This window comes from Panthera pardus, unplaced genomic scaffold, assembly GCF_024362965.1.
Source record: "Panthera pardus isolate Hobbes unplaced genomic scaffold, ASM2436296v1 HiC_scaffold_16, whole genome shotgun sequence".
Lineage (NCBI taxonomy): Eukaryota > Metazoa > Chordata > Mammalia > Carnivora > Felidae > Panthera > Panthera pardus.
The window spans coordinates 71,433,375-71,577,553 of NW_026526721.1; the positions used below are offsets into that span (position 1 = coordinate 71,433,375).

The window sequence follows — 144,179 nt, forward strand, 5'->3', positions numbered from 1 at the left end:
CACCTGGAACATGATCTGGGCTCCTTACCAGGGCCTACTAAGGCCTTATATGACCTGGCTCCTGCGCGTTTTAGGCCACTCCCTTTGCTCACTACATACCAGACCCATTTGCCTTCTCTCGATACCTCAAGTACATCCTGTTCCCCAGCTCTTGCAGTTGTTGTTCTGCTTGGAGGTTCCCCTCCTACTCTTGGCATGGCCACCTTCGCCGCATCCTTCAGGTGCCAGCCTAAATGTTAACTCTCCAACATCTTATTTAAAGCAGAATTCTCTATCTGCTTTTCTATTTTTTTCACAGTATTTGAATCAAACCTTTGTCTTTAAATTTGTGTATTGTCTGTATTCATTGAAAATACGTTCCTTGAGGACAGGGCTGTGCTTGTTGTGCTCATCCCCATACTTCTATTATTTGGCACATAGTGAGGTCAGTTAAGAATAAGTATCCTGTGGCTGGAGGAATGGGAGACACCCCCTCTCAGTCCAATTTACTATTTAGGTCCAACCCTTGGCTGACCCATGTGGCCAGGGAGACCTAGTCTTGGAAGAAGATGGCAAGTCCCATCAGGATAGATTGCTGAAGTGTGGGGATGAGGAATAGTTCCTTAAGAGCAAGAGGCAGGGGCACCTGGGTGGCTCAGTTGGTTAAGCGACTAACTTCAGCTCAGGTCATGATCTTGCAGTTGGTGAGTTCGAGCCCCGCGTCAGGCTCTGTGCTGCCAGCTCAGAGCCTGGAGCCTACTTCAGATTCTGTGCCTCCTTCTCTCTCTGCCCTTCCCCTGCTCATGCTCTATGTCTGTCTGTCAATGATAAATGTTAAAGAAAAAAAAAAAAAGAGCAAGAGGCATTGCACAAACTGGTTTCTGGGGTTACCATGAGCTAGGCAGTGACCTCAATTTCTATGATATAATACAATCATATCTCCTGGCTTTTCTCCCATTAATTTAGTAATTCTGTTTTTCCTTTACTTGTTTAAACTGAGTCCTTAATCACTATTCCTGGTCTGAAAGATTACATGCTTGAATTGCCCAAATATCGAGTTATAGGATCCTACTTTCCTAAAAGGCCAGCTCACCCAAAGATTTCATGACAATTTCACTAACATTTATACAGCACTTACCATAAAGTTTCGACATACTATTAAAAGAGAAGCTAGCAAACATTATCCTTGACAATGCGACTATGAACTAACCTCTGTCAATAAATACTTCAGGATCCTAAACATGAGCATATGAGGGCAAGCTTTTGAATCCTGAATGATATTAATTAAAAGTAATATCTAGAGAGAGTCTTATCTCACAAAAACAGTAACAAAAAACTAATACTGAAAAGTTTTTGATTTTATTTCCAAGATCAAATATTACAACAGGACATTTACATGTATTTATAAAAAAATGCAGCAGTTGAATTTATAGATCAGAGGTTTCCTTGAGTTTGGTCCCTCTCTCAGCACAGTGAGCTGATGTCTTCAAAAGACTGATCGTCCCACTCCCCTCCCGCCCCCACCCCAAATGTCCCACCCCACCCGCCCCGTTCAAGTTGCAGTACCAATATAAAGCAACTGGGTACAACACAGCAATATTCACAATTTGGTACAGCCAAAACCAGAGGATCACCAACTGAAAGACCCCCATTTTGGAAATTATTTACCTATAGACTATGTGTATCTATAGATACATCACACCCAGTTATCTAAGATTTCCCTGGTTTTAGAGCAAGTGGAAGTTCCATGGAGTCTTAGCCAGCAGTCACAGCTCTGCTTTATCTAATGGCATGGTTTTTTCCTCCTCCAAGTTTAGATTTGCTATCGCCTCCATGTGTCTTCAAATTTAAGGCTTTCCCTAGCACCTTAATTATCACTTGCTAGATGTACAGGAGGGTCTCTAGTGTGTCGTGAACAAAACAATTTAGTGGATGATCCAGTTGCCCCCTTGCTCACTGGTCCCGAACCCTTCTTCCCACTTTTGAGAAGAGCTGCAGAAACAAATATCTCCTAGCACCATGGGATTAAAAACCCAGAACACAGAGAACTCTATGTGCCTTTTAAGGAGCACTTGCCAGAAACGCTACAATAGGAGCACTGTCTCTGTCCATTATCTTCTTGGATTCAATAACAAAGTTACACTACAGATTAAATTTAGAGCCTGTCCTGCATTAAAAATGCAAATCTCACTAAGACCACCACTTTGTCCAGAATAAGGATTCCCAGGGAATCTCTAAATACTCTTAGGAACTGCTTGAGAAACACTTTAAAGCAAACACCCCAAGCTGACCTCACTCAAGTCCCCAACCCACCCCCATCCCTATTCCCCAAACAAATTTCATTCCTTGATTAACCTCTCTGAATAAGATGGGAAGTGAGGTTTGGGAAATGATGTGAAAAATGTTTAAAAAACACAATTAGTGAAGACATGCCAGAATTGGGACATCCCAGATGATTCAAAACGCATTATTCAAACTGAACTCATACAAAGCATGCACAGAGCCTACAAACACTCCTGAGAGTATTCATGGAACAATCAATACCTACTCGAAAAAGGACTTTTCTTAAAGGGTTAAAAAAAAAAAAAAAAAAAAAAGAAAGAAAGAAAAGAAAAGAAAGAAGACACCAGATGCTTAGAAGTTGTTAACAGTCAAAAGGAAAACCATTCTAGAAAAGATTTTTAAAGGAGTGAAAAAACTGTATATAAAAGATTCATGCCAAAGCTTGGATGAAAGCCCCTCAAAGTCTAAGTATCATGTTAGCATCAACTGGTACTCATTTCTCTATATCTAAGACTAGAGGATTATATCATAGCTTTACCGTCTGTTTCCCAGCAAGAATTTTAAACAGGCTTTCCAAAATTGAAGGGATAAACGGAAAAAGTAACAAGGCCCAAGGCCCAAGTCCCAAAATGGGTAAGATAAACAGCCCCTACTACAAGCTTGCTACACTCCTTAACTAAAAAGTGGAGGTCACATACTACTTTCATTCTAATTAGCAGGTAAAAGGGGATTTTCTGGTGGCAATGGTAACTTCATGTGAGGTTTAATTTACAGGGCAATAAATCATCAAAAAGTTATTAAGAACATATGATTAGGGTAAAAAACCTATTTATATTTTGAATCACATAATTTATTGATATTTTCCATTATTAAGAACACAGAAGCTCCAAGAAAAGCATACTATAAAACCATTTTGTTGAAAACATTCAGATACCCAGTTGAGCATCAGCATTCCAAAGTCATTAACTTGAAATAGAACCTGGTAACATGTACTCTTCTAAAGCTAGCAAGCTTGACAAAAGGGAAAAAAAAGCAGAATGGCAGGGAACAGTTCCAGATCAAGAATCTATCCCTTATTAGTTAAGATGCTCATACTGAGTCTATGAAAAAAGCAAATAAAAGATTTTAAGAAGGGGAGAATTCAATTCCAGGTCAGAATTTATCCAATGATTTGAAAGGTCTCCCATTTTATTTATTTACATCTAATAAATGAATGATTCGTGGTAGCCCAGTTAGATTAATAACTTTTTTTGATGCAGATAAAATTTTTCACGTTCAGTCCAGCGTAGTTTGACTATTCTTCCTATTTGAAGACTCAAGTGACCCTGTAAAAGAGAAAATCTCAGGGCATTTTGGTCTGTATATAGGAAATACCAGACAACAAAAACTTGCTATTTGTTGCCACAGAATTAAGTATAAGAAGGCAACTTCTCGTATTAAGACATTAATGTGGGATTGTTTAGGCAAAACACTACCATTGGTATTTGTATCTCTAATCCAAGTAAATCTGGTCATCTCTTGAAAATACTTTTCAGAAATGCTAAATTGTTTTACTGAAGTAGTTCATATTGGATTGCCCACCTCTGCTTTTAGATCATATGGCAAATAAAGGCTTGAACCAAAAATTACCATGTTTATGAGAATGACTGAGATTCTAAGCAGTACAGAACATTCTGTAGCACAAAGAAGGGAGGAAGGGTATCATGGAGCTAGCCGTTCTATATACAGAATAAGAGAATTCTTAGGTGCAGAGAGAAAATGAGCTATAAAACCATTTGCTTCAAATTCTTCCCTTATATATTAATTTATGAAAAATTAAAAATGTTATACATTCAAACTTAGAAATGGAACTTCTTAAACATAGCTAATTTCATTAAAAGTCATGACTAATTTTCAGAAAATGGATATCCAAAAAATAGAGAATAGAGAATGGAAAAGTAAAAGAGAAGGTAGGATAAAAAGACTTTCTAATTCACGGCCTCATAGTCACATCCAATAATTTAGTCACAAGTTCACTTCATGGGAAAACGATCAAAGTCATCATAATCTCTATAAAAAAATATTCTTGATTCTAAACTGTCTCTCTAGCAGAACTGACACACGGTTGAGTCAAAGACCAAAATAACCAGCACCGAAATACCAAATTTCTACATAACAAGAGAAATCAAGATAGTGCCTTGGTATTCTCTGTTGGTTATTTTCTGTACTAAACATTCTTGCCACTAATCTAAACTGTGCACAATGCAATACTAAGTGTCAAGGCAAGACAATGATTGATATGCTATGCAAGGCAAATCAATGAAGTTGAATATTCATAGGACACAGCTGTCTTCAAGTAGCCTTTTCATCAAGGCTTGTATTACTGGGAAACTGCCATGTTCATCAGTAGGGTTGGTTCTTCCTATCTCATTTAATTTTACACAAGCCATCACTTATTCAGCAACCTGCATCCCATGATTTACTATTGAGTAGTTAAGTGAAAGAGGGCCAGACTGACAGAGAGAGAGAGAGAGAGACAGAGAGAGAGAGAGAGAGAGAGAGAGAGAAAATATGAACAACATAACAGAGATGCACTCTTGTGGGATAAGAAATATTTTTAAAAGTTGGTCTAATTAGATCTTGAAAAAGTTGTTTCTGCTAAAACCAAGTGTAAATTTTACAACTTAGTCAAATCAATTTCCTAACAATTGCTCATCCAGTAAAGTGCTTTAAGCACACAGGTAAAATAAAATTTAATTCTGGTGTCAGTGAAATATTTGGTTCTCATTAATTACATTTTAGTCCTACTTAACACTGATTCAAAACACAGCATGAAGTTTTTAAAATTGATGAATTGTGTTTAAAAGATCATTACTAGGTCTAGAACTACGATAGTCTCCTTTTTGGAGATTTTGGTCACACAGTGAGGTTAGATGAAGTTACTGGGAAATCTGGACACAGAAAAAAAGCGAAAGAACTGATTAACAAGTAAACTTTTAATTAGCCTAGGGATAATATGTAATAAAGAGGAGAAACTAGAAGCATAAAGGTTTAGAGTGGAAAGGACTTCAGAGGTAATCTCATTCGGTGGTCTGCAATCTGTGGGTTCCTAGAGTTTTTGCAAAGGGTCTGCAATTTCATATGCACATTTTCTCCAGCTATGGTCTTAATGTTATTAATATGTAACCCCACAATTCCCCACCCCTGCCAAACTTGAATAAGTCCTTTAACGTGAAAAAACAGAACTACTGATCCAGTCCAATTCTCTATTAGTATAGCAGAGCTGTTGTTACCCGAGTGCACTCATGCCTACATACAGTGCCCCTCTATATATTTCATTCGTACTTGGGTAGAGAAATTAAATCTTTCCTTCACTTTCCAGCTGCTAGTGGCTCCCTCTGGTATTTTCCTAAGTGTCCAAGTGAGATCCTTGCTAGCTAAAATCTTTAGTCCTAGGATCAATAATCCTTTCCTACTTGGGTGCTGGATATACACTACCGATAAACGTTGTGCCCTAAGTCTAGCAGTTACAAAAGGTGGAGCTAAAGAATACAGGTGAGTCAAAAACTCTGAGCTACAGAGTTTGCCACTTTTCAGTTTTAGTTTTCTGTGGCCTTTCCTAATGAAAGCCTACACAAGTCTTTCCCTTTTCTCAAGTTTTATTGTAATTATAGTTCAGCCCCAGAAAGGTAAACATTTACATGTTCTTCAATTATCTCATGTGTAGTGTGTCTTTCCAACTGGATAAAACAGGAAGAAACCAGGTATTAGACTTCAAGACATTTCCAACTTTGATTAAGGACTCAATAAATATTTGTTGACTTCTAGAGTCAAGGAAGTAGAATTTTATAGAAGATTTAAAAATATACACATAGTTCAATTTAGGTATGGATGGGACAAAGAAAACTGTATCTTTTCCAAAAAATGGTTTAAAAAAGATAAAATTATTTTTTAGCCTTTCCATCTATTCTTGGCAAATAATGCCACATATTTTCCTTTCACATTTTTATCAGTGCACCGTTTTAAAAAAGGAATAATCAGTCCCTCAAAACAGTGGTGTAAATAAGAATTTACAGGCATAGTGCAAATCCCACAAGCTTTAAAAGGAAACAAACCAAATGATAATTTACAGAGCCAAACACAGGAAGAGAACCTTTTGGGTAAATTGATTTCCCTGTTGTGGGCGACTACAGCAAGGGAGTAAAAAAAGCATGGATTCTGGATGCCTATTTTGATTTTGTCAATTACTAGCTGTGACATCCTGAGCGGGTTCTATGAACTTCACTTTCTTCCTGCCTACAAAATGGGGAAAGTGTGTATTTTGTAGAGTTCATAAGAAGATTAAAGGAGAAAATGCACATAAAGTACCTAGCACATGCTAGTTACTCAGAATTAGTTCCGCATTCTTCCCTCTGTTCTTTCTTTGGCTGTTCTTTCTCTTCTCTGGTTCCTTTCTAAATCAAATTCAAAAGATGTTTCCTGTCACTTTTTTCCCCCACTAATTTTCATTCCATCTCCCCATCTTTGTTTCTTGTCCTTCTCAAAGTCTATCTTGTCCTTTTCCTCCCCATCTTTTCTTTTGAGCTGTTTCCAATACCTGTAAGGAATGACTATTTTTAACTAATCTTACTAGCCTCATTTAATCTATTCAGTAAAATCTTTCCTCCAAAGAGCAAAGGAATTTGCAGAGCAAAGAAGAAGACAAACTGGAGGAAGCATACTCCTTTAATGAATTGAGTTCATGAGCGAAGCAGTACTCCTTTTTATACTTACTCTTCCCATGTATAATCCATAATCCCTCCCCCATGGGCTTCTATATCAAGCCCAGGATAATTACACTTCTGCCTCAAAATAAAATAAAATCCTCTACATCTTGTACTCTAAAAACACCAACTGTATCTAAGTTGGATCAGTATCTCATGCCCTAAGTCTTTGATATGCTTACTTAAATCACTTTATATTTACTCGGTCATCTCACAGTTATCCAAGTTGAAAAAGTCACTTTGGTTTCTCATAAATGGATATGCCACGGCTGACCTCATCAAAAAGAACTACATCCTATCATTAATGAGCATGTCTCGGATTCTTGAGATACGTTTTATAGAGAAGTTAGTAGGTAAAAGAATGAAACAGAGTCCCACAGGGAAAATTCTTGACTTCACATTTTTGACAGATTTGGACTTTAGCTGTGACTTTGCTGAGAGTGGAGATGGGTGCCAACACAGCACCAAAGCTGGGCATACCCTCAGTTCTTACCCTGTGCCTCCCTGAATTTTTAATTTCTGACTTTGTCTACTACCAACAATTTTTAAACCTTCTACTGCACCTTTGCTAGTATATAGCTCTATTCCTCAGATAGCAAGTATATTATCCAAGTTCAGAGATACAATTGAGGAATTAACATGAAAACCATGTTTCCTCAATAAATGAGAAGCTGCTAGTTAGCCTCGAGAGCCTATGAGAAAAACACCAAAATGGTATTACTCAGTCACCAATCTAAAGAGAGAACTTTGACTCAAGGTATAAATGAAATTGTAATTATATAAATATATTTATAAATATTTATACAATTATATACTTATACATAAGCACTTACACAGACTTAGGAAAAAATGTAAGAACATTAATTCAAAAGGACTCACTGAAGAATAAACAGAATTTTCCATGATTTCCTTGAGGAGATACATACTCATTCTTTAGGAAGGGTCCCTCAAAATCCAACCATTAGAAACCATATTCTCTAATTGTGTACTAGCAACACAATAAGCATCTTTTTTTTAATCCCCACGTTGCCGAAAGAGTGATCTTAAAATAGATGGAAACCTAAAGGTCTCTGAGCAATAGCAATTTATGTTCCTCAAGTAGAAGAATCAATCAATCCAAATCCCCAACTGACAAAATAGGTCCATTCTATAGAACAAGTTAAAGTTCTGATTTTGCCACCAGAATCACTACTACCCCTTCAGAGGACTCTATTTAAAGCTCAAAGTAAGAATTGAGCATATGGTGAAGGTGATAAGTCAGACAGTATTACATAGATTCAAGATGGCCTCTTCTAAATAATACTGAAAAAAGCTTTCACCAGCTAAGTCTGAATGTGGCTTTTGTCGGCAGAAGAACCCCACATCTGAAGATTACCGGTAACCTTCTCCACCTCCCTTACTAAATGTTGTCTTATAAACTGAATTTAAAGGTCTTTGCCTTAGAGAGGCTTTCAGTTTTGATACCTTTTGCAAGAAAACGGTAGAGGAATTAAGCTCATTCAGTCACCAGAACCTTTTAGGAATTGTTCCAACCAGGGGTAAAAAAATGAATCATTCTTTCTAACCGTAGGAACATGGTTAGCAACTCTCAGCTGCATCTTTTTCTCCCCCCCCCACCCCCCCGGGACATACATAAGTATGCCTTAAAGCACATAGGACAATCAATTACCATAGTGGTTACAACCACAAGCCACTGTACTGCATGATTAATTGAACAGTTGCTCTCCTACAGATCACTTGTGGACCCAAACAATGGAAGGGCCAAAGGAACTAATATGCTGTACTGGCAGAAACAGCAAGCACCTTCCTATCCCAGTCACCAAAATCGCCTCACTAAACGTCCGTTCCAGGACTAGCAGGATCAATACAATTTATAAAGTAATAATGAAGAAAGCTGTTTCAGGCTAGGATATTGAAAGCCACTCCATGCTACTCACCCTATATTTAACACTCAATCTGCCAATAACACATATCATGGAAAATAATTTTAGGTGGGAACATGGGAATCCTTTGAAAAAAATTTTTAAATATAATGAACAATAATTATAAGGGATGCTTTTTCCATGTAAACAAAAGCCTGAATATTTTGTTACGTGATATTTCTTACATGAACAACAAAGCGTTACAGAATTTCTTTTCTCTACAAAAAATGGGCCTTACAAAAAAAAGGAGGTTGTTCTTATTCTGAATCTAGCCATTCTTTTACCAAAGGAGCCTGAGGAGTAACATTATCACTTGATCCCAAAAAAGTGCTGTGCAAGAGACCACTTATTGGAACATGCATTTCCTGCAGCCAGTACTAGGAGGTCTAATTCTTTCACTTCCATTTGGTCACCAGATTAGGTAAGAAAGAAAGAATAGTAGGAAAAAGAAGAAAACAGAAGAGGAGTGAAAAAGGGGGTTGGGGGAAGAGACTGAATATAGGAGAGAGCAAGAAATAAAACAGAAGGCAGGTGACTTGCTTGCCCGACTTTGGCTCTATGGTCCTATGAGCCAAAATGCATACTTAGTGACATGGTATCTCACAGGAAAAGGGATAAAAGGGGTAAGCTGAGAGAGGTCAGGCCATGATGTTAATTTCTTTCCTGTACAAAGACAGTCTCTTGAGGACAAAGGCCTGCCTCTTGTAATGTAATGTCATAGTCCAGATGAGAGAGTTTCCTTCGAGGGAAGTTGGTGAGAAGTTCAAAACGTTCATTTGGATATCCTTTAGACTGGACATGCTTCACCAAAGCCTATGAAAAACAAGAGAAAAGACAAAAGCTGTTAGATGGAAATAAAAAGAAAGAATATATTAAGGTATTAAATAGCCTATGTTCATTTTTATCATGTCAGATGAGATATCTGAAGTTTAAGTTATTCTTTCACATAGCCAAAGCTTACCCTTGTGGAAGGGCCAATATAACTCTTTTGATGGGGAGATAATAAACCTGTATCCAATAATTTAGGACCATTAAGTGATACTGAAATATACAGGATTATGTTTGTTTCTCCAATAAACCCAATTTCTATTTGTAAAATTATTGTCCTCTTTTTAAACATTTTATCAATTTCTTTTCTTTTCATCAGAGAAGATATGTCCTTCAGTCTACCTACAGACAATCTTGCCTCCAGTGCACTGAATCCCTTCTTGCCTTCTTAGAAACTGTGCCACTACAGAATATTCCTTTGCAAGTATCTTCAACATCTCCCTCTCTACAGATGCTTCCCATCAGACTTACACATGTTCAGTCTTTCCTTCAATCATTTTTTTTCCTCTGGTTATTGCCCATTCTCCCACTAGCTTCAAGACCAAACCTCTCAAAACAGTGATCTATACTTGCTCTGTTCATTGTCTCGTCTCCCATTCCCTTCCAAATGCTAGACTAGGGAGATAGCTCTGGGTATCAGCACCAGTGGCCACAGCCTACTTGTACTCATAGTCTTGAAGAATCAGATTAACTATCTCCTGCCACAGCAAGCAGCTAGGTATGGACACTTGATCTAAGGGGGATTCACTCATACACTAGGCTAAGCCAGTCAGACCCATTCTCTTTTCCAGGGGTTAGAAAACACAGAGGAAAGGCCCATTAGCTGTGGACTTCAGAGGAAAAGGCCCTCAAGCATCACTAAGATGAACCATGTACAAGCTGAGAGGTAAATAAAAACCACCAGTATAGAGAGAAGAATGGTGTGAAGCAGAAAATCACAAGAGGGAAACAAAACAAGCCCCATGAGAGAGACATAGGAAAACAATCTTGGTTCTTAACCCCTTTGCAGTTTCAGCTACTAGGAAACCCAAGAGCCCCACTATAATGTTCAAAATAACCACCCCACTCCCCTTTGCTAGGTAATAACTTCAGCTGGGTTTCTATCCCATGCAGCCACGAACAGAAAATCCTTGACTGGACAGACCCTATGTAACTTGCCTAAGATAATTCAAGAAGGTAATAAAATACTTAGAATTAAGATTCACCACAGTAAGTTTTCAGTTAGGGGCCAGACTAAATACCATCTATTTCAAAGACTCATAAAGCCAATTATGCCAATTAATTAGTTTCTCTGCTTCAAGTAAACACTTCCAATTAGATATACTTACCAGCAGTTTAGCTTGCTCTGGAAGAGTGATCTGTTCCCTTTTTCCATCTGGATACCGCAACATCAACTGTGCTTTTGGTCCTAAAGAAAGAGTTTAAAAAAAAAAAAAAAAAAAAAAAAAAAAAAAAAAAAGATACAACAGCTTAAGACAGAAGACTAATGTAAACAAATATATAAACCCCTCCAGTAACATTCAAGTTTTAAGTAAAGCAGGTCTAGAATGTAACTCACCATTTACATCTATGCCCTCCACTATTCCATCTGATTTTTCAGGTGACATCTCTAGTATTTCTGAATCCACGGCTGGCAATCCTTGGTGGTTTGTGGCTGTTCCAGGCTCAGTTCTGGCTGGGGGCTCAGTCAGTGGCCTTCTATTCTCCTCTTTTCTATGCCCCAAATCTTTATGGGGAGATTTTCTGGACTTGGCAAGATTCTCTATCTCCTCTTCTTCATCAGAGCCACAAACGGATATGAACTCCTCACTGCCAGAAAAAAGTTCAGATTCAGATTCTTCATCTGAGCGGCTATCCTGTTTTGTCTGTGTTGAATCAAAGTGTGTCTCTTGCAAGGAGGCTCTGATGGCAGCTTCTAGCTGGCTGTCTTCACTTGCATCTATAAGGCTCTCCTGCAAGTTGCAGTCATAAAACATGGGTGGAAAGAAAAAGAAAACAGTTAAACCCAAAAATAGATAAAGTCAAACAGGACATGAGAAATATAACAGCTTGCCAATATTATTTTCTGCTGAATGTTTCTCTTTACTAAATTTTAAGCTATTTAAGTGCAACAACTTTGTCTTACACAGCCAAGATGGAATGTATATTTTAAAAACAAAAATAAAACTGTGCTACGACCTGCCACAACGGTGCTGCAAGCACAAGTTTTCTTTACATCAAAATTAATAAAATCAAGAAAACGGTTTATTCCTGGCCCAGAAAAATACAAGAATTAAGGTTTTAAATATAAAGCCAAACACTAGTTTTTAAAATACTCAATACAGAAAAGGATGTCTACCTTGCTCCGTATTATATTCTTCAACTAGCACTGCTCTGACACAGAGAGGATAACAACAACTCGGTAATCATCATTTTGCAAAAAATCTAACAGATCTGTAACATTCAAACCAAAATAAAACAGCATATAATAAATAGGGAAAAACAACAATTATATTTTCCCAAGCTTAATTACAATGAAGGTTTTCATTGTGATCATGAGAAAAGCAAATTCCAACAGTTTTCCACTAGGTAAAGTTCTGTCACAAGTATCGCTAAACTGATTAAGTTACAAAATATGGGTTTTTTTGAATGGAACTTATTTAGATCCTAACTCAAATCATTAAAAAAAATTTTAGGGGCGCCTGGGTGGCTTGGTCAGTTAAGCGTCCGACTTCGGCTCAGGTCATGATCTCACGGTCCGTGAGTTCGAGCCCCGCGTCGGGCTCTGTGCTGACCGCTCAGAGCCTGGAGCCTGTTTCAGATTCTGTGTCTTCCTCTCTCTCTGCCCCTCCCCTGTTCATGCTCTGTCTCTCTCTGTCTCAAAAATAAATTTAAAAAAACGTTAAAAAAAAAATTTTATAAGTTAACAAAATTTTGTAAATTTTGTAAGCTGAACAGTAGACATGTCCTGATATTAAAGAATTGCTGTTAATTAAGGACGTGTTACTGGCATTGTGATTGTGTTTCAAAAAAATAAAGAGCCTTTATTTTTTTTGTTTTTTTTTTCTTTTTTTATTTCTTTTTTTTAAGAGTCTTTATCTTTTAAAGATACATGCCAAAGCATTAATGAATAAAAAGTGAATTCTTAAGATTTATTTCAAAATAATGTGAACAGGATGGAATATAAATGAAACAAGACTGGCCACATGCAATAATTACTGAAATTAGTTAATGGATACATACAGGCTCAATAAACTCCTACTTATGAATATGCTTAAAATTTTCCACAATAAAAAGGCAAAAAATATATGGGTCAATAACAAAAAACTAAAGGAACCTCATTTTGGCTTTTGTATCATATAACAAAAAAAATTAAATCATATAGCAAAAAAAAATTAAGGAAAAAATGTTGAATAAACTTAAGGCTAAGCTACCACCAAAAAAAGGGTAAGTACGTGACCTGCAATGGCTTTTAAGTGGATTGCAGGTTCATAATAATGACGGTGCACAGCATGCAGTTTGATTTTAAAGACTGTCTAACATGGCAGACACTACAGACTTCCTATCCAATATCCATTCTCCTTTCTTTCTTTACTTACAGAATCCTAATCATGTCTATAAAAGAAAGCACACCCAGCTAAAAAATTCCATTTATCAATTTCCCTTTCATCTAGAAAAAAATTGTGATATGGAGCTAGAGAAGCACTTACAGAGAAATTACAGAACTCAACACACATAATAGAAAAGTCTGAAATTAATGACTAAGTTTCCATCTTAAATAAAAAAAGTACCCACACAGAAAAAGAAAATGAAATTAAATCCAAACGGCAGAGAAGGAAAGAGAAAGAACAAAAATCAACAACCTAGAAAACAAAAGAAAAATTATTAAAACCAAAAGCTGGTTGTTTAAAATCAGTAAAACTGATAAGCCTCTAATCAGATTGTCAGGAAAAAGAAACCACAAATTACCAGTAACAGGGGATTAATAACAATCACTATAGATGCTACAGGCATTAAAGAGAATAACAAGGAAATATAATGGACAGCTTTATGTCAATACATTCAACACCTCAGATAAAACGGACAAAGCCTTGGAAAGACAAAACCTACTAAAAAGCTCATTAAAGAAGTAGTAGATACTTGAGTAGTCCTATATCTATTAATAAGTTGAATCTGTAGTTTAAAACTTCCCACAAAGACTCCAGACCCAGGTGGCTTTATTGGTGAATGTCATCAAACAATAAGGAAGAAATAAAATCAATTTTACACAAATTCTTCCTGAAAACAGAAGCAGGAAAAAACACTTCCCAATTCATCAAAAGGCCAGCATTAACCTAATACCAAAACCAAAAGAAGGCATTACAAGGAAGACAAAACAAATGACAAAGAAACTATAAACCAATATTCCTTGTGAACATATAGACCCAAGAATTCTTGACAGAATTTTAGCAAATCAACTGTATCCATAAGGAACATATAGCTAACATCAAAGTTAATGGTAAAAGAGTGAATACTTTCACCCCTACACCAGAAGCAAGTTAAGGATGTCTAATCTCACTACTTCTATTTATCTTTGTATTGGAGGTCCTAGTTAAGAAAAAGAAAAGGCATAGAGATTGGAAAGGAGGAAGTAAAATAAGTCTTTATTTGTTGACGACATGACCATCTATATATATATAAAAAATTCTAGGGACGCCTGGGTGGCTCAGTCAGTTGAGTGTCCGACTTCGGCTCAGGTCACGATCTCGCAGTTCACGTCGGGGTCTGTGCTGACAGCTCAGAGCCTGGAGCCTGCTTCAGATTCTGTGTCCTCCTCTCTCTCCGCCCCACCCCTGCTTGTGCTCTGTCTCTGTCTTTCAAAAACGAATAAACATTAAAAAAAAAATTCTAAGGGATCTACAAAAAAGCTACTAGAACTAGTAAGTAAATTTAGGAAGGCTGCAGCCCACAAGGTCAATATACAAAAACTGTAAAATATTGTTCAGAGAAATTTAAGACTTAAATAAATGGAGAGATACATGTTCATGGATCTGAATACTCAATATTGTCAAGATGTCAATTCTCTCCAATATGATCCATAAAGCAATGCAAATCCAATCAAAATCCCAGCAGCTTCCCTTGCTAAAAGGCAACCAATAGAATGGGAGAAGATATTGCAAATGACATACTGGATAAAGGGTATTCAAAGTCTATAAAGAACTTAACAAACTCAACACCCAAAAAACCAAATAATCTAGTGAAGAAATGGGCAGAGGACATGAAATAGACACTCTTCCAAAGACGATTTCTGGATGGCTAACAGACACATGAAAGATGCTCAATATCACTCATCATCAGGGAAATATAAATCAAAATCACAATGAGATACAACCTTGTACCTGTCAGAGTGGCTAAAATTAACAACTCAGGGAACAACAGAAATTGGTGAGGATGCGGAGAAAGGGGAACACTTTTACACTGTTGGTGGGAATGCAAACTGGTGCAGCCCACTCTGGAATAGTATGGAGGTTCCTCAAAAAATTTAAAAAAAGAAAGTGACAAACTGATTCTAAAACTTATGTGGGAACACGAAGGATCTGAAATAACGAAACAACTATAAAGAAGAATAAAGTTGGAGAACTTACACCACGCAATTTCGAGATTTACAAAGCTACTATCACTAAGACAGAGAAAAGTGCTGTAGAGAAAGACATAACATAATCACTGGAAGGAAGAGTCCATAAACCCACACATATATATGATCATTTTTTGACAAAGGTGCAAAGGGCAATTCAATGGAGAAAGGATAATATTTTCAACAAATGGTGCTGGAACAAGTGTACAGCCATATGCAGACAGACAAAAAGCCCCAACTCAACCCTATCCCGACACCATATACAAAAATTCATTCAAAATGGATCACTGACTTAAGAGCTAAAAATAAAAAAAACATGGGATAAAATCTTGGGTTAGGCTAAGATTTCTCAGATAAGAGACAAAAAGCACAAAGTCTAAACGCTGATAAACTGGATTTCATGAAAAATTTAAAATTTGCTCTTCAAGGGGCGCCTGGGTGGCTCAGTCGGTTAAGCATCTGACTTCGGCTCAGGTTATGATGTCGCGGTTCATGGATTTGAGACCCACATTGGGCTCTGTGCTGACAGCTCAGAGCCTGGAGTCTGCTTCAGGTTCTGGGTCTCCCTCTCTCTCTGCCCCTCCCCCACTCATGCTCTGTCTCTCTCCCTCAAAAATAAATAAAAACATTAAAAAATTTTTTTAAAAAGCTGTAACTTTTTTTATACCTGGCTGGCTCAGTTGGTAGAGCATGTGACTCTTGATCTCAGGGCTGAGAGTTTGAGTCCCACATTTGGTATAGAGATTAAAAATAAAATTTTTTTTTTTTTTAAATAGCTATAACTTTTCAAAAATAAAATAAAGGCTAACTTATTACAAACATAAAAGCAAATAGATATGCCCACATGACATGCAATGGCTTTGACTGCAGATAATGACACTCTGTACCATGTATGTTGATTTTAAAGAATGGCACTATATCAGACACTACTAGTTTCCTATCTCATATCCAGTCTTCTTTGCTTTCTTAACAGGACCTTAATTGTATTTGTGCAAGAAAATATGTCCAGCTAAAATAAGCAGAACTCTTATCTGTATCTGTTTACTTTTGTACAGAGGCACTACCCCCATCTTCCTTGTCCACGCTTGGATATAATGCCTGGGAGCAGAGCATCTATATTGTGATTGTGTGAACAAGCCAACAGTAAGGATGGGGGGATGGGAGGGAGGAAGAGGAGAAATCTGGTTTCTTGACATCCACAGAAGTCACATTCTAGACTGCCTGCCTCGACTTCTTGTTGAACAAAGTAGATGTCTTCTTTGTTTAAGTTGAACAAAGTAGATGTCTTCTTTGTTTAAGTCATTATCTGTTGGTGTTTCTCTTGCACACAGTTGATCAATATTTGTAACATTCATAGAATTGTATCAGAAGTGGGGTCTGAGGTACTGGTCACCCAAATCATCCCTATGTATTTGTCCAATGTTATGGTCCCATTCTTTCCCACTAAACGTCTTACTTTTCATAAGAGACCTGGTGAAGTTGTTAATTTATGTTGTTGTAATTCAGCAACTCACAAGCTCAAGCTCTGGTTTTTGAAAATATCAGCCTTAGGTATGACTGCAAAAGATAAGAAACTCTCTTAGGGCAATTATAAAGACTCTTTGGGGTTTTTTTGCCTTAAAAAAGAATTCTACCTTAGCCAAACTTCTCAGAATAATGAAAAAAACAAACAAAAAAAGTTGAATCAATGTTTTAGTTTTGTACTACTGTAACTACCTCAATAAAAATTCTCTACGGGGAAAAAAAGAATTCTATACCACTCCTTGGCAAGCATGCATACCATTCTGTGCCTGTGTACTTTATTCTAGGTGATAAACTTAAGGAACAGTTTCATAACTGCATTATATGGACTGCTAAAGTCATATCCTCTAAAACTAATTTTATTCTCACTGCCATCAAACCCAAATAGCTCCTACCACCAAATGAGAGTCCCATTATCTCTGAAGGTCTCTTACTCACCACCAATCTTGACTTTAATTATCAAACAGGTCTGCCCCATAATAGCATATTATAGAAATTAAGTACAGAAATAATCTCTGGGTGGGCCAGGGAGCCAGACCCCAAAGCTATATAACCAGTACTAATGTCCAGCTACACTATGAAAGCTGTCTAGGAAAAATACCATTTCTACTGCTGCTTAGACTTGGATACCAAATGCCTGACATGCTACCCCTGAAGAAGTGGATTCCTCTGTCACCAGGCTTGCCGTTATCAGTTCTCCTACCTACCGGTACACATTCACACTGTTTATTTCTAAATCCAGGTCTCCGGTCACATGCCCTTACCCTAACTGCAAAGGAGACTAGGAATATGAATCTTATAATCTCACTGAGAAGATAGAACACCTATGTGGGAAATTATCAAAATATAAGGAGGGTATCTAAGATGTGCAGCCACAAACTTTAAACTTTTACATTATTACCTTTACTCAAACATTTTTCACAAGATATTTATATGCAATTACACTTAACTGCCCATCACCACTTCTCAGTCATACTTACTGAACGGGCACATTTTTTGGGGGGACTGCTAGAAAGTCCATCCAGTTGCCCATGTTCACCCAGAAATCCTGTCACTTGGTCCAAGAAAGAAGATACATCTAACTGGTGCCACTCTACTAGCTTCTGACCTAAAAATTAAAAACCAGGGTATATAATAAAATCAATACTCTTTCCAAATATTCTCTCATTAAATATTTCTTTTGGTATATGCATAATTAAATTACTGGGAACACACTCCACCCCTCACCAGCCTAAGTTACATAGTATGTTCATAAACTAGAGGATACATTAATTATAATCAATCTAAGAGATTCCTGGCCATCATGACAGGGCAGCTACTTTACCTGCTGATATCATTAACTGCTATTTAGGAAGAGGTTCAGACAAAGCAGTATCTGTATGAAACTCAAATTAATAATAAAACTAACTCTACCCTCTGCTTCTCTGATGGGATTACAACAGCCACTGAACAATCTTAATATTTTAATGATAGAAAACCAAAGGAGATTCCTTATAAAATAACAAGAAAGAAAAAGTTATTCTTTCAAAGGACAAAACTATACAAAAATATAAAAATACTACCATCTCCCAAAGTTACCAGAAACAGACTCCTAAATATATACTTCATAGATATTTAAATATTTCTCAAGGGCATGAACAAAAACCCTTCATCTAAAGTATTACAAATAATTTTCGGGATGCATGGGCGGCTCAGTCGGTTAAGCATAGACTCCTGATTTCGGCTCAGGCCATGATCTCACAGTCCAGGGATAGAGCCCTGTGTAGGGCTCTGCACTACAGTGCAGAGCCCACTTGGGATTCTCTCTCTCTCTGCCCCTCCCCTGCTCATGCTCTCTCTCTCTCTCTCTCAAAATAAATAAATAAACATAAAAAAACCAAATAATTCTGAAACTGGATCCAAGTCAAATATTAAAGGTCAATTATTTAGATAAGTGAAAGAGAAATAAGTTAAAGGCTGTAAGCTGACATAAATCTTACCTGTCCGTGGATCCAAGATAGAAACATAGGGGAAATCCCCTAGCTTATAAAACTGTATGTATCTCTGACCTTCTTCACTGTCGTGATAAACCTGTTAAGTCATTGATATTAAAAAAAAGTGTCAACTATATCTTTGTTAAATATACCAACAGCAATTAATTATCCAAATACGCCTTTGTTAGATATATGGTTGGTATATGTTGGTATATGTTAGATTTTCACTCCTGTCTTGGATAATTAAAGTCATCTGATGTGAACTCCCTCAACTTCCTGCCTTCAATGCCTCTGGAAACTTGTATAAACATATCACTCTGTTCTTTCTCTCTTCCCAGTTCAGAAGAGGTATTGCCCTTCCTGTTGTTATCTGTCCATCCATGTCATTCCTGACTTTCAACCATATACATCTTAATAAATCACAATGTACTATATATTACATGGTTCAAGTGCCTGGCATAATGCTAGGCAAAGAGATAATCAACAAGTGCTGAATAAAAGGTTACCATTCAGAAAAATCATGTTGAATTTAGGGCCTATAACACATGAGAACAGGCAAATCAATAGCATATCTTGCATTGGGAAAAGAATTAAGTTCATTCAGAAGTTTTTATTTTCAATTTATTTTTCATAAAATAAAAAACCAGAGCAAGATCATCTAACCTTAGCTTGGATCATTTATATAAAAAGAAACTAGAACCAGTAAGACCCTAAGTGATAAATGTAAGGACACACAGATGGGAGTATCAAACTCAAGCTAAAATCTAGGCCTTGGTCAAATGTTTTTCCATTACTTCAAGAACTTCTATATCAGTACTGTCAATTATAGTAGCCACTAGAACATGTGGTATTGAAGCACTTGAAATGTGGCTAGTCAGATACCGGTTAAATATAAAATACACACCAGATCTTAAAGACTTAACACCAAAAAACAAACAAACAACACCACTTCATATTTTAATATTAGTTTTATATGAGAGAATGTGACTTTATAAAAATATATTAAAATTAATTCCACTTATTTCTTTTGACCTTTTTAAATGTGGCTACTGGAAAAATTACTTATGTAGCTCACATTATATTTCTGTTGAATAGTATAGTTGTACATTCTATTGAAATATATCAACTCTTCTGAGATATAAATACTACATGGCTTACATGGGTTGGTTCTTTTTCCTCCTTCCCTTAGGAGTTCTTCATTGCTGACCTTATTTTCACTTGTCCTTACTACTTCAGCCATTATGGGTAGTTTTACTTTTTCATATATCACAATTTAACTGTTAATTTTTTTCCCATTTTATAACCTACTGCCTCCTCCCCAACATCTCATACTACAATAGTAAAATACTACAAAAATTTTGATTAATTCTCCTCACCTGCCAGAAAATGAAATGTTCCCGGATAATATTCTTCACAGCTTCATTGCTCCACACGTCACGGTTGAGGCACTGGCATGCAAAGTCTTGTACATTTTGAATGTTTATCATTAGCCACTTATTTTGCATCTGGCCGCACTCTTTGGCCTGTAGAGTAAAGTTATATAACATTTGTCAGAAACGCTTTCCATTTGGTAACTGATATGTTTCAGAATTCAGAAGCTGTCCTCATATAAATACAAAATTTTTTCTCAAATATGACATCTAGAGTTTTCAGTATCTATACATTAATTTGAGTATATGTATGTAATTATAAGGTTCATTTTCAAGCATTTTTCAAATTTAAATGAACTGCTTTTCATTTATACACTGTTATTATTCTAATGGCTAGATTTTTTTGTACATTAAACATCTTTACCTAAAAAAGATTCCACAAACTAGGTCAAAAAATCATGTAATTCTATCATACCATCTCTTCCAATCCCTATCCACAAATATCTCTCCTTTTAAACAAATGTAAGCAGTATGTGTCTATTGCTATTTTATAGAACTACCCTAGACATTTCAGTAAAAGCTGTTGAGGGTTTCTTCTCTTGGGGTTACTATTCCTAAGAATGGGTTTCAAAAATGAGATCACAGGATCACAGACTATTTCAGAATGATCTCCAAGACTCCCCAATGTATAATACAAATATCAATCTTGAGTATGTACTTTTTGCCTCACAGTTCCTCATTATCACAAAGACCTAAGAAATGTTGATGAACAGGAAAAGAATGGCACAAAAGCAAATGAGCAAATGCTACCTCAAACCTCTGCACAGGAAGTGAAATGAAAGCCATAGTTTTGAATAATTTTGTCCTGGAACAATATTCTTTTCCTAATCAATTTGACATGGGAAAATCTTAAGAATCAATTAACTCAGATTAATAACAATTGAAAAACATAACATTTTGAAAGTATCATAAAATGCAAAACTAAGAATATCTTCTGTTTTAAGGTTTATGCAATCTTGAAAATACTATTATCCTATTGTTTTGTATGAATCCCCCAGAGAAAATCATTTTCTAATATTCACTACTGATTCCACAAGTGAAAACCCAAGTTCTAAAAAGAATTATCCATGTATTTGAGTCAGGAAGCTGTATTCAAAGGCTTAAAGTATATAAATATAATAACTCCTTGCTCCTAGGACATAGTAGTGCCCCACTTACTTCCTTACCTATAGCATGCATACAGATTTCATAAATGAGTAGTAAGTAATTATACTGTTTTAATGGAAGAAAAACTATTTGAGAATAAAGAAAAAATTAACACACAAGGTAAATTTACATCTGCCTCGACTACAGCACTTGACAAGGAAAAAAATGTGTAACGTCAAAAATAATAAAAGTCCAGGGGAGCCTGGGTGGCTCAGTCGGTTAAGCATCTGATCTCAGGTCAGGTCATCACAGCATGGTTCATGGGTTTGAGCCCACGTCAGGCTCTCTGCTGTCAGTGCAGAGCCCGCTTTGGATCCTCTGCCTCCCTCTCTCTCTCTCTGTCCCTCCCCAGCTCGTGCGCTCTGTCTCAAAAATAAATTTTAAAAAGCTCAGAGTTTAAAAATGATGCATTCATTTGATTTCTATTTTTCAAAAATTCATTCATTCACATTCATGCTTTCATTAGTTCAGATTCATTCATTCACCAAGTATTTGAGTATCTACTATGTTTCAGGTACAGTTATGGATGGTGGGTATAGTAGTTACCAAAACACAAAAACCCCTGCCTTCTTGAAGCTTACATGGGGCAAAACCTTGTATCAGCCAAAACATCTGAAGATCTATTAAGAAACTACTGCTAGAAGGAAGGAACCACAGAAGATACAAATTTCATGCAAAGCAACATCTGGACTAACTATAAGAGAGTCTTAACACAATCTCACTTAGTATACAAATTATATGAGTCAAGGGCTAGAGGTGTAAGTGGACCATGGGACAATGATGATCTTCCCTCTTGGAATCTATTAGGCTGTTCTGAGTCAATATTTAAAAGCCATTACAGGGAGACAAAAGGGTAAATATGGCTACACCAAATAGGTATGTGATGGGATTTATCATGACAAGGCAGAAACCGTAAAGACTAACCTCTCTCTCAGTCCCAGACAGATCAGGAAAGTATGAAAAACAAAGATATAGAGGAAATTATATATATATATATATATATATATATATATATATATATATATAAATAAAACACTAAGAAGGAATATACACAGTACTTTTTTATGGAAATGTTAATTATTTTTATTCACATTTATAGCAAGTACTTTTGAAATTACTCTTAGTAATTAGGACTAGGTGCACGTGTAACTGAATGGCAACTTTAACAAATATGCATTAAGGAATATCAGGGAAATTGTTCTGACTCTTTCTGTACGATGTACTCCAGATTATGCCATTCAATCATTTAACACAGATTTAATGAGGGCCAACCATGTACCAGAAACTCTCCCAGGCACTGTGGAACAGTAAATAAAACAAAGTCCCTGTGTTCATGGAACTTATGGGCTAGTGGAGAAATAAGAAAACCTAAGAAATGTTCTGTTGCCCAGGTCAGATCATTCATCCTAAGTGCTATGCTCACTCAGTTCCAGCTACACGGGTTTTCTTGGCTGTATCAGAAATAGGCCTAGATATTTCCAATATCAGTACCTTTACACTTAACTATTTTGTCTGCTCTTCCCTTGGACATTCCTATGATTCATAGTCCTTCACTCTATTCAGATTTCTATCAAATCTCATCCTTTCATAATCTTCCCTGATCTTACTATCTAAAATAGTTCTATCACAATTATAGACATATGTGAAATTTATGAAATCAATCTTGCTTTTAATTTCCATTAAGCACACTTGTACCTTTAAAAAAAAAAAAAGTTTACTTATTTATTTGGGGGGAGAGAGAGAGAGAGAGAGAGAGAGAGAGAGAGAGAGAGAGAGAGAGAATCCCAAGCAGGCTCCGCATGCATGGTCAGAGCAGAGCCCAATGCAGGGCTTGATCCTGTGAATTGTCAGATCAGGGCCTGAGCCAAAATCAGGAGTTAAGACACTTAATCAATTGAGCCACCCAGGCACTGACAGTGCAGAGCCTGCTCGGGATTCTCTCTCCCTGCCCCTCTCTTGTGTGCACGCATGCACACGTACTCCCTCAAAAATAAACATAAAAAAAAAAAATAGCCCTCTCTCCTTCCCTTATTCTATTTTTCTTTCTCCCAGCAACTATTATAACCTGAAATTTTTCTTCCTCTCTCCCTCCCCTTCTGCCTCTCTCTCTCTATATATATACATACCAAACATACATATAAAATATATATATATATATATACTAAATATATGTTATATATTATGTTTTTTATTTGTTTATAGTCTGTTTCTCCCCCTAGATTATAAACTCTTTGATGGCAAGAACTCTGTAGAGCTTGTTTATCACTATCTCCCTATGGCAGAAACTGCGTATAGGTACCAAATACCCATTTTCCCCTTCTCCCTCTTAGTAACAGAGCCTCCAATTTTTGCTAAGCATCTGGATTTCCTAGTGTCTCTTACAGCTATGTGTGGCTATGTTGTTGAGTTCTGTTTAATGGGATGTGAACAGAAGTGAAATGTACAACTTTTAGGTTGTGCCTTTCAAGGGAAAAAGTGTGCCCCGTCCCCCCCTTCATGCTGGCTGGAAAGCAAACAAGGTGGTGAGCTATCTTGAATCATATGAACAGAAGCAAGCAAGACCTAGGAAACAACAGTGAAATGCAGAAAAAAACTCCACTCCTAATAACTTTATATAGCAGAACCACTAACAATCTGGACTTCTATCTTGTTTTAAGCTGTTTTTTTTCTTCCTGGTCTCTCTCATATGCCGTCAAATCTTTATCCCAACAAATATAATCCCCATTACCTAGAACAAGACCTTGTAATAGAAGGCTTTGATAAATAGTTACTGAGTGAACAAGTGAATTAATCCGTTTCTCATTTGGTTAGCATGAACCAGAACACTTGAACATACTCTACCTCTAGTTACACTAAGAAAGTCCAGTTTCTAAACCTGTAAAACTGTAGCTCAAATCTACATCTAAAATGGTTCCCAAACCTATGGCTTTTGCCTGAGCAGCCAGTGTCCCTCTAATTTTTAACATTCACCTCCTTAATCTTCAGTGACTTAATTTTGTATATTACCTCCCTAATTTTTATAAAACTAATGGATTTACCACTAGCCATAATTAAATGCCTACCTTTTGTGGGAGTGTTTATATCATTTAAAGACTTGTAAACAATAAAGCTTAATATTATCAATAAATAAAAGATAAGATTGCTGCGAATAATATAGGTCATGAAATACAAAGAAAAACAGGTCATATAATAACTTAAAAGTGAATCAAACTTCAGAGGACAAGATCAAACAAGATTCACATTTTCCCTCAACGAACAAGCATCAAAGTAACTGCTATTATGAGCCCAAAGTGATCAAACGAAATCAAACTCAGAGTTATTTCATTCAGCCCTGAGCAACTCAGAAGCTACTAAAAATGGGAAACATGGCAAAACAAACTCAAGTCCTTTTTGCCTTTTATATTGCTGCTATTCTCTCAATGGCTGAATTATCACCAGAACAGTAGAGAGGATACACAGCTACCATATTAAGATCACAAGGCAAAGAAAGAAAACATCTTTGAGCTGACTAATGAACACCAAAAACTCCCTCAATCAACTCTAGTCTTCTTTACACGACAAAAAGAAATGCTTGTTTGGTCAAATCACCATCATTTGGATTTTCTGTTACTTGCAGCCAAACACTCTGAGATTTTACAATTCAGAAAATTAAAACTGAAGAATGGGCTTACAGTTAAATTTTTAATCCTGAGTATTTCATTTAGGCCACTATACGAATATGTCAAAGTACAAAATCTTTTTAAAAAATCAAGCATAACTCACTTCCAAATATGTAGCTACAAACTTCATTTTTGTGATTATTGTTTGACCCACTTTATCCTAACAGATAAGACTTACCTAAAATTTAAGTGATTTACATCTATGGAAATGCTATTCTGATTCAAAAGAGCATTAACATGCTAGTCAACACACAAAAGCAGCTGTTTGAACACTTCAAGAGAAGGATATTTAAAATCCTAACTAAACTCATTTGTTTAACAAATACTATGTTTCTATAAAATACCATAAACTGGGTCTCAATGATTACCAAAATAAAAAGAAACATGTTACCCCTGCCCTCATTAAGCTTATAATTTACCAGACAATCAAATAAACCTGCTCTGGAAAGTTTTTCTTTGGCGTTAGCCAAATTAAAACCAAGAACTGAGGGAGAATATATTCTGCAACTACATAGATACTCTTTTAAAATATAATAAGATTCCCATAGAAATATGGGCAAAAGATACCTAAAATTCACAAATGGCCAATAAACACAGGCACACTAGTCTCAGTACTAATCAAAGATATACACAAACTAAAACACATTAAGATTTTTTTCAAAAGCTACCAAAATGGCAAAGATTCTAAAGTGATACCACACAAGGGTAATAAAAGGATTTTTATCAAATCATCTCATTTACTGCTGGCATAAATATAAATCATGTAAACTTTTAGGTATCTCACACTTGTGTCATACTTATTAAGATGCCGATTCTCTATATGCTGGAAACTTTTTTGTTCTTAGAAAGAAAAAAATGGCATTGAAAATGCAAAAGGATTCATACCTAAGGCTTAAAATTTCCAACAACTTACTGTTTCAAAGCTGCCTTTATGCATCAAATCAATGGGTGGCCGGAAAAGATCTGCAAGGGTAGTCAGTTTCTTATCTATTGCTCCTCCATTTCTTAATTCCTGTTCTTGCCGAACTGCAGCACAGGAGGATAAGGAAATTTCAGTTAGCCAGAAAATAAAAGCCGTGCATCTAGAAATATAAAAAACATGCATCAACTGCAAGAATTACTGAACAACATGCCTGACCCCAAATGCAAGTGCAAATATCTAATGCTGATTCTAAAAACAAACAAACCCCAAAACAAAGCAAGGTGGGGAGGGAGTCTTAAGACTTAGCTGGTGCTCTCAATCCAAATGTAAGGAAGGATAAAAGCTGAAAATTATAGTAGAGTCACACAATGAAAATATTTCCTTTTCATATTCCAAACCAAGTTTAGCAGAGGAGAAAACTCCATCTCCATTTATCCAGTTCAATGATCCTAATGTATCTGCCGTTTCTAGCTACATTCCCAATCTTCAAAGATTCTGACAGTAAGAGAACACCACCACCTGTTGTCACCTTCTGCTGGAAGTGCACGGGCTTCCCTGATGACCAGAGTTAGTCTGGGTTCCCCTTCAACTCTCTCCAAAGTTACAAGCCCTATCTGTGCTTCAGTGAGCTCATTATAAATCAACTACAAAATCAAGCATGGTCTAATAGTTTTTCACATATTCTCTAAACAACTTTCCTTTTAAGATTCCATTGCTAAATCAGTACTAAATCCTCTAAAAGAATAAGGCCAAGAATCTCATTCTGACTTAACTCCACAGAAAGATATAAACCTATTCCAAAAAATTATAGCCAAAATGTTAATAGTGGCTGCTTTGGGTGGTGTGGCTTTTTCCTGTTCTGTTTTTCAATACACTACAATAATCCATTTTCATTATGGTCATTCCTTTAAACTGACAGCTATCGGGATTTTTTTTTTTTTTTGGCCAATTATTCAATTATTGTTTTAAGTTGAAATATAGTTGACACATAATATTCTTTTACTTTAAGGTGTGTAACACTGATTCAACAATTATATACATTACAAAATGCTTATCACTGTAAGTGTAGTTACCTTTGTCACCATACAAATTATTACAGTATTAACTGACTATATTCTCAATGTTGTAGTTTTCATCACCGTGACTTTTCTGAGAGACAGCGAACAAGTGAGAGAGCACACCCACATGCATGAATGCAAGCAGTGGGTTGGGGAGGAAGGGAGAAGAGGGAGATGGAGAATCTTAAGTAGGCTCCACGCCCAGCACAGCCTGACATGAAGCTTGATCTCACGACCCTGGGATCATGGCCTGAGCCGAAATCAAGAGTCAGACACTTAATGGACTAAGCCACCCAGGCGCCCCTGTATCTCTTAATCCTCTTCATTTATTTCACCTATCCTCCCATTCCCCTTTGGCAACTACCAATTTATTCTCTGCATGCAGGAGTCTCTTTTTGCTTGTTTGTTCATGTTTTTTTTTTTAGATTCCACACGTAAGTGAAATCATATGGTAGTTGTCTTTCTTTGACTTATTTCACTTAGCATAATATCCTCAAGGTCCATACATGTTGCTATGAATGGCAAGGTTTTTTTTTTTTTTTTTTTAACGTTCATTTATTTTTGAAGGAGAGAGACAGAGCATGAGTGGGGGAGGGGCAGAGAGAGAGGGAGACACAGAATCTGAAGCAGGCTCCAGGCTCTGAGCTGTCAGCACAGAGCCCACCACAGGGCTGGAACTCACAAACCGTGAGATCATGACCTGAGTTGAAGCTGGATGCCCAACTGAGCCACCCAGGTGCCCCAGTTTCATTCTTTTTTGTGCCTGAGTAATATTCCATTGGTAATACCGTATCTTCTCTACCCATTCATCTATTGATGGGCACTTACGTTGCTTCCATATCTTGGCTACTGAAAATAACGTTGCAATAAACGCAGGGGTGCATATTTCTTGTTTTCTTAGAATAAATACCAAGAACTAGAATTACTGAGTCAAATGGTATTGCTATTTTTAATTTTTTGAGAACCTCCATATTTTTTTCCATATGCTGCACCAATCTACAATCTCATCAACAGTGCACAAGGGTTCCCTATTCTCCACATCTTTGCCAACACTTCTTATTTCTTGCCTATTTGGTACTATCCATTATGACTGATGTGAGGTGAGATATCAAGACCTTGGGGGAAACCACCTTTTTCTTTTATTATAGTCAACATTTAAGTGCTCGTTCAAAAGCTGATTAACTTTGTAAATTACCAGATTTCTTACATTTCTCCATCACTCTTATTATTCTATCATCAGTTAGGTTAGCATTTGTAACAGTTCAGCTCAAGGGGAAGTTAGTAACAATCACAGACTGAATTCACAATTTCCTTTTAAAATAAGGTATTTCAGGGGCGCCTGGGTGGCTGAGTCAGTTGGGCGTCCAACTCCTGATTTTGTCTCAGGTCATGTTCTCACAGTTTGTGAGTTTAAGCCCCATGCTGCTAGCTGGCAGCACAGAGCCTGCTTGGAATTCTATCTCTTGCTTTCTCTGCCCCTCCCCTACTTGCTATCTCTCTCTCAAAATAAATAAAAAATAAACATAATAAATATATAATAAATAAAACTGAAATGAAATAATAAAATAAAATAAGGTGATTCCTGGGATATCTGGGTGGCTTAGTCAGTTGAGCATCCAACTCTTGATTTCAGCTCAGGTCATGATCTCACAGTCATGAAATTGAGCCCCAAGTCAGGCTCTGTGCTCAATGCAAAACACGCTTGGGATGCTCTCGTTCTCTGCCCCTCCCATGCTCTCTCTCTAGAGATTATTCTATTATCTCTATTATATCTCTCTCTCTATTATATTATATCTCTATATATTATCTATAGATAATATCTATATTATATATATATAATATAGATATAGATACTATAGATATAGATATATCTCTAGGTCTATAGATATCTATATTATCTCTCTCTCTCTATATCTCTCTATTATCTCTATTATATCTCTATATATTATCTCTATTATATCTCTCTATTATCTCTATTATAATATTATTACTATTTTAGAAAATAGTAATAATAAAAAAATAAATAAAAATAAATAAAATAAAATAGTAATAATAATAATAAGATAAAATAAAAATATTTTTTAAAAATTTAAGGTGATTCGTGGGGTGCCTGGGTGGCTCAGTCAGTTAAGTGTCCAGCTCTTGATTTTAGGTCATGATCCAGGATCGTGAGATCAAGGCCCATGTTAGGCTCTGTGTTAAGCATGGAGGCTGCTTAAGATATTCTCTCTCCCCCCCTCTCTCTCCCTTCCTCCCTCCCTTCTCTCTCTCTCTCTCTCTGCACCCCCCCGCCCCCTCCCCAATTCACACACACTCTCTCTAAAATAATTTAAAAAATAAATAATAAAATAAGGTGACTCCTTTGATTAATCATCTTTTTCCTTAAAAAAAAAAAAAAAAAACACCTATATAAAACAAACCAGGATCTTGACTTGTAGCAGAGTGTATAGGTGCTTTTCCAACTTGTGGTTTTCTATGTGGGAGAGTGAGGGGAGAGGACAGAAGAGAGAAGAAGGAGGAAGAGAGAGATAATAAACTGGCCCAAGATACCTACTAGTTTCAGTTTGAAAATCTCGGAAACCATCAAATATTGAACGTGCAGGCCGTCGTCTTTTAGGAGCTTTAGGGGAAAAAAATAGAGGTGATACAGAAATTTAAACCTTTATTTTGAAACAACTCTAAAAACTTCCTTATCTGTACATCTTGCTTTAAAACACTCATAGATTTATAAAGGTGTCCTCTTCAAAAAATAAAATATCTTAAAACCTTTAAGTCATTCATACACAAAAACTCAACCATCTTCAGCCCAACCATTTTGTTTTACAAATAAGAAAATTAAGGCCCAGTTAAGAGACTTAACCAAACTTATGTAAAAGACAGGAAGAAAGAAGATTTTGAGGAGGACTCCCCCTGGTGATGAAGCTATATACGTGCTGCAAATATCTAATTTAGGTTAGCCTAAGGAATCGGACTACCCTTTAGTTGACATTTAAGTACCTAACTTCTAATCCCTAATATTATATATTCTTAGTGAGTGGATTCACAGAATTATAAACACCAAAAACATTTTTAATTTTGGAAAAAAATTTTTTTTTCCAGTTACACAGTGGTTTAATGAGAGGAAAGTGAACAGAACCAAGGTCTTCTGATACTCAGTCTAGTGTCTATTACCCAATCCTTAAGTATTTTATAGATGAAGTTTAGAAAGCAATAATAAAAATGTTATCTTCCTATATGCATATGTTCAAATAATTTGCCAGATCATGTATGTGCATTACAATAAACCAGATCATTTATATATAGTAAACAAGGACACTTAACAATTCTTAAAATATGGGTAACAATTATTAAATTGACTTATGGCATGCTTGGCCAGCATGTAAACAGAACAATGCTTTGCGTTAATAAATGATAAATTGAGCAGTGAGGTTAGATACAAAGTATAAAAGTCCTCCACCCATGTCAAAGCATCTTTCCCAAAAGTCTGTGTATGTCATTATATAATTCTTTCTAAGAGCAATGGAATAAAAAAGCAAAATGCAGAACCATATATTTTAAAAACTCGTTTTTGTTTAAAGTATTATTTGTCTGTATATAATTTATGTACTTTTGTGTATTTATGTTAAAAAATCACAATATTATTTCTAGGAAAAGAGATGTGATTAAGAAAAGGAGAAAGAAACTTCCATGTTTTAGTTCTGTATTGGATTTTATTTATATTGAATTTGTTTTAACCAAAAATTTTAAAATTTAAATACTGCAGTATTTTCTCCTCCCTTCAAGCAGCAAGGAATGTTATTCAATCTTGGAACTATTTTTAATCAAGAGTTCCTATTTCAAATGTATGTTTCTGGCAAGAATAATATGGCCTGTCAAATAATGCCTTCTTAAAACTCATTATCAGATACTTTTTAACCATAACAATTAAGAAAGTAAGGGTATCAAAGGATAAGGCATAGAATGGCTGCCTAAAAAGAGCATATTCTGATTGGGGAGGTAGCATATAAAAGATAGTTTTCTTCTACTTTTAAAACTGCCAAAGGCAGGCCACTCAATATTCTACACTATTTCACACACACATACCCACTCTCTTCCCATTTTAGCCCGTTTCTGTTAGGCACCTGATGTCTCCTACTTCCTCTTTTGCTAGCCTTGAACCCAACCCCTTTGATTTCTTGCGCTCGTTATCTGCTCCTATTTGTTTCCTCCTCATTTATGCTAAGTCTAACCTAGAATCTGTCCCCAGAAAAAAAAATAAAAGGGGCGCCTGGGTGGCTCAGTCAGTTAAGTGTCAAATTCTTGGTTTCGGCTCAGGTCATGATCTCAATGTTACGAGATTGAGCCCTGCATTGGGCTCTGCACTGAACGTGGTGTCTAGTTACGATTCTCTCTCTCCTCCCCCTCCTGCCCTCTCCTCTGGTCACCCTCTCTCTCTCTAAAAAACAAAAACAAAACCCAAAAACCGAAGAACCTCTCCTCAGTCCACACACAACACACCTCTAGTACTAGGATCATTATTATAGACATACCTCAGAGATAATGTAAGTTTGGTTTCAGACCACCACAATAAAGCAAATATCACATTAAAACGAGTCAAATGAATTTTTGAGTTTCCCAGTGCATACAAAATTTATGTTTACACTAAAGTGGACCATAGAATAATACAGAATTGAACTACAAGGCTCTTATATGCGGATATTTTTCAACAAATACAGAAAAATTTTTCTTATGATTTTTTTAATAACATTTTTTCTCCAGCTTACTTTTTTGTTAAGAAAACAGTATATGATATATATAACATACCAAATATGTGTTAATCAACTGTTTATGTTATTGGTAAGGCTTCTGGTCAACCGCAGGCTATTAGTGAAGTTTTGGGGAGAGTCAACAGTTATATGCATATTTTCAACTGCTTGGGAGTCTGCTCCCTTAACCCTTGAGCTGTTCAAGGAACAACTGTATACTGTAGTCCATTACGTGTGCAATAGCACTGTCTTTAAAAATGTACACATTAATTTAAAACATTTTTCTTGTTGGGGCACCTGGGTGACTCAGTCAGTTAGGTGTTCAACTCTTGATTTCAGCTCAGGTCACAGTCCCAGGGCCATGGGATCTAGCCCTACATTGGGCTCTGTGCTAGGCATGGAGCCTGCTTAGGATTCTCTTTCCCTCTGCCCCTCTACCCCAATGGCACCCTCTCTAAAATAAAATTTTAAAAAATGTATTGCTAAAAACTGTTAACCATTGTTGGAGCTTTCAGCAAGCTGTAATTTTTTTTTGCTGGTGAAGGGTCTTGAATCTATGTTGATGGCTGTGAGTGATTACAGTGGTTGCTGAAGTTGGGGTGGCTGTGACAACTTCTTAAGATAATAAAGTCTGCTGCATAAATTGACTCTTATTTTCACAAATGATTTCTCTGCAGCATCCAATTTTGACAACATTTGAGATGAACTTCTTTCAAAATTGGGACTCAATCAAGGGGCGCCTGACTCCAGTCAGTGGAGTGTGCAACTCTTGATCCTGATTGAGGTTGTGCGTTTGAACCCCATATTGGGTGCAGAGATTCTTTAAATAAATAAATAAATTTTTAAGAACTGGAGTCAATCCTCTCAAACCCTGCTACTGCTTTATCAACTAAGTTTATGTAATATCCTAAATCCTTTGTTATCATCTCAACAATCTTCACAGCATCTTCACCAGGAGTAGCTTCCATCTCAAGAAACCATTTCCTTTGCTCATCCCTAAGAAGCAACTCCTCATCCATTCAAGTTTTATCAAGAGATTGCAGCAATTCATTTACATCTTCAGGCTCTACTTCTAATTCTAGTTCTCTTGCTATTTCTACCGCATCCGCAGTCACTTCCTCCACTCAAGTCTTGAAGTCCCAAAGTCATCTATGAGGGGTTGGAATTAACTGCTTCCAAATTCTTGTTAATGTTATTGTGACCACTTTCTATGAATCATGAATGTTCTTAATGGCATCTAGAAAGGTAAATCCTTCCTACGAGGTTTTCAATTTACATTGCCCAGATCTATCAGAAGAATGACTGTCTATGGCCTTATGGGATTCATTTTTTTAATAGTAAGACTTGAAAGTAAAAATCACTCCTTAATCCATGGGCTGCAGAATGGATGTGTGTTAGCAAGCAAGAAGACAACATTAATCTTATTGGACATTACCATCAGAGCTCTTAGATGACCAGGTGTGTTGTCACTGAGCAGTCATATTTTGAAAAGAATCTTTTTTTCTGAGGTCTCAACAGTGCGGTTAAATATTTGGTAAACCACGTTGCAAACAGATGTGCTGTCATCTAGGCTTTGTTGTTCCATTTACAGAGCTCAGGCAGAGCAGATTTAGCATAATGCTTAAGGGCCTTAGGATTTTCAGAATGGTAAAGGAGCATTGGTTGCAACAAATCACCAGCTACAATAGCCCCAAACAACAGAGCCAGACTCTCCTTTGAAGATCTGAAGCACTGACTTCTCCTCTCTAGCTATGGAAGCCCTAGATAGCATCTTCTTCCAACAGAAGGCTGTTTTGTCAACACTGAAAACCTGTTGCTTAGTGTAGCCACCTTCACTAATTATCCAAACTAGATCTTCTGGATAACTTGCTATAGCTTCAACATCAGCACTTGCTGTTTCCCTTTGCATTTTTATGTTATGGGGATGGCTTTTTCCCTTAAACGTCATGAACCAACCTCCGCTAGCTTCATATTTTTCTTCTGTAGCTTCTTCACCTCTCGGCCTTCATAGAACTGTAGAGTTAGGGCTTGCTCTGGATTACACTTTGGCTTAAGGGAATGTTGTAGCTCGTTTGATCTTTGATCCTGACACTAAAACTTTCTCCATATCAGCAATAAGTTATTTCCCTTTTGTATAATTTGTGTGTTCAATGGAGTAGCACTTCTCATTTCTTTCAAAATTTTTTCCATTGCAGGGTGCCTGGGTGGCTCACTTGGTTAAGGTTCTGACTTGATTTCAGCTCAGGTCATGATCTGTTTGTAAGTTTGAGCCCTGCATCTGGCTCTGAATCGACAGCGTGGAGCCTCTTGGGATTCTCTCTCTCCCTCTCTCTCTGCCCCCTGCCCCACCACCCCCCACACACGCTCTCTCTCAAAAGAAATAAACAAACTTAAAAATTTTTTTTTTTCCTTTCCATTCGCAACTAGGCTAACTGGAATAGGAGGCCTAGCTTTCGGCCTGTCTCAGCTTTCAATATGCCTTCCTCACACAGCTTAATCATTTCTGACTTCTGATTTAAAGTAAGAGATATATGACTTTTCCTTTCACTTGAACACTTAAAGGACATTGTAGGGTTATTAATTGGCCTAATTCCAATATTGCTGTGTTTCAGGGAATAGAAAGGCCCAAGAAGAGGGAGAGACAAGGGAATGGCTGGTTGGTGAATCACTGTATCAACCAAGTCCACCAACTCATAAGGGTATGGTTTGTGGTGCCCCAAAACAATTACAATAGTACAAAGATCACCATGACAAATATAACAATGAAAATGTTTGAAATATTGCAAGAATTACCAATATATAACACAGAGACACGAAGTGAGCAAATGCTATTGGTAAAATGGCACTGATAGACTTGTTCAACACAGGGTTACCACAAACCATTCATTTATTTAAAAAAAAAAAAAAAAAAAAAAGACAGTATCTGCAAAGCACAATAAAAAAGGCATGCCCATACTCCCACTTGCCTCTTCCATATGTGGTTTCCTGACTCTTCCAAACCATCTGCTATACAGCAAACATCAGTCCTTTGTATTCTCACTCTACTGCCCACATACCAGGAGTGCTGGTCACTGAGGTCAAAGAGGCTAAGCTATAAAAAGCTAATAAAAGATTCAAGAGGAGCTTCATAGAATAGGGGAGTGGGACAGGTAGAGAATAAATATTTAGTAAGAAGAGTGGCACTGCACACATTTCACAAATCCTTATTAACAACTGACTTAAGAGAAGATATCTGGATTTTCAGATCCACTTCTGCATTCTATCTGTTGTTATTCTCAAAGTTCAAATAAATGAAAAAAATTAAAATTCAACCTAACACAGATACATAGTTGTAAGGGGAGGAGTATTTTAATAGTGTTTTACGATCATTGTGAATATTCTCCTTTGATACTCAACTAGTGGTAGCTTCTTAAAGGTTAGTTGCAGCATGGAATCTAAAATCTTATCAATGAACTTTTCATTATCTGTTGCAATAAAATCCACTGGTCTATGTGGTAAGCAGTCTCTAGGATGGCCTCCAATTATCCCAATCTTTGATATTCATAACCTGTGTGTGAATATCTTGAATATGGGCAGGATGAAATAGAATGTGGCAGAGGTGATGTGATGGGAGGTCACTTCTAAGATTAGATTACAAAAAGATGGTGGCTTCTATAATGGGCTGCCTTTTATTGCTCTCTCATTTGCTCTGTGGTAAGGAACTGATGTCTCCAGCCAACCAACAGCCACATGAGTAAGCTTAGGAGATCCTCCTCTATTCAAGCTCTGAGATGATTATAGCTCTGGCTGACACCTTGATTACACCCTGTGAGAAAGTCTAACCAAAGACACCCAGCTAAGTCACTTTTGGATTCCTGGACCATAGAAACTGTGAGATAACAAATGTTTGTTGTTTCAGGAAGCTAAATTTTGGAGCAATTTGTTATACATCAATAGATAACTTTTATGCAATCCATCTTACTGTCTGAATAGATCTTTTACCCATGCACAATTTTGTAATATGGTATACTGGTCATTTGAATATATTCGTCACAGCTCTTTCTGCCCATGGGTCCTGTCCCTGTGCTTTATTAAAACCATCCTTTTTGCACCAAAAAAAGAAAAAGAAAAAGAAAACATTTGTTTACTGAGTTATGCAAACATTCCAAACACCAAGCATTTCATTATACAATAATAATTTAAAAATCACCATCTGTTAAGGCCACCACTACTCTTATCAGAAAGCTTTTAAGTATTGGGAAGCTATCAAGCTCATAATTATGGATATCAACTTGCTAAAATCCTAATTTCTGCCTGAAAGCTCTTTTTTTTTTTTTTAAATAACTGGTAACAAATAATGTCAGTTGTTTGTCTTAAAGCAGTAATAGGCTTTTATTCACATTCAAGAAAATGTCTGCCAAATGCTGAAGTCTAAATCACCATAGTTTGTCAGGAATTTTTCAAGTAAAAATAATGTTCCATGACAGAAGCAGCTAGTTTAGCTCACAACTCAAACAACTATACAAGTGCTTTTCCTTAAAGTAATCACAGTACTTTTCAGTATGCAGAAGTGCTTTATGCATACCCTATTTCATAAAACAGAGTGGTTTAAAAAATGTATACTCAGGGATCAAGATTTAATGAAATTAATTTATACTGCTTCATCAAGCAGTACTGCTTTATTTATTATTAAATAAAATAGGAGTTCTTTTTAATTTTTATTGTGAGTATATAGCAGTGAAGACTTTACAGTTTGGTGCCACTGTCCTGTTTCAATTAAGATGCAGCAGTTTGATTCATCATTGCTTTTGAACCATCAGTCCAAATGTCAATAATGTAAAAAAGGCAAATAACTTATGAAAATAATTTTGACCTCACACACACCCAGACCACACTTGAAATCAATACTGTCATAAGAAGAAAACAGTACTCCAAAGACCTTTATCAAGTTAATAAGGTCTAATATGAAAGTTAGGACTAACTTCCTAACTATATAGTCATTCTCATCCCCTGTTTGCTGTGTATCAAACCTGAGGGAAAAGAAGGAAATGGTTCCAAATGGAACTCTTTGGCCTCTCTGCAATGGTAAAACAGCACAGAAATTTATTTCCTGTAGTCTACCCCACTCAGAAATCCTGCCTTATTCCTTGCAATAAAGAAACGATAAAGCTTCCAAGGGCATCACCCCCTCAATTCCAAAATCCATTCATAACATTTATATGAAAAAAATCATGAACAATATTTTATTACTTCTGGTATATTAACAGCACAATGACTGGCTGAATCAAAGTCCAGAAAGCCCATATTATACTTCAATATTCAGTTCTTACAGTTTTCTTCCTCCCATCTTTATTTCTGAATCTAGACAGTACATTGTTATTTCTTACTACAGTAAACTCCAAAGCTGCCAAGTCAAAGATTGCTTTAAAAAAAACTCCAACTAAGGTGTTTTTTCAAATCAAAACATATGGTTTATATCATTTTGTTCATCCTTTTCTTATTTATTTCTTCTCCTTTATTCTAGTTTACCTACAAAACTTTATATAGGTCTATTTCTCTGCATCACTGTTCTCAATATGTACAATATACATTTCTATGACTTTGCCTGCCCAGATTATAACTTTGTTTTCTATTTTTTAATATACCTATTAATACCTAAAATATTTGGCATGCAAAAGTAAGTGTTTATTAATCTAAAACTATAAATTTTCTTTAATTCTAATTAAATGTACCATTTTCTATAGTCTCTATATGCACCCAGATTGATATCACAATTTTTTGCATGGATAAGGTATTACTTTCTCCTTTCAAAACAGGAAAAGCGCTTCTGGAAATTAAGAAAGAGTAAAGATGGATATGGCAGTCAAGTAAGTGCCCCCCAAAACAAAAAATACTCGGAGTCTTTAAATGATAGATTTGTTCCATTACAAGGTAGTAGTTCTTTTTGCTAATTTTCCTCTTTTTGGCCTTCCACAACAAATATCAACTTTTTAATCTGGTTCTCTCCTTGGAGACAACTATGCAATTTTGCTGGAGGGAGTACAGAATTATAAGATAAGAATTGACTCTACACTTGAAGTAATAATCTCTGAGTAAGCCTTCATATCTTTTGATAGCTTTATTAAAACTCTAAAGATAACAACAGAGTCCAACAAACTAAGGAAAAAAAGGTGAACTTACCACCAAACAAAGGTTCTGGTTCCACCAATATTTCCTGTTTTTGAGGAATTGGGGCACGAACTTCTTCTCTATCAAAAGAAGTAGGAAAATATCAAAAGGAAAACTGTTTTCTGCTACATGTTCTCTCTATAACTACTGTGAATGCATTCAAATTAACAAGTAACATGAACATCAAACTTAGCGACTTTTAGGAACCATGGTGTTAAATGACTGCTAGATGGTTTCCATACAGAGGTCAACTAGAATAAAGTACCTGGCATAGATGGCTCAAATGATTTCTAAAAAAAGAGAACAAGGGTGTCCGGGTGGCCCAGTCAGTTAAGTGTCTTGACTCTTGATTTTGGCTCAGGTCACGATCTCACGATTTGTGAGTTCGAGCCCCGCATCGGGCTCTGTGCTGGCAGCGCAGGGCCTACTCGGGATTCTCTCTCTCCTTCTCTCTCTGCCCCCTCTCTCGGTCATGCGCCCTCTCTCTCTCCCTCCCCCCCCTCAAAAATAAATAATAAACTTAAAAAATAAATGTAAAAATAAAAAAGAAAACAAACAGAAAAAAAATTTTTTTCCCCTTTCCTCCCAAGGTCTTTACCCTAGATTCTTTTCAGAAAAAAAAAAAAAAGGGAGTTTACCAAAAACAAAACAGAAAATCAGACAAAAAAATTAATGGAGGGGCACCTGGGTGGCTGAGGTGATTAAGCATACAACTCTTGATTTTAGCTCAGGTAATGATCTCATGGTTCATAACACCAAGCCCACACTGGGCTCTGCACTGACAGTACAGAGCCTGCTTGGGATTCTTTCTCCCCTCCTCTCTCTGCCCTTCCCCTGCCCAATTGAACACACATGCTCTCAAAATAAATAAACATTTTTTTTAAACTAATGGAAAAATATAGGCGTAATAAAAGCAGTATTACATTACTACTGCATCAAACAATACATCACACAGATATATTAAAATAAGCTATATAAACAAGCAGTGAATTTTATGCTAGCTATAAAGATGGTTAACATAGGTATTACCTTGGATTATTTATTAAGTAGACTCTAATACATAGAGCACAGAAAAATTATTAATCTTTTAAAGGCCTATAAACTCTTCAACGTTTATCTCCAAAGAGTTTACTAATAACCTATCTCTTCCAGTAAAAACTACTCATTTAGAAACACTGTAAAAATGGTGTATACTCCTTTAAATATATTTAACTATTTTATAGTTCAAACTCAAGTTTTTTTAATTTTTTTTTAATGTTTATTTATTCTTGACAGAGAGAGAGAGAGAGAGAATGAGAGAGAGAGACAGAGAGAGAGACAGAGAGCCAGCATGAATGGGTGAAGGGCAGAGAGAGAGGGAGACACAGAATCTGAAACAGGCTCCAGGCTCTGAGCTGTCAGCACAGAGCCCAACACGGGGCTCGAACTCACAGTGAGATCGTGACCTGAGCCGAAGTCGGATGCTCAACTGACTGAGCCACCCAGGCGCCCCTAAACTCAAATATTAATCTCTACTTATTATTTTCACAGCAAGGAAAAGTGAATTCCCAATTTATTATTGTCCTATTTACGATGTTAATTTAAGTTAGGCCTATGTTTTTCATTCAGGTGTTTCTAATAGAAGTAACTGAGCTTAAGGCCCTGCTTTTGATATCAAAGAACTGGAACTCTAAAACATACTTTATGAAATAAACTATGAATACTCATTTGTCAACAAAAACATCCAACAACAACAAAAAGAACAACTGGCTGGACAAATACAATAAGCCAAATGATGGATAAAGGGCAATTCAAAATTATGTTATGTGTATCAGTCACTGCTCACACAAAAAATTTAAATCATCTGAAGTAATAGACAATGCATCTATAAGAGGAAGAGGAAGCTCTATTAACCCTCTTTCATCAAAGAGAATTAATCTATTATCTTAAGAAAATTAAGAATTTAGAAGACCTCTTTTACCTAAATAAATCTTTCCATGATTGCTATCATTTTACAGCATAAATAAAATTATCTCAATCTAAGAGAGAAAACAATTACTCAGAAAACAAACCTTAAATCTGATGAAATCCATCAATTAGGGGATGGATTAAGTAGTAGTCCCTATACAAGAAAACTTGGTTACTACATGTTTGAGGGTATCTGTTCCAAGATTGCTAGCTACCTAACAAAATGAAAGAATGGAACAGAAAAAGGTAAACTGTAAAGAGTGAAAATTATAGTTTAGGAATTAGAAGCCATTATCAAGTGTTAATCAATTAGCAATACAAATAATCTAAGTCAAATTATAATGTAATTCAGTAGGAAAAGACATTCATCTATCAAAACTAGTTTTATTTTTATTTTTAATTAATAAATTAATTTTTTTTAGGTAGGCTCCATGCCCACTGTGGGGCTTGAACTCATGGCCTTGAGATCAAGAGCTGCATGCTCTATTGACTGAGCCAGCCAAGCGCCCCATATCAAAACTATTTTTAAACACATTTAAGAAAACATGTTTTGTATAATGAGAAGTTATATTCCCCCAAATGAGCTGTGAATACCTGTTACTCAAGTTTCTGTAAACTAATCATGTTTTCATATTGATTTCCATGAAAAATCTGAGCTATGTTGGGGGAGAATGGGATATCAACATCTGAAATACATGGCCAACACTGCTAGGAAAAAACTTTATTAAGTATTAATAATGATCCCTAAAGTTCACTCTTCATGTGGAAACAATTATTAGTCTAGAATCTGGAGCTAGAGGCAACTCTGTCTTGAATGTTATTTAGATTTTTAAATCTATCTCTAATTTAAAAATAATATCCATCCATGTCTTTAGTCTATTCCCTTGGGAATTCCCTCTAGGAATCCCTAGAGGATTCCTCTTGTCTAGTATCTCATGTTGTAAACACCAAGAGTTATAAAGAAATCTAAGTATTAAAGTCTTATTTAAGGATCTGCATAATTTTGTTTCAAAAATCAATGGTTTTCCTCGAGTAGCATTCATCCCTAGTATCTTCCAAAGACTTGGAATTTTGCCTATAAGGTATTCATTTCAAATGCTCATTGGTATCAAATGTAAAGGGCAAAAAATATCCAAATCTGTTCACCATTAATTCTCAGTCTCTACAGACTACAGTTCCATATGTTAAAGATGCTTCTAATTTGGGGCGCCTGGGTGGCTCAGTCGGTTAAGTGTCCGACTTCGACACAGGTCACGATTTCGCGGTCCGTGAGTTCGAGCCCCGAGTCGCGCTCTGGGCTGATGGCTCAGAGCCTGCTTCCGATTCTGTGTCTCCCTCTCTCTCTGCCCCTCCCCCGTTCATGCTCTGTCTCTGTCTCAAAAATAAATAAACGTTAAAAAAAAAAAAAAGGTGCTTCTAATGATTAACTACATGTAACTATCTTTAAGGTATAAAGGATTGTAATTATTTTTCAAAAAATTTTCATGGCAATGCAAAACTCTCCTGGAACAATGTAAGTAAATCTAGAATTGGGAAATCTGAGCTGTAGTGGGCTTTAGTTCCATCCATATCTGCGAAGTAATTACTGTGTAGCTTAGGAAATTGGCTATGCCTCTGCTTTCTCATCTGTAAAATGTGGATAATAATGTTATCCTATAGGGTTCTTTTGAAGATTACGGGGGTGGGGTGCCTGGGTGGCTCAGCTGGTTGAGCGTCCAACTTCGGCTCAGGTCATCATCCCGCGGTCTGTGGGTTTGGGCCCTGCATCGGGCTCTGTACTGAGAGCTCAGATCCTGGAGCCTGCTTCAGATTCTGTGTCTGCCTCTCTCTCTCTGCCCCTCCCCCACTCACGCTCTGTCTCTCTCTGTCTCTCAAAGATGAATAAATGTTAAAAAAATAATAATAAAATAAATAATGACATCCTATAGGGTTATTTTGAAGATTAAATAATAGACATGACTGTGCTCTAGAGAATTTAAGGTATATAAGTATAAAAATTTCCACATGACACTTTTTCAGATGCTTTCAACTTTTAATTTTTTCAAAACCACAGAATTAACCTAACTGATAAAAATGCAACTGCGCAATTTAGGCAAGGGGTAGCTCCTAACAATAAATAATAAATTCATACTCTGTGTGAGGTCTGACTGTGGAGACACTTGCTGAACTGGTACTGGGCTCTTCAGCAATTCCTCCACCATCCAAAAACATAGTAACTGCCATCTCCAGATTATTGTTGCAGGCTTCGAGCATATGTTTCCCTACACTTTCACTTGCACCTGAAATAGCAAAAAGAGAGGGAAAAAGTTAAAAAAAGAAAGACACCTTCTTATTATATTCAGTTCATGTTAGAATACAGAATTCCCAAGCAAACTAACAGTACTTTTTCCCTTTTAGAATGAATGACTTAAAAAAAAAAAACAAATAAACAAACAAAAAAACCCACCTTATTTACTTTTACAATGGTGGCTGATTAGTAAATATACAAAGCTAGAAAAGAAACTAACAGCATTAAAATAGTGGTCTTCCTTTACAATAAAACCACACTAAATAAAGCATGTCTTTAAATGGACCAACTACATATTTATTAATAAACTGAAAAAAAAAAGAAAGAAAAATGAAAGACTGCATTCTAGAAAATGAGAAATATTTTGTTAGAATGGATTTCAGTCAGTTAGCATTTCTGTTTCCATTAAAAAGAAAGCCTTTTTTTAGTAACAACGGAGAGAAGTGAGATGGGACATTTTTGTCAATAATATAACCAAGTCAAAATCTGGTAAGCAATGTCAATCTTCATCATTTAAAACTGGCCCTATCACACATTTATTTATTGGTAAAAGTAAAGCCAGCATAGTCTCTTAGATGCGATATAAACTGGTAAAGCCCTTTACAAAAATGTTTACACAATTTTACATGTATCAAAAAGTACTCCTTCCTTTTTGACCCAGTAATTTGGGCTTTCTAGTAAAAAAAAATACCTATTCTTTTATTTATTCCACATCAAATACTACATGTATAAACACGTCCATATACATGTCTAGTATTGTTTCAGTACTGAAAACTTGGAAACATAAATATACAATAGTACTAGAGTCTAAATTGTAGAATTTATTTGCTGGAACATTTCGTGACCATTAAAAAGCATCTCAGGGGGTAACTAGGTTTCTCAGTTGGTTAAGCGTCTGACTCTTGATTTTGGCTCAGGTTCCTTATCTCACAGTTCATGAGATCAAGCCCTGCATTGTGCCGTGGGCTGACGGCATGTTGCCTGCTTAGGATTCTCCCTCTCTGTCTCTCTCTGCACCTCCCCTGTTCTCTCTCTCTCTCTAATTAAATAAACATTAAAAAAAAAAAAAGGCATCTCACGTTTTCCATCTGGGATGACTTTCCTTCTACCAGAATCATGTCCCTTATAATTTCCTTCTGGGGGGTGTGTATGTGTGTGTTGGGTCTGAAAACATCTTTATTTTGCTGTCATTCCTAAAAGACGGTTCTATTTGGATATTGTATTTTCAGGCTGATAGCTATTTTCTCTCAGTAAAGATAGCATTCCAATGTCCTCCGGCTTCTGTTGTTGCTGCTGGGAAATCAGTTGCTAGACCAGAGAAAATCATTTTTATGGCAATCTGTTGTTCCTCTCTAGTTGCTTTTAAGATTTTTTTCTGTCTTTGGTCTTCTGCAGTTTCATTCTGGTCTGTCATGGCTGATTTTGTTTTTCTCCTTGGGATTCACTGCACTTCTACCATGTTAAGGAATGTTATCTTTGATCAATTCTGAAAAATTCTCAGCTATTTCTATTTAACAATTACCATACTCCTTCATTCACACTTATTTCTTTCTGAAACTCCAATAAGATATATGTTAGAACTCTTCACTCTATGGTGTGCGAGTCTGTTTTTTTTTTTTTTTAATTTCAGTTACTTTTTTATAATTAGAGTTCTGTTTTTGTTTTTTTCCTAATATGCCTTACCATGTTTCAGAGACCCTTCATATTCACATTTCAATCTTTTTATTTCTTCAAACATATTGACCAAACTTATTGGAATTACTAAGAAAAAACAAACTTTCTGCAGTCTATAGAGGTCATCATCTCATTTCGGCTGGTTCTTGTCTGTTTCTGGTGGTTCTTGTCTTGTGCGATGGTTTTTGTGCATTCTGTGGTTTTTTTCCCTGTGATCTCTTGTGCCTTGGATTTTTAAAGTAGTAGTTGAAGATAAATTCCTCCTAAGAGGATGTGATTTGATAGTGAGTTTTTTTGTTTTGTTTTGTTTTTTTATTGTCAAGTTAGCTAACATACAGTGTAGTCTTGGCTTCAGAAGTAGAGTCCCATGATTCATCACTTACATACACACCCAATGCTCATCCCAACAAGTGCGCTCCTCAATGCCCATCACCCATTTTCCCCACCCCCATCAACCCTCAGTTTGTTCTCTATATTTAAGAGCCTCTTAAGGTTTGCTTCCCTCTCTGTATCTTATTTTTCCTTCCCTTCCTCTATAGTCATCTGTCATCTGTTATCCACATGTGAGTGAAATCATGTAACTTTCTCCGACTGACTTATTTCACTTAGTGTAATACTCTCCAGTTTCATCCACGTTGCTACAAATGGCAAGATTTCATTCTTTTTCATTGCTGAGTAATATTCCATGGTGTGTGTGTGTGTGTGTGTGTGTGTGTGTGTGTGTGTGTGTGTATCACATCTTCTTTATCCATACATCAGTTGATGGACATTTGGGCTCTTTCCATACTTTGGCTATTGTTGATAGTGCTGCTATAAACATTGGGGTGCACTGCCTCTTTAACTACATTCTTTTTATTTTTTGTTAATGTTTATTATTTTTGAGAGCAAGACAGCATGAGCGGGGAGGGGCAGAGAAAGAGGGAGACACAGAAACAGAAGCAGGCTTCAGGTTCTGAGCTGTCAGCACAGAGCCCGACATGGGGCTTGAACCCACGAATGGTGAGATCATGACCTGAGCTGAAATCAGATGTTTGACTGAGCCACCCGGGTGCCCCTAAATATATTCTTAAGTTGGGTAAGACCACATGGAAAATGTGACCCTATAAAAGACCCTTATTATAAATTCTCAGTGACAATATCTCCTGCCACTCTCCAACTGCCAAGGTTGAAACAAAGTCTCAGCTTCATTAAGGGGAAGGGTCTCCTTTCAGACTCCTTTCCTTAGGAAGGTCACAGGCTTTGTTTCCCATTTCTTGTGGCCTATGAGGCTATCAAAAGAGAAGTTTAAAGCCATTCAATTTGGGCAGTTTCCACTAGGGTGAAGGCTTGCTTTAAATCTAGCTAACATCTGCATTCCCAATTTCATTTCATTTGTAGCCTCAGAGTATTCCTTATTTTCTCACCAACCCAATGACGTATTTTGAAAAAAAATTTTAAATACTCATTTCATTTAGGATTTTTCTCAGCAAGAGGGTTATTCATGTTATCTCTCTAGTTTACCCCTACTGCCCGGCAATGGAAGTACTGACTCTACTTCTTAATATCTTTCATTTGTTTTCTCTTCTCCACTCTTCTTTCTAAGGCTTTAAATCAAGCCTATAACATTTCTTACCTGGATTACTACAATAGACTCCTAATTGATCATCATCTTATCTTCCACCTTGCTGCTGAGGTTATGCTCCAAAATACAAGTCTGATTCTTATTCTTCCTCTCCCTCTCCCTCATCCCCCACCTCCCCTCTTTCTCTCACACACACACCTATTTAAAACTCTTTAATGGCTCTCTGACACCACAGTATACAGTATAAATCCCAAAGCCCTCATGATCTGGAAAGTCCATTCTGATCAAACCTCAGCTCATCTCTCTGGTTTTGCCTCTCCTCTTCCCTATCCTACACAATTCAGTACAGTCATACTGAATTACATGCTTGGAATGTCCTTATCCTCCTCATCTCACCTTCATCTAGTTCATCCATGTTCAAGAATTACCCTAAATGTTACTTTGCCAATTTGTGTGCTACGCATTCTTTACACTACCTCCCCACTCCCATCTCTATGACACTCTTCTATTATGTATGTACATGAATATACTAAGCCTCAGAGTATTCCTATACTGGTTTACTTTCTGGCTCCTCAGAAGAGTAGAAGCTTCTTCCACACAGGGACTGGCTTCTCTCTTGGTATCCCCAGCACCTAGCATTGTGTTTGCTTCCATAAGATCAATGTCTAATATTAAACTGACTTTGAACTATCTCACAGTACTTCAGCTCACCAGTTAATACACCAGAGATAGAAAGGTCAGGCTTCAGCCAAAACAATGCTTCCATATCCTCTGAATTTTATACTGTGTGCATATGTTTATGCTTTAATTTTCATTTATAAAGCAATATGGTTACACTGTGCAAATCACAAAGAGCAAACGGGTACTTAAGATATGTGTTAAGATTAAATTTCCAGTGAGAGAATTACATACAAATTTTAAAAGTGCTCAACCTCAAACAATGTAAGGTGAAAATCACATGTTCCAAAAATCTGTCAGATGATACAGCAGATATAACTTTGTCAGATAGCTGACAAAGACATATACCTAGGATGCCAGTGAAAAATTATTTCATGAAGGGTTCATGGGTGGCTCAATAGGTAGAGCATGTGACTCTTGAACTCAGGGTCATGAGTTCAAGCCCCAGGATGGGGGTTGAGTTTACTTTAAAAAAAAAAAGTAATAGTAAGACATGAAAAAAAAAATTTCATGAAATACAAGTGAAAAAAACATGAATACATAATATTAGGATTTAATGTTAAATCAGTAAAAAAAAAATTACAAAAAACATCTGATCATTTCACTTAGATCTCCAGAAATTTACATATTTATGTCAGCAACAAATCTCTCTTGAAATTAGACAAATAGAGGATAGCCTTTCATTTGGGGTTTGCCATATATCTGGGTATATATATATATGGTCATTTTAGTTACACAGAGGCAGGGACGCTTTTTCCTTTAAAAAGGCTTCATATATTATTCAAACTTAAGAAACTTCCAACCCTTCTCTCTCCTTCAACTGCAAACATCCCATCAGTCAACCAAAAACCCCTACAGGTTCCATATAATTGACACCACTCCTAACCATCCTGTTCACTCTGTGTCTATTGCTATAATCTTAGTTCAAGCCTTCACCTCTTACGTGAACTAGTATATCTCTCTGCTCTTTGTCATGCTCCCTTTGATACACCTTCTACACTGCAAAATAATGTAAATTTGATTGTCTTCCTCTGTATCAACAGTTCTGCACTGCTGACTGGAAGTTTTCATCTCTCTCAAGCTGCCATTAAGATCTGGTCCTCGTTGGGATGCCTGGGTGGCTCAGTTGGTTAAGTGTCCGACTCCTGGTTGGCTCAGGTCATGATCTCATGGTTCATGATTTTCAGCCCTGCATCAGGCTCTGCACTGACAACGTGCAGCCTGCTTGGGATTCTCTGTCTCCCTCTCTCTCTGCCTCTCCTCTGCTCATGCTCTCTCAAAATAAATAAACTGAAAAAAAAAAAAAAAGATTTGGCACTTATTTATTACTGCTTTCAAATGATACCCCTCCACTCTCTCTCTCACCCTATACTATTCCCTCCAGCCACACAGGTGGTATATCCTATCTAGCAGAGCCCTTGGTGGTACTTTTCTTTGCATAATATGGATAGTGATATCATCAAATGAGTCCCTTCATTTTTCTTAGAAACACACCAAATAATGACCTTTCTGATAAGTTTTGGACCCTCCCACCCCTCCTCACCCTGAAGTAGATACAAATAGACACTTTTCCATTCAGTCTCAATCTCTATCCTTGTCTCTGTTAGCTTTCCTACCTTGCAAACTTTAAAAACTCACTGAACTTGCCCAGTTCTCACTTTCTCATACCCGTTACCTCTCCCTAAGTTCCCAATCAAGCTGAACTAGAAATTCTCCAGTTCTAGTATGTACAAATTTACCTTCTCACCAATTAATAAGCACAAACAAATTTCAAAACACAAACAAATGCAACTTTTTGAGGGGAAGGAGGAGTTCAAATATCCCAATAGCCAACCTTACATTAGCTAATCTCAGGGCAAACCCAGCACAAATCTGATGAACAATTTCAAGACTCATGTGCTTCCATATTTCTCATAAAACCCAAGGCTTTGTTTTAGTGCCTTCCTTATATTTTTCCATTATGTCCAGTTATAGTGTGTTGTATTAGTTATACTTCTTAAATGCTAGCCTATAAGTTCAGTATCTATTGTACTCCATTTTAATTTACTTACCTACGCAGGAACTTCTAAAAGTTAAAAGGTTCCTACAAGTAGACTCCTCTGGCTGCTTATTCTAGCAAAGAGATGCATGAACTGTTACATTATCTACTAATCTTTTCCTTTTCAGAGAACGAAATGGCTGAGTTCATATCATTTTTGGCTCTTGTCTTTCTAGGTGCTCACAACAAACTAAAGCACCATAAAAAGCACAAAGAACTTGTTGGTGGGGGAGTGAAACTCCCTCTACCATAACCCAACCAATGCTCGCTGCTTTCACCCCTTCTGAAATGTGTTCATAAGGAAATTCAACTTAAAAATGACCACTGCATACAAATAGTTGCCATCCTCTCCACCACCCTCCAGCTATCACAACTCCAACGCCAATGACATGGGAATCCTTTGGAGAATTTGTGGGCTGTGAAGTAAAATAAAAGATGCTGTTAAAATTGGGAACTTGTAAAGCCAATCCTCAAGTAAGCTAGCCTGTCAACAATATGGTCTGCCTATCCTAAAAGTCTTTTCATAGGTGCCTAAATTTTTCTTTTACTTTATTATGCTGCCTAAAATGCAACCACCTAAGTAAGAGATTACAAACATGCTTTTTAAAATGATAAACACCTACTCAACAATTAAGGATGTATCAATTATTTTACAATGTGAATTAATTCAATCATATTGCTTCTCCCTAAAACTCACTAAGAGATGAAGGTTAAGACACCTTCAGGAAGCTGGGTCAGGAAAAAAGAGATATAAGTAGCTTTAGCATCCCAGGTACCTTTTGGAGGAGAGCTAAGAAAGGTCTACATGAAGTGCCACATAGGGATGGGAATAAGATACTCAGTACCTGGAGACAGAGACACCAAACAGCTGTAATAAAGTTACCAAAATTTTTCCTCTGGCCAGTCCTAGAGAATAACATTTTTTTTTTTAAGTTTATTTGCTTATCTTGAGAGAGAGAGAGAGAGAGAGAGAGAGAGAGAGAAAACACGCACATACACATACCCAAACAGGGGAAGGGCAGAGAGAGAGAGAATCCTAAGCAGGCTCTGTGCTGCCAGCATGGAGCCCGATAAAGGGCTTGATCCCACAAACCATGAGATCGTGACCTGAGCCAAAATAAAGAGTTGGCCACCCAACCAACCGAGCCACCCAGGCACCCTGAGAATAACATTTTTCATATTCCCTTTAGTTCTCAGGCTAGGGAGTATAATATAGATATTAAGAGCCTAGATACTACTCAGATAAACCTGAATTTGACTTCTAGTTCTTTCATTCACTAGTTATAGGACTTTGATCTAGTTACTAATTTCTCTAGCTCTCAGTTTCCTCAGTTATAAAATGAAGATATTATCAACTTCATGAAATACTTGTGTAGATTAAGAAAATTCACAGAAGGGCACCTGGGTGGTTCAGTCGGTTGAGTATGTGATTTTACCTCAGGTCACGATCTCACGGTTCATGAGTTCGAACCCCAGGTGGGCTTGCTGCTGTCAGCCTGTTAGTGCAAAGCCTGGTTCACATCCTCTGTCCCCCTCTCTCTTTGCCCCTCCTCCGCTTCTGCTCTCTTTCTCTCTCAAAAAATAAATAAAAACATTAGAAAAAAAGAAAATTCACATTAAAGAACTTGGCACAGTTCTTTATTGGCAAACAGGCAGGCAGAGTAAGAAATCTCACAGTTTTCTTTCCCTCATTCATCTGATGTATGAACATGTACTACACTCATGTTAAACACTCATTTTTTTTAAAGCAGGAGTAAAATAAGAACTATCACTCTAGAAAAAGTGAATGTTATAAAGAATGAAACAATACCAAAAGAGATCTGCTTTAAAGAAATTTATAACATGGGGCACCTGGATGGCTCAGTTGGTTAAGCGTTTGGCTCAGGTCATGATCTCACGGCCCGTGGGTTCGAGCCTCACATTGGGCTCTATGCTGACAGCTTGGAGCCTGGAGTCTGCAGCCTGTTCGGAGTCTGTGTCTCCCTCTCTCTCTGCCCCTCCCTGCGCCCCCCCCCACCCCACGCTCTCTTAAAAGTGAATAAAAACATTAAAAAAAAAAAAAAGAAATTTATAACTATGCAGCATTCTAGTATGACTGAGAAGCATCAGGAGCTGATATAGAAACAACAGAAAACTTAATAAAAGTATAGGTAAGTATTCCAAAATCTCCTAGGTCCATAGGTTTATTGAACTTTATTAAAAGGGCTTCTAAAGGGAATTCTTTAAAGTCATTCTTAAAGGGAGTGACTTTAAAACACAAAAATAAAGCCCTAATAAAGGAAATATAACTGTGATATTTTAGGGGCAGATGGTATCAACACTTGAGGCCTAGAATTGCCATCCTATTTATAATCCTTACTTAACCATTTGATGTTAGAATCTAAGCTGTAGGCAGCATATCCCAGAGATGGCCCTATCATATCTCTGCTGACAATCTGACAGGACAACCTGCATCACTGGAGCTTGTCAGGATAGTGACCTGTAAGAGTGTTTCCAAAAAAAAAAAAAAAAAAAAGAGGGGCCTCTACCCATGAATATTTATTTTTTAAAGGAAGTACATGCTAAATCCTGGCAAGACTGAAGAAGGTAGTATTAGAGAGGGACCAAAGAAACAAAGTACACCATTCACTTTCTGAAATAAAGCCAAATTATCTGAGTCATCTTGCTCCTATAATCATTCTTGGTGTATCACTTGTATCATTTAGTGTATCATTTTAGAAACAGAAGACAACAGAGAGATAATTAAAGGTTCCAGTGGTTCTTTATGTTGGGAAGTAGTAGAGGTATTTAGTAATGTGAGAGACCATTTTTGGTGTTTCATGACTGGAGGCTGGGGGAGCACTACTGGCATTTAGTGGAGAGAAGCCAGGGATGTTATAGCATATTGAAAAATGCCTCCCCTTCCCCAAAGACTGCTCACACCTTCATTTCAGACTTACCACCTCCAGAACTGTAAGAGAATAAATGTGTGTTAAACCATGCAGTTTGTGGTAATTTGTTATAGCAGCCACTGAAAACGAATACAAATGCCAAATCTTCTGCAACAGATGGAACAATCCTATACAATAAAAAATTGTCCCAGCCAAAATGCCAGTAACACTCCCACTGAATTAAACAGAAGAATACGAAGAAGTGAAGGTTAACTGAGAAGGCAGAGGAAAAGTATGGAGGACTAAATGATACATAGGGGAAAGAAACAGTAGTCAACAAGTTTAATAAAGTTGCAAGTTTTACCCATATATTCAGAGATAATAACTATTTTTGATGGGTCAGCTATAAAAAATGTGAAGCTTATTACATTCAGAATAAAAAATATCTTTTTTAAAGGGAAGGGGAACTAATAACGCAAGTTTGCAGATTTGTTGTTTTTTTTTTTTAAGTTTATAGAGAGAGAGAGAGAGAGAGAGAGAGAGAGAGAGAGAGAGAGAATATGAATCCCAAGCAGGCTCTGTGCTGTCAGCGCAGAGCCCAACACAGGGTTCAACTTCACAAACCATGAGATCATGACCTGAGCCAAAATCAAGAGTCAGACATTTAACTGACTGCACCACCCAGGCACCCCACAAGTTTGCAGATTTATATTATCTGTATAATTGTTTAAATAGGCTTATTTTGAAGTCTCAGTATTATAGATAGCAACAGGATAGCTTAATCTAACCTTGCATCTTAGTGTGTTTGGGTTGCTATAACAAAAATACCATTGACTGGGTGGCTTAAACAACATTTATGTCTCACAGTTCTGGAGGCTGGGAAGTCCAAGATGAAGGCCCCAGAAGATTTGGTGTGGGGTACAGGTCCGCTTCCTGGTTCAAAGACAGCTACCTTGGGGCGCCTGGGTGGCTCAGTCGGTTAAGCGGCCGACTTCGGCTCAGGTCACAATCTCGCGGTCCGTGAGTTCGAGCCCCGCGTCGGGCTCTGTGCTGACAGCTCAGAGCCTGGAGCCTGTTTCGGATTCTGTGTCTCCCTCTCTCTGACCCTCCCCCGTTCATGCTCTGTCTCTCTCTGTCTCAAAAATAAATAAACTTAAAAAAAAAAAAAAAAAAAAAAGACAGCTACCTTGGGGTACCCAGCTGAGTTGGTAGAGCATGCAACTCTTGATCTGAGGGTTGTGAGTTTGAGCCCCATGCTGGGTGTAAAGATAACTTTAAAAAATAAAAGAAATTGGGGGCACTCGAGTGGCTTAGTTGGTTAAGCATCTGACTCCTGATTTCAGCTTGGGTCATGATCTCAGTTTGTGGAATTGAGCCCTGTGTCGGGCTCCGTGCTGATGGCACAGAGCTTGCTTGGGATCTCTCTCTCCCCCTCTCTTTGCCCCTCCCTGACTCACACACTCGCTTGCTCTCTCTCTCTCTCAAAATAAATAAACTCTAAAATACATAAATTTTTAGAAAACATATATAAAAAAACAAAAACAAAAACTGTTGTCTCCTTACTATGTCCTCACAGTAGGGGCAAGAAGGCTTCCTGAGGTCTCTTTTTTTTAAATGTTTATTTATTTTGAGAGAGAGAGACAGATCATAAGCGGGGGAGGGACAGAGAGAGAGGGAGACAGAGACTCTGAAGCAGGCTCCAGACTCTGAGCTGTCAGCACAGAGCCCGATGCAGAGGTTCAAACCCACGAACCGTGAGATCATGACCTGAGCCGAAGTCAGACACTTAACCAACTGAGCCACCCAGGCACCCCTCCTGGGGTATCTTTTTTAAGGATACTAGTCCTCCTCATGAGAGCTCCATCCTCATGACCTAATCACTTTCCAAAGGCCCCCACCTCCTGATACCATCACACTGGGGGTTTAGGATATCAACATATGAAATGTTGGCGGGCAGAGGGAACACAAAAATTCAATTTGTAATCAATGGCAGGAGCCCCACTCTATTGTTTCTCACTACATACACTCTTTTTATTATACCCCTATCTTTTCTTCCTTCTATCTATTTTAAGCTTACTAATGGCACCAAAGTACATTGTTTAACCCATCCTATGGTACACAATTTACCAGTCCCCATTTCTTTGCTGTGGCCTCTTAGTTCACACTCTCTCCATTACTGTTATGATATGGGAAATAGCCCTAACGCAGTCCACATCTCCACTACAGCTGGAAGAGTCAAGAGATTCTTCAAACTATAGTAGTCCCTTATGCCTCTTTTCTACATTACTTTCCAGTGCCAAAAAAATGACAGTCTCTCCACTACTATCAAGGAGCCAAAGTATAGCAGTCACAGAGATAGAGACAGATAAAAAGAAAGAAAAGAAAGAATCCCTCTATAGAGCCCTTCTTATCCCAGAAGGATAGAGAAGAGAAATGACAGAGACACAAAGAGACTCCTTTTTGGTTCTACAGTCCCCCAGAAATAATAACAAAATAAGCTAGACTGTCCACCTAGGAAACGGAAGTGGGTGATAGTTGCAAGAAATACGGTGTCTCATCAGTATCCCATCCTGAAGTTCTTAAGCATTCAGGAATAGAAAGCATTACAAAAACCTTTATACCCAGAAAACTAAATTTACTGAGTATAAGAGGAATGAAATGATTAGGTTCGGGACAGATAAACAAAGATAATTTTTGTTGGATCAACAAAAAGGAAAGTAGAGTGAGGTAGTAGTAGTGATATGGTGAAAAATGCATGGGCCTAGGAGTAAAGACACCAGAATTCTAGTCCTTGTTCTGCCATTATCTAAGACCAGTGCTACTCAAAGTGTGGGCTTCACACCAGCTATCTCTAGTCCATGACAAGATTAAAACAGAAATTCCAGTGCAAGCATTTAGAAATTTTTATGACAATTTGATAGAGTAATTTTATGTCTGTGGAATTAAAAGTTCAGGCTTGAAAAATTTATGGATGGCAAATTATCATATGAAAAAATGCCCAGTATCATTAGTCACTAGGGAAATTCAAATTAAAACCACAATACTATACTATTATACACCTATTAAAATGACTACAAAAAATTAAAACTACCAAATGGGTAACTGAACTCTCATATATTACTGATGGGAATGCAGAATTGTAATCATGACCTTGGAAAACTGGCAATTTCTTAAAGTTATACACCTATCACATAATCCAATAATCCCACTCTAGGTATTTATCCAAGAGAAACAAAAACTTACATTCACACATTGTACACTAATGTTTTTAGCAGCTTTATTTATAATCTCCCAAACTGGAAACAACACAATTACCCATTTACTTAATGAATGGATAAACAAATTGTAGTACATTCATTCAATGGTATACTATTCACCAAAAAAAAGGGGCAGGAACTACGCATACCACAATGATATGAATGAATTTCAAATGCTAAGTGAAAAGAAGCCAGACTCAAAAGGCTACATAATGTGATTCCATTTATATTACACTCTAGAAAAGAAAAACAACAGACAAAAAGATTAGGCTACAGGTGGGGGGAAGGGTTGACTACAAAGGGGCAGGAGAAATTTTCTGAGGATGACAGAATTGTTTTGCATCTTCACTGTGGTTACAGAATTGTACACACTTATCAAAACTTATAACCACACACTAAAAAGGGCAGATTGTACTGCATGCAAATTGTACCTTAATTTTGGAAAGAATTTGGGCTTATATTTTGTATGTGTTTTTATTTTTATTTCATTTTCGAAGCCATTAATTTTTATTGTATTTTATAAAAGTGCTGGTACACAAAGATTGGAAATTTTTAAAAAAAGGTCCTTTCCTCCAAGTAAGTTTGAGGAGCACTGACCTAGACATATAACCCCAAGTCACTTTACTTTCATTTGATAAATTCAGAAATGGGTCAAGATGGTTTTTAATATATCTTCCAGCCCTGACCCCCCCCCCAAAAAAAAACAACAAAAACAAAAACTATGAATGTTAAATGATTTTTGGTTTCCTCAAATGCCTACATAATACGAGTTACTTCCATACTCCTAATGTTGGAAGCACCATCACATTCTCCTGGTTTTCCTCCTATACCTTTGGTTTCTTTGGAGTCTTCTCTGTACTTTTTCCTTTGCAGTGCGTCAGAGTAAGTGTTCCTTCAACTTTGGGTCCTGGAGCCTACTGTTTCCTCACAGTACACTCTCCCCTGCAAGAAGCTATCTACTTTTAATAGCTTCAACCGCCATCACTATGACTCCTCAGATGTCTCTTCTCTTTCCAGACCAATATTCATTTGCTTATTGAACAGCTCTACTTGGAAGTCTATCTAAAACCGAACTAATCATCTTCTCCCCAAACCTTTCCTACTATCCCGTAACATTCACAAATAGCACCTTTATATACCTAGATGTCTGAAACAGAATCCTAAACTTCATTCTGACTCCTGTGACTTTTTCCCATCTTTCTTCCCTTATCTTCCACTTCTCTGCCACAACCTTATTTCAAGACACCAGTATCTTCCTTGGATTAATGCAACAGTCTTCTACTCATCTCTATGCCTACCCCTTCTCCACTATAGGCAAGTAGCTCTTTTTCCAAAAACAAAAACAAAAACAAAAAAACCAAAATCTGGTTATGTCACTCCTCCAATTAAATTTTTCATGGACTCCCCCTACACTTGGAATACAGCCAAGATTTCTTAACATGGGTTACAGGCCTTTCCTAATCTGGCACCTGCCCTCTTATCTCTTCAGCTCAATTTACTGCATCTCCCACTAGCTATGCCCTATTCATTTGGAATTATCAATTCCCTAAACCCACTGTCTCTCCTTTCTTGTCTCTGTATATGTATATATCTGTCCCTCTCTCTTTCTGCCCTTCCTCCTTCAGGCCTTTGTACATGTTCCTCCTGCCAGAAACATCTCTCCTCTAGGTTTAGCTAAAAACTTATTTCTTCTAGGAAGCCTTTCTTTACCTCCATGTTTTGTGCTCCCATAATAGCTCCCTACCATGCTCCAACTGTATTGTAACACCTATTTGTGTCTGTATTCTCATTAACTTTTATGCTTTTTGAGCATAGACACCTTGTCTTGCTCACAGTAGTATCCCCCAGATCTGAACCATGCCTGGCACACAGCAGTCTATCATATTAAGTTTATTAGTAAGATTCCATTCACAACTCAAAATTTATTTTTTTTTATTTTCATCTAATGTTTTATTTATTTTTGAGAGACAGAGAAACAGAGTGTGAGCAGTGGAGGGGCAGGGGGAGAGGGACACAGAATCCAAAGCAAGCTCCAGGCACTGAGCTGTCAGCATGGAGCCTGACACGGGGCTCAAACTCCCGAACTGTGAGACCATGACCTGAGCCAAAGTCTGACGCTCAACCGACTGAGCCACCCAGGTGCCCAAAGACACTACTACTTCTTTTTTTTTTTTTTTTTTTAAATGTTTATTCATTTTTGAGAGAGAGAGAATGTGAGTGGGGAAGCAAAGAGAGAGAGGGAGACGCATAATCCAAAGCAGGCTCCAGGCTCTGAGCTGTCAGCACAGAGCCTTACATGGGACTTGAACTCATGAACCGCAAGATCATAACCTGAGCCAAAGTCAGACACTTAATCAACTGAGCCACCCAGGTGCCCCCACAACTCAAAATTTATTGCCTCTCTAACTTCTGCTCAAACATAATCACCTTCTGAAATAGTTTTTAAAATTCCAAGAGCTGTCCCTTGATATCTAGAACACTTACAACCACCGTTCCTGACAGAGAAACACATTTTAATATTAACCAAAGAGAAATAAATTGTAGAAAAGAGTATGTATAGAAATTAGCCAAAAGCCAAATACTACACACATCAGTTTTCTAATTTCTGTAACTAATATGCATTCATTCAACAATTTTAGAGAGAGATTAAACTAAGGTCTCTTCTATAACTGAGATTCTATAGTTTCATTAAGTGGAGCACAAGGGTGGCTCAGCCGGTTGAGCATCCAACTCTTGATTTCAGCTCAGGTCATGATCTCAGAGTCGTGAGATAGAGCCCCCCTCACCTCCCCCCCATGCCCCCTGTCAGTCTCTGTGCTGAGCATGGAGCCTGCTTAAGATTCTCTCCCTCTCTCTTTCTCTGCTCTTCTCCCCCACTTGTGCGCTCTCTCTCTCTCTCTAAAATAAAAAAGTATATAAATTTAATTAAGTATGTGAATGCCTACTATGCACAAAACTTTACAGAATTCTATCCTAACAACCTTTTGTACTCTCTCAGCCTCCACTTTCTACTCCCTCACAGTTTGTCCTTACCTTCTATTGCCTGTTTATTTCTTCACCAATTCTATAGCATCTACGTATCCTTCATCTAATGAAATTATTCTGATTACATCTGTGCATTTTGTCTATGTGTGCCTGAATGTTAGCCTAAGCTGGTGTTAATGGGATACTGCCATGGTTCAAAACATTTTTTTAATAATTATTTATTTATTTATTTAAATTTTAGTCCTTTTTAAAAAAAGTTTTTATTTATTCATTTAAGTAATTTCTATACCCAACATGGGGCTCGAACTCATGACCCTGAGATCAAGAGTCACACACACTTATGACTAAGCCAGCCAGGCGCCCCAGTTCAAAACATTTTTAAAAGTTGTTCTTTTGGAGGGCATGCGGGGGGGGGGGGGGGGGGGGGGCGGGCCATGTTGGGTATAGAAATTACTTAAATAATTTTTTTATTGTTCTTTCAGATTTACCTTCAGATCTAGCAGCACATTCCTTCCTCATGTTTTGAGGACTAATGTGACTTTTGAAAGCAGTCAGCTGTCATTCAAACCCAACTATGATGAATATCAAGAGAGATCAAACTGAATAATACTGCAAAATGTAGTAGACTATAAAGTAACAGGACTGGTTTTCTATGCAGCTTCAAATGATTCCAACATCATCAATGGTAAAGGTATATAGTTTCTCAATGTTGATTATTTTCAAAGACTATCACTTCCCTTGGCTACTTGGTTATCAGAGTTTGATCACAGAAAAAATGTTTATGATGTAATATTAATTGAAAATCTTACAATTCTAAATTATGTATACTATGATCTACAATATAAAAATAAGAAAAAGTAAAAATAAAAGTATGCAAACAAGATTTGGAAGTTAATATGTAAATAAATAATGCTGCTGTGAGAGATTAGCTTTAACCTCTTTCAAAATCATTTCATGTTGTGATTTTTTGTGTGTGTGTGATTTTGAATTTTTTTAGTGTTTATTTTTGAGAGAGACAGAGCATGAGTGGGGGAGGGGCAGAGAGAGAGAGAGAGAGAGGAAGACACAGAATCTGAAGCAGGTTCCAGACTCCACGCTGTCAGCACAGAGCCCAATGTGGGGCTCGACCTGAGCTGAAGTCGGACACTTAACCAACTAAGCCACCCAGGCACCCTGTGTGTGTGATTTTTTTTAATATATTTTTTTTAAAAAGTCAGAGTCAGGGTGCCTGGCAGGCTCAGTTGGTAAAGCATGTGACCCTTAATCTCAGGGTCACGAGTTCAAGCCCCGAGTTGGGTATGGAGCCTATTTAAAAATAAATACAAATTTTAAAAATAAAACAAAATACTAAAAACAGAACAAACTGAGGGTTGATGGGGGGTGGGAGGGAGGGGAGGGTGGGTGATGGGTATTGAAGAGGGCTTCTTTTGGGATGAGCACTGGGTGTTGTATGGAAACCAATTTGACAATAAATTTCATATATTTAAAAAATAAAATAAAATAAAATAAAATAAAATAAAATAAAATAAAATAAAATAAAATAAAAACCAGTCATTACACCCGACGCTAATATAACGTGTGTCAACTAAACTCAGAGAAAAAAAAATTCAGAGTCATTATTTCATACCCATATATCATATACATTTGTTCTTCTTAGTAAGAAATAAGACTTAAAATTCTTTCAGTTTTCTATTTCTAAATGCCACAGGAAAGGTAAGGCTCACATTTTTGAAAATATATTGCTTTAACCAGAATGTTGAGCATCCAGATAAGTAAAATCTTTCTGAAATCAGAGCATAAGCTCTTAAGGTCAGTTTAATTCATTCAGCAATGAAAAAATATCAAATACCCTTTTGTCATAAATACTACAATTTAAAATATATGTGAACAGAACCCCAAACTATTTTTTTAAAATATATCGAAAAGGCGGCGCCTGGCTGGCTCAGTCAATAGAGCTTGATCTGAGGGTCATGAGTTTGAGCCCCACATTAAGGGCAGAGCCCACTAAAATAAAATAAAATAAAATAAAATAAAATAAAGTAAAATAGAAATGTGAAAAAGACTAAAGGGGTCAATCATGTGTTTCTAACAGTTAATTACTCTCTTGTAAAAAAAAAAAAACCAAAATTATTAATAGAGATTCATAATACATCAAGGACAATCTAAGATATTTTCCCTTCTGCAGACTTCCAGATACTCTGTTTACTAAGGATCTCCAACATAATTCAGGAATAGAAAGGCCTGTGACCAAGAAATAAGCCATGTGGGCTAGCAAACAGAAACAGATTTAAAGCAAATAAGTGAGCCATTTTATCTCACCACACGTTGGGTTTTGTCCCAAAAAGTTCCATTAGAAGTAATAACATGAGGTTCTGAGTTCCTGAAGGGGTGGTTGTTACTATAAAAACAGTCTGAGTTCCCGAAGTGGTGGTAATTAGCATAAAAAACTGAAATTAAATAGGTGGCATCTTAAATCAACTCCATAAAAATCTAAAGATTAATAATAATTACTTCCATATCTAACTCACTACGAAGATTTTTCTATGAAAACATAATGCTGCAACATTAACTTATATACACAATAATTTTCTAATTTTCCCAATAACTGTGATCAGCTTAGACATTGGGAAGTGTATTACATCTTTAACAGTCCAATCACAAAAGTTTTAAAACATTAAGAAAAGATGATCATTCCATTCCTCATCCCAATTTTATTACAAATCTTACTTTACCAATTTTGATGTAACGTTTCATGCCCACCAGCTAGATAATGTATGAAACATCTAGTTGTCACTGCAGAGCAAAAGATAAAACTAGCTTTAAACTGTAAAACGGCAACCTGCATACAATCTGTCTGGTTAGAACCATATAAAATTTTACTTAACCAGATCTTATACGTCAAACTCTAGGTGCATTAACAGTAGAAACATTGTCTGCACCTAACAAATAACCAGATAAAGTATAGATCTGCTCAGGGAGGGAACTAACATTCTAACCTCCTTCCAAAATGACAAACTAGAACGGCAAAATTACACTCAGGCACATGGAGTACTCTTCTCTCAAATCACTCCACAGAGAACTTCATCATTTGCTCCGCCCTCTAATAACTCATGCAAAAAAAGTTCAGCACCATCAGAGGGAAACAAGGCATAGAGAATTCATAGAATGGCTTAGGGCCTTTCCTCCAGGCGGTAAGAGGATCTGCGTGTGCCCTTCGCAGGGGTCCAAAGAAAAAGAATAACTGGGGGCTTGGGGAATACTGACACCCAGAAACTGACTTTCTCTCCAAGAAGTTTCTGCCGCCATCCCTATTTTATCAGCAGGAGGATCCGGCGCCATCGTCCCAGTCTTTATGATTTTATTATGGGGAGGTGGGAAACGCCACCCAGGATTCCTCCAGGCCTTCCCTCTTAAGGTTGGAGGGGGAGGGGGGGCTCCCCCTCATTCTTTTTCTTTAAACCTCTGTCTTGAAGGTACTCCTCAGCACCCCTCTTTACAGCGGCCTATCCCCCAGGATCGGTAAAGGCGCTGTCGAAGCCACCATCCTCGCCGTTAAGGCGGGAGGGCCCGAGCACGCCAGGGCCACGGCGATGGCTCTGAGGGGCCCAGAAAGGGGAAGGGCAGGCCAGGGACTAAGGGAGAATGACCTGACCAAGGAAGAATGGAAAAAGGAGGTGAGAAGATGCACTGCACCCCAGGGCTGCACAGAGAAGAGAAGATGATGAAGAAGGAGGAGGGCGGTGGCCCGGGTGCGGCCCCCCACCTCTCCCGCCCCCAGGTCCCCGGACCGGCGGGGGCGGATGGGATCGGCCCATTCCCCGGGTCTTAGCTGACAAGGGGGGGGTGGTAGGGGGTGGGGGTGTCTCCCTCCACACTGCGAAGAGACCGAGAACAAGGCATGGGGTACGCGGGGGGGCTGTCTCCCGCCTGAACCCGGAGACCCGACGCCGTCGTCGCCTCTTCCTCAGAAGGGAGGACGGGAGCTATGGGTAAAGCCCGAGGGAGAAATGCATGAAGGTAAGGGGAAGCCCAGGGCGGAACGGCGGTCCGCTCCAGACCCCACTCTCCACCTTCCGGTAACCGCGTCTCTTACCGGTGATGGCGGTGAACTGCTGAATTAACCCCTTCAGCGCCGAGGACGCCGCGGAGCCCCCGTGGGCAGCCATCTTACCGCCGCCGCCGCTGCCGCCGAACAACAACACAGACACACACGGACCGCCCTCCCCCACCTCGCCGCGCGGTTTGCGCAGGCTCATTGACCGCCCCCAAACTCCGCCCTCCCGCCCCGCCCCCCCGCGGCGGTCAGCGCAGGCGCACTTCCAGGCCCGTCCGGGAGCGCTCTCTGCTCTCCGGGTTGGCTGCCCGGTTGCTGCCTGCTGGCTGCATCCTTCCTTGCAACCTCTGGTGCCTTCCTCTCCAAGCTCTAAGGCCGGTGTCACAGATGCGATATCTGTTCCTGGTTTCCGAAATAAGCTGAGGGCTCGGCAGGTAGTAGGCTCTTCGCGTTTCAGTTTCACAAGGTTTATTGACAGACCCAACTGCCGTTGACAGTTTTTCCTTCTTTTTTTTGCAGCTCTACAGCCCTCTGCTAGGTTTCCTGCAGCTCCTGTCAAAATACAAATCCTACCTCATCGCATTGAAGCGACTTTCGCACCTGCTTGCCAACCTTTAAACTAATTGTTTGGCTAACCTGGTGCGACGATCCATCCAACAGAAGTAAAATCCCAGAACCCTTCTGTGCCAATAAAGCACTGGACGCAACAGTCTGACATATAGTAGATTTAAATAAATGATTGTCCAGTCCACTTTCCTTCAATACATTCGTCAATCCATGCCTCCCCTCAAGATTTCACTTAGTTTCCTGGCCTATAAAACGAAGAGGTGTCATTTATGTAAAAAGAAAACGTGTATATGTATACACACTATATGTGTATATGTATAGAAAGGGCACTGGAAAGTTGTACACAAAACGTTACTGGTTACCCCTAGAGAAGGGAGCAATGGGGGGGGGGGATGGCAAAAAGAGACTTTGAGGGCTTTTTATCCTTTGTTTTCAAACAAAGATAATATTAGTATATTATATTTTTAAAACAATTATAGGGATGCCCGCAAATCTGATTATCCTTCCCTTTATTTATGAGAATAAAATTAAGGAAACTTATTTTTAGGGTCTACCTCCCACCCACATACTTTGCAGCTACATAGGAAAATGGCCCTATAAAAGATGAGTCGTCTGGAGAATTGACCCACCCTGAGTCTAAATGTGCTATTGGGGTGAATTAAGAAATAACCACGTCTAGGGCGCCTGGGTTGGCTCGGTCGCTAAGTGTCTAACTCTTGATTTTGGCTCAGGTCATGCTCTCACCCTCATGAGAGTGAGCCCCATGTTGGGCTCGGCGCTGAGTATGGGGCCTACTTGGGATTCTCTCTCCACCCCTCTCCCACTCGTTCTCTCTCTCTCACAAATAAACATTTAGAAAAGGTTTTTTTTAAAAAAAGTTTTTTTAAAATGTTTATTTGTGAGAGAGAGACAGAAAACACGGGCGAGGGACAGAAAGAGAGAGGGAGACACAGAATCTGAAGCAGGCTCCAGGCTCTGAGCTGTCGGCACAGAGCCTGATGCAGGGCTCGAACCTACCATTGGTGAGATCATGACCTGAGCTTAAGTAAGATGCTTAACCAACTGAGCCACCCAGGTGCCCCAAGATAAATAAACATTAAAAAAAGAAATAAGTCAAATCAAGATAACTATAGAGTTATAGCTGCAGGAAATATGACTGATATGATTGAAGCTATGACTGCTGTGATATCAGGAAACAGGCTCCTGAAGTGCCTGGGTGGCTCAGTCAGTTAAACATCTGACTCTTGATTTTGTCTCAGGTCATTATCATCCGGTTCATGAGATCAAGCCCTGAATCAGGCTCTGTGTTGACAGTGGAGAGGCTACCAAGATCTGTAGATTTATTTTCAAGGTCTTAGAATTCAGTGATGTGATTTTTAGGTTAATCTTGAGAAAGTGGTAAAGATTATGCTATCCACAATTCTAGAAAATATTTTGTAGAGATTAAAAAAATAAAAGATAATGAGGCAGGAAGTTAATAATACAACTTTGAAAAGCCTTTTTCAGGGCACCTGGGTGGCTCAGTCAGTTAAGTGATTAAGCATCTGAATCTTGATTTTGGCTCAGGTCACCATCTCACAGTCGTTGTGTAATTGAGCCCCAAGTTGGGCTCTGACTGAGCATGAAGTCTGGTTGGGATACTGTCTCTCCCTCTCACACTGACCCTCCTGCACTTGCACTCTCTTTCTCAAAACAAATACACTATATTTAAAAAGCCATTTTGAACTAACATATGAAAGATCTTTAGAATCATAAGAAAATACCTTTAAATACATTCCTCAAATCATGAAAATACGTTTTAAAAAAATGGGCTATCCTCAGAAAATAAACTGCAAAAATATTATATATTGAATAATGAAAAACTAAAATTTTAGATAACAAAGTAAATATCCCAAAGCTAAACATCAGTTACTATTTGAATTATTTCACCAAATTACACTAGGATTTGTTTTTAATTTTAGGTCTAGGTTTAAGACTTCCTGTCCCAAAACAATTTGTAACATGTTACTGTAATTTAATGAAACTGGACAGAGTAAATGAGCTAGAAGGTACAGTCAAAATAATCTGATTCAACACTTGGCTTTTATCATGACCCTCCTGAGATTCAGAGTTTGAGTTGTTCAAGGTTATGAAATGGTAGGGTGGATCCTAGAATCCAAATCTCTTGAATCCTAGACAAATGTACTATACTTTGACTTTAAATGGCAATATTTCTTTTGTTTAAAAAACATAGAATTATAGGGGCATCTGGGTGGCTTAGTCAGTTCAGCATCCAACTTCAGCTCAGGTCATGATCTCACAGTTCATGGGTTCGAGCCCTGCATTGGGCTCTGTGCTGACAGCTCAGAGCCTGGATCCTACTTTGGATTCTGTCTCCCTCTCTCTCTGCCCCCTAACCGCCCCCCCCCCCCCCCCCCCCCCGCTGCGTGCTCTCTCTCTCTCTCTCTCTCACTAAACATTACAAAAAGTATATATTTTTAAACCAGATAATTATATTAGATAGCTTTTAAAAATTCAACTGTTGACACAAGGCATAGCTAAAACATAAGGATAAATGTTGAAGGGAAATGTAAAAAAGACATTCAGAAGTAGTATTAAGGAAATGAAAGCCAGAGTAGATTTTAAAGCAAAATGTATCATTAGAGATAAAGAGGATCACTACATAATGACAAAAAGAACAACCAGAAAGATAAAATAATTCTAAACCTGTATGCACCCAATGACATGATCTCAAGGGCGTACAAATAAAGTTAATGTTTAAAGAAGAAATTTGACAAATATGCAATTATACAACCCCTTTCTCTCAGGTAAAAGTAGTAAAGATACAGAAAATACTTTTTCTAGTCAAGCATATGTGGCACAAAATAAAAATTGACCACAAGAAAGTCTCAACAAATGTCAAAGAGCCATTATAATATAGAACATGCTCTTTAAATACATATCAATTAAAAAATAATAAATAAATGAATATCAGTTAAATTAGAAATTAGTTTTAAAAAGGGCATCTGGGCAGCTCAGTCAGTAGAGCATGTGGCTCCTGATCTCAGGGTTGTGAGTTCGAGCCCCACATTGGGTGTAGAGATTACTTAAATAAATAAACTTAAAAAATTAGTTTTGAAAGAATAACTTAAGCTCATATACTTGGAAAGTTAAAAACAAACTTCTAAATAATTTGTGAACCAAAGACAAAATAAAAATGGTGTATCATCCAGAGTACCAACAGATAACAGATTAAAGGAACAAATTATGAAGGTGTGGGTGGGATATGCTGGAATCAAGGCACAGTGGAGGATCTGCAACTTGCAACAGCAGGATAGTCACAATCTCTGGGTCCAAAGGGATGAGAGAGGACTTCCTGGAATCCCAAAGGACAGAGAATCATATTTGTAAAGTAGGTCACCTTTTATGAAGCAGTGACCTGTCAAGGGTTGTAACCAGCTTGAGGCAATCTCATGGAAGAGACCAAGGGAATAAATACCCTGACCTTGCTCTCCTCCTTTCTCATCTCCTGCCAGGAATCCCGACTGGCAGAACCCAACAAGAAAGCAAGAGGGCACAGCAGCCCACTGATGTCTCTACAGACAGTCTGTGTGCCAGAGAGCAGGGTAGAGAAAGGAGGAAGTGGGTCTGGAGGGGCAAAAGGAAGTCGATAGGCACAAATAGAAAGTGGAAAATATTTAAAATGGAATGATCTTGGAAATATGTATCAAAATTTGTGGGATGCATTTTTCACAGTACCTTAAGGAAAAAAATGTAACCTTAAATGTTTACATTAGAGAAGATTAGAAAATAAGTAACTCAACATCCCTAAACCTAGGGAAATTTGAAGGGGGAAATGTAGGGGAGCTCAGTGGGTTAAGCGTCCGACTTCAGCTCAAGTTACGGTTTGTGAGTTCCAGCTCTGCATTGGGCCCTGTGCTGACAGCTTAGAGCCTGGAGCCTGCCTCGGATTCTGTGTCTCCCTCTCTCTCTGTCCCTCCCCCACTCATGCTCTGTCTCTCAAAAATGAGTAAACATTAAAAAAAATTTTGGAGCCTGGGTGGCTCAGTTGGTTAAGCATCCGAATTTGGCTCAAGTCATGATCTCATGGTTCATGGGTTCGAGCCCTGCATCGGGCTCTGTGCTGACAGCTCAGAGCCTGGAGTCTGCTTCCAATTCTGTCTCCCTCTCACTCTGCCTGTCCCCCACTTGCACTGTCTCTCTCTCTCTCTCTCTCTCTCTCTCGAAAATAAATAAAACATTATAAAAAAACAAATATAAAAAAATAAAATTAAAATTAAAAAATTTAAATAAAAGAATATTATGAGCAATTTTATGCCAATGAATTAGGAATAGATAAATGGCAGTTTCCTGGAAAGATATGATTTACCAAAACTGATTCAACTATGAGTAGACTTATGACAATTAATGAAATTGAATCCACCATACCAATAAACAATCAGGCCCAGATGATTTTACAGGTGATTTCTATCAAAAGAATTAAGAAACAGATAATCCCATATGTAATTATTATGCATATATAATATGCAAATTATTCCAGAAAGAGAAACAAATGGGACAAACAGCTCCTTCTCTGAAGCTAAGATAACCTTAATATCAAAACCAAACAAAACAGCAAATGAAAGCTCAGCCTCACTTAAGGTTACAAAAATAAAAATATTAAAACCAAAATTTAGGAAGCCAGTTATACATGCACATGTACATGCATATATGTATACATTTTTAAAAATATAATTTATTGTCAAATTGGCTAACCTACAGTGTGTAAAGTGTGCTCTTGGCTTTGGGGGTAGATTCCTGTGGTTCATCGCTTACATGCAACACCCAGTGCTCATCCCAACAAGTGCCCTCCTCAATGCTCATCACCCATTTTCCCCTCTCCCCCATCCCCCCTATTTTTTAATTGGATTTATCTCAGGAATGCAAGCATAATTTTACCGTAAAAAGGTCTTTCAATGTAATTCATGATGGTAGAACAAATAAGGGAAACTATTTGACCCATTTGATCAGATACAGAAAAATCAATGATATAAAACAATATCGCTTTGCAAAACAATAGCAAAAAATACATAATAATTTAGGTAGAGAAAGAAGCTTCTTCAACCTAATGAAGTGTATTTACCAAAAGCACAGAGTAAACAGCACTATACTTAATAATAAAATATTTATTTGAAGTATGCACTCTATCACTATTTTTATTCAACCAGTATGCTGGAAATTCTAGCCTTAGCAGTAAGATAAGAAAGAATATGTAAAAGAATTTTAAAAGAAATTAAAGAGTATTATTATAGACTATATGATTGCATAGAAAATCTAAGAGAACCAACAGACAATCTTTAGGACCAACAAAAGAGTTCAGGTATATTTCTGGATATGAAACCAATATACGCATTTTAAAACTATATTCCTAAACATGAGCAGCAAACAGTTTGAAGCTGCAATTTTTAAAAACCCACTCATGGGGTGCCTGGGTGGCTCAGTCAGTTAGGTGTCTGACTTCAGCTTAGGTCATGATCTCATGGTTCGTGAATTTGAGCCCCACATTAGGCTCTCTGCTGTCAGCACAGAGCCCCCTTCGGATCCTGGTCTCCCTCTCTCTCTGCCCCTTCTCTGCTAGCTCTCTCTCTCTCTCTCTCTCTGAAAAATAAATAAACATCAAAAATAAATAAAAATAAAATAAAAAACCCATTCATAATAGCAACAAAAAATGTTTACATGAGGTATATACCTAAGCATAGATTTAACAAAAATGCAAACTTTTATGAAGAAAATGATAAAAGTTTATTGATAGGCATTAAATAAATTCTATATTCATGTCTGAGAAGACTCAGCATTATAAAGTTGTCAATTTTGTATATATTAATCAATAAATTCAATGTAATTCCAATTAAAATCCCACAGAGTTTCTCAAGTATTTTAATAAGGTTATTTTAAAATTCAAGAACAGGGGCACCTGGGTAAACATCCAACTTTGGCTCAGATCATGATCTTGCGGTTCATGAGTTCGAGCCCTGTGTTCAGCTCTGTGCTGACAGCTCAGAGCCTGGAGCCTGCTTCAGATTCTGTGTCTTTCTCTCTCTATCCTTCCCATGCTCCTGCTCTGTCTGTCTCTCTCTCTCTCTCTCTCAAAGATAAACAAAAACATTAAAAAATATTTTTTTATTTCAAGAATAAAGGATTAACAATAGTCAGGACACTTTTGAAGTAGAACAAGAAGGAAGTTTTACTCTACTAGATACCAAGAATTATTATAAATGTATAGTAACTAAGTCTGCGAGGGATTGGTGGAAAAGACAAATAGAGTACAAACAGAGAGTTCAGAGGTAGACACAAACATATATGAACACTACAGAAGTGACTACAAATCAGTGAAGCAAAATATGGACTAAAGGATGGCCATCAGTGGCCACGGGACGAAATAAAATAGGTTCCCAGCTCCATGTAAGATACAAAACTAAACTATAGATTGATTAAATATTTAATTAAGAAGAGCAAAACTTGACAATTTCAGAAGAGAATACAGGGGCCTATCCTAATGATTTTAAGTAGGACTGCTTTGCACCAGTTAAGGAAGGGATGCCACGCACTTTGTACACCAGGGGGCGCCATTCACGTGAAACACAAGGTGATTGGAGGAAAGCCTTCAAGTGGATAAAAGTCCTGATCCAGGAAGGGAAAGATTTCTTAAAGAAGATATAAAAATCGCAAACCATAGAGGGAAAAAGTCATACATTTGACGACATTAAAATTATAAATGTCCGTAACACCAGGGGTAAGACTGGAATTTAGACCCAAACGAAAATGAACTGACAGAAATGCTAAGGAGTGGTGTGCACAGCAATTATAAAAAGAAAATCCAAAGAATGAAAATATTTCAGTTTTTTTTTCAGCGTCTTTCAGGTGAGCCCAGTATTACTGCCATGAACAAGGTATATTATTGTGACCCAGGCATTAAGTCATTTAGGATAGTATGTATTATATCAGGAAACCCTAACTCAGCCTACTAAATAATAAGGAAAGTTAGGGCGGGGTCTATGTCCCAGGACCACAGGGCTTCAGCTCTGCTTCTGTTTTGACTTCCCTTCATCTGTCTGAGCTTTGCCCTATGCTGGTAGCAAGATAGAAACAGCAGTTCCAAGCATCACATTCAGATACAATGACATCCAGGGGAAGAACTACTTGCCTTATGTCTCTTAACAGGTCTTTTTTTTTTTTTTTTTTTTTTTTTGAGAATTGTTTTCTAGAAGTCCCTTGGGAGACTTCCCTTCAAAATTTATCAGTCTGAATTGAGTCAGAATTTTGTTCCGAAAGCCATCCCTGCCAAGGGATGTGAGATAAACATAACTGGTTTAGTAAAGCATATGGTGTTGTGGAGGAAGGTGGATGCCTCCTTAAAGTCTGATGCTTTTACGGAGAGAGAAGGAGGGGAATAGAATCTGCTCCATTCATAAAGCTTCACCCTGAGCACGATGAAATATTCCTCCACTTCCCTTTTTTCTGATTCTACCTTTACCTAGAACCTTTCTTTTTTTTTTTTTTTTTAATTGATTTATTTATTTTGAGAGAGAAAGAGAGAGCAGGGGAAGGGGCAGAGAGAGAGCCAGAAGGAGAGACAATCCCACGCAGGCTTTGCACTGTCAGCACAGAACCTGACGTGGGGCTCAAACCCACAAACTGTGAGATCATGACCTGAGCTGAAACCGACTCGGATGTTCAACTGACTGAGCCACCCAGGCGCCCCTCACAGCTATTTTTAAATCCATGTCTGATAATTCCAGTATGTATTCATTCTGTCTATTGTTTACACTGTTTTTTATACGTAGTGCCTAGGTTTCTGTGGGTGTGCTTAGTTTTTTATTGTTTTTACATGACGTGATTAGTTTTTGCAAAAGTATTTATGGCAATTCTTCGAGGTCTTAGGTGGAGGCACATTTCTCTAGAGGGGATTTACCTTTGTTCCTGCCAACCATTTAGGGGCACTACCATACTGGGACCAATCTAAACTAGATATAATTTTGATGCTTTCTGAACCATACAAGTGATATGAATTTGGACTACAAATTGACATGTGGGAGCTGGTCTGGGGCTACATGTTCTCACAAACAACCCCCACTCTCCATGACCCATCTCCAAAGCAAGTTTCCATACAGCCCCACGGAGACAGGAGGTAGAAGGGTTATTTACTTCTGGTTCTCTCTCTTAGCAGAGGGGTCTTAGTGTTACAGGGAATGTTTCATATTGTACTCTTTTTATGGGTTGAATTGTGTCCACCTTCCTGCTAAATTCCTATGTTGAAGTTCTGACCCTTAGTACCTCAGAAAGTGACTGCATTTGGAGATAGGGCCTTTAAAGGGGTGATTAAATTAATTGAGGCTGTTAGCATGGGTCATAATCCAATCTGACTGCTTTTCTATATGAAGAGGAAACATGGAAACAAAAGGAGAGACCAGGGATGACTATGCACAGAGGAAGGGCCATGTGAAGGCACAGGGAAAAGGCAACCATTTGCAAGCCAAGGAGAGAGGGCTCACAATTAAACCAAACCTGCCAACAGCTTGACCTTTGATTTCCAGGCTCCAGGGACTGTGAGGCAATAAATAAATGGTTTAAGCCACCAAGTCCGGGGTATTTTGTCATGGTAGACCTGGCAAACTAATAGAACTCCCCACTTTGCATGGCCCTGGCCTTTGACTTCTTTATTCTACACCCCAAGTCATTGTGAAAATCATAGTTCAAATGTGCCAGATTTGGTATATGCCCTCAAAGAAAGGAGACTTCAGTGTTCCTTTTCCTTTCTGAGATTCTACACTCTCTTTGACTTTGGCCCAACAATTCCTTATTATCTTTTGTCAGTTCTTCAGTGGTTTTAAGAAGTTGTGTTTTAAAATAGAATCCAGGATTTTTAGTTGTTTTCTCTAACACAGAGTATCCAAATACCTCTCTACTCGGATCAGCTCTGCTGGAGCTACAGCTCCATCATGGTGAGGAGTTAATGTAGTTAATGTAAAGACACCCACAGTCCCAATACTGGAAGACTTCAAGAAGGGAAGAGGAAGGGAGGTGGAGGGGAAAAGGAGGAAGGGATAGAGGGAGGCAGGTGTAGAAAGAAGAAGGGTAGAGTAGGAAAAAGGGAAAAGGAGAGGGAGAGAGAGAGCGCGAGGAGAGAAAGAAAAAAGAAGAGTCAAGAAATAGCACATCAGACATAAGATATAAATAAAAGGGAAAAGTGAAGGACAACCTCAAATCTTCAAGCAGAGGAGAAGAAAATGATGGTTTCCATCAAGAAAGTTAGAAGAAAAATGACTTTTCAGAGAAAATGACCACGAGTACTGTTTAGAGTGATAGTAAGACATCAAAGGATAAAACAGGAATAACATCTTCAGTCAAATGAGAGCTACCATATAGTAAGTATAAATCTTAGTGCACTAACTCATGTAACAAAAAATGTAATTTTATTTTTCCATAACCCCATTTACTTTTTATTACTTCCAGACCAGGGGGTCTTCAGGTATTCCAGAGGTAGAGTAATCTGGTTACTAATCGTCAGTTAATCTCCTAGATCTATACTCCATGCTGTGTGGGTTTTCTTGTTTTTGTTTTTGTTTGCCACCCTGAGGCCTAGGTTTTAAGATTCAGAAGCCAAGGACGGACTCAATTTCCTTTTCCTGCTTTCTACCATGTCACTGGCATTAATTAGGAATGGTTTTGGCTGTCTGTAACAGAAAACTTGAATACCATTGGCTTGAGTAATAGAGTGCTGTTTTCCTTACATAACAAGATATCCAGAAACAGGCAGGCTGGTACTGATTCAGTAGAGACAGGGCTGATAACATTTGGCCTTTTTCTCATACTTGGGAGATAGCTTTTGTAGCTCCAGACATCACACCTATGTGTGGGCAGGAGGAAAAGGAAAGGCAAAGCAAAAACTTGCCCAGGAACCTCCAGCAGATTCTTGTATTTTTCTCATTGGCCATGATTGTGTTATAAGGCATAATCACTAAAAAAAAGACTTCTTATCCAAAAGTCCCTGACCTTCATGATGAGGGGACTTGGGTGTTTATCCCAAATTAAATTCCACAACATAGAAACTCCCTCGTACAAAGCAGCTCAGGGCTGTGTTCGTGATACTACCTGTGGTGATTGTTAAAAATATCTAAAAACTCTTTGACATACCTCCCTTCAGAAAATGGCAACTAATTACTCTCCTCTTTAGTGTGGGCCAGATTAATTAATTAATTAATTTGTTTATTTATGTAGTGTGGGCCAGATTTAATGACTTGTTTCTAATGACGGCAGTGGCACTACAAGATTTCCAAACTAAAGTCATAAAAGATACTGCAGCCTCTACCTGGCTCCCTCTTGGATCACTTGCTTGGGGAAAACTAGCCGCCACATCATGAGAACACTCAAAACAGCTCTGTGGAGAGACTCATGTGGCAAAGAACTGAGGCCTCCTGCCAGCAGCCAGCACCGATGTGCCAGCCTCAGTCAAGTCTTCAGATGATCGCAGCCTCAGATCTTGACTATAACTATAGCATTGAGCCCTAGACAGAACCACCCAGCTAAGTCACTCCAGAATTTCTGACCCACAGAAACTAGGTGGGATGATAAATGCTTTATTGTCATTTTAAGTCACTAAGTTTCAGAGTAATTTGTTATTGGTTGCTAGTGTTTCAGCTATGCCATCTGCCATCTTCCTTCTCACACTACGTAGGCCAACATCAGGGCCTAGGCTATCTACCTAAGAGCAAAAATGGGCCCTAACCAAATTAAGTATCGTGGAGACTCTCGGATTATTTTCTAGCTTCTGAGACAGTGTCTTCCCCAAGGCATGATTTAGCTTCTGCATTCATAGCTGAGTTCTGCTTGTGAATTGTCCATTTTAACAATTCCTAAAATGTTAGTAGTAGAAGTAGAGGGAAAGAGAGAGAGGTGTTTGCACTTCCCTAAACTCTTAACAGCAATCTTTTTTTAAAAATATTTTTTAATGTTTATTTATTCTTGAGAGAGAGAGCGACAGAGCATGAACAGGGGAGGGGCAGAGAGAGAGGGAGACACAGAATCCAACACAGGCTCCAGGCTCTGAGCTGTCAGCACAGAGCCTGATGCGGAGCCCAAACCCACGAATGGTGAGATCATGACCTGAGCTGAAGTCGGACACCCAACTGACTGAGCCACCCAGGTGCCCCTTAGAAGCAATCTTAAGGTTCTAAATAATTCCTCATAAGTCCACTCCTGGGTGCTGGGAGCTAGACAGTGCTGTAGAGACTAGCCTCATCCTCCAAAACTCAGGCCACCATTTTTACAGCAGATTAAGAGGTGTGCCAGTTTTGAAAGGTTTCTTTTGGGGTGGGGTCTTCTCTACTTTGGCAGCTGGGGTAGATGCCATTGAAATTACTCTTACTTTCTTAACAAAAGTTTCCGTATTTTAGAAATTTATCCTGAGACAAGGGTTGCATAGTGACTGTATTAGATTCCTAGAGCTGCTGCAACAAAATACCACAAGCTGGGTAGCTTTAAACACAGAAGTTTATTCTCTCACAGTTCTGGAGAATGAGTAGTCCAAAATTAAAGCGTCAGCAGGATTATACTTTCTTAAAGTTTCCAGGGAAGAATGTATGCCATGTCTTGCTCTTAGCTTCTAGTGTTTACTGCCAGTCGTTGGCATTTCTTGGCTTACAGCTATGTAACTCCAATCTCTACCTCTGTCATTACATGGCATTCCTGATGGGTGTCTCCGTGTATTCACATGGCCATCTTCTTATAAAGACATCAATCATATTAGATTAGGGGCCCATCATAATCCAATCTGACCTCATATTAACTAATTACATCTGCGACGACCCAATTTCCACATATGGTCACATTCTCAGGTACTGGGGGGTTAAAACTTGAACATATCCTTTTGTAAGGGAGATTCAGTTCAATCGATAATAATGACCTTACTCATTTATGATTTAGGAAATTTAATCGTGAGCCCAAACTCTAACATGGGTGCCTTCACCCTCCTTTATCAATCATCTTATGTACATCTAGGGAATCTAATCATCCTGTAGGATTCTTCATGCTTGCTCTTTATTTATTTTATTTTACTTTGTTTTATTTTATTTTATTTTATTTTATTTTATTTTATTTTATTTTATTTCATTTCATTTCATTTCATTTCATTTTATTGATTTATTTTGAGAGAGAGCGAACAGGGGAGGGGCAGAGAGGAGAGAGAGAATCCCAAGAGGACCATGCTGTCAGTGCAGAGCCCAGTGCAGGGCTTGAACCTACAAACCTCATAACTTGAGGTGAAATCAAGAGTCGGACACTTAATCCACCGAAACACCCAGGCGCCACATTTCATGTTCGTTCTTATCACTCTCCACTGGTATTTCTGAATCAGCAAAGATTGCTGAAGGGTCACATTAGCTCTACACAACACATTTCCAACCAGATCACAGACTTTGTCTCAAAATGACTTAGCCTTAATCCTGATCTAGGGTTAGTATTCAGTCTTCAAGCAGATATAGGCTACCCCAGAATTCTGACACCCTGGATGAGCCCCACAAATAGCCAATACTTAGCATGAACAAGAGGTAGTTGTGCTATAGTTTTGCTCTTCTATAGTTCAATTTAATTCCTATTGTGAGCCCCTGTCATTTGGGGCGGCAAAATTTATTTTCACCTAAGTTGTTAAGTTGGTTTCCTCACGCTCTACCTAAATTGTGCCTAAGTCTTGCATTAAGCCCCCTGGGGGATGTATATGGTCCTTGCTTGTCATCTCTCTACACCAGCATCTCTGAGATATTGGCACAGCCTTGCTTAGTGTTCCCTCAGGCACCATGGGGTTCTCCCTTGTTCCCACTTGCAGGATTTCTTTGGGCCCAAAGACCATCTGGGCTACATGTCTGCGTCACTTTTGAAAACACAGGAAATGTTTTACTGCCCCCATCCTACAAAGGGGGCAAAGGAAGCTCTAAGGTTGTCTTTTATGTTTCCATGTTGTTTTGAAACATGTTTCTAAGGGGCGCCTGGGTGGCTCAGTCGGTTAAGCGGCCGACTTCAGCTCAGGTCACGATCTCATGGTCCGTGAGTTCGGGCCCCGCGTCGGGCTCTGGGCTGATGGCTCAGAGCCTGGAGCCTGTTTCCCATTCTGTGTCTCCCTCTCTCCCTGCCCCTCCCCCGTTCATGCTCTGTCTCTGTCTCAAAAATAAATAAAACGTTAAAAAAAAAAAATTAAAAAAAAAAAAAAAGAAACATGTTTCTAAGACATGTAGGGGTCTGGGGTATCTCTCTTCCTAGGGACACATATTATGCCTGCACTTGTAATACTTCTTCTCCCTCTCTACCAGCCCAGAGATTCTTTAATCTGAGAACAGCGAATCCTGTCTTACACATGTAGGGGAAGAAAGAAATTTTTCCCTCTATCCTCTTAGTTCATATACTTGGGCCATGTAAAGTAAACTAAGATGGCTGCCTGGGTGGCTCAGTCAGTTGAGTGTCCAACTCTTGATTTCAGCGCAGGTCATGATCTCATGGTTCCTGAGTTTGAGACCTGTAAGATTCTCTTTCTGTCTCTCTCTCTGCCCCTCCCCCCTGAAAATAAATAAACATTTAGACAAAAATAAAATAAACTGACAAAAGACAGATTAATGAGACAAAAAAAGAGCTTATTTACACGGGTAACACACATACATGCTAGAGAATTCAGTGATGAGTAACAACTCATAGGAGGGGTTAGAATTTAGGGCTTCTATACCATCTTTTTTTTTTTTTAATTTTTAATGTTTATTTGTTATTTTTGAGAGACAGAGACAGAGTGTGAACAGGGGAGGGACAGAGAGAGACACACACAGAATCCAAAGCAGGCTCCAGGCTCTGAGCTGTCAGCCCGGAGCCCGACACAGGGCTCGAACCCACAAACTGTGAGAACATGACCTGAGCCGAAGTCAGACGCTTAACCGACTGAGCCACCCAGATGCCCCTATACCATCTTAATAGGTAAAGAAGACTGGGAAGAGAAGCACTTACAGGAAGATAAATGACTTTTTAGAAACATAAAAAATGTTTGGGTTTTCAGGAGATAAGAAAGTTGTAATAATGCTTGTCTATACACTTACGAGTGGTCTTTCTGTCTTTTTCAGAGCCATAAAATTTCCCTGGAGAAGGAATTTGGGATAAACTTTATTCTTGTTCTCTCTTCTGGGAGTAGATCTTCCCTGAAGAGGTATTTATGGCAGCCTTATTTCCTAGATGTTGTTGCTTTTAGTCACATAAGGGCTTTCTTATGTGAAGACTATTTTTCTGCATCTGTTGAATCTCAAATGTCTTCAGCTTAAAATAATCTTTATACTAAGTGGTATATTTTAGGGTGGCATATTCTGATCTCTCTCACTCAGCATTAGGTATTCTTACAAACCTATTGTTCTTGTGTTGAGTTCTCTGTGGCGGCTAGGTTTTAAGACTCAAAAGCATACAACTAACTTCTTTTTTCCTGTTTTTCTTCCTACGCAAACTTTCCCAGAAGAAATAAATGTCAAATAGCCTCAATGACTAAATGTGACCAAAAAAATGCAAGGACAGAGTAAAATATTCGTTAATATTTTAAAACCCGATCCTGCCATATAAAATCAATGCACAGAAATTGTTTGCATTTCTATACACCAACAACGAAGCAGCAGAAAGAAAAATCAAGAATCGATCCTATTTACAATTGCACCAAAAACAATAAAATACCTAGGAATAAACCTACCAAAGAGGTGAAAAATCTATACACTGTAAACTAGGAAGCTTGTGAAAGAAATTGAAGACATAAAAAAATGGAAAAATATTCCATGCTCCTGGATTGGAAGAACAAATATTGTTAAAATGTCGATACTACCCAAAGCAATCTGCATATTCAGTGAAATCCCCATCAGAATAACACCGGCATTCTTCACAGAGCTAGAACAAACAATTCTAAAATTTGTATGGAACCAGAAAAGACCCCGAATAGTCAAAGCAATCCTGAAAAAGAAAACCAAAGCTGGAGGCATCACAATTCCAGACTTCAAGCTGTATTACAAAGCTGTAATCACCAAGACAAAATGGTATTGGCACAAAAATAGGCACATAGCACATAGATTAATGGAACAGAAAAGAGAATCCAGAAATGGACCCACAAATGTATGGCCAACCAATCTTCGAAAGAGCAGCAAAGAATATTCGATGGAAAAAAGACAGTCTCTTCAGCAAATGGGGTTGGGAAACTGGACAGCAACCTGCAGGAAAATGAACCTGGACCACTTTCTTACACCATACACGAAAATAAATTCACAGTGGATGAAAGACCTAAATGTAAGACAGAAAGCCATGAAATCCTAGAGGAGAAAACAGGCAACAACCTTTTTGACCTCTGCCACAGCAACTTCTTACTTGACATGTTTCTAGAGGCAAGGGAAACAAAAGCAAAAATGAACTACTGGGACCTCATCAAGATAAAAAGCTTCTGCACAGTGAAGGAAACAATCAGCAAAACTAAAAGGCAACTGACAGAATGGGAGAAGATATTTGCAAGTGACATATCAGATAAAGGGTTAGTATCCAAAATCTATAAAGAACTTATCAAACTCAACACCCAAACAACAAATAATCCAGTGAAGAAATGGGCAGGAATAGACACTTCTTTTCCAAAGAAGACATCCAGATGGCCAAAAGACACATGAAAAGATGTTCAACATCACTCATCATCAGGGAAATATAAATCAAAACCACAATAAGATACCACCTCACACCAGTAGGAATGGCTAAAATGAACAACTCAGGCAACGACAGATGTTGGTGAGGATGTGGAGAAAGAGGAACCTGTTTGCACTATTGGCGGGAGTGCAAACTGGTGCAGCCACTCAGGAAAACAATATGGAGGTTCCTCAAAAAATTGAAAATAGAACTACCCTATGACCCAGCAATTACACTACTAGGTATTTATTCAAAGGATACAAAAATGCTGACTCGAAGAGGTACGTGCATCCCAATGTTTATAGCAGCACTATTGACAATAGCCAAAGTATGGAAAGAGCCCAAATGTCCACTGATGGATGAATGGATGAAGAAGATGTGGTGTATATACACAATGGAATATTACTCAGCCATCAAAAAGAATGAAATCTTACCATTTGCAACAATGTGGATGGGACTAGAGTGTATTGTGCTAAGTGAAATAAGTCAGTCAGAGGAACACATATATATTGCTTCACTCATATGGGGAATTTAAGAAACAAAAGAGAGGAACATAGGAGAAGGGAAACAAAAATAAGATAAAAACAGAGAGGGAGACAAATCATAAGAGGCTCTTAAATACAGAGAACACACTGAGGGTTGCTGGTGGGGTGTTGGGTGGGAGATGGGCTAAAGGGGCGATGGGCATTAGGAGGACACTTGTTGGGATGAGCAGTGGGTGTTGTAAGTGACGAATCACTAAATTCTATTCCTGAAACCATTCTTACACTCTACATTAACTAACTTGGCTCAAAAAAAAAAAAACTTATCCTGCCTACGTATGCCATATCATTGCACCTTTTCAGCAATTCTGTGAGGAAGAGTTTGTTGTCTGTTTTTTTACAGTTGTGGAAACACTCAGAGAGATTAGGACTTCACAGCCAGAAGGCAAATTTGAATCCACATCTATCTGATTCTAGAACCCTAACCTTGTCATCTCACCATACACTACGGATAGGCATTCGGAAGTGTAACCTAGAGGCTCCGGGCCTTATCAGACTGTGGGTTCAAACGAGGTCACCTTAGCACTTACTCAAAATTTTGCTGCCAGGTCACCCTTCACACAGGATCTCAGCCTGCTCAAAGTGTGTCCCAGGAAGATTCTTCTCAAAGATGTTCAAGAATATGTTTACTTTGCTAAGTACTGCTGCTATCTTGTCTCTTCTCCTTGGAAAGGAGAACTGAGAAACTTGATGCTCATACTGCCTGCTGTGCCGTGAATAATGAGGTCCTTTTTCTCTGACCCAGCAATCTCAGGGCTTCTGCCAGCATCAGTGAAGCAGTAATGGGCTAACTTCTTAGCTTGTAAGTAGGGTAAAATCAAATCGCAGACCAGACACGTGGCACGGGCCATGTGACCAGGACTATGTGGCAGCAGTCACACAGCAGCTCAGAGCCAAGGCAGAAATGGTTGCTGTAGCAGTGGCTGGAATAAGAGGCAGGTAAAACCCAGGGAATCTGAAGAGATGATGACGTGTCCCCTACTATGGCTCTCTCTCCCCAGATCTTGTAAGCCACCCTCCCTGCTCACTCTCTGCTGAGAACGTGAAAACTGGAGCCATCGGGCAAGAACTCCATTGACCTGTAGCCACTACACCCACACATGTACATGCAACTTCACTCACCCTGTCCTCTCTCATGACAGAAAAGCCGTCTCTCCTCTTGCCCAAGACTTATCCCTTCTTTTGCCTACCTGTGTAGAGGAAAATGTTCCCTCTTGACTGGACCTTCTCTACTGGCACTAAAATGTGTCCAGGTGTGCTTCCCCCGCCCCCCCCATACCTACACCCTAATCACTCCTACCTCCTTTCAAAGCAGACTTCCCTACATCACTGTCTACACGACCATCTCCATTTTTTCCCCTCCTACTGAATCAGAAACTGCTCTGTTCAGATTTCTTCTCACACTCCACACAATCCGCTTTTACTAGGGCCCCTAAGACCTCAAAGTTGCTCATTCTTATAGATGTTTATCAGTCTTTAGGTTCACCGAATTTTTGGTAGAATTTGGCATTTGCTTACTCCTCCTTCTCAGAAGTCTCACTCTTGGCCTCCAAAACACCATCGCTGTGGTTTCCCTGCTGTCTTTCTGGTCCTCCTTCTCCTCTGCAGTGTGTTCTTCTCTGGCAGCCTTTTACTGTCCTCGGGACTGCTCAGGGCTATCCCCGTTTTCCTTTGCAGGACAGGAAGTCTTCCTCAGCTTTAACACCAGAAATAAATGTGACTTACATACCTCAGGTGTTATAGAATACATTAAGTCCTTATATTTATTTTATATAATTTATAATTTAACAAGGCAGCACATTTTGCTTAAGAGAAATGGGCTTTAGAATCTGATCTGGATACAAATTTTGCCTTTTTCCACTTACTGTCAGAATCCCTTTGGGAAGAGTTAACTGCCCGGGTCTCAGGTTCTTCCTGGGGCATACCATCCCCTTATTAGGTGTCTGGAACAGCACACAATCCCTTGCTTTTTTCCTTCTAAATTAGATCCTCACTTATTTCCTTTCTGAGTAGAATAGAATCAGAGAGTCCAGTCTCTGAAGTCAAGTAGTCCTACATTCAAATCCTTACTCTGCCTCATTCTTTCTATCTGATCTTGGGCAAATTACTTAATCTCTTTAAGTTTCAGTTTCCTTCATCTGTACAATAGGCATAATGATAGTATCCACATCATAGAATTGTTGAAATTATTAAATGAAATGTTAAGCACATAGCACCACACCCTAGCCCATAGTTAATTTTCAATAAATGTTAACTCTTAGAAATATTATAATCTCATACACTTAGGCAGTCATATTTCAGTTTTGATTACTTGAAACTCTAGAATCATCCCCAAACAAGATGTAGTTTAGAGGTGATTAATGAAACTGGATACCTTGAAAAAGTTGGCACACCTTTTACCAAGGGTAACACCAGAATAAGTTAGGCTCCTGAGTGTGACCCAGCAGTATCTTAATCCAAAACTCAGACAATTGATGCCTGTAACTGGGACTTTTTTTACATATAATGATAAATTAATCTTTAAAATTAATTAATTAATCAATTTTTTTTTTTTTTGAGAGAGAGAGAGAGAAAGAGAGGCAGAGAAAGAGAGTCTCGAGCCCGACGTGGGGCTTGATTCAATGACCCTGAGCTGAAATCAAGAGTCGGATGCTTAACCATCCAGGCACCGCTGTTTTATTTATTTAAGTAAGCTCTATGCCCATTGCAGGGCTCGAACCCATAACCCCAGGATCAAGAGTCAAATGCTCTACCAACTAAGCCAGCCAGCCACCCCAGTAAGTTAACTTTTTTAGAGTGAGGGTGGAGGAAGTGAATAGCTTCTGAATGTAACATCTTTGTACCCCAAAGCGTGTGCTATTAGCAGTGGTGTCCTTGGCTAATGTCCTTGACTAATGTCCAAGTTATAATAAAGACCGACACATACAAAGATCACATGATGTCTTTCTTCCTTGATGCCGCTCCTGTGCCCCTCCTAGAGCCCCATTACCACAGGAAAACTTTCTAGACGTTTACAAGAACCTGGGGAGGCACAAATGGGAAGCTGTTTTGAAAAGCAGAGAAAATTCTGGAAAAAGTGACTTGAGAGTGAGAATGGATGGTATCATCCCAGGCAATGTCTCTCTTCAACAGCATTTTCAGAAATGCTCTTTTAATTTGTCTTCAAATTCCTTGTCATTGAAATGAATGAAAAATATTTTGGACACAATAGGTAGTCACATAATAGTACCTGTGAATATGTTTCCTTTCCTCTTCACTACTGTTTTAAAATAGCTAAAATGAGGGAAGGTGGAGAGAGAGTAGACAATAGTCTCCAAATTTAAAGTAAGACTGTCATTTACTAAGATCTGTATACAGGAAGGAGAAATAGAGAAGCACACATACAGGTAAGGTTCAACTGTCTTATCACCTTAACACTATAAGCTTTAAACAAATGTGCCTTTATTCAGAACAAATATGTGGAACTACTATAATAACTTGAGGAAGCCATGAAGATTTTTTTCTTCCCTGTTAACTATTTTCCTATGTGGTTCAGGGATCTCTTGAGATACAGGGGAGCATGTAGGCAGGGGTCCCTTGTGATATGGGAACTATCCAAAGGATCATTGTGCGACCCACAGAAACCAACATGCTTGGGTTAACAGATTTCACGGACTAATTAAAACAAATTTTTTTAAATGTTTATTTTTGAGAGCGAGAGAGACAGAGCATGAGCAGGGGAGGGGCAGAGAGAGGGTGACACAGAATCCAAAGCAAGCTCCATGCTGTGAGCTGTTAGCACAGAGCCTGACCCAGGGCTCCAACTCACGAACTGTGAGATCATGACCTGAGCCGAAGTCAGATGTTTAACTGACTGAGCCACCAAGGTGCCCTCATGGACTAATTTTTTTTTTTTTTAATTGAGATATAACTTACATGGGATAAAATGCATACATTTTTAAGTGTCTTGTTCGATGAGTTTTTAAGAGATGGAACATCTCCATGATTTTCAGTAACTGGTATGCTTCCTAGTCTAGCTAACAGTACCACTTAGGGGCCTGGCAAGAGATAGATGGCTCAGTTAAAACAAGATAATTTGAGAAGAGGGATTATTTATAAAGGCGTGGGCATGGTGTGGGGAAAGCACAAGATGGTTCCCTGTAGCAATGCCAGAGAGCTGTTACCACTCCTAGATCAGAAGGGTGGAGAGGAGGAAGCAGTTACCAGACCTACGAAAGGCAGGCTGTGTGGTTGGTACTTCCTTCCAGGAGCTATGACTCAGTTGAGAGGCACTGCCGGCCAGACTGGGGTGATCCTGCAGAGGGGTGAGGGTGAGAAGTGCTCCAATCATACTCTCCCCTCTCTCTGGTTTCCTGCTAAATATAATTCAACTAGAAGTCAGGGGGTAAGCAAGGCTCCTTACTGGTTATCTTCTTGGGGCATTCCTAGGATAAGAGTGAAAAGTGGCATCTGGAGGGGCGATCAGACACTATGTGTTATACTGATAAATGAGTTTAAGGAAGAAGTAGCAAGACCTCTTATGGGAAGGTTTGGAGGGGGGGCAGGGGTGGTGAATGGGGAGGAAAGTCCATTTCAAACTCAGCAGTTTCTCAGGCCCTATGACCTATATCGGTTAACTATTGATGCATAACAATGTAACCATGGTGTCTTGAAACAACAGCACGTATATTACATAGTGGGAACTCTGGGCACCGCTTAGCTACATTTTCTGCTTAAGGTCTTAGAAGGCTGCTGTTGGAAGCGTTGGCCAGGGCTGGGTTCTCATTTGGAGGCTCCACTGGAGGCAGGATCTACTTCCCTGATGGTGTGGTTGTGGACAGCTGTAGCACAGAGAACTTTGATTTTTGCTGACTGTCATTTGGAGGCTATCCTCAGCTCCTAGAGGCCACTCACACTTCCTTGCTACATGAGTTTCCCCAGTAGGGTTCCAAACACTCTTCGCGAGAACAACCAACCAGGAAAGCCAAAAATGTGCGGCGGATCTCGAGAGTGCAATTGGGCAAGAAGGGGGAGGTGCCAAGGGGTCCGAGAGGTGGCACATCTCAGAAAAACATCAGCAAACATTCATCTTGAGAAGGCAAGCTTCCCTGTGTGCAGAAGAACTTCTGTGTGCAGATCTGGGAATAAACAGGGCCAGGCACAGGCATTGCATGGGGAGGCCGGGGAGGCAGGTGGAGAGGCAAGATGCAAAAATGTGAACTAGTGATGGCGAATTTGAGTGGGAATCTTTAGAAAGCAGAGGCAGTCTCCCTCAGTAGCAGCCACTGTGATTGAAAGAAAGGGAGTGGTTAGAGGTGAGAGACCACCAGAAACAGAATGGGATCCTAAGTTGATATGGGAAAAGAAGAAGAATAGGCAGGATACTTGCTCTATCATAAAATTTCAGTTAACTAAAACAGTGTGCTATCAACACATCAACGGATAGCATGGCAATGAAACACAATAGGAAATCCGGACATAGACCCTAAAGCGTTCAGCATATGATAAGTAGGCATCTCAGATTAATGGCAATAATGGGCTTTTTACAAAAATGGTGATGGTCAGGGGGGCGGGGGAGAGGCAGCTGGCTGGCTCAGTTGGAAGAGCATGTGACTCTTGATCTCAGGTTTGTAAGTTCTAGTTCTAAACACTTAAACAGGGGCGCCTGGGTGGCTCAGTCGTTTGAGTGTCCAACTCTTGATTTTGGCTCAGGTCATGATATCAGGGTTTGTGGGTTTGAGCCCCTCATTGGGTTCTGTGCTGACAGTGCAGAGCCTACTTGGGATCCTCTCTCTCCCTCTCTCTCTGTCTCTCCCCTGCTCTCTCTCTCAAAATAAATAAATAATCTTAGTAAATAAATACATAAACTTCAAAAATGGTGATGGGAAACCTGGATAAACAATGGGGGAAAAAAAAGTTGGACCATACTTACTCCCCTACACCAGGTTAAATATCAAATGAGTCAAACATTGAAATGTAAAACATACACGCATATTTAGGAGGGGGGGAGGAACGTTAACACCTTTATACCTGTGGAGAAAATCCTTTTAACAAAAACTTCAAAATTTGTGGGGTTTTTTAATGATTGAAAAATTAATAAAGATAAAAAATTTAAGCATGGCCAAAAAAAAAAAAAAAAGCCAATTTGTCTAGGATAAATTGGTGTCAAAATATAAGATCAACATTAAATAACTAAGACCCCAAATCTGAGTTTATTACTTATGAAAGGGGCAGCTATGCAGGTAGGTGATCAGTGATCAGCATTTCACAAAGCAAACTGCCAATCTCATATGGGGAAGTGTGATAGTATTGACTGTGTTGGAAAGTGTTTACTGGCATTAGACCACCAATGATCAGCTGACTTTCAAAGCATGAGGCTGTCACTGATTGGTTGGTTCTCAGAGGTGTGTTCAATGAACCAAGTTGTCATTGATTGATTAGACAGGCTTATAACCTGTTCTGGTAAGGTTCTTTGTTACCATGGCTATAGAACAATCAATCTTTTTTCTCAGAGTGCGGGGACTTTTTTATTCCCATTGGGAATTTTTTTTGTAACTTATTACAAAGAAAGGGTCGGTCTTCCCAATACATAAAAAGCCCCTAGAAATGGAGAAGTCCAACAACTCAATAGAAAAATAAGAAAGCAAACAAAAATAAATACTGTTCTTAGAACATTAATAAAAAAAAAACAAAAACACCTCAACCTTATTCAAAAAAGTATTTTCTATAGTAATTGCTCTTAAGACCCTGGAGAAAAACACAAACTACATTCCATAAAATTAAGGTGAAATGTCAAAATAACTCTTTGACATTTTAAAGACAATTTAATGCAAAAGCCACCAAACTTAGAATAAATGTTTCAGAAAAATACAAGATAGATACATCAAAGATTTTTTTTTTAAGCCAAAGAAAAGAGGTATAGTTTGGTTCAGGTCTCATTTTTTTGGTTTCTTTCACTATTATGCAACATTAAAATTGCTACTTTTCTCCCTCCCCCCAAAGACTTGGGTAATTAGGCCTCTTATCTATTTTTTGTTTTGTGACCTGCTCTTATCAGCACACCTCCAAAATTCTCTGCTTTAAAAAATAAACCAATTAAATTAATGTCATTTTAGTTTATACAAATAAAGACTTTAAATAAAAGTTTGCTAAGCATTTGCCAGTAGAAGGAATCAAGTAGATTTTTTTTTTGTTTACAAGATGCTTTTTTTTTCTAAATAGTAAATCATTCTTGAAATCCTGAGAGTTTTGAACACTGTTTTCAATTCAATAAATTTAAAATACAGTTGTATAAACTACAGCACTTCTAGTTCTTTGGAAGTGGAAAAATTCTGTCACACGTTAGAACCAAAATTGATCTAGTATTGTCTTAGTGTCTCTTGCTAAAATTATATAATTCCTCTGTCATCTTACTTTTTTTGCAATCTAGGTTTACCCCGGAGAGTTACTTCATCATGATCTACTTCAGTTACTCAAATGCCCTCCTTATAAATTTTATCCAGGTGTTCTAACTCTATTATCTCTGAGATGTACCCAGAAATACACTCCTAGGAGCTCTGGGAATTTAGTGATGATGCCTGAGGCCTCAATTTTCTATATAAGAAATGTCAGAGAGGGGTTCTTGGCATCCGGATAGGTGAGGAACTGGAAAGCTTGTAGGGAGTCAGGACAATGGTGGCTTTAGGTGAGGTTAGTCTGTGTGGAGTGGCACACACAAAATTTTGAATTATCAACTCTGATCAACATGGGGGACATTCAGATATCATCAGGGTGATAGAAACTGAATAATTGGGAGGGCTTTCCTCAGGTACTTGGGAAGGTTGTCCATAGTTGTCTTCCATAGATCCTTAACGAAGTTTTACTTCTGCACATTTGCATGTAAGCATCATTTTCCCACACAGTTTACTCCATCTTGTCAGGATAAGAACTTTCCACAATTTTGCCTTAGAAAATTCAAAATATCAAGGCTGGCTCAGTCGGTTAAGCAACCGAATTTGGCTCAGGTCAGGATCTCATGGTTCCTGGGTTTGAGCCAGGCATCGGGCTCTGGGCTGACAGCTCAGAGCCTGGAGCTTGCTTCAGATTCTGTGTCTCCCTTTCTCTCTGCCCCTTACCCCACTCATGCTCTCTCTCTCTCTCTCAAAAATAAACATTAAAAGAATAATAATAAATAGGGGCACCCGGGTGGCTCAGTTCGTGAAGCCTCCAACTTCTGCTCGGGTCATGATTTCACGGCTCATGAGTTCAAGCCCCGTATCAGGCTCTGTGCTGACAGCTCAGAGCCTGGAACCTGCTTCAGATTCTGTGTCTCCCTCTCTCTCTGCCCCTCCCCTGCTTGCACTCTGTCTCTCTCAAAAATAATAAACATTTTTTAAAAATAAAAAAATAATAAGTAAACATAAAAAAAGTTTAAAAATTTCAAGACGTCCTAGACCCAGAATCTATTGAAGGAAATCATCTCTGGTGTGGTTCCCCTCCCCCACCTTCTCTTTCAGTTCCTAAGCCTGCCGTTCCAAACTCAGTTGTGATATAAAAGACACTTTCCCAGACTCTCCCACACTCCTCCATCACCAAGCTCCCTGCTCAGTTCTATTAACAAGTGACAAAAGGGAAAAAGGGGGCGTCTTGCTTTTTGCTGTTCCTCTCAATGTTACCCCAGCAGTGGCAGTTGACTCCAGCTACCAAATTCCTTTAACTTTTCTAGAACTAGATTCACTGGACCCTTTCACAGCACTAGAACCTGAGAAGGGTCTTTCTCAGAGCTCTAAACACCAACTCCGTACCATCGGCCCTCCTCTAACTCTTAAGCGCCTCATTCTAGTAACTGAAACCCTTTCTTTTTGTTTTCCAGCTTTGAGGGCGGTAGCCACTTCCTGCAGTTATCATCTCTGAGTTATCTCAGTGTTCTCTTTTGCGCGAGCACCTGTCTAACCAATTCCCTATACTGTGTACCCTCTGTTGAAGTATTGATTGTGGTTTTTCTTTTCTTAACTGGACCCCGATCAATACACTAAATATATCTAGTACAAACTGAATAGGGAGTGGGGTGGGTTCTCATCCTCAAGAAAAGTCCATGGTAAGTCAGTCTAAGATGGAGCGGAAGGATACAAAAAATGGACACTCAGTGTATGACCTCCAACTGAAAGCCTTCTGAACTGAACTAGTTCCAGGGGACAAGAGCCTAACAGTGGAGAGCCTGGAGCTACAAAGGACATGTTGAAGAGAAATGTAAAGTCAGTAAAATGTAGAGTCCCCTCAGTTGAACTCAAGGTTCAAGTTGCCTCAAGTCCTGCCAACATCAAGGTAACATTTGGAAAAAACAAATCAAACTCAAAATTCAAAGTCGTAATTGTTTATTAAGATGTCTATGCAAGGAATAAGAAATGGGTAAACATACAGTAGTGGCTCAACTCCCATCTTTTTAATCTCAAAATGGTTAGTGTTTTTCACACCTTTATGCACACCAACTATGAATTAGTATCGGCATCTGCGGAAGCCACTTAGGATTTCTGGGAATTCGTTATCTCTGGGGCCAAGGTCTCTTGTGACCTGGGAGCTGTCACACATGCCTGGCAGAGGAGAGGTGAGTGGAGTCTTCCTCAGTAGACAGAAGATGATTGCAATTTATTGGATGCCACGTTTGGAGACTGATGGGAGCACAAAGTCACTGCATGAAGTGAGACCTTTCCAGGAAATGGGCAGAGAACAGCCAGGGGGGAAGGGACCATCACTTATTCTGGTTCTTTTTTGAGTTAAGGCCTGTGCTAGTTGCTTACCACTTGATAGTAACTGGGTTAGTTACATTATGATTCCCATATAGAAATTAAGAAAGTGAGATAATGAAAGGCAAGTAGTTCACCTAAGTCATACAGGTAGTGACCAAATTAAGAAGGGAATTCTTTTCTTCTTTCCTGCACTATATACGTCCTTGTTTTTGCAGTCCAAAACATGCCCAAATCACTAGTCCCATAGTTAAATTCCTTATGGATTAAATATTTGTGAACTAAGCTAAATTAAAACCATTCTTAGCCCACAGGCCCTAAAAAACAAAGAGTATGCAGATTTGGCCCCTGGGATGTACTTTACCAGACTCCTGTGCCAGGGCTTCCAATTGAACTCCTGGTGTGTTTAATAGGCTTCTTTCCCCCTGGTAGGTCATGAATGCTTTTCTTTGGTCTCATCAGCAGTGTGAGCCTGATGACAATTCTCTCTGCTTTTCAGCCATTTTCAGCCTTTTAGCCTCTGCCCCAAGCAGTTTCAAAATTCTGCAATTACACCTTGATGGGAAAACTGGCATTGTGTTTTAGGACTTTCAAGTCTCCACTATCTTCATTCCAGCTTCATCAGAAAGCCAAGAGCTCTGTTAGTTTCTGTTCACCAGCACCAGCCCTGATTCTTGTCCTGCATTCAAAACAGGCACCTGCGACCAGCAAAACCACTTTTTGGTTGCAAACATCAGTTCACTTTTCTGACGTCTCCCTTCTCTAGAATCTTAGCCCCCAATTTAGTCCTCATTGTTTCAGTAGCTGTCTGATGCTTTTCAAAAAGTAGGCAATTTTACACTTTTAACTTTTTTCATGTTTATTTATTTTGAGAGAGCTCATGCACAAGTGAACAGGGGAGGGGCAGAGAGAGAAGGGAGCTCTAGAGAGAATCCTAAGCAGGCACCATGCTGTCAGTGCAAAGCCTGACTCGGGGCTTGATCTCACACTGAGATCGTGACCTGAGCCAAAGTCAAGAGTCAGACGCTTAACTGATGCTTAAACAACTGAGCCACCCAGTTACCCCTTTACATTTTTACCTGGCTTTTCTCATTGCTCTCAGCAGGATTATAGGTTTGCTGTAATGTTACCTGGAAAGCATAAGTCTTGCTTTTTTATTTTATTTTTTAATGTTTTTATTTATTTTTGAGACAGAGAGAAACCAAGCATGATCAGGGGAGAGGCAGAGAGAGAGGGAGACACAGAATCTGAAGCAGGCTCCAGGCTCTGAGCTGTCAGCACAGAACCCGACACGGGGCTCGAACTCACAGACTGCAAGATCATGACCTGAGCTGAAGTCGGACGCTTAATGGACTGAGCCATGCAGGTGCCCCAAGTCTTGCTTTTCAAATGATTTTAAAATAGTACCTTAAAGCTAAATACGTTCAAATTCACTCACAATGCTGTATTTTTTTTCACACTGAAATAATCTTCCGGAATTACGATTTTTAAAATTTAAAGGCAAAAAAGACCATTTAGAGTGGTGCAGGCTGAGATGAATAAACTTCCTTTATCTTGCAATGTTTTTTAAGTTTACTTATTTTTTTAGTAATCTCTATATCCAACGTAAGGCTCAAACTGACAACCCTGAGATCAAGAGTCACATGCTCTTCCAAATGTGACTGCCAGATGCCCCCATCTTGCAATATTTTAATAACATTAAAATTCTGACTAGATGATATATTCAATATGATTGATCAAAAAAAGTTATTCTTCCCCCCCTTTCCCCCAGCCACCCAGTTTCTCTTCCTGCTGGCAACATTTACTGAGTCTCTTTCTAGACATTGTATGCAAATACATGTATATATCTTTTCACATCAGTAAAGTGATTCTGTTGTTGCTGTTGATTGCTATATAGTATTTCATCGTACCATCATTTATTTAGTATCTATTGATGTGACATTAAGTCTGTTTCTAAGCTTATTATTATAAACAATGCCATACAAAAATGTTTTGTACAGGTCGTTCTACATACATGTGAAGAGTTTTAGGAAATTCCTAGAGGTTGAATTGCTAAGTTCAGAATTGGGGTTTTAAATTTTCTATTGATACCAAGCAACAGGATAAGAGTGCCTACTTTCCCACACTCTTGACAAGATTAAAAAAACACACATACAGGGGCGCCTGGGTGGCTCAGTTGGTTAAGCGTCCGACTTCAGCTCAGGTCATGATCTCACAGTCCATGAGTTTGAGCCCCACGTCAGGCTCTGTGCTGACAGCTCAGAGCCTGGAGCCTGCTTCAGATTCTGTGTCTCCCACTCTCTCTGTCCCTCCCCTGTTCATGCTCTGTCTCTCTCTGTCTCAAAAATAAATAAAAACATTTTTAAAAATTAATAAATAAAAAATAAAAAAACCCCAAAATACACATACAGACACAAATACAAAACAAGAAACACCTTTATCTTATTAATTTGAAGGGTAGAAAAATAAAAATGTATGCACATTAGTGTAAGTGATATTATGAATTTCACATATTTAAGAGTCATTTGTATTTCCTTTCCTGGGAAGGATGTTTCTTGGGATTATTTCTAATTTTCCCTTTGAGTTATTAGTCACTTTCATAATGTATTGGCAGACACTTCATATAAAGGAAATGACCTCTTTGTGATGCATTGTATCTATTTCTTCCCCAGTTTGCCATGTTTTCCAGTTTTCATTATGCTAATAGTTTTAGTTATGCAGAACTTTGAATTTTTATGTAGTTAATTTTTATTTTTTTAATTGTGGTAAAATACATGTAATAGTCCATTTTTAATTATTTTATTTTCAGATTCTCCACTTCTGCAGTCCTAGGTGCTCTCTGAGAAGTTAATAACTCTCACATCCCTTCCACAAAAAGGAGAGAAGTAGCGATACACTCTAATGACTGACATAACATTTAGTAGTTTCTAACAAAAAGACATATAAGGTCAGATTATCCAAAAAACTAAGAGAGAAATTAAAACTTATCTTAAGGTCAGGAAGACTTCTTCACTGACAATTAAGTGGTTAAATGTATAAATCCTAAAGATGTCACACTATTTCCCTTTTTGGTCATGGACTATTCCAGGAAAATTTAATTATATAATTTTTGAGGAGTTCCAAGAGTATTCAACCTAAAATGTAAAGTGAAATTGCTCTTAGAAAAATACTGGTTTGATGAAAATAGATTTTAGCTTATTTTAGAGAAATCTGGTTAGCTTCTGACTAGACTTCATTTCAGCACGATCATTACTCAGAGGGCAATCATTCTTTTGTTGAGAAAGGGCAACCTAAATTTTAAATTAACATCAGAATTCTACCCATAATTACCCAATCAATACTGAAGTAGATGCCACCAAATATGCAAAGATCAACAGAATTTCAGTTACAAAATTTGGAGGGAAAAATAATAAGGGTATAAAAATACTGACAAATTTAAGCTAGAATTAGCTCCAGGACATTTTATTATACTTTTATTTTAAAAGGATGAATAACTAGAGATCAGCAGAAATGCTGTTAAAACTGTTATTTGCTTAAAGCTGTTCATATTAATGAACAAGAGATTACATCTCTAAGTTAAATTTCACAAAATGAAATCACTGCCTTCTGATTTAACTTTCAGGGTAAGATGGCAAAACTCAAGCATCAGACTTTTTCTGTCCATAAACACAAATAAAAGTCAGCATCAATATAAATGATAATATAAGGAAATAAACACATGGTTATGTCTCAAGTCCCATAATATGAGATGATATTAATTCCCATTTATTCCCCTAGAATACCAGAATAATAGAAATGTGAATTCCCCAAATTTCAGGCAATTTAGTAACTGATTTTTATTTTGACACCAGATACTGTGGTGTGAAAAGCCTAAACCCAAATGTTTTCCATGTCATTAAGCAGAGAAAGGAGGAGGGGGAATCCTCTGCCAAACCTCACCTGCTACTCCATCCTAGACCTTGTTTCTAATTATTCACTCAGTTCTAGCGTTTCCAAATTGTCAATCCACCCCACTGAGCCTCACCCCAACTCTTAACTCCTTTTGCAACAAGAGTCTAGTTTCCTTTGTCAACTAATTCCTAATTTTCCAAGAAACTCTGATTTTTCTGATTTCACAATGATCATAAACCATTTTAAATGGAAGAAAATGCTATAATGCTTAAAATAATTAAAGTGGAGATGAAAACTAGATTACTTTAGTGTTATGGAAGATGCATGTCATGTGCTCTGCAAATATATGGGAAAGTTGTAAGAAAACTCCTAACTGCCTGGTATAGTATAATCTTACTTTGATTACTAGTTAGGACAAAAAGGGAAGGAGGCAAAGGCCATAAAACATGCATTTTTTGGAAAGAGAATGGCACTTGAAAATTTCTTGGGAGTTCACCAAGGCATTCTTATATCCATAAGGATTGTCCAACAGTATATCACAGTTATTAAAAAAGGAAAGGATTGGGACTCCTGCTTACCACTGAGTTTGGCAGAAACATATTTATATATTTCTCTCTCGTAATCACCAGTCCTTTAATTAAGGACAATGAGTGTGACCACAGAGGAAAATTAACGAAAAAATTTATAAAGATTCTATGATAGAAGAGAGCTTCACAATCCAGCTTTACTAGATTATGAAACACTCCCTTTACCCACACATTACTTCGTATACCTCTGAAACATCTGAAAAATACTTTTCTGTGACTTACTAGGCTGTAGGGAATGAGCACTTTTAGATACATTACAATCATCTCTAGAAGAATTTGGCATCTTTCTCCCATTAACATTAACTGAATGTTTCAACTGGATCTTAAAAGATGGCTGCCAGTTTTCATTTTTTGAGCCTCTCCGAGATTCTGAATGCTCTATATCAGTCTGTCTTTTGCAGTTCCTGTCTTTGGAATTTTTCCTCTGTCCATTTAGCAACTTGTCTGGTGGTGAAGATGTAGGACGTAACTGATACTCATCTGGGGATCCTTTTTGCCGGTTTGGCTTCATTTGTTCTTTATCTACTTGTTTCTGAAGCTGTAATGCTAACAACCTGTCCTGTTCTTCCTGTTTATGTCTCTCAAAAAGTAAGCGTTCCAAATCTATCAGTTTTTGGGTAAAATTGATTTCTGTTTCCTCTTGGTCTGAGGAAGCTCTGGGGAACATTTTCCTTCTTTTTGCAGAAATGCAGGGATCCCTGACTGCTTCGAATGAAGATTCCTGGTTTTTTCTTTTGGAAGTATCTTTACTGGTCAGGAGGCAAGAGTCTTCATTTTCTGTCTCAACTGTGTTACTTTCAATTATCTGTGTCATACCTGATATAGAGCATGCGCTCTCTGTTTCTCCAGAGCATGGAACTCTGGCTTCAGGTCCCTCATGATTTAGGACACATAACTCTTTATCATGATTGCTTGGTCTCATTTTGACTTCTGCTTCAAGGCACCACTCTCTACCACTGGCATATAACTGAGGCATAGGTGACTCTACTGAAGACTTTGCACCTTGTTCTTGAACGTCCATGCCTATTTGCGGAGAAAGTGTTGGCATATCTTCTTCAATTTCTGTATCTTGCCTTGTTGGGCTATTTACAATAGTACCGTCAGTTTCCTGTAGAAAACAGAAAAAGACTGAGTGAACCAGGGGAAAACATCTAGTCATAATATAGAAGTCTAATTATACTGATACTCTAGCTTAATTGTAACTATAAGATAGTTAGCATTAAGGGTGCCTGGGTGGCTCAGTCAGTGGATTGTTCAATTCTTGATTTCAGCTCAAGTCATGATCCCAGGGTTGTGGAATCGAGCCCCGTGTCAGGATCTCTGAGCGTGGAGCCTGCTTAAGATTCCCTTTCTTGGCGCATCTGCGTGGCTCAGTCGGTTAAGCACCTGACTGTTTCCACTCAGGTCATGATCTCGTGGTTCGTGGGTTCAAGCCCACATCAGGCTCCGTGTTGATGGTGCAGAGTCTGCTTGGGATTCTCTCTCCCTCTCTCTGCCCCTCCCCTGCTCACTCACTCTCTCAAAATAAACAAACTTAAAAAAAAAAAAGATTCTCTCCTTCTCTCTGCCCTTCTCTGCTTGTACTCTCTTTTTAAAAAAAAAATTTTTTTTTTAACGTTTATTTATTTTTGAGACACAGAGAGACAGAGCATGAACGGGGGAGGGGCAGAGAGAGAGGGAGACACAGCCCATCAGCCCAGAGCCCGACGCGGGGCTCGAACTCACAGACCGTGAGATCGTGACCTGAGCTGAAGTCGGACGCTTAACCGACTGAGCCACCCAGGCGCCCCATGCTTGTACTCTCTCTTAAAAAGAAAAAAAAAAACAAAAAAAACAAAAACATAGCGTTACTACTAATGATATACATTAATTGTTAATAGTGTTTTTATTCTGGGGGTGCCTGGGTGGCTCAGTCAGTTAAACGCCCGAGTCTTGACTTTGGCTCAGGTCTTGATCTCACAGTTTCTGAGACTGAGCCCTGCATGAGGCTCTGCACTGACAGCACAGGGCCCACCTGGCATTCTCTCTCTCCCTATCTGCCTCTCCCCTGCTTGTGCGCATGAGTTCCCTCTCTCAAAATAAATAAAAACTTCAAAAAATTTTTTGAAATAGTATTTTTATTCTGTGTGCCAGTTTAGATTAAGGCATTCCCTCATTTTCACTCCCATGAATACCTACAGATTAAAATGTACAAACTGGATTCTATATATGGCCAATAAACTGGCACTAGGACCTGACCTCTCTTTCACCTTACAAACTTCCTCTAGCCCAGAGGTTTTTAGCCCCTTTTTGTGCTATGGACTCTCTACCTTTCAGCATTTTGGTAAAGTTTACAGATGTCTACTGAATATTTTTCAATATAAACACCTAGGATTACAAAGGGAACAACCTGTATTGCAACACAATTATTAAAAATGTTTTACTTTCTGATGTAATAATGTGTACCCATCAATACACTAAATATTATGACCTAGGGGCGCCTGGGTGGCTCAGTCGGTTAAGCGGCCGACTTCGGCTCAGGTCATGATCTCGCGGTCCGTGAGTTCGAGCCCCGCGTCGGGCTCTGTGCTGACAGCTCAGAGCCTGGAGCCTGTTTCAGATTCTGTGTCTCCCTCTCTCTCTGACCCTCCCCCGTTCATGCTCTGTCTCTCTCTGTCTCAAAAATAAATAAACGTTAAAAAAAAAAAAAATAATACGACCTAGTGGCAAGTCTAATAACTTGTAATATTGAAGTAGGGATGAATAACAATATTTCAAGAAACCTGCTATAAATGTAAAGTGATAAAAACCTGTGCTTTCCACTGATGATCAAAGGTACAGCTTTTGCTAATAGTATTATGGTTTCCAGTCTACATTCATAATTAAAGGAATGACAGGTTAGGTGAAAGTAAAGATAAACCTTTTCTTCCATTGAGGTTCGTATGTACTCCCCAGATTCTAACTGTAGACCTTATCAGGTTAAGAAACTTTGTTTTTGCCAGTATATTTCTTCTCACCTACAGGTCTGAGGTAAGTAAAGACCTAGGATTAGTTTTGACCTTAAATTTTTTACCTACTCTGCTTTGCATTCCTTATAGCATTTCGTATGAACCAATGTGGTTGGACTGGACAAATTCCAGGTTGCTTACCTGGTTTTGCTGTGGGCATGAACAGGAAAAATATCCCACCCTACAGTGCTTATTCCATCCTCAGTTCCATTATGAGCCAGACCATGTGGACCTGAATCCTCCCTCTATCATCTCTACTTAAGGGACTCGGTACAAGTCTCATATCTCTGTGTGCCTTGGTTTTCTTAACTGTAAGATGGAACAAGAATGAATACCTACCTTACAGAGCTGGTGCTTGTGATGGAGACTGAAGAAAATAATACATACATTATCTGGCACATGGTAAATGACAATTAAATGACAGGTGAGTTTAAAAAATTTTAGGAACCTCTTAATAAAGTGTTAACAAAACTTCTCTGTAGGAAATCAACCTTGGTGTCAGTTCACTTTTTTTTTTTTCCTGGTTCTATTTTCCTAGAAACCTGATAAAAGTGAAATGTCACCTGTGTTACTAGGCTACAGAGCTTATGGTAAAAATGAACTTACTTGTGAACTGCATCTATACTGGAAGAACTGTGAATGATCTATAAGCACTTAGCGGGAAGCCAAATCTTAGGGCTTCTGTAAGTGACTTACAACTCTTTTGGTGTATTCCTTACCAGGACCCCTGGAAGCTACACCCATGGGCTGTTACAACAAACGGGCACACAGCTTCTAAGCCGGGGTGGTTTCCAAACTCATTTGCATTGTCTCATTTGTAGGCTGTCCCTTAGGAGCTCTGCAGTGAAGACTTTTGCTGCACAGATATGGCTGATGCTGCCCTACCAGCATGCTTTGTTTCCCATCCTGTAATCTTCACTGAAAGTGAAGTTAGTACCAGGCACAGGCTGTTTAATTTTGTGAGTTTGATTGTCTAAGTCAGGGATCCATAAACCATGGCCCATGGACCATACAGGCCACAAAGATATTTACTATCTTGCCCTTTAGAGAAGTTTGCAGACTCCTAGTGTAGGTAAGCCTAAGATGACTAAGAAAGGGGGTTCCATATACAACAGTGATTTAAAAAAAAAATGAGGAAACTACAAGTATTAGCAATCTATAGTGTTAGTAAACTTGCCAAACTAACAACGTCTTTAGTACCGACATACCTTGGACATGGAGTTTTTCTTGCTTTCTTGTACAACTTCACACTGCGATGCTGATCCAAATTGAGATTTAGGTGACAAATACCTTAACAAAAAAAAAAAAAAAAAAGCTTTACCAAAGTTTGAATGCTTTGACAGACAAGTGGATGTAACCAATATATCACATTAGCTATTTATGTGAAGGTGAAGGTTGTCTGTTTGCTGCTTGGCTGATTTATCAGAAAGAGTATAGTCCATCTCCCTGTCTCAGGTATTTTGGCCTAATTCCAGAGCAAAACTTAAAAGGCCGAATATTGATACTTTAGTGAAAAACAGAAAAGGAAGTAAAATCTAAACATTTCTTAATTCTCAACAGAAATTCAAAAGGTACATAGCATCAAAACAACTCAAGACTATATAGTCTTCCCAAAAGTAATGGAAATTAAATTTTAAATCAGGAGAAAGGATATGTTAGTTTCTTTTTAACGCCAGAAATTATGGCTGTTTACTACATTAAAAAGCAGTTTTTTAAATGTTTACTTCTCTTAGAGAGAGGCAGAATATGAGCAGGGGAGGGGCAGAGAGAGAGGGAAGACATAGAAACTGAAGCAGACTCCGAAGCTGAGATGTCAGCACAGAGCTTGACACGGGGCTCGAACTTGTGGACCATGAGATCATGACCTGAGCTGAAGCTGGACGTTTAACCGACTGAGCCACCCAGGTGCCCCTGTTTACTACATTTTGAATTGTTACTATTGAGAAAGTATCCATGATTAGATTCTTTACTAGTCTGGCATAGAGATTTTGTTAGATACACATTTTATATAAACTATCTGCCTACAAAAATACATATCTATCAATTTATCAGTATAAGAGCATTTCTCTAAATTTCTAAGCATCTTTAATAGGCTGTTTGTCACTGAAAACATGAAGTTTCTAATATGATGAAAAATGCTGTAAAAGAAATGGGAATAAAAGGACAGGTTATGAGATGGTTAAGCATATTTTTAAAACTGGAAAAAAATCCAAATACATACACAACTATGCTTAAAATCTCCTAAAATGCTGGCTGTCTTCAAGCAACGGTAACATCGGGTGATTTTCAAAGAGTAGCTAGCTATTGTTTTTAGAGTTAAAGAAAACAATGGAAAAACATCTGATTGCAAATAATATGTAAGTTCCATTGTGTCTAAAACACCATAAATAGTGTGTGAAACAATAAGATAAAATCTAGTCCAAGATCTCATATAAAGAACAAATAACATCCCTTATAAACTAGAATATATAAACCACGTATTTAGTTGAATCATTTCTAAACACTCTGCAAACTTATAAGTACAAGAACTACCTTTTCAACTGATAAGAGAAAACAGGAGCCCAGTTTAGTCTCATTTAAATTTTTTTTTCATAGCTGAAGAAACTCTTCTGCTAATGCTGGATATTAGTTACCAAGATAGAATTATTATAGCATAACAGTTTTTTTTTAAATCCACATGTAGAGAACAAAATGTGACCAGATACTTACTCAACATCATCAGGAAAGATTTATGAGCTTGTCTTGAGTATTCTTTTTTTTTTTTTTTTAATGTTTTTATTTTTGAGAAAGAGAGAGACAGAGCATGAGCAGGGGAGGGGCAGAGCAAGAGGGAGACACAGAATCTGAAGCAGGCTCCAGGCTCTGAGCTGTCAGCACAGAGCCCGACGCGGGGCTCGAACTCACAGACGGTGAGATCATGACCTGAGCTGAAGTCAGATGCTCAACCGACTGAGCCACCCAGGCGCCCCAGTGAGTATTCTTTATAATAACCAGGTAATGTATGAATATGTGCTCATTGTAAAAAAGTAAACAGAGGGGCACCTGGGCGGCTCAGTCAGTTGAACACCCGACTTCAGCTCAGGTCATGATCTCACAGTTCATGAGTTCAAGCCCCACATCGGGCTCGCTGCTCTTAGTGCAGAGCCTGCTTCAGATCCTCTGTATCCGCCCTGCTGCTCCTCCACTCTCTCTCTCTCAAAAATAAAAAATAAACATTAAAAAAAAAAAAGTAAATAGAAATGTTAGACATATACCCTTTTCCATTCCTCTTTGTTTCCTCCCACGTAACCAATTTTTTTAAAAAGCATGATTTCGATACAGTGCTTTTTTAAAACAATCACATCCTTCTGATTTCCTTTTTTCACTTATGTCTTAAAGATCTAAGAGAGTGTATGTGCGTGTGCCTATTTCATAAAAAACAAACAGTTTACAAGAGAACAGTTACAAATATATGAAAGAATCCTAAGAATCACAACACACTGTGGTTCAGGGAGAGAAATACTGAGGGAAAGGGCAACAGTGAAGATTTTGGAAATATTCTGTAGCTAAACCTGGAAAGTAGTTTATCCATACGTAAAAATTTACCAAAAGTACACTTAAGATTAGTGCACTTTAATATATGTATGTTACAATTTTTAAAGTCTTAAACCACATTTTTTAAATTTTATTATTTTTTTTAATATATGAAATTTGTCAAATTGGTTTCCATACAACACCCAGTGCTCATCCCAAAAGATGCCCTCTTCAATACCCATCACCTACCCACCTCTCCCTCCCACCCCCCATCAACCCTCAGTTTGTTCTCAGTTTTTAAGAGTCTCTTATGCTTTGGCTCTCTCCCACTCTAATCTTTTTTTTTTTTTTTTTCCCCTCCCCTCCCCCATGGGTTTCTGTTAAGTTTCTCAGGATCCACATAAGAGTGAAAACATATGGTATGTGTCTTTCTCTGTATGGCTTATTTCACTTAACATCACACTCTCCAGTTCTATCCACGTTGCTACAAAGGGCCATACTTCATTCTTTCTCATTGCCACGTAGTACTCCATTGTGTATATAAACCACAATTTCTTTATCCATTCATCAGTTGATGGACATTTAGGCTCTTTCCACAATTTGGCTATTGTTGAGAGTGCTGCTATAAACATTGGGGTACAAGTGCCCCTATGCATCAGTACTCCTGTATCCCTTGGGTAAATTCCTAGCAGTGCTACTGCTGGGTCATAGGGTAGGTCTATTTTTAATTTTTTGAGGAACCTCCACACTGTTTTCCAGAGTGGCTGCACCAGTTTGCATTCCCACCAACAGTGCAAGAAGGTTCCCGTTTCTCCACGTCCTCTCCAGCATCTATAGTCTCCTGATGTGTTCATTTTGGCCACTCTGACTGGCGTGAGGTGATATCTGAGTGTGGTTTTGATTTGTATTTCCCTGAGGAGGAGCGACGTTGAGCATCTTTTCATGTGTCTGTTGGCCATCTGGATTTCTTCTTTAGAGAAGTGTCTTCATGTTTTCTGCCCATTTCTTCACTGCATTATTTGTTTTTCGGGTGTGGAGTTTGGTGAGCTCTTTATAGACTTTGGATACCAGCCCTCTGTCTGGTATGTCATTTGCAAATATCTTTTCCCATTCCGTTGGTTGCCTTTTAGTTTTGTTGATTGTTTCCTTTGCAGTGCAGAAGCTTTTTATCTTCATGAGGTCCCAATAGTTCATTTTTGCTTTTAATTCCCTTGCCTTTGGGGATGTGTCAAGTAAGAAATTGCTACGGCTGAGGTCAGAGAGGTCTTTTCCTGCTTTCTCCTCTAGGGTTTTGATGGTTTTCTGTCTCACATTCAGGTCCTTTATCCATTTTGAGTTTATTTTTGTGAATGGTGTAAGAAAAGTGGTCTAGTTTCATTCTTCTGCATGTTGCTGTCCAGTTCTCCCAGCACCATTTGTTAAAGAGACTGTCTTTTTTCCATTGGATATTCTTTCCTGCTTTGTCAAAGATTAGTTGGCCATACGTTTGTGGGTCTAGTTCTGGGGTTTCTATTCTATTCCATTGGTCTATGTGTCTGTTTTTGTGCCAATACCATGCTGTCTTGATGATTACAGCTTTGTAGTAGAGGCTAAAGTCTGGGATTGTGATGCCTCCTGCTTTGGTCTTCTTCTTCAAAATTACTTTGGCCATTTGGGGCCTTTTGTGGTTGGTTCCATATGAATTTTAGGATTGCTTGTTCTAGCTTCGAGAAGAATGCTGGTGCAATTTTGACTGGGATTGCACTGAATGTGTAGATAGCTTTGGGTAGTATTGACATTTTAACAATATTTATTCTTCCAACCCATGAGCACGGAATGCTTTTCCATTTCTTTATATCTTCTTCAATTTCCTTCATAAGCTTTCTATAGTTTTCAGCATACAGATCTTTTACATCTTTGGTTAGATTTATTCCTAGGTATTTTATGCTTCTTGGTGCAATTGTGAATGGGATCAGTTTCTTTGTCTTTCTGTTGCTTCATTATTAGTGTATAAGAATGCAACTGATTTCTGTACATTGATTTTGTATCCTGCAACTTTGCTGAATTCATGTATCAGTTCTAGCAGACTTTTGGTGGAGTCTATCGGATTTTCCATGTATAATATCATGTCATCTGCAAAAAGTGAAAGCTTGACTTCATCTTTGCCAATTTTGATGCCTTTGATTTCCTTCTGTTGTCAGATTGCTGATGCTAGCACTTCCAACACTATGTTAAACAACAGCGGTGAGAGCGGACATCCCTGACGTGTTCCTTATCTCAGGGTCTTAAACCACATTTAAGTAAACAAAGAAATAAATAAAATCCTTTATGTAGCCTCCTCTTTGTCCTCCACCTCAGAGTGTTTCTTATCTCTTGCTTTTAAAAATAGTTTTACCACACATTTGTATCCTTAACATGTATTGCTTAGCGCTGCGTGATTTTGAATGGAATCGTACTACATGCATTCTACAGTTTTTTTCTTCACCCATTTTCCTGACTCATGCCTGTTGTCCTCAGCTAGATTCATTTTGACTGTTGGACAGTATTCAGTTCTACTTTTGGACATCTGGGTGCTTTTGCTTTTTGCTGTTACAAATAGTACTGCTGGGAACGTTTTTGTACATGTCTTCTAGGGTTTCTTTTTTTTTTTAACATTTTTTTTAAAGTTCATTTATTTTGAGAGAGAGAGAGGGAGGGAGGGAGAGAATGAGTGGGGGGAGGGGCAGAGACAGAGGGGAGGGGATCTGAAGCAGGCTCTATGCTGACAGCACAGAGCCCGATGCAGGGCCCAAAGTCATTAATTATGAGATCGTGACCTGAGCAGCAAGTTGGACACTTAACTAACTGAGCCACCCATGTGCCCCTCTTCTGGGGTTCTTCAGTGTTTGTATCCCAGAGTCCTAGAGTATCAACCTTTTACATTCACACTAAACACATAAGTGTTTCTTATCATCTACAACATTTTATATTGCCGGAAACCTTAATTTTTCCAATAGGATGAGTATGAAATGCTACCTCACTGTGACTTTGTGTTTCCTTCTTTTCAAATATATATTAACTTTCAGGGTTTCATTTTCTGTAAAGTCAAAATTTTTTGCCTCTTTTTCTACTGATCTTTTCTTCCTCATAGGTGGGTATTTTTTTAACAGCACACATTTTTTTTTTCAGTTAAATACCTTAAAATATCTTCTTAAAAGACAGAAGATTATCATTTTATTCTCTAAAGGTATTTTGATAAAGGCATTCTTAATCTTATAATCTAATCATGTTTTGCTCTCTACAATATCCTTCCCCAAAGATAATCTCCTTCATTATCTTCTTAAAGTTTTATTGGTTGTCTTTTTAATGGACCTTTAATCCACCTTAATTTTTTAAAAAATTTTTTAACATTTATTTATTTTTGAGAGACAGAGAGAGACAGAGCATGAGCAGGGTAGGGGCAGAGAGAGAGGAGACAGAATCTGAAGCAGGCTGTAGGCTCTGAGCAAGCTGTCAGCACAGAGCCTGATGCAGGGCTCAAACCCACAAACTGTGAGATCATGACCTGAGCCGAAGTCAGATGCTCAACTGACTGAGCCACCCAGGCGCCCTAATCCACCTTAATTTTTATATATGGTATGAGTAGAGGTCCAAGCTCATTTTTTCCTCATATAATCAACTGTCCCTGTGGCACTTATGGAGAAGTTCATCCTTTTCCCACTGATTAAAATGACTACTACTGTATTACCCAAAGTACCCCAAAACTTAGTGGCTTAAAACAACAAACATTATCTCACAGTTTCTGAGGGTCAGGAATCCAAGAGCAGCTCAGCTAGGTGGTTCGAGCTCAGGATCTCTCATTAGGGTCTAGGGAAGATGTTAGTCATCTGAAGTCTTGACTGGGCTTAGAGGATCACCTTCCACGAAGGCTCACTTATGTAAAAGGCTATTCTGGAAGTCCCATTTCGTTATTGGCTGCTGGCAGAAGGCCTTAGTTCCTTACCATGTGGGCCTCTCCACAGGGCTGCTCACAACAGAGCAGCTAAACTTCCCAGAGCAGGTAACCCAAAAAAGAGAAAAGTCACAGTGCCTCTCAGGACTTAATCTCCCAAGTACACAACATTCCTTTGGGTAATTCTATTTGTATACTTAAGTCCAGCCCACATTCAAGGGGAAGGGAATTGGGCTCTGTCTTTTTAAGGGATGAATATCAAAGAATTTGTGGACATATTTTAAAAATACCAAAGCCATCATGAAGGCACTATAAACTGTTATTTCTAAGCGATTACACTGCCTTAATCATTTTATCTATCTTTGTGCAAAAATATCACATATATTTACTTATAAATTAAAAGCACCCAACTCTCCACCACACATTTTATTTCTCTTTGGTGGTATCTGAAAGTTCTTTCTCTTCCATATAAATTTTTTTTTAATGTTTTTATTTATTTTTGAGACAGAGAGAGACACAGCATGAGCCAGGGAGGGGCAGAGAGAGAGGGAGACAACAGAATCCGAAGCAGGCTCCAGGCTCTGAGCTGTCAGCACAGAGCCTGATGTGGGGCTCAAACTCACAGACTGTGAGATCATGACCTGAGCCGAAGTCGGATGCTTAACCGACTGAGCCACCCAGGCGCCCCACTTCCATACAAATTTTTAGAGTCAGATGGTTAACCAACTGAGCCACCCAGGCGCCCCAAACTCTTATTAATTTAAAAAATGTATCTCTGAACTCTTGGATTTTTCAATGTATTTTCTACATTCCATCTCTAATAACAATGGCTTCTTCTTCTTTTTTTAAATCCACAATGGTAATTTGCTTATTTTTTAAATGTTTGTTTATTTTTTGAGAGAGAGAGAGCAAGCATGAGTGGGGGTGGGACAGAGGATCCGAAGCAGGCTCTGTGCAAGCAACAGAGAGCCGGCCGTGGGGCTTGAACTCACAAACCGTGAGATCATGACCTGAGCCAAAGTCGGACACTCAACCAACTGAGCTACCCAAACTCTCCTAATTAACAATGGCTTCTTTTTCAAGCTCTTATCTTTTGTTTCATTTTATCATCTCACTGTGCAGACTGAAATCTCTAACACACACTGAACAGAAGTGGTAAACAGCAGGCCACCCTTGTGTTTTCCCAGTCTTAACAGGATATGATTTCAATTTTCTACCATGAAGTATGATATCTGATATAAATTTTCTAGTAGATATCCTGTAACAGGTTAAGTTTCTTCCTATTCCTACTTCATTAAGAATTATCATTCCCTTTCTCTCTAAAAAATAAACATTAAAAAAATGATCATTCCCATGCTTTTCATATTTAAAGTTAATAGCTTAACATTAATTCATTTTCTTTTTCTTGGTATTAAATATGTTTAATATCTTTAATAATTCTATTACTTCTAAATCTTCCACAAAAGGGCATTGTAGTTCTTCAGTTTATTGCAAATGTACCTTAAAAAAAAAAAAAAAGCCAACCTTAATGTTGAAGCTGTAATACAAATTTTTAATTACTGGCACTATACTACAAAGCAAAGTAAATAACATCTTATTTAAATAAAACAAGGATAATATTTCACTGGGGAATATATCCAACACATTTTTTCTCTATATATCTACATCCAATAGTGGTATTTTATAGGCTAATTTAAAAACATATGCAAATTTTAAAAAGATAAATGAGAGCCATGTTTTTCTCAGGAATACTATTATACACATACCACATAGGTCGTTTTTACAGCAAATACTAGTTTGCCAAACTTCAATGGCAAAACTCTTAAGTCATGAGTTTGGTAGTGTCCACCTAGTTGTTTCTTACTGCCCTGGAGATTCTGTTGGTGGGTAATGTTAAGAAATCATCTTGTTGCTACCATTTCCCTTCTTACAGGTGACTCCACTGTGATAGAATATTCATCTCCTTAAGATGCAAGGCCTAGCAAAAAGCCTCCCACAAACCCACTGGGTGTCACAATGTTCTGTTTGAAAAATTCTGTTGCTTCCAGGTGCTGCCGTATTTGCTCATTTCTTAATCTTTTCACTTTGTTTACATCTTTTTCAACTCTCTTCCAGTCAATCTGCACATAGCCACTGTGACCGGCAATCTGAAGAAGGCTACCACATACTACAGCTGCTGCAAGCTTTCCAACTTTCTGGAACAAAAGTCTTGCACACCTTGGGAATGGGGGTTCCGGGTCGCCATGGTACTGCCAGCGGCCAGCTACGAAGGTGGTCCCTGCCCATCCCCATTAATTCATGTTCTAATGTTAGGCCAGCAATGTATTCCTGGAGTTATCATTTTGAGTATATTTTCAGCCTTTCTTATTTTCTGATATGGCATTTAAAGTTTTCTAAATATTACTTTAGCCACCTCCCAAAAGTTTTGATGTATGTAATACTTTCAGTCCTATTATTTCCACCAAGATTTATTCTTTTTTTCTAAGTAGGCTTCATGCCTTGTGCAGAGCCCAGCACAGGGCTTGAACTCACAACCCTGAGATCAAGACTTGGATGCTTAACCAACCAAGCCACCCAGGCACCTCCCATCAAAATTTATTCTTTAACTAAAACGAGTTACTTAGCAGTTTTTCTTAATTTTCACACTTGCGTAGCCTTTTTGCTAATCATTTGACATCTGAGATGAAATCCATATAACATAAAATTAACCATTTTTTTCCTTTAAAAAAATGTTTTTTAGTGTTCATTTATTTTTGGTGAGAGAGAGGGAGAGAGGGAGGGATCAGGGGAGGGGCAGAGAGAGAGGGAGACACAGAATCTGAAGCAGGCTCCAGGCTCCAAACTGTCAGCACAGAGCCCGATGTGGGGCTCTAACCCACAAACTGCGAGATCATGACCCGAGTCAAAGTCAGACACTTAACCGACTGAGCCACCCAGGTGCCCCTAAAATTAATCATTTTGAAGTATACAATTCAGTGGCGTTTTAGTATGTTCACAAAGTTGTACAACCATCACCTCTATTTAGTTCCAAAACATTTTCATCATCTCCAAAGGAAATCATATATATGTTAAGCAGTAACTCCCCATTCCCAGCTTTCCCCAGGCCCTGGCAACTTTTAACCTGTGGTCTCTACAGATTTACCTACTCTAGCTATTTCATATAAAGTCATATAACAGGCGGCCCTTTTTGTCTGGCTTCTTTCATGTAGCATGTTTCTGAGGTTTATTCATGTCACAGCATGTATCAGTAGGTCACTCCTTTTTAGGGCTGAATAATATTCCACTGCATGGATTACACCACATTTTGTTTATCCATTCATCCCTCAGTGGACATTTGTGTTGTTTCCATCCTTTGGCTGTTTGAAGTACTAACTCAAACATTTGTGTATAAGTATTTGTTTGAATTCCTGTTTTCAATTCTTTTGAGTACATGGGTAGGAGTGGAACTGCTGGGTCATATGGTAATTCTGTTTAATTTTCTGAGCAACTGCCAAATTGCACCATTTTATATTCCCACCAATAATGTACAAGATTCCAATTTCTCTAATCCTTGCCAACACTTACTATTTTCATTATTTTGGTTTACAGACATCCTAGTGAATGTGAGATGGTATCTCACTGTGGTTTGATTTGCATGACTTACGATCTTGGGCATCTTTTCAAATGCTTATTGGCCATATGCACATCACTGCAGTAATGTCCATTCATGTCCTTTGCTCATTTTGAAACGGGAATGTTTGTCTTTTGTTAAGTTATATTAAGAATTCTTTACATATTCTAGGGGTGCCTGGGTGGCTCAGTGGGTTAAGCGTCTGACTTCGGCTCGGTTTATGATCTCACAGTTCGTGAGTTCGAGCCCTATGTCGGGCTCTGTGCTGACAGTTCAGAGCCTGGAGCCTGCTTCAGATTCTATGTCTCCCTCTCTCTCTGCCCCTCCCCTGCTCGCTCTCTGTCTGTCTGTCTCTCTGTCTCAAAAATAAATACTAAAAACAAACAAACAAAAGACTTGCATGCTCTACTAACTGAGCCAGCCAGGTGTCCCTATTTTTAAAGTCTAGATTGCGGTTCTTTAACTCTTCCAATTGTTAATTACTATAGGAAAGCTTATATCCTCATAAAATCATCAACTCTACCTGCTGCTGGAGGGGCACTGTGAGGAGACTAAATCACTCTACTACTGACTACCTGACTCATGCTTTTTGTATAATAGGGAAGAAATATAATGCATAGACTGGGGAAAAGAGGGCAGGGGAATGACCTAGATGCCAAGTTACAACCTCCTTCAGTAAGGATGACCTTATATAAGACCAGCTTTTTCTTATCTGAATCTAGACCAGGAGAAAAGGGAATCCAACTGGTTAATTTTGAGAAAATGGGAACATGAAAATCCTGAAGAATCAAGATAAAAAAGACTTTGTACCTCTCTTCATGCTAGCCAGGTGTCTAAGCTATGTGAGTAGCAGCCTTATTTTCACTTTACATCAATCTCAGACCATCTCAGACCATCTGGAGAGTTTTCACAGATTTCATGGACTGAATATTATTTATCAGTGGACTATATGAACAAAAACACCAGCATACAGTAAGTGATCAATAAATAGTTGATAAATAGTCATGTTCACTTACTTCTGAATATCTCCAGTGTTTGTTTGTTTGTTCTTACTTTTCTTTTGAGACTTGGTTGTGACTGTATCAGATTTTCTGGAATTCAAGGGAGAAGCCAAGACACTTCCGTCACAGAAATTGTTCTTCAACAAGAGAAAAAGCATAACAGACATTATTTTTAAAATTATAATAAAATAAGCTATTATTTTGACTACTTCAGACTCCACAACAAAATTTTTCAGGAATTACGCACACATTTAAATTCTACATATCCTTCGAATAATAGTGACCATGCAAAAATTAGTATAAATAAGATTCAATCCATCCAAATTGGTCTACATTAATTGCATTTTTACTCTACATTAAAAGCACAAAGGGCATGATATTACTAATATCCATTTTTCTAATGAATGGCTTCATATAATTATAGCTACCTTAATCTATAGGGGAAAATTGTGGCTATGCCTGGAATATAAGCTAATTTTATGTAAAGATAGTTTCATTGGGGATTTAAGAACATACCAATATCATAAATATTTACTTGCTGTTACCAGTCTCATAATATTCTTACTACACTACTGGAAAAATTAATATAATTGGTGGTGGTAGACATTTGGTTTTGGACCACAAACTTTTCCAAGTAAACCCAAGAATTTTTAAATTTTTTTAATGTTATTTTTGAGACAGACAGGGCGTGAGCAGGGGAAGGATACAGAGGGAGACACAGAATCTGAAGCAGGTTCCAGGCTCTGAGCTATCACACAGAGCCTGATGTGGGGCTTGAACCCCCAAACCATGAGATCATGACCTGAGCCAAAGTCAGATTCTTTTTTTTTTTTTTTTTTTACATTTTATTTATTTTTTTGATAGACAGAGAGAGAGAGAGAGAGAGCGCACAAGTAGGGGAGGGGCAGAGAGAGACAGAGACACAGAATCTGAAGCAGGCTCTGAGCTGTCAGCACAGAGCCCGACGTGGGGCTCAAACTCACAAACTGTGAGATCATGACCTGAGCCGAAGTCGGACGCTTAACAGAATAAGCCACCCAGGTGCCCCCAAAGTCAGATTCTTAACCGACAGAGCCACTCAGGCACCCCAAGAATTCTTCTAAAATATCAACAGTTCTACTCTTACAATCCCTGTTAAAAACAAGAGGGATCAGAACAAGATTCTTAAAAGACAGGTAAAGATAACCCCAGATTCTCCTCTTTGATGTATTTTCTTACTGATCTCATTTGTTATTCTCCTGGTCAATGTCTTTTATTTAATTTCCTAATTATGTACGTTTTTAAAACTATTCTACTATAATTTTAAAAGAAAAAATATATTAAAAAGAGTATATAATCTAAAACTTGGATACACTAATAATAGGGCACCTGGGTGGCTCAGTCCAGTAAGTATCTGACTTCGGCTGAGTTTGAGCCCTGCATCAGGCTTTCTGCTGTCACAGCAGAGCCTGCTTCAGATCCTCTGTCCCCCACCCTCTGCCCCTCCTCCACTCACGCTCTCTCTCTCAAAAATTAATAAACATTTTAAAAAATAAAATAAAATAAAACTTGGGTACACTATTATGAACAGTGGGCCTCTCAAAAAAAAAATCGCAGTTCTGGATATACTTCTTTTTGGTAATTATATTTTAGGATATTTGTTGTTTGAAAACAGAGGAATTGTTTTTAGAGGCTCTCAAACCCAAAGGCACATCCGACTTCCCTAGATACCTCTGGGAATGGTACTCCCTAAATCCTATCCCCAGAGATTCTGATTCAGTAGATTTAGAAACGGTATGGGAATTTGTATTTTAAAAGAACCCCAAATGAATTCTGCCATGTTCTTTCAAATCACTAGATCTCACTGTACCCTCAGGTCTTACCGTATGGTTTTATCATCTTTTCTTCTATTCATTTTTCCTAAGGCAATAATTTAACTACAGCAAGGTAATAAAATTCATGTCTACTGTAGTATTTAAAGCTTTAATGTGCTTCACTCCCAAAAAGTGATTTACATCCATAGAATGGAATATTATGCCACTCTTAAAAAAAAAATTACATAAGACTGTGTAGTTACACTGGGGCGCCTGGGTGCCCCAGTGTCAGTTGGTTAAGTGTCTGACTTCAGCTCAGGTCATGATCTCACAGTTCATGAGTTTGAGCCCCACATCGGGCTCTGTGCTGACAGCTCAGAGCCTGGAGCCTGCCTCAGATTCTGTTTCCCTCTCTCTTTGCCCCTCCCTCACTTGCACTCTGTGTGTCTCTTTCTCAAAAATAAACATTAAAAAAATTAAAAATAAAAAGACTGTGTAGTTACATAAAATCTCTAAGACATATCAAGTGAAAAAAGGCAAAAAGAACAGTGTGCTTGATACATCCTTTTTAGGTGAATAAGAAAAAATAATAAACTGTTAATAGTGCTAACCTCTGGAGAAAGAGACTGATGGAACAGGAATGGGAATATAGATGTGGAAGGGGAGGGAGGAAGCTTTCCTATATATTCTGAATTTACTAACATACCAAGAAGAATACTTCAATCAGAGCAAATATATAACAACATGCAAAAAAACAAAAACAAAAACGTGTTTTGCTTTTACGTAGAGCAAATGTCAGAAAAACTTCCTCAGATCTTTGAAAACCACGCAAAGCAACAGGAACGTACTTCAAAGTACTCTCCTAAAACTTACAATATTAATGCTTAGCTTTCTTGCTAGTTCTTCATCACTTTTCAGTTGTTCTTCCATCTCTCTTCGCCTCTTTTCTGCCTGTTGTTTTTCCTCCTCTTCTTCCTCTGCTAATAATCTCTGTATGTATGCTTCGCTGGCTTTGTTTTCTTCTTCCTCACTGGCTCGTCGCTCTGCTTCCACCTTAAAAAAATAATAAAGAACACTTCTCTGAACTTTTGATTATACTTGCAATATTTCTCTTTTCTTAAAAGCAATTCTTTTTCTTTTCTTTTCTAGAGAGAGAGAGTACGAGCTGGGGAGAGGGGCAGAGAGAGGGAGAGAATCTTGAGCAAGCTCCAGTCTCAGAGCATGGCAAAAGACAAGAACAGACATTTCACCCCCCAAAAATTATAAAAATGTCCCTTAATTATATGAAAAGATAATCTTTCTCATAATAAGAGAAATAACAATTAAATCTACACTGAAATAGGACTTCCAGCTTCCAGTAATGATAGAGCAAAACACTGGTAGAAGATATCTTCCAACAAAAACCGACTTTAAAACCTGGACATTATACTGGGGCACCTGGGTTGCTCAGCTGGTTAAGCGTCAACTCAGCTCAGGTCATGATCTCACAGTTTGTGGGCTCAAGCCCTGGGTTGGGTTCTGTGCTGAAAGCTCAGAGCCTGGAGCCTGCTTTGGATTCTGTGTCTCCCCTCTCTGGCCCTTCCCCACTTGTGCTTTGTCTCCCTTCCTCTCTCAAAAATAAATAAACATTAAAAACAAAAAACAAAAAACCTGGGCATGATAAGCAATTACCGAAGGAACTGGAGAGTGAACATAATCAGACAAACTGCTCCTCCTGGCTTCAAGCCTAGAGCTAACATAATCTGACACTGGTGGAAACTGACCCCACACTTAGAGTCACTTGATATTCTAAAAGGTTCAGAGAGAATTTACTGGGGAAAAGATGCTCGTTACAATACATGGGGGTAGAATATACAATATTTGTATGAGTAAAAAATGAATCTCAACTCCACCTCATGTCATACTCAAAAACTAATGGAATTGATTATATATCAAAACATAAGAACTAAAACAAATTCCAGAAGAAATTTTTGTGACCTTGGGTTAAGCAAAGTTATCAAGCTATACACCTAAAATAAATAAATTTTCCTATACTGAAATTTACCATAGATAAATTCTACCTTTTTTTTTTTTTTAATTTTTTTTTTCAACGTTTTTTATTTATTTTTGGGACAGAGAGAGACAGAGCATGAACGGGGGAGGGGCAGAGAGAGAGGGAGACACAGAATCGGAAACAGGCTCCAGGCTCCGAGCCATCAGCCCAGAGCCTGACGCGGGGCTCGAACTCACGGACCGCGAGATCGTGACCTGGCTGAAGTCGGATGCTTAACCGACTGCGCCACCCAGGCGGCCCTCTACCTTTTTTTTAAAGAACACTATGCCAATACCATTCTCATACATCAGATTAGCAAAAATTCAAAAGCCTGAAGTACTCTATTTTTCTTTCAAATTTTTTAACATTTATTTATTTTTGAGAGAGAGAGAGCCCACACGAGAGCAGGGGAGGGGCAGAAAGAGAAAGGGAGACACAGAATCTGAAGCAGGCTACAGGCTCTGAGCTCTCAGCACAGAGCCCAATGTGGGTCTCAAACTCATGAACTGTGAGATCATGACCTGAGCCAAAGAAAGCTTGACAGTACTCTGTTGACAAGTGTGTTTCTAAACAGGTGCTCTCATTGGGAATACAAAATGTACCCCAATCAAAGAGAATTTGACAGTTCTAACAAATCTATATATCATTTACCTTTTAACCTGGCAATCTCATATCTAGAAATTTGCCCTGAAGATATACTTCTAATAATATTAAAATATACATGCACAGTATTGCAGTACTATATGTAATTAGAAAATATATAGTATGCAATATTTAATAAATGAGCAGTTATATATATGTTTACTCTTATAAAAGATACCAAAGGAAGGATAAACTACCCAGTGATAAAATTAGTTATCTACAACGTGGGTGGACACAGGGTGGATAAGATACAGGAGGGAGTTATTCTGAGAGTAACTTTTATGTAATTTTTATGTTTGGGTGCATGTTAATATTCTACACATTCAGGGGCACCTGCGTGGCTCAGTCAGTTAAGTATCTGACTTCGGTTCAGGTCAGGATCTTGCAGTTCATGGGTTCAAGCCCCGTGTCAGGCTCTATGCTGACAGCTCAGAGCCTGGAGCCTGCTTCAGATTCTGTGTCTCCCTCTTTCTCTGCCCCCTCCTGCTCATGCGCACGTGCTCTCTTTCACAAAAATAAATATTAAAAAAAAATTTTTTTTAAGATAAGGAAGGGAAAATGAAAAAAAAAATCACTATCACATAAGAGTACCAATTATATATAAATAAATTAAAGCTACTTTCTACCTATTTTAAACATGTAAAAAATAAAGCTTTTAAAGTACACTAAAATTAATTTTATTACAATATATATTATTTACATAGGCACATAAAACTGTATGTAAAATCTAAACTTGAAAACACAGCAGAGAATTTTTCCAAAAAAGAATAACCATTTAGGGCAGGCACCTGGGTGGCTCAGTTGGTTAAATGCCCGACTCTTGGTTTGGGCTCAGGTCATGATCTCATGGTTTGTTAAGATCGAGCCACATGTTGGGCTCCACGCTGACAGCCTAGAGCCTGCGTGGGATATTCTCTCTCTCTGCTCCTCCCTCTCTCTCAAAGTAAATAAATAAACTTAAAAAAGGTAACTATTTAGCACCTACCTTGCTTATCTCCTCTTCATATTCTCTTCTCAATTCCCCAGGTTTACTTAATAAGCGAACTGGCTGATAGTCATCAACTGTTAGAGATCAAGGAAGAAAACAATATTATAGGCAACAAAGAATTTTATGGCTAGCTTTGGTCTTTCACTGAACCTATATTAACCTGAAAATGTGATATTAAATGTACAATTATTAACAGTTATAGCAGTATCTTCTCTACAGAATTCCATTTTAAAAGAAAAGTCCATAGATTTTCTGGTTCAAAATGGCACATAAGTACATATACTTAACTCCTGTGCTAGAATCTGTTAAAATAACAGTGAAAGCAGTTTTAAAAAGTAATCCTACAACATCAAAGAGATTAGGGGAAGGGTCCATCAGTAAAAAAGAAACTTTAATAAATTTCTACAAAATGAGAGGCCGATATAAAAGAGGTGACTTATATAGCAGAATGAAGAAAAATGCAACCCTTGGAAGTGCGAGACCTGCCCCATATACCTGAAAGGCAGCTCAGGCTCAAAACCACAATGCATAATAGAGACCAGAATGAATGAGTGTAGGACAGGAAATTCAAAGTTTATAATCTGTTAAATCAGAATACTTGGTTGGTAGGCATTTCTTCCTAGATATTAAGTGTACATATCACACACAAAAGTTATTTTTTAAAGAAACTAAATTGTCTGGACAGAGCCAGTGCAGCTAATATGAGAGGTGATGACCCAGAGCAAAGCCCTCTAAAATTTGGCACTCAGGGACAGCAAAGCATAATGGCCAGGTTTAACCTCAAACATTATCTGCCAGTCACCAATGCCAATGTATGCACAAGGAGTTTTATTCTAGGGCCTCATTTTTAAATATGAAAGCAAAACCAAGAATCATCAGACATTTCAAACAAATCTACAGGACTACAGAAACACTAAGATGCAAAGAAGGAAAAAATAATCTTGAGTTGAATCCAGAAAAAGAGAACACAACTGCTTATTTACAGGGGCAGCTGTTACTCAACTCCAGCTGACTATTGCCACCAGGAAACTTAGGTCTGTCTTTGTTATATTTTCTGATTTTTTCAAGACAATCCAAAAATCTATATGTTAGTGTAAAATCTCTAAATTTTAAATGTTGGCACTGAATGGGTAACAGAAAGCATGTCTGTAGCCTTTACATGGCTTGCAGGCCAGTTGTTTGCAAATTCTGCAACAGAGGAACTAAAAACAGTAATGCAACTCCATTACCAGTAGCAAAGAAGTATTCTAAATTCTTATTTTAGCTGCTGATGAGGATTCATCTGAGACAATACAGTGGGAAATACAGGAGAGAGAAGTGTAAGGCTCCTGAAAAATTGGTAGGGGTTATAAACAAAGCGCAAGAAGCCAGGAGGGACAGCACTTTAATTATAGCATTTCTAATAAAGGAGGACACGGTATGTGTAGAGAGGTAGTGTAATATCAGATGTGACAGCTTAGGTGGTGGGCACACTTTTTCTGTAAAGGGCAAGATAATAAATATTTTATGCTTTGTGGGCAATGCAGCCTTTGTTGCAGTAATTCAACTCTTGCCACTGCAAGCGCAAAAGGAATCATTGACATAGATGAGTACAGTGCCTCTGTTCTAAAAACACTTCATTTACAAAAAGAGATGTGGGCCAAATTTGGCCTGTGGATGACAAAGTCCTCAGAAATTACGTGTGTGTGTGCGCGCGCACATAAGCGCACATGTGCAGTGGTGTGGTGAACACTAAACAATTGTAGGCAACTGGAAAAGGAAAACTGTTTCCTTTTATCATTAAAGGAGTTCACTTAACAAAGAATAAAAATAGCCAGAATATTATGAAAATTAAAAGACAACCCATAGAATGGAGGAAAATATTTGCAAATCATAGATCTGATAAGACATTAATATCGAGAATATACAAAGAACTCCAACAACTGAACAACACAAAACAAGCTCAGTTAAAAACATGGGCAAAGGACTTCAACAGATTTTTTTTTTCCAAAAAATATGCAAATGGCCAACAAGCACATTAAAAGATGCTCAATATCACTAGTCATTAGGGAAATGCAAATCAAAACCACAAAGAGATACCACTTCATACCCATTAGGGTGGCTATTATAAAACAAAATAGTAAGTGTTGACAAGCAGATGGGGAAACTGAAATCCTGGTGCACTGCTGGTGAAAATGTAAAATGGTACAGCCCCTATGGAAAACAATATGGTGGTTGCTCAAAAGAATTAAACAGAATTACCATAGGACCTAGGAATTCCTTTCTGGGTACACAGTCAAAAGAGTTGAAAGCAGGAACTCAGATACTTGTACACCAATGTTCACGGCAGCATTATTCACAACAGCCAAAAGTGGAAGTAATCCAAGCATTTATCAACAGATAAATGGATAAATAAAATGTGGTAAATACATACAGTGGAATATGATTGTCATAAAATGGAAGCCAATTCTGATACATGCTATAACAAGGATGAACCATGAAGATACTATGCTAAGCGAAATAAGTCAGACATAATAGGACAAACACCCACTATAATGTTACTTACACAAGATACCTGGAGTACTCAAATCTGACATAAGTAGAATGGTGGATGCCAGGGGTTAGAGGAAGGGGGAATTGGGGAATTATTGTTTAATGGGTACAGTTTCAATTGGAGAAGATGAAAAAGTTCTAGAGACGGATGGTGGTGATGGTTGCACACCAATGTGACTGTACTCAATGCTGAACTGTACACTTAAAAATAATTAAAACGGTAAATTTTCTGTTATCTGTATTTTACCACCCCCCCAAAAAAAAAAAACCCAATAACAAGAAGAAGCAAAACTTCTGTTAAAAAGAAAACCACGGAATGATGGCTTGTTTCCTTCCACTTAGAGAGTCGCATGCTCTTTGTGGTCATTTTGTAGAATAAAGACCATCTTGGATAATCACCCATTGTTAATCTTGTGTGGCAACACTGGATTTTTACTTAAAGATTTAAAATGGCTTTTCAGGGAGCACCTGGATGGCTCAGTCGGTAGAGTATGCAACTCGACTTTGGCTCAGGTCATAATCCCAGGGTGGTGGGATCAAGACCCATGTGGGGCTCTGCGCTGAGTGTGGAGCCTGCTTGAGATTCTCTTTCTCTCTCCCTCTTGCCCCTCTTCCCTGCTTGTGTGCTCTCTCTCTCCTCTAAAATAAAATAATAAATAAATAATAAATAAATAAATAATAGTAAAATGGCTTTAGAATAAACACGAAAAAAGAAAAGAAAAAAGAAAAACACAGAGGAGCCATAATGGGGCCACTAAAGGTCCCACATCAGTAAATCAAGATTTAATATCTAACCTAACTTCAACTTCAACCCCCTCAAACGTAACCTTTAACTACCCAAACTGTAATTTCCTGTAAGCAGTATCCTGAGAGAGCCCTTCCTTCTTAGGAGGACAACTGTGCCTAAACACTACAGTCCTTGCTAATAAATTATGGTGTTCTTTAAAATTTTTTTAATGTTTATTTTTTATTGAGAGAGAGAGTGCACATGCGTGAGAACGCGCAGGGGAGGGCAGAGAGAGAGAGGGAGAACAGAATCTGAAGCAGGCTCCAGGCTCTGAGCTGTCAGCATAGAGCCCAATACAGGGCTTGAACTCATAGACGGTGAAATCATGACCTAAGCAGATTTCAGACGCTTAACCGACTGAGCCACCCAGGCACCCCTGGTTTTTTTGTTTGTTTGTTTAATGCCTCTTCTCTGCCTTTCCTTTCCTGTAGCTCAGTGGAGCTCTCCACTGTTGGTTAGATGAGATGCTTCCTGATTCATGAATCATTTAATAAAGTCAATTAGATCTTCAAATTTACTTGGTTTAATTTTTTTAAATGCTTCTGTATGATGACAAACATCACAAAATTAAAAACAAACCACAAACTGGGAGAAGTTATTTGCAAATACACAAATCAATAGAGATTTAATGTCCAGAATATAACAAGAACTTTTACAGATTAAGAAAAACACACTACATTAATGGGCAAAGAAACATACAATTTACAAAAGATGCTTAACTACAGTAAGCAGAGAGAACTGTAATTTAAAAAACAAAACAAAACAGAGGCTAGAATATCCAAACATGAAAAATAATTATAAAGTTGGAGAATTATCACTACGTGACTTCAAGACTTTCTATATAGCCACAGTAATCAACAGTGTGAGATTCTTTTTCTTATAAAGTCTTTTCTAAAACTTTTTTAATGTTTATTTATTTTTGAGAGAGAGAAAGCAAGAGGGAGAGAGATAGAGAGGGAGAGGGGCAGAGAGAGAGGGAGACACAGGATCCGAAGCAGGCTCTGCGCTGACAGCAGAGTCCAATCCAGGGCTTGAACTCACGAATCGTGAGATCATGACCTGGTGCTGAAGTTGGACCCTTAACCGACTGAGGACCCAGGTGCCCCTCAACAGTGTAATTTTAACATTAAAATCAACAAATCAACCAAACAGGCTTGTAAGAAAAGTCTTTTCAACAAAGGTACAGGAGAAAGTGAAATCCACACAGGAAAAAATTAACCTCAACCCCTATCACAACATTTAGAATATTCACAACATTTAGAATGGTCCATAGACATAAACAGAAAAGCTAAAACTATAAAGCTTTTATTTATTTATTTATTTATTTATTTACGTTTATTTATTTTTCAGAGACAGAGAGAAACAGAGCAGGAGCGGTGGAGGGGCAGAGAGAGGGAGATACAGAATCCAAAGTAGGCTCTAGGCTCTGAGCTGTCAGCACAGAGTCCTATGTGGGGTTTGAAGCCACGAACTGTGAGATCCCGACCTGAGCCAAAGCTGGACACTTAACCAACTGAGCCACCCAGGTGTCCCTAAAACTATAAAGCTTTTAGAAAAAACATAGAAATATTTTTATATTACTACAGAAGATAAAGTTTTTCAGAACACAGAAAGTAATAATCATAAAAGGAAAAGTTTATTAACTAGACATCATAAAAATTAAAAATTTTAGCTCAACAGGGCACCTAGCTGGTTGATTCAGTGGAGTATGCAACTCTTGATCTCAAAGCTGTGAGTGGAGCCCCACATTAGGTGTAGAGTTTACCTTAAAAACTAGATAAATAAAATCTTTTAAAAATTTTTTTCAGCTCATCAAGAAGACACCATTAAGAAAATGAATAAGCAAGACACAGCCTGTAAGAAAATATTCACAAAACAACTTGCAAAGTACTGGTATCCAAAATATATAAAGAACTCTTACAACTTAATAATACAAAGATAAACCTGAGGCAAAAAATTCAGACAGACACTTAATAATGGAAGATATATAAATCATCAATAAACAATGAAGATTCAACATCATTAGTCACCAGGAAAATGCTAATTAAAACTACAATGAGATACGACTACAAATCTATCAGTACGGTTAGATAGGTAACACCAAATATTGATGAGCATGTTGTAAATGAACTAAACATATCACCTCCTAAATTCTATGTTGAAACTTTAATCCAACTGGATAGTATTTGGAGGTAGAAACTTTGGGAAGTAATTAGGTCAGAAGGGTAGACCCCTCCTGACTGGGATTAGTGCCCTTACAGGAGGCTAATAAGCTTAGCTAGCTTTCCACCAGGTAAAGCCATAACCAGGAAGAGGGCTCCCACAAAGAACTGACTCAGACAGTAACTTGATCTTAGACTTCCTAGCTTCCAGAACTGTAAAAAAATAGATTTCTGTTTAAGCCACCTCGTCTATATACTTCGTTATAGCAGCCCAAACTAAGACAGATGTGCAGAAACCAGAATTTGCAAACATTGTTGCTGGTATTAGACAATAATACAACCATTCTGGAAAATGATAGTTTTTTATATAACTAAGCATATACCTACTCTAAACAATTCTACTCGTATTTACCCAAGAAAAAAATGAAAACATATGACCACAAAAAAAAAAAAACCAACTATTATAAGAATCTTCACAGCAACTTTTTTTTTTAAATTTTAAAAAATATTTATTCATTTTTGGAAGACAGAGAGAGACACAGCACAAGCAAGGGTGGGCGGAGAGAGAGGCAGACACAGAATCCAAAGCAGGTTCTAGGCTCCAAGCTATCAGCACAGAGCCTGACATGGGGCTCCAACTCATGAACTGCAAGATCATGACCTGAGCCGATGTCGGACGTTCAACTGACTGAGCCAAGCAGGCGCCCCCTTTTTTTTCTTTTTAATTTTTTTTAATAACAGCAACTTTATTCATAAGAGCCAAAACCTGGAAATAGCTGGGACACCATAAACTGGAGAACCACCAACAAAGTATAATACAGTCAAATGGTAGAATGATATTTAAAAATAAAAAGAAATTGGGGTGCCTGGGTGGCTCAGCTGGTTAAACGTCTGACTTTAGCTCAGGTTGTGATCTCATAGCTCGTGAGTTCGAGCCCCACATCAGACTCTGTGCTGGCAGCTCAGAGCCTGGAGCCTGCTTTGGATTCTGTGTCTCCCTCTCTCTTTGCCCCAGTCCTGCTCACACACTGTCTCTGTCTCTCTCAAAAATAAGCAAACATTAAAAAAAAAATTTTTTTAAATAAAAAGAAATAAATTACTAGTACCCACAACAAAGATGAATCTCAAACATTGTTATACTAAGTAAAAGAATCTTACACTAAAGAATATACATGGCATGATTACTACTGTGGGTTGAATTGTATCCCCCAAAAAGATACATTGAAATTCTAATCCCTGTACTCAGAATGGGACCTTATTGGGAAATACTTGTAAACATAATTGAGTTCATACTGGAGTAGGGTGGGCCCTTAATAAAGGAGAGGGACACAGAGAAGAGACAGCAATGTGAAGACAGACACAGGAGGAGAATGCCATATGGCTATGGAGGCAGAGATTGGAGTTGTGCAGCAGTAAGCCAAGGAATACCATGGACTGTCAACAACACCCAGAAACTAAAAGAAAGGCATGTAACAGATTCCCCTCTAGAGCCTTCAAGAGAACACGTTCCTGTTGACATCTTGATTTTGGGCCTTTTAGCCTCCAGAACTGTGGGAAAATAAATTTCTGTTAAGCCACCCAGTTTGTGGTACTTTGTTATGTCAACTCTTGTACATTAACAGAATTCCATTTATATGAAGTTCTGGAAAAGGCAAAACTCATCTATGGTGGGGAAAAATAAAAACACTGGTTGACTTGAGGGTAGGGGAAAGATTAACTGGAAAGGACATGACAGTACTTTCAAGGGTAATGGTAATATTCTGTATTTTTATAAGAGTTCATGTTACAAAAGGTTATACCTATGTGAACACTCAATGAAGGCACGATTAAGATTTGCACATTACAAGGGCACCTGGGTGGCTCAGTCGGTTAAGGATCCCGCTCTTGGTTTCAGCTCAGGTCATGATCTCACGGTTCATGAGTTTGAGCCCTACATCAGGCTCTGTGCTGACAGTGCAGAGCCTGCTTGGGATTCTCTCTTTCCCTCTCTCTCTCTCTCTCTCTCTCTCTCTGCCTCTCCCCTGCTCTCTCTCTCTCAAAATAAATAAATGAACTTTAAAAAAAAAAAAAGACTTGCATATTATATGTAAATTAATATTAAAAGAAAAGTTATAAGCTAACATTGATATTCAAAATATGTATGCTTACATATTTAAGAGAAAGTGAACTAAATGAAAAAAATAAAAAAGACTGACATGAATAGATGAAAGAGCTGTGACACAGTAAAATATTCTCATATCTGGTTACAGGTACATGAAAGTTCACTATAAAATGCTTTCAACTTTTCTATATGTTTAAAATCTTTCATAATAAAATGCTGAAAATAGTAAGTATACTACCAAAATTTCTTTGAGAAAAAATAAAAGGAAGAAAGACCAAATGTTGGCAAGAATGTGGTGCAACTACAACTCTCATACACTACTGGCAGGAGTATAAATTGGTAAAAGCCACTTTGGAAAACTGGCAATATCTCCTAAGGCTTACCCTACCTGTAACACCCACCAAGGGGTAGTCTTAGGCTTTACTAAACATTCAGACTCCAAAAATGACCACAGGACCACATTTGGCATCAATCTAACAACATGAGAGCAAGGAAGCCAGATATCCTTTCTCCACAGCAGCAAACATTTCTTATGGCAACAATACAGGCACAGGCTCCCCACAAGGAACATGCTCAGTTACAATGGTCACTATGCTAGAGGAGCACAAAGCACAATATCCCAATCAGTATTTATAATTCCCTCCAACAGGGAAGCAATTTGTCAATTGGGGATAATTTTTCTCAGTAAGCAACGTTGCCTAGTAAACATTAACATTCTTTTTTTTTTTTTTTTTTTAATTTTTTTTTAACGTTTATTTATTTTTGAGACAGAGAGACAGCATGAACAGGGGAGGAGCAGAGAGAGAGGGAGACACAGAATCTGAAACAGGCTCCAGGCTCTGAGCTGTCAGCACAGAGCCCGACGCGGGGCTCGAACCCACGGACCGTGAGATCATGACCTGAGCCGAAGTCGGACGCTTAACCGACCGAGCCACCCAGGCGCCCCAACATTAACATTCTTATCCTCAGGTTTAGGGGAAACAAAACTAGAAATTTAATCAAAGGATGGATTCTCATCTAGCACGGAAAGGATTTATTTTCACTCATACTCTGTGGCTCCCGAATTCCATTCTTTTGCACTCTCCCAAAAATAAATATTAAAAAAATATGTAAGTATAAAAATATTCATGGTAGCACTATTCATAACAGCCTAAAATGCCTAATGTCAATGGACATAAAATTTTTCATTGCTTTTACTATTTAATATCTACACAACATAGTACCATACAGCAAAGAAAATAAAGAAACCCCAATCACATGTACCAATATCACCAATATAATGGTGAGCTAAAGATACAAGATTCCTTTTTGTAAAAAAAATTTTTTTAACATTTATTTATTTTTGAGAGACAGAGAGAGCATGAGCGGGGGACACAGAATTCAAAGCAGGCTCCCGGCTCTGAGCTGTTGGCACAGAGCCCGATGCAGGGCTGTAACTCACGAACACGAGATCATGACCTGAGCCAAAGTCGGATGCTTAACTGACTGAGCCACCCAGGCACCCCACAAGATACCATTTTTTAAAAGGTTCAGAAATAGGTAAAAGCAATCTACGGTGTTACACATCACAATAGTATTTACAGCAATGGTGAGCGAACAGAGACTGCAAGGGGGCCACAAGGAGGACTTAGGAGTTTTGGGAAAGTTCTAGGTCTTGACCGGAATGCTGGTTACATACACATTTTCACTTTGAAAATTCACTGAACTGCAAATTTATGATTTATATACTTTTGTATATACGTTACATTTCAAAAAAATTTACATGAAAAACAAAGAAGGATCAGCTTCCAGAACAGTAAAGTGAGGAGATCTGCAGACCTGTTTTTCAATCGGAGAAAGGTATAAATCACTAGTCATATAAAATGCCTTGAAATTGCCCTACGAGCATACAGCAAAGAAATACTTCCAAAATTTTTTACTATATCTCAGTAAGAAAAGTGAGAATCTGTGGCACTTGAGCCATATAAGAGGGAGGCTGTGCCAAGGCAGGGCTCCCAGTCTCCCCAGCTCCTGGTGAAGAGCCACAGCAACCCTCCAGGAGGAACAAACTGCCAGCATTTATCCTTTCCAGCTCACTGTTGCAGAGACTGAATTCCAGGTGAGTGGACCTGAGGGACTGTGGGCTACCTTCCTCTATCCACTTCCCACTCACAGAAGGGAAACATGACCCCAGGCACGGCAGGTAGAGAATACTAGGGCCCCATCACCCTCATCACAACTCACTCATAGGGCAAAGGTTCTAGGGCAGGCAAGCCAAGACTGGAGGCTACTATGTCTGCCTACTAGACTATTCACAAAGAGAGAAGTAAGCCATCGTCTCTGCTTCCTGCTCTAGAGCAGTGACTCAGATTTTTGCCCAGGGAAAGAGGCAGGCCGTAAGAACCGAGAGCTCCAAAGATCTCCCTCAAAGAAAATGACTTTATATAGAAGAGAATGTGGAGAATTTCAAGCATAAGGGCATTCTTGAAAATCAAGTCAGTTTTAGTGGTAAAGCACTTAAGGCTGACGGAGTGCTGCCAACAAAATGGCAGAATAGGCAGTTCCAAGCTCTCATCCCTCCACAAAAACATTAAAAAACAAGCAGAAACTATCAGCGCCAATATTGTCAGAACTCTGGAAAACAATCAAAGGTTAACAGCAGCCAAGAAAATGATGAACCAAGAAAAAGGCAACTTCAAAATAGTAGGAAAGTTTGTGGCAGTTTTACTCTCTCCCCACCTCCTCCTCAGTACAGTGGCAGTCTTGAAGAAGGAAACCCACATTCCCAGAATGGGACACTGGTCCCTGGTTCTGGAGGGGGTGCAGCAGACCCAAGGCAAGACACATGTTTGGAAGACATGTGAGAAGACTCCAAACTTTCACCTTGGGCTGATCCCTAGGCTCAGTGTAAGCCTGGCTAAGTGTTGAAGGTCCAAACTTCATCTTGGTCTGATCCCTAGGCTCAGTGTAAGCCTGGCTAAGTGCTGAAGGACCATCTTGGCACTGAGCCCATGTTCCAAGACAAAAAGGCACTTTTTTGTTTCATTTCTTTTTGTTGTTGTTGTTTAGCTCCTGAAATTCAAGGAAATCTGTCAAAACACTAACTGAGCACAAGTTAAGGCACAGAGACTTAGGTGACCACACACAAGGAGGTATAGTCCTTGCAAAAATAGTTTGGGAAAATTAGCAAACCAATGAACTGTTACAGCTTTCAACAATCAAAAAAAAAAAAAAAAGGTAAACTCTGGGGAAATTGAAGAATCTGACTTTCAGGGTCACCATACTGTAATATTCAAATGTCCAATTTTCTAAAACAAATAAACAAACAAAAAACGCAAGGCATACAAGGAAACAAGAAAGAGTATGGACGATTCATAGGAACAAAATAAATTAACAGAAACCATTCTTGGGGAAGTCCAGACATCAGACTTACTAGTTAAAAACTTTAAAACAGCCATCTTATCAACAAATGGCACTAGGAATGCTGGGTATCCACATGTAAAAAAAAATGAAATTAAACCCTTACCCTGTATCATATAAAAAAACTTAACTCAAAGCAAATTGAAGACCTAAAACTATAAAGTTCCTAGAAGAAAACAGGGAAAAAGCTCCATGATATTGAAACTTAGCAATGATTTGTTGGATATGACACCAAACCACAAACAACAAAAGCAAAAATAGACAAATAGGACTATATCAAACTACATAATCAGAGTGAAATGGCAACCTATGTAAAGGGAGAAATTTTTGCAAATCATACCTGATAAGGAGTTAACATCCAGAATAAATAAAGAACACCATCAACTCAACAACAAAAAATAAATAAACCAATTAAAAATAAACAAAGGACTAGAATAAACATCTCTCCACAGAACATATACAAATGGCCAATAAACACATGAAAAGATGTTCAACATCATCAGTCATTAGGGAAATGAAAATCAAAACCACAATGAGATAGCATCTCATACTCATTAGGATGGCTTTATCTTAAAAAAAAAAAAACAACAACAAACAAACAGAAAGTTAAGAGTAATGAAGTGTTGACAAGAAGGTGGAAAAACGAGGGGAGGGATTAAAAAAAAAAAAAGAATGTGGAAAAACGAAAGAGTCCTTGCATACTGCTGGTGGGAATGTAAAACAGTGCAGTTGCTATGGAAAAGAGTATGGCAGTTCCTCAAAAAAATCCATATAGTTAGCATATGACCCAGCAATTCCTTTCTGGGTACATACTCAAAGGAGTTGAAAGCAAGAACTTAAAAAATATTTGTATCCAATGTTCACAGCAGCATTACTCACAACAGCCAAAAGGTAGAAGTAACCCAAGTGTCCACTGATGAATAAACAAAATGTGGTAAATACATTCAATGGAATATTATTTAGCCATAGAAAGGACTGAAATTCTAACACATGCTACAACATGGATGAACCTTGAAGACATTTAAGTGAAATAAACCAGATACAAAAGGACAAATACTTACTATGATATCTAAAATGGTCAAATTCAGAGACAGAAAGTAGAATTATGGTTAAAAGGACTGGAAGGAGAAGGAACTGGGGAGTTATTGTTTAATGGGTATGGAGTTTCAGTTTGGGAAGATGAAACTGGTCTGGAGATGGATGGTGGTGATGGTTGTAAACCAGTGTGACCGTACTTAACGGCACTGAAGTGTACACTTAAGAACAACAGGAATCGGGAGCACTTGGGTGGCTCAGCTGGTTGGGTGTCTGACTTTGGCTCAGGTCATGATCTCACAGTTGGTGAGTTTGAGCCCCACATCAGGCTTACTGCTGTCAGCCTGTCAGCGCAGAGCCCACTTCAGATCCTGTTCCCCTCTCTTGGCCCCTCCCCTGCTTGTGTTCCCTCAAAAATAAATCTTAAAAAAAAAAAAAAAGTGGGAATTGTAAATTTTGTTATGCATACTTTACCACAATTAAAAAGACACAGATACTAAGATACCACTTCACACCTACTAGGATGGCTATTTAAAAAAACAACCAAAAAACCAGAAAATAAGTGTTGGTGAGGATGTGGAGAAATTGGAACCATTATACATTGCAGGTGGGAATGCAAAATGGCACAGCACCAGGGAAAAGTTTAGCAGTTCGTCAAAAAGCTAAACCTAGAATTAGTATATGATCCAGCACTTCCACTCCTAGGTACGTACACAAAAGAACTAGAAAGACATTCAAATACTTATACATGAATATTCATATCAGCACTACTTCAAATAGACAAAAAGTGAAAACAACTCAAATGTCCATCAGTGGATGAAGGGATAAACAAAATATAATCCATAAAATGAAAAATTATCCAGATCTAAAAAGGAATGAAATACTGATATATGTCACAACTGTGAATAACCTTGGAAACATTTAACTGAAAGAAGCCAGACACAACAGATCATATATTGTATGAATGCATTTATATGAAATATCTAGAACAAGCAAATTCATAGAGACAGAGTAAATAAAAACTGGGGGTGGAGGGGTGGGGAAGGAGAAGAATGTAGGGTTTTTGCTTAATGGTTAAAGAATCTGGGTGATGACAATGTTTATAGCAGCACTATCAACAATAGCCAAAGTATAGAAAGAGCCCAAACGTCCATTGATGGATGAATGGATAAAGAAGATGTGGTATATATACACAGTGGAGTATTACTCAGCAATCAAAAAGAATGAAATCTTGTCATTTGCAACTATGTGGATGGAACTAGAGGGTATTATGCTAAGTGAAATTAGCCAGTCAGAGAAAGACAAATATCATATGACTTCACTCATATGAGGAATTTAAGATACAAAACAGATGAACATAAGAGAAGGGAAACAAAAATAATATAAAAACAGGGAGGGGGACAAAATAGAAGAGACTCATAAATATGGAGAACAAACTGAGGGTTACTGGAGGGGTTGTGGGAGGGGGGATGGGCTAAACGGGTAAGGGGCATTAAGGAATCTAGTCCTGAAATCATTGTTGCACTAGATGCTAACTCGAATGTAAATTAAACAATAAATAAATTAGAAGAAAAAAGAATCTGGGTGACGAAAAACTGGAAACATAGTGGTGATGGTTATACACTGTGAAGACAATTTATGCCATTGACCTGTAACTTAAAATGGTTAAAATGGCAAATTTTATGCTATATATATTTTACCACAACTTTGAAAAAACTGATAATAAAATACCAAAACCACTTCACTGTACACTTTCTTTTATTAAGTGTTTATTGTCTGGGTTTTTTTGTTTTTTGTTTTGTAATCTCTACACCCAACAAGGGGCTCGAACTCATGACCTCAAGAGTTGAGAGTCACAGCCGCAATCTCTATACCCAACAAGGGGCTTGAACTCACGACCTCGAGAGTCGCACCCTCTTCCCACTGAGCCAGCCAGATGCCCCAGAACTGTACAATGTAAATGTATCGATTCTATGTGAATATCTCAATAAAGCTGTTTTAATAAAGTGTAACTACTGTTGAAAACATCATTAAAATGGCAAATTTGTTATACATATTTACCACAATAAAGGTTAACTCCCCCCAAAACAAGGCAAGTACACCAGAGCACAGGCACCTTATTCAAAGCCTAGACAAGAAACTGCATGGCTTATTGATCACCTAAGTGTGCTAGAGTCAAATATTCAGCTTGGGGCACACAGCTGCTGAGTCTACAGGGTGGAGAGCTTTAAATAAAAATGACTGATCTAGATGGAACTGGTCACTGAAAGCTATTTTATTAGGTTGCATGCTTAAGAGAGGAATTAAATAAATGGAGCTGTACAGTCAAGCAGGCTAAAGAAAATACATGAAAGTAAAAGAATCAGTACTACAGCAATCCAGTACCTTCTATACTTCTCATGTTGCTGTACTGACTACTGCTGATCTGTGGATATTTATGTAACTTTCACATGACTGAAGGCTCTATGTGGGCCATTCTTGTGGGTTTGTTTGTTTCTTTGTTTTCATTTTTAACACCAATTGAACGCAGCCTGGGCATTATTACAATGAACACAATCTTGCTATCGACTTCAATCAACATTTTGGGGCCCATGAAACCCAAACCGGGGAGAAAAAAATTAGACAAATATTAGTCGGTTTCTTTTTAATCCTTTTCTCAAATGGATTAGTGGTAATTCACTTAAAGAATTTTGATGTTTCACACAACAAACACGCTGGGTTTTACTCACCGATCTCCTCTGATTCCTGCCCAGGGACTCTAAGCTTGCATTCCTTTGGATAGTGTTTTTGGATTATCTCCCACAGTTCCATGTTGACAAGAGAATTTCTTCGGGTGTGATACCGGGTCCACGAAGAGACCCGGCGGCGACAGAAAGGACAGCATAAACTTGCCTTTTCGACAGTCGATTGGAAGCAGGGATTACAGAGCGTGTGGTTACAAGGCAGTGTTATGGGCTCAATTAGGATTTCCACACAGATGCGGCACTGACATTCCGACAAGGAAGGGATGGCGTTTTGAGTCACAGCCATTTTAATATGCTAACAAGGCATATTCAGCATCAGTACCTGAAAGAGAAAGAGTCTCATTTCCGTCCCAACTACGGAGAAAGAGAATTAACAGTTTTGTGTTTAAATATTTTGCCCAGCTGCGTATCATCACACAGCGTCCCGAAATAAAAAGGCACCCTGTGATCCAGGTAAACAGTACTACCCTGGAAGGCGGCGTATTTGTCCATGTTTCAGACAAACGTCGGGTAAGGAAAGGAACGTTTTCGTCGGGAGACCTAGACATTAACCCCACCTTTGTGAGGGCTGACTGTGGGCTCCAGCTCTCCCGCGCGGCGGGAGGTGCGCCCAATTGCCCTCCTCCCTCTTACCAGCTGAGGATGCTCCCTTAGCTCAGCACAACCAAGCCCGAGACCGCCCAGGCGCGAAGGTACGGGGCCTCAACTCCGAGGAACGCCGTTTCCGCCCAGACGCCGCGCTGCGCGGGAGTAGGACTTCCGTTTTACCGTTGCTGTGGGGGTAACACGCGAGACCCCACGTTCCAGCTTTCGTGCACCGGGAGCGTTTTCCCAGCGCTCTGAACCCACACTCCCCTTTCCTCGGTCAGCCAAAAAGCCTAATCGTTGCGGTCGTGCTGTAGCAACCCGACGAGGGCTGGTGACGTCACAACTGCTCACCCAAACGGGCCCTCCCACCCAGAGAACAGCCCTAGAGCGGGCACATCTGACGTTCGGCTGGGTGGGACTTCCGGGTCCTGTGCGCGCCTCCCGCCCAGTCCCGCTCCCTTCGGCCCTGCAGAGGGTCCGCCCCTTGCGTTGCAGTCCCTTTCGCTCCAGCTGGAGCGACGACCTACCATCCCCTTGAGCTATGTGCGCCCGGAGGCTGCGGAAACCGGGAGGGTCGCGAGGTTGGTCTCTGGCAGAAAAAGGGAAACCTCAAGACAAATGAAAGACCCAACAGTAATTTTAAAAATTCTTCCATCTTCTTTTTAAAATTTTCTCAGACTACTTGTCTGTTTCTACCTTGTACCAAGCCTCTTAGGTCGCTTTCTAGAGTTTTGAGGAAGGCATCTCGGAGGTTGATCTCCTAGAAAGATTGTGGTCAGAGAATCCGCAGATTTGCTCCAATTTAACACGCACTGACACTTCCTTCTCTAACCCACCCCTTCTTCAGTCTGAGGCCCAGAGATAGGTTGTTTTAAGATTGCCTTCCCTTCTAAGTATTGTCCAAAACCGACTTCTGTGCTCTGGGGCCAAATTATGTTTGTATATGATTACTTTGCCTAGGAAAGGAGGCAGCAGGCTAATGCCTCCAGGACTGCAAGCCTGCCCAGGGCAAGAGGCTGAGAGGGTTCGACAAGAAAATACAGAATCTAAGCAGTAGCTAAAGGAATCTGATCCATGCTGCCCGCCACGTTCCACAGGTGTTCAAGGTCGTCTCATAACTAGTGCTGCCATCGGCCATCCAAGGCTCCTTACTAAGTGTCAACACATCGATATACACTTCTTGGAACAAAAGATTCTACAGAAAAACAAGTGAAGTGGGGGGGGGGGTCTTCAAGAATGAGGAAGAGAAAAATGTGTTCCGTTTAAAGTCAAGTCTTGCATTAGCGTGTCCATCTTCACTTCCATCCACTTTGACATTTCTATAGCGGTTTCATAAGGGCTTGGAAAACACTTCAGGGCGGCCTCGATCCTGGGGCTTAGCTGTCATGTGCATCATTTATGATATATTCCCGTATTATTAAATTTCAATCTAGAACAATCAAAATTACAAAGGAGGTAAAAAATATTTTATGCATTTTAAAATAAGTTTTTCCACTTTGGTATTAAGTTCTTGTGCTTATTGTATTGAATCCTACTGTATTGAATTCTATGCAAAAAGTAAATTTTGGCTAGGAAAATGAAGGGGATTAAATAGACTGATACCTGTTATCTAAGAACCAAGTCTAGAGACAGAAAATATGATGGTTGCCAAGGGCTGGGAGAGTTCTTGTTTAATGGGTACAGAGTTTGTTTTCAGATGGATGGTGGTGATGGTCGCACAAAATTATGAATGTGTATGATACACTGAACTGTACACTTAAAAACGGTTCAGATGGTAAATTCTATGTGTTTTACCACAATAAGAAAAATTTTGAAAACCAACCAAAACAAGGTCTGAGTTTTTTGAGGAAATGTTACATAGATGTGGAGAAAGAGAAAAAAAAAAATCACTGTGCATGAATATAGTCTTTAAGGTCTTTTGGGTTTGCTGAGGTCATTCAGGTGGCGACATGGTTTCTGGATGGAGCCAAAGCAAGGAGGTTGTAGGTCCTTGGTAGAGAGCCTTGGGAGCTTTTGTTTTGTTTTATTGAGAATTCAGAAACTTTTGTTTGTCATCCAGTTGTCCATGGTATCAACACCTTAGCCTGCAATTCCAGGCTCTCTGATAGGTCCTGTGGAATCTCCCATTATTCTCTTAAACATTAAACCATGATCTATATTCCCTGTCATCCAAATCTTGTGCTTTCAGGCCATTGTTTGAAATCATAATTCATCCTAATGAGTTACTTTGTTGCTTTGCCTACTTGAAGGATCACTTCAATGTACTTCCTCCAGGAAATACCCATAGTATTTCTCAATCACATAGTGATAACCCTCCCAAACTCACCCAATCATATATTGCCTAGTAATAGTGGTTTTTATTGTAGTCTTATTATTTAACTCTTGCACTTTGATTTTTTTGGTTATTTTTATTTTTTTAATTTTTTTAAAACATTTATTTATTTTTGAGACAGAGAGAGACAGAGCATGAACGGGGGAGGGGCAGAGAGAGAGGGAGACACAGAATGGGAAGCAGGCTCCAGGCTCTGAGCCATAAGCCCAGAGCCCGACGCGGGGCTCGAACCCATGGCGAGATGGTGACCTGAGCTGACGTTGGACGCTTAACTGACTGAGCCACCCAGGCGCCCCTTTTTGGTTATTTTTAGAGCGAGAGTGAGCAGGGGAGCGGGCAGAGAGAGAGGGAGCGGGCAGAGAGAGAGAGAGAGAGGGAGGGAAAATCTCAAGCATCCTCCATGATCGATCCCACAACTCCAGGATCATGACCTGAGCCAAAATCAAAAGTCAGATGCCCAACCAACTGGACTGAGCCACCCAGGCACCCCTGCATTTTGATTTCTATGTTCAGGTACTTATGTCAAGTATAATGGATATATTTTATGTGCTTCTTCAGATTTCCTTGTTCTTGTCTACTTTCTGGGCCCACAGTCACAGTCCCTTGCTCTGTCTGGAGCTGAGCAGTTACATTTCTAGAGTCTTTGGCTCTTCCTATCACTTCTGGACTCCAGTGAAACACTGCACTGAACAATGCAGGCACCGGCTTCCAAATGCCTGCTGGGAGGGCTTAGATGGTGCATCCTGGAAGTATGGGCAGCGGGGGGGGGAGGTCATTCCCCATGGAACAAACTTTGACCAACTGAAAGCAATAGACTAAGTGACCATGACAGAGAAATTCCCTTTCCATCTTTCTTCCAAGGCATGGTTTCTCCAAACAATGTGTCTGGAGAAGGACAAGACTGAGGGCATTTTTTAAAAGACTTTAAGTAATCTCTACACCCAACGTGGGGCTCAAACTTACAACCTTGAGATCAAGAGTCTCATGCTCTACCAACTAAGCCAGCCAGGCACCCCAACACTGAGTGCATTTATCTACCTAGGAAGCTTCTGTGTCTCATGGCCCATTTTCAAGGAGGGGTCAGCAAGATAACATCATTTTGTATTATTTCGAATCCTCTGCCTAATTTGTATCTCCCAGGGTGCCTGGGTGGCTCAGTCCATTAGGCGTCTGACTTCAGCTTAGGTCATAATCTCACAGTTCATGGGTTCGAGCCCCGTGTCAGGCTCTGTGCTGACAGCTCAGAGCCTGGAGCCTGCTTCAGATTCTGTGTCTTCTCTCTCTGCCCCTGCTCGCATGCTGTCCCTGTCTCTCAAAAATAAAATAAATATGGGGCACCTAGGTGGCTCGGTTGGTTAAGCATTCGACTTCGGCTCAGGTCATGATCTCACGGTTTGTGAGTTCAAGCCCTATGTCGGTCTGTGTGCTGACAGCTCAGAGCCTGGAGTCTGCTTCAGACTCTGTCTTATTCTCTCTCTGCCCTTCCCCAACTTGTGCTCTATCTCTGTCTCTCAAAAATAAATAAGTGTAGGGGTGCCTGGGTGCCTCCGTCGATTGAGTGTCCGACTCTGGCTCAGGTCATGATCTCGCGGTCCGTGAGTTCGAGCCCCGCCTGTTCAGAGCCTGGAGCCTGTTTCAGATTCTGTATCTCCCTCTCTCTGACCCTCCCCTGTTCATGCTCTGTCTCTCCCTGTCTCAAAAATAAATAAAACGTTAAAAAATTTTTTTAAATAAATAAGTGTAAAAAAAATTAAACACTAGAAAAAAAAAGTTTGAATTTGTACCTTCCAAATAAAGCATAAGCACTCAACCTTTACCTGGAAGACAGACTCCACATTTTTAAATGTTTCTGTTAATTCACAGCACCTAGCACATGGCATTTGATGTTCAATAAATATTTTAATATATAGTCAATGTATTAGAGTTCCCTTTCTAGTGTAAAATAACTGTGGTTCTGTACCAGAGAGAAAATGTACAACATATAATATATATTAGGTGTTTGTATTGGTTTGTCTTTTAATATACTGTGCATTCATATGGTTCAAAATTCAAAATGTACAAAACAGTACATTCTTTAACAGTGAAAAGAATTCCTCCTACCTTTGATCCCTAGCCTCTTTGTTTTTTCCCTGAGACAGCCAAAGTTACCACTTTCTATCTCTCCAGAAGAAGCTTATGAAGTTTTTGGGTATATTAGCTTGTATATGTGTGTGTGTGGATATTCATTTTTGCCCTTTTTTTCCTCCATTTAACAATATATAGGAAATATTTTAAAACAACACATCTTGGTGATAGCTCTGTATCATTGTACAGTTACACAAAGAGCTTCTTCATTCTCTTACACAGAAAGTATCCATTGTATCAATTTATCATATTTTGTTTAAGGCTCCCCTCACTTTTGCTATAAAAATAGGTGTATAATAAATTGTACATACGTTTCCTACCCCTCCCCCCCCCCCCCATTTTTGTGAGATAAACTACTAGAAGTAGAATCCCTTGGTCATAGAGTAAAGTTAGTTTCTGGCTAATGGTATCAACTCTTTTAGGGGGGACTTTTGGTTTTCAGGGGCCTTCACTGCTTTTCCCTTCTCAATGACCTGCACAGCCCTGAGCAAACCATCCTGCAAAGCCTGGTTCTTTACCATGTTAGTGATCAGGAAAGTGACATCCTTGATATACATCTGCCTCACTTTAGCAACATAGTATTCTGCCTTGTTACCATATGCAATAAAGAAGGTACAAAGTGCTGTGATATCTCCTTCTTCCAGCCCACTTTCCTCCAGGACAGACTCCCAAACACCTCTAATACACTGGTTCTTGACTTTTCGTCTTAGGACAGAGGCTAAGGTGGGAAGACCTCTCACCAGGTCTGGCAGCTTCTCAAGCACACGAGTGTGCAAGCAGATGAGTACTTCCATGACGTAGCTATATAAAATACTCAGTTCCATTGAAGTGAATCTACAAAAAATGTGGAGAGCTTTGTGAGCAGTGGAACTCTACGTACGAACATAAAATGAATTCTATTAGAATACAAACCCACTAGAAGAACAAGCTGCTGTATTTTAGAAAATACTTACTTTAGAAATAGGGCCTGCACTATACTGGATAGCTTAGTTCTCAGGCCACTCATACTACACATTTCTCAATGGCAGGGGAGTTATGTCAGCCATCTCTGTATTAGTAAGACATTGGCAAGCAAGAGACTCTGTGATGAGATGTATATGGCAGTGCTGGCATATCAACAGGTGCTCAAATTAATCTCTTTTGAATCAATTAACCTAAGATAATACGATTTCTTCACAAGCCATGTTAGAACCATATTAAATTCAAGTTTAGAATGTCCCCTGCAAGCTCTCACAAAGCCATGAAATTCCACTGATTTCTCATTGGATACTCACTTGAGTGCCAGCACTGCTGTCCACAGTTCATCGTGGGCTGCCTGGTTTGCCAAAGCCTTGCTATGATGTTCAAATTTCTGTGTCAGGCTATCCTTGGTGAAGTCCAGTTCTTTAAACTGTGCTTCTAAAACTTGGAGTTTGTGGTCTACTCTACAAGATAAAAGAATCAAGGGGCACTTTAGGTCGAGAGACAGTACTAAGGTTTTGCCTTAAGATAGGGCTCTATTACATTGTTTATAACCACTATTAATTTGGGTACCTATCTACATTTAAGCTTACGAACAGATGTTTCCATTTGCTAATTCTCTCTAGCCATCATCCCAGTTCTTCCTTATATTGCCAAACTTCTGAATTGTCTAATTACTTGGATTATCTAACATATCATGTTTTTGTATTGAACTTTATACTTTAAATAAAGTATTTTAGGGGTGCCTGGCTGCCTGAGTCAGTGGAGCATGCGACTCTCAGTTTCAGGGCTGTGAGTTCAAGCTGCACATTGGGTATGGAGCCTACTTAAAAAAAAAAAGTTTTTATTTTTAATTTTTTTAAGTTTATTTATTTTGAGAGAGAGCACGTGTTCGCGAGAGAGTGGGGATGGGGCAGAGAGAAAGAAGAGGGAGAAAATCCTAAGCAGGCTCCATGTTGCCAGCTCAGAGCCCGACACAGGGCTTGAACTCCGTACCATGAGATCATGACCTGAGCCAAAATCAAGAGTCAGACATTTAACCAACTGAGCCACCCAGGTGCCTGCCCCCAAAAGTATTTTAAATACAAGCATTACTTTGATTCTCACAACAACCATAAGAAGCGAAGCAGTCATTTTTATTATTTTATAGATAAATCGAGTCTCACAAAGATTGAGATCTAATGTCAGCTACTTAGTGCTGAGACCACTATTTAAAAAGGTGCCTTTCTCTATTCTGACTACCCAAATTGTATCCTACCTCACTTATATCCCCTAGCCTTTCTGCCTGGAGATCGCCCTGCCTACTTCATTTTCACAGGGACTGCCTCTATTACCTGTCACTCCTCACCTCCTGCTTTATTTTTAGAGTTAGGATTTCATGAACAAAATGGTAAACTGTTGGAGAAGGGGAATCAGAGACTATTTCTTGGACATCTTTATGCCTGTCCCCCAATACCTAGCAAAGGCCTTACACAGAAGTAAGAAAATATGTCTCATATTATCGACATCAATAATGTGAATGAGACGCTGAGCCGTGTAACCCAACAAGGGCATTTGAGTAGCTCTGAACAACCTTAATCGTCAGAGGGCACTGTGGCACCAGAATTATGTCAAACTGAATCACACAGAACTGGAACCACACAACTCACTTGCCTGAAGGCACCCACATTTTCATGAAAGAAGTGATACACAAATTCAGGTACCACTTCTATGTCCTCAGTGACCTGAATACTTTGTGGTTGCCCAGGTTCCATCCTTGACCATGTTCTCTTCTTAGCGCTCAGTTTATCTCAAGGCTAATTCAGCTTCAGGTACCACCTCCTAAGCTGTAGAGTTGTATCTTTTTTTTTTTTTCAACGTTTATTTATTTTTGAGACAGAGAGAGACAGAGCATGAACAGGGGAGGGGCAGAGAGAGAGGGAGACACAGAATCTGAAACAGGCTGCAGGCTCTGAGCGGTCAGCTCAGAGCCCGACGCGGGGCTCGAACTCACGGGCCGTGAGATCATGACCTGAGCCGAAGTCGGACGCTTAACCGACCAAGCCACCCAGGCGCCCCTCTAGAGCTGTATCTTTATGTTTTGTGCATCTCCAAACCCAACCGTTCTAAACTGAACCTACTCACTATCCCTCTCCCTCATCTTCGGAAATTACTATGGTTAGAATTTTCTCACTGCTTTGGATATTTTACTTACATATAGATAAGGCCCACCACGAAATGTGTTTCATAGGAGTGTAAGCCTGCGTGACCTAATATGCCAGCAATCTCTGTCTACATATGAAAACAATGTCATCTGGCGTACTGTCTGTAGTAACTTTGACACCTTTGAGACTATATTGCTTATAGGTCCTCTCTAGCTTGAACTCTAGCTTGTCAGTCAGTATAAAAGTTCACAGTTGTTAATAGCTTTTTGGAAGCCTCTCACAAAAAGGCATTCCCACACCATTTGAAATAAATGCTGAACAACATGTCTGCAAATCCAAGTCTGTTTTTTACTATAATTCCCCAGCTCAGTTAGTGACATCACCATCTATTCAAGTGCTTAAACTAGAAATTTCAGAATAATTCTTACCTTTTTTTTCTTCCTCTCCACTAATGCCTCTAAACTATACCCTCCTCTCCATCACCACTAAACCAGTTAATAACTGTCTTTCACTTTGAGTTAGGATTACAGTAGCCTAACTGGATCCCTGCTTTCGATTTCTGCCACCTTGAATCCATCCTTCCAGAAATGTGATTCTAAAATACAATTCTGATCATGTGACTCAACTGATTATGTATGCTTTGTGCTGCCCTGACTTGTCCAAAGCCACAGTTATAGCCAAATTGGCTATTCTCAGGAGGAAACATAAAGCCCTTAACCCTTTGCTCCCATCTTCTGCCAATCCTCTCATACCCTAGTCGGTAATCACACGAGACATCTAGAAGCTGACGGAACACAGTATGTGATTCCAGGCTTCTGCGGCCTCCATGTTCCATTATGTGTTCCATGTACTGTTTCCTCAGCCTAGAATTCCTTCCCATATTTTTTTTTCTCATAGCCTTTTACTCACACTTTAAGATCCAGTTTAAATGTCCCTCTATGAGGGGCGCCTGGGTGGCTCAGTTGGTGAAGTGGCTAACTTCAGCTCAGGTCATGATCTTGCGGTCTGTGAGTTCTAGTCCTGCATCGGGCTCTGTGCTGACAGCTCGAAGCCTGGAGCCTGTTTCGGATTCTGTGTCTCCCTCTCTCTGACCCTCCCCTGTTCATGCTCTGTCTCTCCCTGTCTCAAAAATAAATAAACGTTAAAAAAAAATTAAAAAAAATAATAAATGTCCCTCTGTGAAGGGTTCCTTTTTCTGGTGTCAAAGGCAAATAAATTGATCCTCTCTTCTGTCCTCATAGCCCTTTATGAACATCACCATTACAAGGTCAATCACATTAAATTCTAAGTATTTTTGAATAATTCTCTCTATAGGCTTTGAGATCCTTGAGGATAGAAACCACATTTTACTTATTTTGTATACCTAGAATATAGCACATACATTAATTGAATGGAATTCACCTGGGAGTGTATTTTTCTTTATTGTTTACACATATATATGGAAGTTAAATATATATTTAATATATATGTTAAATGTATGTGTTTAAATATATATGTTAAATATATATAGTAAATATATATATTTTAACCTGGAAGACTTAAACCACTTTAAACAGAGACAGAATTTTAATTAGCATGTCTATACTTCTTTGCCTATTTTCATCCTTATTCTTCTCTTACCCATCTTCCCAGAAAAGCAGACCTATGTTTGTTCCCACCCTGTAGCCCTTAGCAACCTTTTCATTGCCTCCTTCAAGGATATCAGGGTTGTGGTTTCATTGTTCATCTTCTTAAGGCAAAATGAAAGGAAACAAAACAAGGAAAATAAAAACCTAATGGAGGGTTTTCTGCTGTCTTCCACTCAGCAACAAGCAGCAGCTTGTGTGACTATTTGATCTGAATTCTGCCTCAAAGGTCACTCAGTACAAGAAGCTTTTAATAGCTTGTACATCCAAATATAGTTTCAGAGAACTGATCTTGTGAACACAGGTGTCCTAGAACCCACTATAATGTTTGTCTTTGTAAAGTGAGCTGTAGTACATCAACATAGCACAACCATCAGATGTAATTGTGGCTCTATGTATATTCTGATAAATGTATATATCGGTATACAAATATGTACATATACTAGGATTAAATTTGATGGAAATATTACTCTCAAATTTTAACAGCTTAATTATTTAGTTATAATCTAAATGAGGTTTAAAGAGAGCCCCAGACCTTTTATGATATATCAATGCTAAAAATCTAATCATCCTTAGAAACTAATAAATATTCATTGAGAGCTTCTAGTATTAGATTAAGTGTTGAAAATGGAAACAGACATCAAACAGGATTCCTGAATTCAACATGTTTACATTCTAATTGGGAATAAAGGACATATACTTAAAAAGAAAATGTATATAAAATGTGGTGCACTTAATAGGTACAGACCATAAAAATCATAGATGAGAGACTAAGTCACTGAAGTCTTGGATAATTGAGAAATGCTCACACTGAAGGTAGGATTTGGGCTTAGCCTTAAAGGAAATGTAGGTGTCTGATTATCAGAGAAGAGAGAAAGGGTATTTTAAAACGAGAAATTACATGAGCAAAATCAGAGAGGCAAGGTACATGATGTGGTCAGGAAATAATGAGTGGATATGCCTTAAGCAAAAGTCATGTGAGGAAAAGAAAAACAACAATTAAAAAAAACCCATAACATTTAAACTAATAAGATCCAGGTCATGGATTTACTTATTCGATGAATAATTTTTTCACTTATCTCAACAGAATTCAAATAGTGTTCAAGTATTGGGCAGCCATGTGCTTTCGGGGAGGCTGGACCCCTCCCCAGTCACAAGGGGGGTGAATCTTGATTAGATTAAGTCAATCATAGTAATTTCACTATTGTTGCTGTTAGTTTAGGATTAGGCAGGTGGCAGAATTCTGGCCTATGAAATATGAGAGAAAGTCTACTATGGGACTTCTGAGAAAAGCTTATTTTTACTTGTTATAAAACATATAACAAAATTTACCATTTTGGGTGGGGATGGACAAATTGGGTGAAGGTAGTATACCCCCTTTTTGTACAAAAAGGTACAAACTTCTAGCTGTAAAATAAATAAGTCCTGGGGATGTAATAAGCAGCATACAGACTATAGTTAACAATATTGTATTGTATATGTGAATGTTGCTAAGAAAGTAGATCTTAAAAGTTCTCATATCAAGAAGAAAGTTTGGGGTGCCTGGTTGGCTCAGTTGGAAGAGCATGTGACTCGATCTTGGGGTCGTGGGTTTGAGCCCCACGTTGGGTGTAGAGATTACTTAAATAAACAAAACTTTTTAAAAACAGAAAGAAAGAAAGAAAGAAAGAAAGAAAGAAAGAAAGAAAGAAAAGGAAAGGAAAAGTTTGTAACTATGTGTGGTGATGGATGTTAACTAGACTTACTGTGGTAATTATTTCACAATATATATTTATATTGAATCATTAGGCTGTACACTTGAAACTAATGTTATATGTCAATTAAATCTTAATTTTTAAAATGTAACCATTTTTTAACCTTTTTTAAGTGTACATCTCTGTGGCTTAAGCACATTTATACTGTTGCCCAGTCATCACCACCATCCACCTCCAGAACATTTTCATCTTCCCCAACTGAAACCATGTACCCATTGAAACCCTGTACTGCACATTCTCCCCTCTCCTCCGCCCTGAAACCACCATCCTGCTTTTTGTCTCTATGAATTTAACTCCTCTAAGTCCTTGCTTCCTATAAGTGGAATTGTACAATATTTGTCCTTTCGTGACTGGAAGGAAAGTTTTTCTAATGATAAAACACACACACAGTAGAAATAGTTTCTCTTCATCCCTCATATTACTGAGTCTTCCTGTAATGCCTGATACTGCAGCGCTCACCCTTTTATGACATGAGGGGAACCGGCCATAGAGAGCAAGCCAGGACAACAGAGCAGACAGATGAAAAGAACCTGTCACAATGAAAAATAGCATGAAAGATCCTCAAAAAACTAGAACCGGAACTATCCTGTGGTCCAGCAATCCCACTTCACGGGATATGTTCAAAGAAAATAAAAAGAGGGTGTTGAGGGATCTGCACTCCCATGCTCACTGCATCATTGAATCACAATAGCCAAATGATGGAAACAACCTAATTGTCCAGAAAGAAGGAAATCTTGCTTTTTATGACAACATGGATAGACCTTGAGGGCGTTATGCTAAATGAAATCATCCCAACAAAGAAAAACAAATACTGCAGGGTATCACTTACATGTGGAATCTAAATAAAAAGCCAAACTCAGAAACAAGAGAGTAGAAAAGTGGTTTGCCAGGGTGGTGAGTGGGGCAAATAGGGAGAGGTTGGTAAAAGGGTAAGAAAACAAACAAAAAACTTGTCACTGAATTAACCTCCCCTAGGATAATTCCATTGCTAATGTGCTTACTGTAAGGAGTAACTTTGCTTTATTAGTTAAGCCTTTTATAGTTGGGCTTCTGTTCTTAAGGAGTGAACAGTTCAGTGAAGGATACTTTATCAGGTTCCTTTTTGCTGAGGCTTCCTCTGAAGCCCTTCATTTTTCTGGAACTAATACTAGTTTTCTTACAGTAGATCAGTGGCCAGAACCTTGACAAGGAAATAAAACAGAGAAGGAAGGAGAGAATAGTGGAGACTCTGATTTAACCTGGTATCTCTCTGTCTTCTCACTCAGAATAAGCCATTATGGAACCCTGTCCCCCAGAAGAATGTTTAGAACAGGGCAAAGAGTAGAGTTCTGCCCTGGGATCAGAGCCTGCCAATTCCACTCACCGGTACTGTTTCCTCTAATATGCTGCCTGCTTATCCAGACCCAGTATTTGTTTTTTTCTCCCCAGTTTCATCGACTGCCTCTTGTCTGTGTAGACCTGAACAGATGTGAACCGCTGATCACTCTGTCCTTGATTGCCTCTCTATATTGCCTTTTGTCTGTCCAAACTTTTATGATTTCCTCATCTCTTCTGCCAGGCTCATCTCTCAGACCCACCTGGTCCCCTGTCATATTGCTTAACTAAGAGCAATTTTAGGTTCCCAGCCAAAAGAACGGAAAGTATAGCAGAAAGTATACCCCTACCTTTATACAGGCACGACTTCCCCCTGCTATAGACACCCTGCACCACAGTGGTTACATTAATTACTTCTGATGAACCTACATTGACTAATCATGATCGCCTATAGTGTACAGGTTACATTAGGGGTTCACTCTTGGTGTCGTCCATTCTATGGGTTTTGACAAATATATAATACCGTGTATCCATCATTGCAGTACCATACAGAATAGTTTCACTGTCCTAAAAACCCTCTGTGCTCTGCCTACTTGCCTGTCCTTCCCTCCCACCCCCAAAACTCTGGTAGCCATTGATCGTTTTACTGCCTCCATAGTTTTGCCTTTTCCAGAATGTCATATAGCTGGAATCAGACAGTATGTAGCCTTTTCACATTGGCTTCTCTCACATGTACTATGCATTTAAGTTTCCTCCATGTCTTTTCATGGCTTGATAGCTCAGTTCTTTTTAGTGCTGAATAATATTTAATGTCTGGATGTGCCATAGTTTCTTTATTCACTCACCTACTGGAGGATGAGTCTTTTCAAGTCATGGCAATCATTAATGAAACGCTATGAACCTGTGTGCAGGTTTTTGTGTGGGCATAAGTTTTCAGTTTATGTGAGTAAATTCCCAGGAGCATGATTGCTGGGTTGCACAGTAAGAGTATGTTTAGTTTTGTAAGAAACTGCCAAATTGGGGGCACCTGGGTGGCTCAGTCGATTAAGTATCTAACTCTTGATTTTAGCTCAGAGCATGATCTCACAATTGATGGGTTCAAGCCCCATGTTGTGCTCTGCACTGACAGTGCGGAGCCTGCTTGAATTCTCTGTCTTCCTCTCTGTCCCTCCCCGGCTGGCATTCTTTCTCTCTCAAAATAAATAAACTTAAAAAAAAGAAAAGAAAAGAAACTGTCAAACTGGGCGCACCTGGGGGGCTCAGTCGGTTAAGCATCTGACTCTTGATTTCAACTCAGGTCATGATCTCTCAACAGTTCATGGGTTGGAGGCTCTGTGCTGACAGTGCAGAGCCTGCTTGGGATTCCCTCTCACCTCTCCCTGCCCCTCCCTGACTCATGCTCTATCACTAAACAAACAAACAAACAAACATAAAAATAAAAATAAAAAAGAAATTGCCCAACTGTCTTCCAAGGTGGCTGTACTACTTTGCATTTCCACCAGCAGTGACTGATAGTTTTTGTCGCTCTACATCCTTGTCAGCATTTGGTGTTGTCACTGTTTGTATTTTGGCCATTTGAATAGGTGTGTAGTTGTGTCTTATAATTTTAATTTGCATTTCCTTGATGACAAATGATGTTGAACATCATGGCTTACTTGCCATTTGTGTATCTTTGGTGAAGTGGCTGTCCAGGTGCTTTGCCCTTTTTAAAATCAGCTTGTTTTTTACTGTTGAGTTTTAAGGGTTCTTGGCATATTTATCACTTGTATCTTTATCAAATATTTTCTCTCACAAGCTTTTTTATAACAAAGCTGCAGCCAGGATTCCTTCCTGCTTTTTGTCACAGAGTATAGATCTTTGGAAGAATGCTGTATTCAAAAGCTAAGCAGCAGTGCTGAGAGATAAACAGTACTTTGCTCTGCTAAAACAAAGCATCTAAAGCTGCAGCAGGTTTCTGCTGTTTGTTGTAGAGCTGAATCAAGTACTAACAATTGAATACTTTGAGTCCTATGCTTTGAGTGCTAAACTCAAAGTGCTGAACTCCAAGCACAGATGCTAATAATGTTACTTGCAAAGGCTTCCAACTCAGGGGAAAAGATCTAGGAGTTTTTGCCATTAGTAAATTTACTAATGGTCACCTTGCCCCAAGAGTTTTGTAACAGTAGCACATGTGGATGGAAAGAGAATTTGTTAAAATGATACTTTGTCAGCAAGCTGCCAACCTGGTTTTTTCCACTTTGCACTTTGCTCTTAGTGCAACTTCCGGAAGATGCATTCAGCCCAGATACTTACCTACACCAATACATCAGAGAAAGGAGTCCCTCAATTTGTGAATTTATACAGACTACAGAAGGATTCATCTACAATGTCTGAGCTTTCTTTCTAGAAAGAGAATTCCATACATTTTATCAGTTCCATCACCAGACTCAAACCGCACCCAGCCCAGTCACCATATAAAAACAAGATCCAGACAGCAGTGCTGATTCTAGGCACTCACTCTATTTGCTTGCAACCTGCTTGTGTTTGCTTCCTTCTCCCCCGTTTCTAGATTCCAGTTTCTAAAACCTGGTTTAGTCTCCTGCAGACTAAACTATTCTTGGCTCTGATCAGATTGATACAAATTCTTGTTCCACCACTTCTTAGCTCTGTGCGCCTCTGAAGAGTACTTTAATATCTCTCAGTCCCTATTTCTAGATTTATAAAATGTGGATCATAGCAGTAGCAAAAAACCTTTGGAGGGGTTGAGCCTCAGTTACTCACAGGGGGAATTTACAATTCATGTACTGCTCTGTGTTGAGTTCCTTCCCTTCTCTGTCTCATTCTTCTCCTCTGTACAACGTGCTTCCTGGAATCGCCTCAGTTCTCATTTATGTGAATTTGTGCAATTCTCTTCTTAGGTCTTGCTCTAAACCAGATTAAGACTACATCCCTACTGACTGTGTGATGTTTTTTGTTCAAGCATTAATCTCAAAGAACCTTGGCAGACCCTATTAATTAGATCAACTATTAACTTTAAAATGTGTGTTAGTTTCAATTTTATTTTACAAATGTAGGCATATTTGTAGATAGTAGGGTTCTTATGGAAGCTTCCATTAAGGAACTGATTAAAAAAACATACAAATTATTTACCTGAATATTTTAAAATTAATAAGATATTTTATTTTATTTTATTTTTATTTTATTTTATATTTTTGAGAGAGAAGATCCTGTACATGAGAAGGGCAGAGGGAGAGAGAGAATCTTAAGCAGGGGCTTAATCCCACAACTCTGGTATCATGACCTGAGCTGAAATCAAGAGTCTGACACTCAACCATCTGAGCCACCCAGGCACCCTAATAAGACATTTTAAAAATTGAAGTACAACATATACACAGAAAACTGTTATGTCATAAGCTTGATGACTATGATGTGATATAATAAGAAATTTATATTTGGTCTTTGTCCCAGCTCTGGGCACAGAGATAATCAAACTCTTGTAACTTCCTAAGTGGTAAGAACCATAGGAACATCTTCTGTTATATATATTTTTTGTCCCCAGCTCCTAAAACAGGTGAAAGGAGCATCTTTCACTATAATATTTGGTTTTTCCCCCTTGTTACTGAAATAGCCCTAGAATGGTAAAAGTGAAGGAGTGCCTTTTGTTGTTTATAACAAGCCCCTTTCAACCACACCTCAGTTTATGGTAATGAGGCAATTTTTAGAAAGCTTCTAAGGATGAGGCCTGGTAGCTAGTGAACTGACCATGTGATTGGAGAGTTGGAATTTTCAGCCCCACTCCTCAACCTCTGGAGAGGGAAGAGAGCTGGAGTT

The 144,179-nt window shown here is 38.6% G+C and overlaps 3 protein-coding genes and 1 long non-coding RNA gene across 5 annotated transcripts; 1 reads left to right on the forward strand and 3 right to left on the reverse strand.

The window, feature by feature from the left end:
• Positions 1-3,073: 3,073 nt before the first annotated feature.
• UBXN7 (UBX domain protein 7) lies at positions 3,074-61,445 on the reverse strand. 2 transcript variants are annotated; one of them, XM_019448721.2, is made up of 11 exons: positions 61,339-61,445; positions 42,027-42,174; positions 37,961-38,028; positions 29,611-29,676; positions 25,990-26,102; positions 20,218-20,364; positions 18,848-18,938; positions 17,849-17,976; positions 11,313-11,706; positions 11,083-11,162; positions 3,074-9,739 (listed from the first exon to the last, which is right to left on the reverse strand). In XM_019448721.2, exons 1-11 carry the CDS (start codon positions 61,409-61,411, stop codon positions 9,578-9,580), a joined length of 1,470 nt encoding a protein of 489 aa, XP_019304266.2. In that variant the 5' UTR covers positions 61,412-61,445; the 3' UTR covers positions 3,074-9,577. The 2 variants fall into 2 exon arrangements, with proteins under 2 accessions (XP_019304266.2, XP_053759479.1); XM_053903504.1 differs by lacking the exons at positions 37,961-38,028; positions 42,027-42,174; positions 61,339-61,445 and adding an exon at positions 34,768-35,109.
• Positions 61,446-61,465: 20 nt separating this feature from the next.
• Positions 61,466-62,061, forward strand: LOC109266546 (uncharacterized). The gene is made up of 2 exons (XR_002079760.2): positions 61,466-61,733; positions 61,819-62,061. It is a non-coding gene; the product is annotated as an uncharacterized LOC109266546 (long non-coding RNA).
• Positions 62,062-87,428: 25,367 nt separating this feature from the next.
• On the reverse strand, positions 87,429-128,516 carry RNF168 (ring finger protein 168). The gene is made up of 7 exons (XM_019448722.2): positions 128,162-128,516; positions 127,514-127,850; positions 112,766-112,842; positions 109,980-110,159; positions 107,329-107,450; positions 96,488-96,569; positions 87,429-93,400 (listed from the first exon to the last, which is right to left on the reverse strand). Exons 2-7 carry the CDS (start codon positions 127,812-127,814, stop codon positions 92,465-92,467), a joined length of 1,698 nt encoding a protein of 565 aa, XP_019304267.2. The 5' UTR covers positions 127,815-127,850; positions 128,162-128,516; the 3' UTR covers positions 87,429-92,464.
• A 3,923-nt stretch (positions 128,517-132,439) lies between these two features.
• Positions 132,440-137,511, reverse strand: SMCO1 (single-pass membrane protein with coiled-coil domains 1). Its single transcript, XM_019448723.2, has 3 exons — positions 137,353-137,511; positions 133,847-133,996; positions 132,440-133,406 (listed from the first exon to the last, which is right to left on the reverse strand). Exons 1-3 carry the CDS (start codon positions 137,400-137,402, stop codon positions 132,962-132,964), a joined length of 645 nt encoding a protein of 214 aa, XP_019304268.1. The 5' UTR covers positions 137,403-137,511; the 3' UTR covers positions 132,440-132,961.
• Between the last annotated feature and the right edge of the window lie 6,668 nt (positions 137,512-144,179).

Coding starts and splice junctions, on each gene's coding strand:
- RNF168 (XM_019448722.2), bottom strand. CDS start 127,814: ATGGCTGTGACTCAAAACGCCATCCCTTCCTTGTCGGAATGTCAGTGC. Junction 112,843..127,513: donor GCAGGAATCAGAGGAGATCG/GTGAGTAAAACC, acceptor GATCTCTAACAG/TTGATGACTATCAGCCAGTT. Junction 107,451..109,979: donor GAAAGCTAAGCATTAATATT/GTAAGTTTTAGG, acceptor CTCTTGTTGAAG/AACAATTTCTGTGACGGAAG.
- SMCO1 (XM_019448723.2), bottom strand. CDS start 137,402: ATGAACAATGAAACCACAACCCTGATATCCTTGAAGGAGGCAATGAAA. Junction 133,997..137,352: donor TTGAAGGAGGCAATGAAAAG/GTTGCTAAGGGC, acceptor TTTATCTTGTAG/AGTAGACCACAAACTCCAAG. Junction 133,407..133,846: donor ACAGCAGTGCTGGCACTCAA/GTGAGTATCCAA, acceptor CATTTTTTGTAG/ATTCACTTCAATGGAACTGA.
- UBXN7 (XM_019448721.2), bottom strand. CDS start 61,411: ATGGCTGCCCACGGGGGCTCCGCGGCGTCCTCGGCGCTGAAGGGGTTA. Junction 18,939..20,217: donor AACATTTCATTTTCTGGCAG/GTGAGGAGAATT, acceptor ATGACTTAACAG/GTTTATCACGACAGTGAAGA. Junction 17,977..18,847: donor TATCTTGGATCCACGGACAG/GTAAGATTTATG, acceptor TTTAATTTTTAG/GTCAGAAGCTAGTAGAGTGG.